Raw genomic sequence first — 116,358 nt, forward strand, 5'->3', positions numbered from 1 at the left:
CACAGCACTGTTACCAGCTCCCGCTGCTAGCAAGTTATAGCGCAAAATTATATTTAAGCTGAAGGGAGTGGGAAGAAGTCTTAATTCATGAGGCCCCTGCTCCAGCAAGAGCCGGATGTTTATGCCATTTTGTTGAGGCTTCCCCAGGTCTTCAGCTATAGCAGGCGATCAGGGGAACCCATCAAAATTCCCTGATGATCTAGGGCTGGATAAAGCTAATCAGCTATGATGAAGAGTAGAATTTCTTCTTGGATGGGAAGAGAGGATTTCCTTTTCTATTTAATTTTTCCTATCACCCTCCCCTGACCCATGGTCACAAAACCTAGTCCAAGTTAGCGCTCTCGGCATAAGCCTAGACAATGCATGCATGCAGGCTCTTGAACTTTGGAAGCATCACAGTTTTGTCCTCCCCGGTCCCGCTCACCTCCGCACACTGGGCAGCGCTCACGTGAATGCAAGCTCCTCTGGGAATCTGGGTGGACTTTCCTCTATCCCAGGGACATCTGAAGCAAATTGTAGCATCAAAACTGGTACGGGATTGATGCTGGAACCTTCTGGTCCGAAGGATCTAAGTACAACATGTGGCTCTGCCTTTTACCCAATGGACTCAATGAGGAGCTTCTTTAAAACAACAACTTGTATTTATATAGCCCCTTGAACATAAGGGATCCCTTGTGCCAAGCGATCTCATAGGAGCATTAAAAAGCAAAATTGGACAAGCCATGTAAGGCAACACTAGAGCAGATTCAAGCTGTCGACTGTGATTAAATGTATTCCTGAAGGTTTCATCACACTCCAGCCATTAGTCGGCCAACACATCCATCTTTATAACACACGGCCTTCCTACGCTAATTGGAAAGCAAAAAGACTCATTACCCAATTGGATGATTCTTGACTGTCAGCCAAACAGCCTTCCCCCGCACTGCCCTCCCACCCCCCTCCCCCCACCATTTTCAATACTTTTATATCTAGCAAAGAGAAATATTCAAAGAAAAAGACGGAAGAAACAATCTTTTTTAATGTCCCATTGATTTTTCTCCAGGGTTCCACACAGCAGTGTCCAGGAGATTGTTCCTCAATTCGTGGAGACTTCAGGCCAATCCTGGAGGGTTGGCAACCATAGGGCAGATAGCCAAAAGCTTGGTCAAAGAGGTAGATTTTAAGGAGTGTCTTAAAGGAGTAAAGAGAAGCAGAGAGGTATAGGAAGAGAATTCTAGAGTTTAGGGCCCAGGCAGCTGAAAGCACAGGCGTCAACGATGGAGTGATTCAAATCAAGAACGTTCAGAAGGCCAGAATTAGAGGGGTGCAGATTAACTCAGAGGACTGTGTGACTGGAGGACATTACAAAGATAGGGAGGGGGGGAGGCCATGGAGGAATCTCTTTTTAAAGTTCCACTATTGTTGCATTTGGAGAGCGTTGAGATGTTGCAAGGTTATCACCTCAAGCTGATTAGCTCCCCCTCTCTCTAATAGGAAAACAAAAAAATACACAGCTCAGGAAACAAAGTGGCCGTCAGCTCACTCCATTTATTCAGCTCCTGGGAATACCTCACCCAGCTGTTCCTCTGTAGTCCCTGTAGCCAGCTTGCCTTTTCAAAGACTTTGTTCCAATCCGACACCAAACATCACGTATTGTTGAAATCATTCTCGTCTGATGTTAAAAGTTGTTTAAATGCAAATATTTTTAAACTTGTTTTAAAACTGAAACACAAACCTTTCCCTTCTCTTCATGGACAAAATACGCTGGCTTCAACAATTTCAGATCATAATCTCTGCCCCTTTCAAACAGCAACAGTTGATGATTCTGCTGTTTCTATTTCCACCTCCTCTAGGCCCACCTTTTGTTGTTTCACTTGTCCTATTACCATTATCCCTTTTGCCATTTCATCTCTCCAGCTTTCCCCTATAATGGACCTTCCCTTTACTTCTTTCCTCCTCACCTTCCCCTATCTGTATACTTGCTTGAAACCTGTCACAAGTCTAACTTATCCCAGATCGGGTGAAAGGTCATCAACCTGAAACATTGACTATTTCTCACTCCACAAAAGCTGCCTGAGCAGGCTCAGTATTTCCAGCACTTTCTGTTTTAGTTTTAGATTTCCAGCATCAGCAGTATTTTCATTTTATATGTAATACATTTTACCTCCATAGCATTACCCATCCCCCACCCTTACCTCTCCACCTGCCTTTGTTATCTTGGGACTTGGCTATTCCACTGCCTCATGTTAGTCTCCTAAGCTCTCCCCTCTGTAAACTTGAGGTCATCCAAAGCTCTGCTGTCCATGTCCTAACTCACATCGTCCCATTCAACCATTATGCCTGTGGTCGCTGTCCTACATTGGCTCCAAGTTAACCAGTGCCTAGATTTCAAAATTCCCATCCTTGTTGATACATCTCTTCATATCCTCACCCCTTCCTTATCTCTGTAACCTCCTCCGGCCTAACAACTCTCCGAGATCTCTGCGCTCCTCCAATTCTGGCCTCTTTAGCATTCCTGATTTTAATCGCTCTGCCATTGATGGCAGTGCCCTGAGTCCTGGAATTCCCCCCCCTAAACATCTCCAGCTCTCCTCCTTTTAAGATGCTTCTTAAAACTTACCTCTATATAGCTCGGTGTCAAATTTTATTTTCTAATGCTCCTTTGAGGCACCTTGAGAGATTTTGTTACATTAAAGGCACTACATAAATTGTTGGGATAAGGTCAGCCAATCCCTATCCCATTCATTCAGTTCCTGGACAGGCAAATTTCCTCAATCTGTACAGTCCGTTTCTAAAACTTCAAGACATTTGGAAAACTGACCCGTCAAGAGATTTCAGGACACAACTGGGATTGATTGGTGCTCTGCTTTATAGAACATGGCCTTATACTGCTCTGTGACTCAGTTCACTGTCACCAGTAAACTCGGCACAAGTTAGTAGATTTGCTCCATTGAGGTTGGCAGAGGAAGTGAAATGGTGAGGGAGTATTGCTCATTTAGGTTTTGTAGTAAAATTATGCCAGAGGTCTTCATGATCCCACCTCTGAGCCAGAAGCTCCAGATTCAAGTCCCACTTTGGGACTTGATGGCCACAGTAGGTGTGTTCATAATGTGGCCAAACAGGTTGATCATCAGCCTGTAAATCCTTTCAATACACCTGATGACAGGTAATAAGAGCAGGAGTTCTGTATACAACCATACATTTTTTAAAAATTCATTTACAGGATGTGGGCATCGTTGGCTAGGCCAGCATTTATTGCCTATCCCTAATTGCCTTTGAGAAGGTGTGAACATGCGAATTAGGAAGAGTAGGCCATTTGGCCCCTCAAGCCTGCTTCACCACTCAATAAAATCATGGCTGATCTGATTTTAACCTTATACCCACCTAACCCTGATAACCTTTCACCCCCTTGCTCAGCAAGAATCTATCTACCTCTGCCTTAAAGATATTCAAGACTCTGCCACAACCATCTTTCGAGGAAGCAAATTCCAATGTCTCAACCCTCTGAGTGAAAAATTTTTTCCTCATCTGTCCTAAATGGACAACCCCTTATTTTGACAGTAACCCTGAGTTCTAGATTCGCTCAAAAATAAATATCCTTTACACATTCACCCTGCCAAGTCCCCTCAGGATTTTGTGTTTCAATCAAGTCACCTCTTACGCTTCTGAACTCCAGTGGATACAAGCCTAGCCTATCCAGTCTTTCCTCATTAACCTGCCCATTCCAGGTACTAATCTAGTAAACCTTTTAACTGCTTCTAACACATTTACATCTTTCCTTAAATAAGGAGACCAATTCTGTGCACAATACTCCAGATGTGGTCTCACCAGTGTCCTGTATAACTGAAGCATAACCTCCCTACTCTTGTATTCAGTTCCCCTTGCAATAAATGATAACATTCTAGTAGTTTTCCTAATTACTTGCTGCACCTGCATACTGAGCTTTTGTGATTCATGCACTAAGACACCCAGATCCCTCTACATCTGAGTTCTTCAATCTCTCACCCTTTAGATGCCTTTTTTTATTCTTCCTGCCAAAAAGGACAACCTCACATTTTCCTACATCACTCCATTTGCCAGATCTTTGCCCACTCACCTAACCTATTTAGATCCTTTTGTAGCCTCCTTACATCCTCTTCAAAACTTACTTTCCTATTTACCTTTGTGTCATCAGCAAATTTAGCAACCATACCATCGGTCCCTTCATCCAAATCATTTATATAAATTGTAGGGTTGAGGCCCCAGCACTGATCCCTGTGGCACAGCACAGAACAAATAGCAAAACGCTGCAGTACTTTGCCAAGCATAATCATTGAATAATCCAATGGAAGTCCATGGTCACCAACGCCCTCTTAGGACATATGCTACTTTATTTTAAACTCGTTCATAGGATGTGGGCATCACTGGCAAGACCAGCATTTGTTGCCCATCCCTAATTGTCCTTGATAAGGTGGTGGTTAGCTGCCTTCTTGAACCGCTGCAGTCCACATGGTGTAGGTACACCTACAGCACTGTTAGGGAGTTCCAGGATTTTGACCCAACAACAGTGAAGCTTCCTCCCACCCTTCATCTAGTCCAATCACCTTATCCTTTTATTGCCTTCTTCTTGATGTTTATGGTGTCAGTTCACTGGCCTGATTCCTGGGATGGCAGGATTGTTGCATGGGGAGAGATTGGGTCGACTGGCCCGTATTCTCTGGAATTTACGAGAATGAGAGGGGATCTCATTGAAACATATAAAATTCTGACAGGGGTGGACAGACTGCCTGCAGGGATGTTTCCTCTGGCTGGAGGGTCTAGAACAAGGGGTCACAATCTCAGGATACGGGTTAGGCCATTTAGGACTGAGATGAGGAGAAACTTCTTCACTCAGAGGGTGGTGAGCCTGTGGAATTCTCTGCCACAGAAGTCTGTGGAGGCCAAGTCACTGAATATATTTAAGAAGGAAACTTAGATTCCTGGACCCTAAAGGTGTCAAGGGGATGGGGAGAACGGAGTACAGCGTTGAGATAGAGGATCAGCTATGATCATATTGAATGGCGGAGCAGGCTCAAAGGGCCGAATGACCTGCCCCTAAGTTTCCACGTTCTTTTCCCCTGAATTCCTTATACCGCTGCTCTCCATGGTGCTGGGAACACAAAAGTGAGCTGCACCTGCAAACAAGGATTTAACCTGCAGCCTCCAAGATGTTTTCCCTAATTCCCAGCCACTAAACTGCAGGGAAGTAGATGGGTTGAGGACATTAGGGCGATTTACTATTTCCTCAAGGCTTCATTTTGCTATTATTAGCTTAGTTTTGACTTCTGCAGGCGGCCATACTGATTGCATCTGCATTTCATACCATCTCTGCAAGGTTGCCCAGCAGCCAACATGCTTGTATTAATGCAGTAATATGTTGCATTAAAATCTTGCACAAGAACCAAAAGATAAACCACTGAAAGGCTTCTACTGATTTTAGAAGTTCAGCAGTTTGTGATTTAATTACAAAAGCGTACATCTTTTATACAAAACAGCTTAAGGGATTGGTGTACACTAACTGTATATCCTTTGAGGTTTCACCAGTAATATTTTATTTATACATTCAACCTTCCCCAGTGGAAGAGAACAAGCACAAAAATACCCTTATTTAATCTAACACATTGCAGAAAGAAATAATCTTTCACAGGTTGCAGAAAACAAATAAAAAACATTCCTCATCCATCTGGGGCATCCGGTGATTTAGGAAAAGTTGAAACGCATTTTCTGAGTGCGTGCGCACACATTCCAATCCAAGTTGAAAAAGAAATCTTATGTACCACATTTAAATCAACCATAAAGAAAAGGGAGGTCGAGGCTTTCAAATTCATTAATAATGAAACCCTGTAATCACAGGCAATCTGGTAAGACTGTGCTGTTAAATTGTTGTTCCCATGTCTCCAGTGTCTAGACTATAGTCGCAGGTTAGGAGGGCAACAGTCCAATTTGTTTCTTGTGGATGTGCCTAGATTTGATGAACTGAGCATCATGTTTGATGCCTTGGGTTAAAAGGGCAATTGAACTGACAAATGGAGAATCTACACTATCACACATTAACATTTGACTTTGAAGTGAATTAAGCAGAAAAGAGTCCCGCTTAATACGGAATAATGTGTGTTAATTCACCAATTCCACACTCCCACCACTACTTAAAGGGATTGAAGGTCAAAGAATTGATACTACCCTATCAACTTTGACCTCCATTCACTTGCAGAACTTGCCTTTACAATTTGCTTGCTGCAACAATGTAAATGGATTATTTAGAACTGGACAGTGCGGTTACTGCTGTCCGAAAGCTGCTACTTTAACATTCCAGAATTTAACGGCGCTCAGTACACTAGTTGATCTCCCATAGCATACAGGCAGTCAACAAAACGCAGCTCTGGGGTGCAGCAGGGTTTAAGGGTAGGAAGTGAAGATGTAATTCCTTCCCCACTGTAAAAAGTTGCATGTTCTGTCCTCATTTTTGTATTTCCATTGTAAACACCTGTCAACCTTTTCCAATATAAATTCCTAGGACCGCATTTATAATGCAAAGTATCCATGAAAACTTTGCACACTGCAGTTAGGTCCTCCTGTCACATGTGGCATCGCACGGCCTCCACTGGCAGGGGATGCTAACTACAGGGTCACAAGCTTCCATCATAAATAAGGACATAGGAATTTAGAACAGAAAAAATTCACAGGAAGAGCAGGCATTAAGACTTATTTTAGGTTACTTATTGGAGTTATGAAATTCAGAAGAGTTTTTTTTTAAGATGAATGTTGAATATTACCTATGACAAACTTGTTTAAACAATAAAGTATATGTCAATATGGAAGAGAAGCACTGATTAGGATCAAGAGATGAACGTGTCTTTGGCATTTCTGGTCACCTGATTGCTGCAGCTCAACTCTCCTTACAAAAGCAATCTTTGTAAATATATTCCCCTGGTCTCTATCACCGCTTCATCCATAACCTCCAAATCAAAAGAAGGAACTAGACAGCAGGACACCAAGGAACAATGGGAGGTTTCTACCATGATTGACCCTACCAATCCTTTTCACAAGCCAGCACCAAATGCAGGTCAGGAGTTGGGGAAACAAATGGAGCTTCTCCTTGGTGGCCAGCTTGAGCGTAATGCTGGCAAATGCCCCAGTTTGCCAGCCTCTCCTTGGTGCCATTCAGTGACCTGGAAAAGAGGCAGCAGCAAAGAATCAAAAACGGGGGAAACAGAGGAGCAGGGTCAAGGGGCTGAATGGCCTACTCTTGCTCCTAATTTGTACATATGTTCATATAATCAGCATTTGCTGAGCTGTCCCATCTATCCCTGGAAACACTATTTCTATTCTTGACGTTAAGGATTCCAATTCAGGAGAATCGCCCATCCGGTTTAAGATCTCAAATACAGGTAGAGATACAATTTGGCAATAACTCTAACCATAACATAGCTAAGAAATTAGCAAAAATAAAGTGATTAAACATTATTCTCTATTTGCTGACTGACTTTCTACTTTTCAACCTCGCTGAATATATAAAAAAACTAAAAGAAGCAGTCAATTAACCAAACCTTAGAAATCTGTGAAAGAACCATAAAAAGCAACACAGTAGAACATTGACTACCCAGCTTCTGAGGGGTGCCATGGGTGATCAAGGGGAGCTGCTGGTGTGTTTCAGAATATAATCCCTCACTGACAGCTTGCCTTCCCACACCCTCCTCCAACACCACAAACATACAGCAGTCCCCAAGCAAAGTAACTTCGGTTTTTAGTTCTGCTGTAGGCCCCAGGAAGTTGGTCATAAAACTGGAACAAAATTCTGAACGGGTGGTGTGTGCATGCACTCTGCTCTAGCGATTTCCCTGCTACCCTGATCAATGCAGACCCTGCCCATTCAAGCAGTAGAGAAATCAGTAATTCGGGGAATCCTGCTTTTCCCGATGGTCTCTATTATGCCCCAAGGAAGGTGTAAAAGGAAATTGGCCTGTTACAATGGGTAGTCAAGGTTCAACTTTAGTAACTGGAAGAATATCTGCCTGTTCAGACTGGTCAACTTTTAAAAAAAAAAGATCAGGTTACAAACTTTGATTTACTCTACAAAAATCTTCTGAAAATTAGATTCTGCCATAAAGATCAGATTTATAGTACTTAGTCTACAGGAGATTTACATTTGTACATTTCCATATCAATATTTCTTGTCCTTTCTTTAGCAGCTAAGTAGACATGGCATCCCTACTAGCGTCCCACAATCATTAAAACTTTCAACTGTGATCCCAGAACACACAATACTCTTAGTCAACACATATTGTACTGTAAATGACACAAATGTAGGTGTTCGGCCCTTCAATAGAAGAGATGTTCAGTTGTCTCCTAATCTTTGGCCCTGACCCCAGAAATAGCCTCTCCCCCATCGATTCCCCTGGTCCTCAGCTGGTGGTCTCCTGCTAGCCGGTCGGACTCCAAAACCGGATATGCCACCCCTCCTCGGAGGGAACCATCGAGACCTGCAGCGGGGCAAGAGGAGATGAAACGGTAAGAACAGTTTCCCTCAAATATAACCCCCTCACAAAATGGCGACCAAACCGGTTAAAGATTCAATGAAACAAAATCAAGAGCCAAGTGTCAGTACCAGCTGGCGTTTACTTACAGAAACTGCGGTGTAGAAAGAAATGTTCTCCCGCCATATTCTTGAGGGTATTTAAACATCAGGACGTAGTACATATGGCCAACAAAGATACCAACAAGCTCATCCATTACCCTGCCATGGAGTTAAAAAGAATTATCAAAAATCCACACAAAAGTATTCAGCAGCTTTTCAAAAAAATATTGTGTGTTAGAGAGGTTCAAGAAAACTATGGAACTTGACAGAGGAATGCATCGATAAATTTAAAACCCATCACCTGAACAAAGGATTAAACTTAAGTGCGGCACTGCTAAAAAAAAACAAACTACACTTTGGACAGTGACCAGAAGCCTCTTCTTTGAAGGCAGTCTCTGTTACAATGCTCTAGGGCACTATACTAGGGCTCCTTACCATTGTCTGGAATAGGCTTTAGCTCACAGTGCTGAGTGGCTTGTAAATATCTAGGCTGGCAGCATCCTGCTTGTTTGTGCTTTTTCAGTGCAACTCCCCCAACACCAGTGAAACCAGCATTAAAGATGACAGAGTTTTTAAGTGCCGGTAGTGTTCAGTGCAATCCAAGTTTCTGCGATCTTTTGCACTAGTTTTTAAAATACCAACAAGGCCCCCCGCCTCCACAAACCTGGCCTTGCTTCGGGCTGAATTAATCACCACTGGGAATTGCACATTGCAAGCCTCCTCGGAAGATCCAAAACTGAAACAGGATCTTGTGGGCGCATGGACACATTTTGAGTGGTTTTTAAAATTTACTAAGGTACTGATGACTGCACCCCAACCTAAGCAGGAAATAGTTTTGCATATTTTTCTTAAAGAAGTCATTTTCTATAATTTAAAAATCAGCTTACTCATGAGCGGTGGATTGACAATGCAATTTAAAATGATTGTTTTTTTGTTTCTTGTGAAAAATCCATTTTTAGCTCTATTAATCAAACCGCACCAAGTTACCACAGAATATTTTGAAAGCGATTTTTAAAAAATTACGTTGTAAGACGCTGCCCAAACCTGCTGGTGCATGGCAGATTTTACATTCGGTGATATGCAAATGAGTTTGAGCAAAAACTCAATGTGAAAAAAAAAAATGCTTTGCAAAACAGGCACAACTTGTGCCTGAGTCGCTGATGACATTTGAAGCAAAAACGTCATCCCTAATATTTTAAGAGGAAAGGTTACTTATGTGTGACAGAGTGCTGCTGAAGCACAGTATTGGGAAGTAATAAAGATAGGGAACACATGCTCACAGCCCAAACCGCACAGTTTTCCCAGATGTCAGTCTCAAAGAATGTTGCAAGGGGTTCGGAGTAGAAATTTACACTGAGAAGACCGACTAAATTGAAGGGGAAAAAGGCGTCCTCAGTCTATTTCTGGCACCCGAGTTTCAGAACGGCAGTGCTGGGGAGGTTTGTGAACCCTACACAAGGCTGTGGCCCTCTCAAGCCTCCTGGAAGTGGGAGGTGCCCATCCAGCAGCCTGAAAGTTTCGATCGTGTGGAAACCTTTGAAGTGAGCTGTACTTCCAGCAGGTCACCATGCAGATGGTACAAACCCTGGGACAGCCCATTTTGTGAAATGACATGTCCTCTGTGCGACCCCCAGGTACAGGCAGAAGGCCTATAAACATGGGGTGCAGACAAAGGGGCCCAGAGACGTTCCGCCAAAGTTTTTATCCCCTCGTGAACTCCTTTTCCTATCAACTCTAACCATACATTTGAAGCTCCTGAAAGGAAAACTGATCTTCACCATTTTGTATGATAGTTTTTAATCTGTTATTTAAATTGTTAGAGGAATGATGGAAAATGACACTCCCCCCAACCCCAGCATATTGAAACCAGCTAAATATAAAAATACTAAACAAAAAACACTTACCAGCAACTCAAACTTCATTGCTTTTTAAAATGCCTAAGGCATGCTAACCCTCAGGACCCTCTGTGTACCCATTTTATCTGGGCAAGGGGCTACCTGGAGCACCAAGGTTGGGCCTGGGACCTGATTTCTTTATGCGGTTCAGTGTCAAACTTTGTTTGATAAAGCTCCTATAAATTTCTTTGGGACATTTTACCAAGTTAAAGGCGCTATGTAAATACAAGTTTTGGTATGCCAACACCCTACACCAGCCACAAAATGGCCTCTCAACCCGGTCTGCATATTCACATGTCAATATGCCAATCTATCTTTTTTCCTCTCCAATTTGCTTTCCTTGACACTCACCTTCACTGGAATATGATTTACATGGCACAGTTACCTTCTAACTACCACTCCACCCCTGCAAGTAGCCACCGGTCGTGTATGGGTGCGTGTGCTCACGGGGTATCCAAAAAGCATCACAGCGGAGACCAGGCTTGTTTTCACCTGGAGCCCACATCCAGCAAGGCTCATTGAGTAGTCAGGAGCAGTAACTCTGGGAGATACGCCTTCTCCAACCTGGCAGCGTTGACATCAGGTTTGGGGCCTCCTTTCACTGACCCGATTGTCAGACAATAGGTCAACCCTGGTCTACAAGGCTCAGAGACCGACTTCTACACTGCGCGTTCAAACAAATTGAATTTCTGATCATGTGTGCCCGAGGGATAAAAAAAAGAGAAACTTAATCTCTTGTTCACTTACGAATTTCTTAGAATAAAGTTGAATATTAGCAGGGCCCAAGGTAGATAACAAGCCTGTGAAAGAAGAAAATGTAAAACAAGAAAGGGTGAAGTTTGTTGTGCTGTACCGCTACTTTTAAAAATAGGTTTTTTATTGAAAAGTGATTATCGAGAGGTTCAGGAAGGCACTTATATGTTTATCCATTGTTATGTGCTTCACTGTGTAGTGGTATAGGGGCTTCTGCTCCTCACTCCCACCTCAATATCTCACATCAAGGTTCTAGCTTGTACAAACTCACCAGGAAGGTGGAGAATGAAGATTAGACACTTCTGAAGATGGGAAATATCAAGGAATAGCCAATAGTCGACACTCTCAGTGTCAGCCTAGGTTTCGTGGTAGCACTCTTGCTTGGGTTAAGGAGTCATGAGTTCAAGCCCCAATCCAGAGACTTGGACACATAGCCCAGGCTGTCCCTCCCAGTGCAGCACTGAGGGAGCCCTGCACTGTCAGAGCGGGCATCGTCTTTCGGGTAAGATGCTAAAACCAAGGTCCAGTTTGTTAACGTTTACCACTCAACCAATTCAATCATTGAAGCATATTATTCAGCCATTTCTCTCATTGCTGTTTGTGGGATCTTGCTATGCGCCTTTCCCTACATTACAACAGACTAAAGTATTCAATAGCTGGCATGGCCCAAGAACATAAAATAAGCTATATGAAAGGTTAATTGTAGCAGCCTGCTGTTGCCTTGGTCGACAATAGCCAACTAGACACAGACCACCGATCAAAGCCGGGATCATCTTGAGTTTTTTTTAATTCATTCACTGATCATGGGCATCACTGGCAAGGCCAATATTTATTGCTCATCTCTCACAACCCTTGACAAGGTGATGGTGGGCCACCTTCTTGAACCGCTGCAGTCTGTATGGTGTAAGTACACGCACAGTTCAGCAGCAGGTTCCAGGATTTTGACCCAGCAACATAGTTCCAAGTCAGGATGGTGTGTGACTTGGAGGGGAACTTGCAGTTGCCATATGTTCCCATGTGCTTGAAGTCCTCTTTCTTCTAGGCAGTTGAGGTCAGGGGTTGGAAAGTGCTGTCAAAGGAGCATTAACAAATCAGATGGTGTGCTTTTTAAAAATTAACTTAAGGGATGTGGGCACCCCTGGCTGAACCAGTATTTATTGCCCATCTCTCAATTGTCCTTGAGAAGGTGGTGGTGAGCTGCCTTCTTGAACAGCTGCAGTCCCTGTGGTGTAGGTACACCCACAGTGCTGTTAGGGAGGGAGTTCCAGGATTTTGACCCAGCGACAGTGAAGGAACATCCAAGTCAGGATGGCGAGTGGCTTGGAGGGGAACTTCCAGGTGGTGGTGTTCCCATGTGTCTGTTGCCCTTGTCCTTCTAGAAGGTAGCGGTCATGGGTTTGGAAGGTACTGTCTAAGGAGACTTGGTGAGTTTATGCAGTACATCTTGTAGATAGTATGCTGCTGCCACTATGCATCAGTGTTGGAGGGAGTGACTGTGGAGACTGACTAAATAAGCGACAGCGCCACTGGGAACTGCAGTTTGCTCCAACACTAAAACGAACAACAATGCTTCAATTCCCTTACCTTAAATGTCATCCCAAACCAAAACGTTACAATCTGGTCTTTGTTGAGTTGTGCCCACACATACACCACCGTCAAAACAAGGGGGACAAAAAGGATCTGTCAACAAGAAAAGTTTAATGCATTATAAATCCATTAGTCACCTGTATTGGCAAAAGAGGAAACAACCCTGTGTGCCTAGCCACCATCTTTCTTTGTTCATGCCTGTGCATTCCCTCAAACCCCCAGGGTCTACACTGCTGCAGTTTGAGTCATGTAAGTGTAACCTCACTGCGGCTGGTTCTCCATGGTATGTTCCCAGCACCGCACCACCAAGCTAAGTGTCAGCCTTCAGGAAAACAGTCTGTGTTACATCGTTTAGAGTGTGCTGCGACAGGCATTGGAGTTCAAAGAATGTGAATAAATCACTCCAATTTCTCACTTGCGGTTTGATATCCCACATGGAACACATTCCTGCCCAGAAGCTAGGCTATATGGAGCCTGTTCTTCTTTCAGACGAATCTGCACGCATGTCACTGCATTTCACCAGGCTGCGTACAACAGAAACATACCTGCTTAAGAACAAGTGTTTGGTCAGCAATAGCCAGAGTTAGGTAAGAATGCACCAGAAAAAAGAGAAATCGCATTCTGGAAGCTATCACCCGCAGTCCTAACAAATGGATCCAAAGCCAAACGGTGAAGTGTGAAGCTAAACACAAATCCTTGTCTTAATGGCCCATTTATTTACAGAATGAATCATTATATATGTCTGCTCCTGTGTACTAACTCTCCATGTTCCAGCTGACCCTCTTCATGTTCTTTCAATAAACAAATAAACAAGCCCCGAAAGGGGAAGTGTACTCTTAAGTGAAATCAAATCAAATGAATTAATTAACAACCTCTTAAAGGGGTACTGCGACTGAAACAAAAGCTACAATGAAACTTAAATTAAAATAACATTCCCGAGGCCGATGATGCACTCCAGCCCCTAGCCCCCAGCCCCTGTGGTGTGCACCAGTTGCAGAAGACCTTGAACGCACCAGTGGACACAATGTGTGCTCCCGCTCCAGGGACACCCCAGCATGGATGTAACCACAGAAGAGGCGGGGTGGGGGGGGAAGACAGGCAATCAGGAGGAACGATCCCCTCAACTGCCCAGTGCATGGACCTGCTTATGTCCACCTTGGCCCGACAGTCCCTCTTTATATGTGCTCAATTAACACAATATTAACAATGTACCCTGCCACCCACCCAAGGATTAAACATCTTTCATTTACGAAGAAGCCACTAATTTTCCCTCATTGAAGAATTCTCAAATTGCAGTGGTATATTTTTCCCTTTTGTCTCTCTATAACCACCACTCCTTGATATTGATGCGCAAAGTGTAAGGCAGGAATTATGGTTTTACTATTATAACTCTGGAGTAGGCCACATTCTAGCTGATTTGCATGCAGAATCTTTATGTTCCCAGATATTGAAATCCCAGGCGTTTCGTCAAGTTAATGAGCACTCTTTGGCTGGGGGTGGGGAAGGGGAATGAAGTACCAAATTCTTTACATATCAGTCTAATAAAGAAACTAAAAAGTTATGGTACCAGGGTGTAAACCAAACACCAAGACTCTGATTTTTAATTGCAAGGACCTTTTTAACCATTTACTTGAGTCATCAAGTGAGAGATATTAACTACAAGAAGGTGTTTCACAGGATACGGAGCAGGGGGAACAACTTGCATTTATATTATGCTTTTTAACAGAAGCTGCAGGCACAATGGCCAAAGGCTCGGCCTTCGATGGTAAAACTGAGGGAGGAAAACAGTGGGGCCAAAGGCAAAAATAATCACCAAATATCCGACATCAAATGCTAAACATAATTAAACGTATCTTTCACACCAACGTAAACCAATTGCTGTTTAGTTTGTTGATCTCAGATTTAATTTGATCAGCAACACAAGGGTTGACCTGTGTGAAAGCTGAGGCAGATTGTCAGGCGAATTTTTTTTTTTAAAGTGAGATTTATCATCAATCTCCCTCTACTCACCCAAAATGAAACACTAACTGTGGCTGTGGGCAAACTAAACCTGCAATTTTTCCATCATCTTAAAATCAAACACCAACTAGATTTTCATGAAGTGTAACCACCTCTGCCAAAATACTTACAAGCATTCCCATGGTTAATCCAACTATCTGTTATAGTGTTGATCAGGAAAACACAAACGGCATGGTCATTCCTATTAATATATTAGCAGGTGTTTCTTTGGGTGTACATGTCAGAAGGTTGGGAGTTCAAGTCCCACTCCAGAGACTTGAGCACAAGAGAAAAAAAAACCAGGCTGACACTCCAGTGCAGTACAGAGGGAGTGCTACATCTCTGGAATGGTGTCTTCTGGATGACATGTTAGACCAAGGCTGCTCCCACCCTCATAAAAGATCCCGAGGCACTATTTCAAGGGCAGGGGCATTCTCCCTGGTATCCTGGTCAATGGTTATTCCTCCATCAAGATCACTAAAAACAGATTATCTGGTCATTATCACATAGCTGTTTGTGGGAGCTTGCTGTGTGCAACTTGGTTGCAGTGTTTCCTAAAACAGTGACTTCAAAAAGTACTTCTTTGGCTGCTTAACGATTTTGGGATGCCTTATAGTCGTGAAAACACTATAGAAATGCATTTTCTTTAATATCTCTTCACAAAAAGGATACCACTGTGCAAATCCAGTTGAAAAACAACATGAAAATGTAATCTGCTGTTCTTCCATCAAAGAACCCTATATAAAAAAAACAAGAATTATTTCAGACCATTCCTTCAGGTATTTCAAGAATAGCAGTAAAATACATTGATATTTCAGATCGTAGGGTGTTGGAAACCATCCAACACTTCTGGCAGCTATTGAGGAAGAAACGCCACCACTACCATTGCTAATGAGATTGTCGGGTGAGCTGCTCCCCAGGTGTTAAAGTCTGATTCTCCGCAATCCCAGCCACCCCCGCCACCCCACTGGTAGCTCTCCCAATGGAACAACAAGTGCGACTTCTGCCAACCCAGCCCCACCCTCAGCAGACAAACAAACAGTTCTGCTGACACTCACTGCACAGGCACCAGAAGGCAGCCTGCACCTTTTGGAGAGATGGGGTGGGGGGGGGAAAAAAACAGGCCAGAGGGGAAAAAAAATCATTTATCTGCTTAAACAAAGGAGAGGAAGGGGCTACGAGACATTCCTCCAACATTTTCATATAGTAATAATTATTACAACTGGAAAGCATTTACAAATTTCTCTGCCTAGCATACTTTTAAGCAAATAAACCTAAATTTATGAATAAAAAAATGCATCTTCCAATATCCCCAGTTATGTAAAAAATACCAAGTAAGTGTGATATTTCTCTGAATCTATCTATTTGTACCAACGGAGAGCTAGGGGGGAGTTGGCGGCCGGGATCGAAGTGGGGTGGGCGAGAGAGGGAGAGAGAAAGGGGAGAGGAGAGAAGGGAGATTTTTAAAATAAATTTTGCGGACTTGGTAAAAGTAGAATGATCCAGTGAACTCCATTTCCTGCCATTATAACCTTGCCAGAACCATGATTGAATTTGTGGCTTTCACTCCATACCAGTGCATTCCTTGCACTTAATCGGAGCAACCTCCTCTTGTCAATGAGGAATCTAAAGCCATCTGTGCATGCCCATAAACACATGAAGCACAGCATTTTGGCACAGCCACAAGAGTTATTTGATTTTTCCCTCCGCCGGGATTGTTGCAGCATGCATTAAGGTTATGGGAAATCTCAAGACAAACTCATTCTGAGAGTTCAGCTCCACAAAGCCAGTGTGTTGATTTTGTGAAGGCGCCATCACTGTTACAACTCCAGACAGCTCCTCCACGCTGTAATATTACTTAACACAATGTTTAAACAAAAAGTGATGCTACACCAGTGGGAGTGGAAATCCATCACAAACCATCGTCAGCAAAAAACAGGAGGCAGAGATTCAGTCTCTCGAGCCTGTTCCACCATTAAATGGCTGATCTGCATTTTAATTCAATTTACCCATCTTTTATATCCTTGTTTAAAAAAGCCCACTAATCCCAAAATTAAAATTAAAGGAAAATTAGTAGGAGGAAGGGCTGTGGCCATGTACTTTTCCACTTCTTGGTTCATTAGGTTACCGCACAATATAAATCCAGATTACCTCACAAACTCAAAAGCATCGATATGGATATTAGATCCAGTCTCGGCCCCAGGTCAGGCTTGCACCCACCAGCTTGCAGTTTAGAGCTCCCTTGGCAATTCCAACAGTAAGACACAAATCCCATTCCATTCCCACCAAACATTTCCATGTTCTGTCATTTTTCTAAAATTTTGGCAATAGTTTCAAACAAAAAAGATTTGTGGCTTTGTCGAGGTGGTCAGTGATTTTCAATCTTCTAATCTCAATTCATGTCCCGGTTTATTGAGCGTGCAAAAGTACTGCAAATGAGGCTTATGAGAGATTTGAAAGGCTGCATCAGGGTATATAAGCTGTGACAAATATAACAGGTGATCAAACAGGGTAATAATGCCTTGTCATGTGGATTGCATTGCTGTCTCCCATGCTTGTGTAACAAATAAGGCTTCAGAAAGTGAAGTTTAATGGTAGTGATGACCCTTTACAATAATGAAAGCTTGTGAGCAAAATACTTAACTGCCCAAAGATGATTTTTTTTTTTTAAAAACATGCTTTCTAAAATAACAGCAATTTCAGCAAAGGAATACACATTTAGTCTAGACAAACTCCTGGAATAGTATTTACATTTAATTTTTTTTATAATTCAAAATATTTATTCAGAAAAATTCCGTAAGACAAAGTGTGCTCATTAGATCCAGTGCAAACACAGGAGTAGAAATCTACCTCTTTCCAAGCTCGAGGAATATGAATACAGGAAGTACAGCTGAATCAAGTAATGGAATCCCATTGGGTAAAACAGGCTTGCAGTTATTGGCCTCCATATCTGTGTATATAAAAGAGAAACAGGGTTGGCCATTCATTAGCTTCACACACACCATCAATGCGGTATGAAACAAACAATATATGCAAGCTATCTGCGACAAAAACGATAATATTTCTAGCTTACGCTACCCACCATCACAATCTGCCACGCTGCTAGTGTCCTATTTTCAAAAAGTGCAAAGGAGCAAAACTATAATTTGTTATGCACAGGACGCTCATAAATACCGTTAAACTAACAGCAGCGAGAAATCCATACTGATGCAAACAAAGCCATGAGCCATTGAATTGCTGCTCCAGAACTCTCCTACTGACGATGACTTGCCGCACACGGCTTTATTTGTAATCTTTATTTTGCTCTTCTAGGAGCTCCTAGTTCTGCCTCCTTAAAAAAAACGGCTTGCCTTTATACAGTGCCTAACACAACCAATTCATCATTTTTGAAGTATAGTCACTGTTGTAATGTGGCAGCCGATTTGCACATGCAAACTCCTACAAAGGGCAATGTAATAAGGGATAAATATTGGTCAGGGAACTGGGGAGAACATCTCTTCCACGATAGTGACACAGGATCTTTTACATCCAGCTGAGGGGGCCAGACAGGACCTCAGTTTGATGTCTCGCCTGAAAGACATCACCTCCCATAGTGCAGCATTCCCTCAGTAATGGATTTAAAGATCCAATAGCACAATTCAGTTGAACGGTGTAATTTTTCCCTTGTGTCCTGGCCAATATTTATCCCTCAATCAACACCACTAAAACAGGTTAACTGGCCTTTAACAAACTGCTGTTTGTGGGATCTTGCTGTGCTCAAATTGGCTGCTGTGTTTCCTACATTACAACAGTGACTACACTTCCAGCAGTACTTCATTGGCTGCAACATGCATTGGGACGCCCTGAGGTCAAGAAAAGCGCTATAGAAATGCAAGTTTTTCTTTAGAAAAGGAAAGGACTGAATAGCTGTAAGCATAAAAGCCACTTAATTAAAATCTGCAGAAAGAGTCATTAAAATTTCATTAAATAGAATTCAAAAGCTTCTTTCGTGAACTACTTAAACTCGTATCACCAAGGAGGAATTGCGCAAGATGCTGAGAGGCGAGGGAAAGAGTTTAATTAAAGGAGCATACAACAAGAGCCCTCATTCCAGCCAATTCTGGGCAAATATCTTACACTGCTGCTAAAGTACAGATGTATCCCCCTTGAAGACTGAAAAACAAACAAATTTCTGCCCAATATACATAGGGTGCATACTCATACCAAGATCAGTTACCAGCACACTGCCACAGGGGGACTTGCTAATACTGATTGCTAGCGTTTCAGAAATTGCTCACAAAGGATTGTGCTCCAAGAAAGGCAGCCGTTACTGAAATAATGCAACCCTATTGGGTGACCTATGCTGTAATTAAGGGAAATGGCCAATGATGTCACCATGAGATCCCTTCACTTCAACTGTCGTATATCCTGAACTAGGTAATGAAAGCAACTTGCAGGTACAGTCAGGACAATTCTAGTGAACTATATTATAATCTGGGTTCTGTTACTTGATGTGGCAGTGTAATTATTCCACCTGCTCATTTTTTTTGCAATAAATTCCTTAAAGTATCAAATTGAGGCTGTGTGGCTCCTGTTCTAATCAGACCTGGTGCTGCAAACAATGCGCATTACTGGGAGTTTCAAAGCTGGCGTTCTGACCTGTCAGTTCCACAACAAAAAGAAAATACCCATAATACAGGCCTGGCACTAAGATTGTAGTGCAGTGCGATTGGTTGAAGTGTCTTTTGATAAAACACAGCAAGATTAAAGGTTAGCAATAAAAGGCTAGAACTTGAGATTAAATTGTGCAAATTGCTGTTTTCTCCTCATTCTTCAAGCCACTTCATAAAGAATCCCTTTGGTTTGATACCTCCTATTTTTATACAGAGTTTTATACAGAAACTCTGATCGTCTCTTAAACCTTCAACTTCACCAACTTAGGAAATGCCAAAACACCGATGGAAAAAAAGTCCAAGGTAAAATATAAGATTTCCATTAATGTTAGCACTCCTTTACTTAACCCCTCGCCTTCAATAACCTGAGAATGTACAGTGGTAGGCAACTATTTCAAAGAATGCCATCATGCAGACGACACTTATTCCACAAGGCAAGAGCCCAGGGGTCTGAGCTGCATTACTCGAGTGGCACACAGCCATGACTATTTTAAATCGGATCAGTGGCAGCCAGAACCCCAATGTCATAGGCCACAAATCAGTGCCTCAAGTGCTCCCTTTTAGGAGGGCCCTGTTAAAAATAATCTTAACCCGAGATCCAAATCAAAACAGAGGAAAGTTAATGGGAACTGAATTGGCAGTTTGTAATTGTGATCAAATACGAAATTAATGTCCGTCAGTGTTTATGGGGGAAGACGGCGGTGCAGTGGTAACGTCATTGGACTAGTAATCCAGAGGTCCAAGCTGATATTCCAGCAACACTGATTCAAACCCCACTATGTGAAATTTAAATCAGGTAATAAATCTGAACTATAAAGATAGTTATGTCACCATTACTGAGACTATCATCGATTGTCTGGTTCACTAATGCCCCATAGGGAAGGAAATCTGCTATCCTTACCTGGTCTGGCCTACATGTGACTCCAGACTCTCAGCAATGTGATTGACTCTTAACTGCCCTTTGAAATGGACGAGCAAGAAACCTAGTTCTAGGGATTTAGGGATTAGAAATGGGCAACAAATGCTCACCCACATCCTCTGAAAGAATGAAGTCTTCTTTGCCTTTGGATGAAGTGTTCAGAGTGGATAGACCCAACTTACAACAAGCGAACAACTCTCAGTTTAAGGGGCAGTGGCAATTTGACTTTAAACTTGCTGAGAGGGAAACCCACTCCAGATTGTTATCCAGTAACATTGCCCCCTCTCCTACTGATATGCGGAGTGGACAGAATCAAACTCAACAAGGTGCTCATCAAGTTTACAGGCTACCAGCAGAGTCCGGGGTGAGAAACATGAAGACTGGCCACTGAGGCAAGCTATGCGGGGGCTCCTGGCAGCCGTGGATCCCAGTCAGAGTCAACGACTTCTAAAAATGGAGGGAATTTAGGTTTTAGTTTATTTAAAAATTGAGCGCACTAAGCATGCCAACAAGCTGAATCTATCATATCCACACTGCTTAGAAACTGATACCGCAGTGTTGCTTTGCAGGGTCGGCTGCGGTTATTCTACTGCTACAGCACCACCAGTGTGTGCAACATTTTGGCTCTGTCAGTACAGGCTCAGTGATTTCCAGCTCTAAATAAAAGGTTTGTAGAATGTGCTGACTGCCCTAAACTGACATTCTGTCAGGAAATGACGAGCGCAGCTGTGTAGATTTTTTTCTATACACATTTGTTTCAATTCCTTAGAAGGTAATTTGGAATTGTGATGAAAATGGAGAGGGTCTTCAAAACTCAATGTGGAAAAACCTGTGTAATAAAAAGAGATAATTACATATGCAGCCCCCCCCAAGGTTGGATGTCACGTCACTATCGATCGAATCATCAGATCTAGAGTTTGCAAAAAGGCAGTACAAAGTTTTTAAAAATTCTTTAATGGGACGTGGGTGTTGCTGGGCAAGGCCAGCATTTGTTTCCCATCCCTAATTGCCCTTGAACCGAGTGTCTTGTTGAGCTATTTCAGACAGCACTTAAGAGCCAACCACATTGTGATGGGGCTGGAGTCACATATAGGCCAGGCTGGTAGGACAGCAGATTTCCTTCCCTAAAAGGACACTAGTGAACCAGATGGGTTTTTACATTTGATAGTTTCATAGTCACCATTACTGAGACCAGCTTTCAATTCCAGGTTTTATTAAGTGAATTTAAATTCCACCAGCTGCGTGGTGGGATTTGAACCTGTGTCCCCACAGCATTAGTCTGGGCCTCTGGATTACTAGTCCAGTAACATTACCATCCGCCCAAGTGATAAAAGAGAGCTAAATGAATAATAGCAAGTCACAAATCAGTCCCAAAGTGTCACCATCAACCTAGTGACCAACATGCAAATCCAACAGCTAGTAAATCATTTACGTATATTCATAAAAATGTAAATGTTTATATATCAATATGTGGATAAAAATGATGCAACATTCTACAACAATGTAGTTATGTACAACATTTCAAATACTAAAAAAATTTAAATTGTTTTTTGACTGATCAGGAAAAAAAATGACATTCTTCCTTCTACTGCATGCAAACTGCACCTTATAAACTGAAAGTCATCTTTGCCTGCCCTGAGCCCTGTCAACTTAAAATGTCAATTTGTCAAGGAGGAGCAGAATAAAAACAAAAGTGACAGACAACTTTTATTTGTATAGCACCTTTACCCGGAGTTAAATGTCCCAAATGGTTCACAGGAGTATTGTCTGACAAAATCTGACACCGAAGCACACAGGGAGATATTAAGGCAGGTGACCAAAAGCTGTGTCAAAGTCACTGGTTTTCAGGATTGACTGAATCATTTATATGTTGCAATGTAAATTGGAAAGGAGGGAGGGAGGAAGGAAACATTTACAAAGTGGGGATGGTCAAACCTGCTGTGTCAGAGGGTTTGGATCTGACCTTGGAGCCTAAGGGCATTCCCAAACTAGGGACTTTCCAGAGAGTCCGCAAAATAACAGGGGCGGGAGAAGGGCGCAGGCTGGGCTGGTAGTCTCACTTCAAAGCATGGAGGAATGTGGAGTGACCACAGCATCCCCAGGGGGATGCACAGTCATCAAGGTGGGCACCCAGGTGAGCTCAGCCTCACTCGAGAGGGGTATTTTTTTAAATATATGTAAATAAGTCATCATAGGCAGCCCCTCAGGATCGAGGGTGACTTGCTTCCACTCCAGATCTGAGACGGCTGATAAGTCTAATGCGCTATTTGCACACTCTTACCACTTGCGGGGTAGGTGGAGCTTGAAGGGACAGGTAGATACATAGGTTGTTGGGAGGATAAGTAAGTTAACATGTCAAACACCAGGACAGACGGTGCAGTGAGAAAGTGGCAAATCCATCTCCCTGATGGTTAGAAGTAAATACCTGCGAAAAGCATCATTATACACTTTACATGCAGCACTTTCATATGGATGTAGTTTTATCATTAACCTGGGGCTAGCCACCCAGTGGAAAAAGGTGGGGAGACCAGATTGGAGGACCTGGGGCCTAAGGCAGAGGCAGCTAGAGTTTGACGCTGGCTGAGGCAAGTTGCGGCCCTACCTGGAAATTGTTGAAGAAGGGCTCGGCCCACAGCACCAGGGTCCTGGCGCTCACCATGTTGAGCCTTTCCAGGACAGGGAAGATCACGCTGCCCGTGAACCAGTACCTGGTCACCAGGGGGATGTTGCGGTACCACTCGCCCAGGCCGCTGTCCGCCATCCTAAACCCGGGGAAGGGTCCGGGGGAGGGGAAAACCAGTCCAATCAAAACCTCCCCCTCTCTCTCTCTCTCGCTCTCTTTTCACACGGAGCAACAACAGCAGCAGCAGCAACAACACCTCCGCCCTACCCGTCCGCCCGCCCACCGACTGACCTGCCGGCCCAAGGGGCCGCTGGGAAAACTGGCCGCTGCTTCCGGTGACGTGGCTGCACCTGGCGCCTCCACCTCACACTGCTTCCGGGTCGCGGGACAATCAGCTGATTCCCGCAATGTTACACTGAGTCTGCACTGCAGCAGGGCCATTTAACCCATCTGGCTCATGCTAGCCCACATTATACTCCACAGCAGCCTCCTCCCTTTCGTAAAGTTTCTACAAAATGTAATATATATAGCTAGTTATATCACACACACACATATATATATATATATATATATATCAAATAAATTATATTGACTGGCCCTCGCTATTGAGGATGATTGTCTCCCATGAATCTCAAGATTACTGAGGAGGCAGTTTCGGGATCTGCAGAATTTGCTAACGAGGACATTGGGTCATGCGTTATCCGTTCAGGTCATGGCATGGACTTTTCGCTGCTCTCGCTTTTCCTCTTCGTTTGGTGGGTCTCAAAACGCTGGGATCGTTCCTACAGCCTCTGCCACCATCTGGTTGGATCCAGGGCGATGATCTCCCAAGAGTGGATGTCAATGTTGTACTTCTTCATGTTGGCTTTCGGCACATCGTTCAAGCGCTTCTTCTGTCCTCCTCTGCTGTGTCTGCCCTGACTGAGCCAGGAGAAGACCATAAGACGTAGGAGCATAAGTAGGCCAATTTGCCCCATCAAGTCTGCTCCGCCATTCAATGAGATCATGGCTGATCTGATAATCCTCGACTCCATTTTCCTGCCTTCTTCCCATAACCTTGATTCCCTTACTGATTAAAAATCTATCTCCACCTTGAATATACTTAACGACCCAGCTTCTACAGCCCTCTGCGGTAAAGAATTCCACAGATTGGCTACCTCCTGAGAGAAGAAATTCCTCCTCATCCCTGTTTTAAATGGGTGACCCCTTACTCTGAGATTATGCCCTCTGGTCCTAAACTCTCCCACAAGCATCTACCCTGTCAAGCCCCCTAAGAATCATATATGTTTCAATAAGGCCGCCTCTCATTCTTCTTAACTCCAATGAGTACAGGCCCAACTTGATGTCTGACATCCAAACCATCTGACCAAGATAGTTCATATACATATACACTGTATACAGGGTGTTTATAAATCCCATGTGTAACTTTATACCTTAATTACTTTGGATGATTAGATGAAAGAAGCAAACTGTATATAGGAACATAGGAGTTAGGAGCAGGAGTAGGCTATTCGGCCCCTCGAGCCGGCTCCACCATTCGATAAGATCATGGTGATCTGGTTGCAGTCTTAATTCAACTTTCCTGTCTGCCTCCTGTCATGAATCCCTTGTCTATCAAGAATCTATCTAACACAGCCTTGAATATATTCAATGACACAGCCTCTGTTTGTTTCCTGGGGAAGAGAATTCCACAAACTAACAATGTTTTGATAGAAAAAATTCTCATCTCCACCTTGAAAAGGAGACCTCTTATTTTTAAATGGTGTCTCCTAGTGTCTCTAGTCTCCCCCAAAAGAGAAAACAATTTCACAGTATTCACACTATCAAGTCCCCTCAGGGTGTAATATGTTTCAATAAGATCACCTCTCATTCTTTTAAACTCCAATTAGCAAAGGCCCAATCTGTTCAACCTTTCTTCATAAGATATGAAAGTATCATTCAGAAAGTTTGTTTTTAAAACGAAGGACTTGCATTTCTATAGAACCTTTCACAACCTCAGGATGCCTCGAAGCCCTTCACAGCCAATGAGGTTGTTTGGAAGTGTAATCACTGTTGTAATATAGGAAACTCAAAACTGACACCAGATTCTTGAAGCAAATGCTGTACTCAGGACTCGGTTATGGCAGGAAACTCCCAAGGGGACAGCAGAAGCATTTTAGGGATGTCCTCAAAGCACCCTTGAAGAGATCAAATATTCCCACTGACTCATGGGAGACCGACCAAATTGGAGATGTTTAATTCGGGAAGGCACCAAACACATTGAGAGATTTCATTGGAAACATGCAGAGGTTAAATCGCGGCATTGGTGAAAGCACACAAAGTCTGCATATCGCACATTGAATTTATCAGCCATCTCAGAACCCATCAAATCAGAGTGGAAGTAAGTCATCCTCGATCCCAAGGAAGAATAGGAAATGCAGCAACTAATTTGCACAGCGCAAGTTCCTACAAGCAGCATTGCTGGTATTCTTCTCGAAGCCAGGTGCACAGGTATTCAGGCAAAACACCTGAAAAATCAACTTAAATTGACTAGACACTGTGTCTAGATGTCCAAGAAGTGTCTCCCCTAGCTGCCAGGTCCTGTTTTCTCAACTCTCAAATGGCCAAAGTACGTTCTGGGGAGGACAAAGTAAACACTTCAAAAGTACACTGAAGCTCTTTGAAGTGTGGAAACATTGACATTAATGACTGGAAGAAGCTTGCTACTAATAGTTCAGAATGGCGACAACTTGTCCATCAGGCTGCATCACACTTTGAGTCACATGTTGAGACAGAGCGGCAGGGAAGGCAAAAAAGGAAGCAAATCCAGCACTCTGAATCCCTCTAGCATGTGGGACATCCTGCCCCAAAAGATCTGCATGGGAGTCAAGAATTGGCCTATTCAGTCACATGGTTGAAGACCCATGACAGAAACTCACCCTTGAATCGAGTGACAGCCAACGAATGACCAGATAATCTGTTTGTTGTGATGTTGGCTGAGGGATACATATTGACACAGGACACCAACATCACCAAAACAGATTATCTGGTAGTTATCTCATTACAATTTGTGGTATTTGTTGTGTTTCTTGCATTACAACAGTGATGACTTTTCAGAAAGTATATAATTGGCTTTGGCAAATCGAGAAAAGTGTTGTATGAGTGCAAATCTTTTTTGTTTTAATATAGAATATTAATGATCTTAATAATGTCATAATTAAACTTTAATAATTTTAATATATATTTCTATGTAATAGCTTCACTCAAACTAACTAAAAAGCCACAAAAACTACAATTCCCAGGAGGCATTGCAGCCGGTGCACATGCGCAAGCGCAACGAGGAGTGATGTCACATCCTTCCCTGCCCGGATGTTTGGGGAGGAGAGAATGTCCGTTAATTTGGGAAATTTTGTTTCTTTCGTCTCTCGACGTCGTTAATTGGATTCGGATTGAAGTTGTCAATTGGAGTTTTAAACCTGTAGATTTTTGTCGCGGCGGTGTTTGGGGGTCTGTTGATTTAACCAGCTGAGGTGGTCAGGGGGAAGAGTTTGAATTTCCCGCCGGCCGGGCCTCATGCAGAGCAGCGACATCGGAGCCCGGGAGCGGGGCAAGATCTGGCATCGAAAGCCCAGCCCCTCGGCAGCCGACGGGTAAAACTGCCATCCTCGTCTGACACCTACAGAGAGCGCGTCTATTCGACTGTGGGAGGCATCACTGCTCAAGTCTGGGTTCCCGCCTATTCGACTGTGGGAGGCATCACTGTGTAGTCTGGGATCCACCTATTCGACTGTGGGAAGCATCGCTGCTCACTGGGATCCCCTACTCTACACACCGCCCCCGCCCCGTGTCTCTGGGATCCTCCCAGAGGATTGTTCCCTGAATCTTTTTTCATTGCAGTGCATTGACCAATCAGAATCAACTTGCCAATCAAACCAAAACCCTTTTCTTATACAGTATAAATTGTTGCTCATTTTGAAATTTGGCATTCTTGCATCTGTCCCGATGAGCGCAAGACCAAAAGCTTTGACTGTATGTCTTTTTTTAAACAATACTCAAGTTCAGTACTACCAAGTAACTATTGTTTACTTGTTATCAATATATTGGAGATGGTGGTGAGGGTTATTTGACTGGGCTTGGTGGCAGGAGATCTCAGCCTGGGTTTTACTGTTGAAGGAATGGCTCTTGCTTCTGACCTCAGAAAAAGCTGCCTGCAAAGTTTTATTGTGCTCTGGAGCGCTGACATCCTCTTGTCCAAAATCACTTTCTACAGTGGATCTTTGGTGTCTGTCAACAGGACAAGGCAGGCTGATCAGACAATTCAGTTTTATTGAAGAAAATTTCAGACATAGCAAGGCAGGAAGTAAAAAAAGCAGGAAATATAAATTATGTTTCAAGATATATATATTAAAACACAATCTTTAATTTTTTTTAATCTACAATTTTTGAGGGGTTGAGACTCCACACTTATAAAATTAGTTTCTCGGAGCCAGAGAGATTATTCAGCTGTAATTATAACTTAAATATGCTACTAAAAACTCATATGCACCTGATTGAACAAAGTTTAACTATTCCATTGGACCTTACATTGACAATCATGGGCAATTAGTTGAAGTTAGCGATTTCCAATTGATTCCATATGCGAGGGTTGCAACACCATAACCTGTGAAGGAGCAGGGAGTCACTGACAGCAGCTTCCAGATTTCTGCATTTAACTGTGCATGTGTGAATGAGAGAAGTTGGTGCCAGTTTTTCACGGTAATAAGAGTGACGCTAACACTTGCTGTTACTGCGACTGCACATTCTGGACCTGTGTCATGAATCCTCCAAGAATGTGTGCAACTTGAGTTGTCAACCCTAGCTCAGATTGCGTGATCTGTCATTCAGCGTAAATGCATATAAACTACCACGTTATATCAGTGGATGGAGATCAGAAAGGAGAACCTTAGCTGATTCTTCTCTTTAAATCCTCCCTCCTTCCAAAGACCTTGTAAACCAAGAAATTTGACACTTATTTTGCTTCTCATAGAGCTAAGATCAGCTAATTTAGCACAGGGATCAAACCAGAGGCTCCACTGGTGTTTCTGGTTCTGTATCCAGCCACGTTATGTATCATCCTATGGCGGATCCAGCTGGTTTTAATCATTGTTATTTAACATCATTGTAGATTTAGTGGACTGCACACTTTTTTTTAAAAAAACCACCACCTTTATTAAGTTTTTGCAAGTATGATGTAAATCAGATGAATTGATGCATCACCCTCACCCTTTACATATTGATGTTTGTGTAATTTAAAGTAATACATAATTCTTCCAGAAAGTTTTCCAAACACTTTCCCTCGAAGGGGTAAGCATTTGAAATGGAGATTAGACAAAGCTGTAGTCATTTTTAAATTATTCTTTCAATCCTACTGATAATATGCAATGTCCCTCAAGTTAGTGATATTTTGATATCCAGCTTTTTGTTAGTCATTAACCTCAAATCATGAAAGTCACTTGCTAGAATTACTTACTAGAAGTAAACTTATGTTTATATACTGTCTTAAGAAGATGCAAAATCCAAATGTCCAGGCATTGAAATTATCCACTCTTAAATCTTTCTAACACTTGACATTTTAAAACATTGATTTAGATATGACTTTGCCAGCAAATGGCATGAGTCATAATTATGGCTGAATAGCCTCTCTGGCCCTGGGAAACTAATTTTACAAGTGTAGAGGCTCATTCTTCTAGAAAAATTGCAGATTTTTAAAAAACCTTTGTGTTCTGATGCACATTATATTTAAATATAATTTATATGTCCTGCTTTTTTACTTCCTGCCTTCTTGTCTCATGCCTCATGCATGTTTTGGGCTTTTAATATTTTAAAATGCTTATTTGAGTGTTGCTGTGTGATTTACTATGGTTAACATTAGCACTTCCCAACAGCAGGATGTTGTATACCATTGCTTATCTGTTTGAATGGTTTAGGTGTGTGGACCAGCAATCACTGAGCTTGTTATGAATGTGAAATTAACCATGTAGTTCATTTTTGAAGATTTGGAATGTATGTTTTCAAGGATAGTTTTGCGAGCATTCATTGCATTCTCATAGAATGTAACACTTATATCGCAGAAGGAGACTATTTAACCCGTCACATGGCACTTGTTCATCAGCTGCAGCGCATGCCCTTTCTCTGTATCTGATGAGCACACTTTTCAGATACCTATTCAAATATCTCAAATGATACTTTATTCTTTGCCTTGATGGCTACCTGTCTTGAAGTATTCCATGTTTTAATACTCTGAATTTTTTTTATAACTCCCCTTCACTTCTCTAGTGATGATCCTATGTTTATGTACTGTTCTTCCTCATTCACCAAGCAGTGAATAACATATTTTTCCCTCCAAAAATGAATTGATGACCAAGAAGGGTTACATTTAGAGTTAGCACCTGTGTGACGATACTCCTAATTTTAAGGTGTTGTTGAGGGTTTCATTGGCAGCAAGTCAGGTACTGGTGTTCAGTCTGTTTCTGACAGAGATGTGTGATCTTAAAATTAATGATGGGAGCAGAGCTCTTTTGCTGAAATTTCATTCAGGAAGCAAATACAGAAATGTCTGATTTGTCCCAATTGGTTGTACAGTTAGCTGAAATCAATTCTGGTGCTTAGAACTGTAAGCATTTCAAACAATATTGTGACTTTGATAGTTTTACTAACTTTTCTAAATCCATGTTTCTGTTTTTGAACAGTGTCATAGTAAACGTTACTCATAGTGTTGTGGGCTATCACTCAAAGACCATTCGATTTCTTCATGTTGCATTTGATGCTACAGGGGAAGCTTTTCTCGCTGGTGATCACCAGGGCAACATCTACCTCTTTGACTTGAGCAGAAATAGGTACGTCACTTTGGTTACGTTGCTAACATTGGGCAATATTCACTGATGATAATGTTGTAAATCGGCCTCTTTTTTATGTCTCAAACTTTAATCGCACCTTCAGTTGCTTAAGTTTTGGAATTCCCTCCTTTTAAGATGCTCATTAAAATATACCTCTTTGACCAACCTTTTGGTCACCTGTCCCAATAGCTCCCTATGTGACTTTGTCAAGTTTTGTTCCTGTGAAGTGCCTTCGAATGTCATACTAAGTTAAAGATGCTTTATAAATGCAAGCTGTTGTAATCCCAGTAACCTTTAGGTGTGTTTTGGATCCATAGGCATTAGGGGAAATACTCTATCTAGTTTAAATTTAGAATGTAATAGTAGATTGGCTGGCAGTCTGTCATGAAGCATTGACTCAATCTGCGACTTTTCTTTTAAATCCACTGCCCAGCAGCCCGCTTTCTCTTCTTTCCTCTACCCTGTCCTTCCTTTAATGTGGGGACATTGAAGTTACCTGTAGTACCTACAGTGTTCAGGTACATACTAAGGATCAAACTTGGGATTTTCTTGGTTTGCATGGTGTTGCACCATGAGATGCCATCAACCACTGAGCCATTGGAGCAGTCCTCACCTTGGAGTTGGAGTAAAACAATTAGAACTACCCATAATGTTAGATAACTGAGAATAAAGAGGTTTTGAAGGGGGAAAAGAAAGGAAAGAAACTATCACATATAAGTTTTATAAAGTTCTGCATAATAGTGCCCACTCGTCAAATATAGTCATCCAGTGATGCAGGTTAGAAGGCATGGCATAGCTGGACCATGGCTTGCAGATGTAATTTGGTTTTTTTAAAATGATTTTAAAATGGTAGTTTTACATGTAGCTGCCGTTGTGTAGAGTTTTGCTGTGCAATTAATTACCGGGTAAAGGGAGGTTTTGGGCAGTGATTGCACAGAATGGAGAGATGCCCGGCTGTGTTCATTCCATGCATTCACTAAGCACAGACTGCCTGAGTCACAAGCGTTTGCACTGTACAGAGGGGGACTGACTGTCACATCATTTTTGTTTCTAATCAATTCCACTCCTAAACTTTCCAATAACCATTTCATTGGTATTTAATGACATAAATATATTGTACCAATGAATGCTATTCAGTGACCATGTTGAGTGATTATTCACAATACTATTTCTTGTTTGTTATTCTTTCTGTAGCTTTAAACTAGTGCAGCGAACAGGGCAGGCATGTACAGCATTGGCTTTCAACCTCCGAAGGAAGACAGAATATTTGGTCGCTCTGGCAGATTACTCTGTGAAATGTTTTGATACAGGTACAGAGAAGATTGTAACAACAAATGACGTAGAATCATGTAACTGCTTTACCTATGGAGAGGTTCTGGTCTGCCAAGGGCTAAAGATGTATCTGTTGAGATTGAGCCAAATAAAAAAGCCAGTGAAGATTAATTACAGCTTTTTTCTACAAATAAGCATATGGAATAGTTCAAATTTTTAAAAGCCAATTTTTGTATTTCAGTATCTCAGCAAGTTTATCTAATGAGTTCTTGAGGTATTCAGACCTATTTGATTCCTGGTTTGTGCTGAGTTAGCTAAATCGTAGCTGGGGGTTTTACAATTGGCCACAACGTTCCAGCCTTGGTGCATGGACGGTAGGCGGACACGTGGCAGAATCAGAATCCTACTTCACATCATTTTCGAGGGACCTTTTGCTGGAAGCAGATGCACCCGGATGTCTAGTGAAGGGCTCAGCTTCGATTCTTCCTTTGTTTATGTAGTCTTCAGCATTCACTATTGAGGCTTGCATATAAATTATGATCACTTGAGTGGGATGTCAGAAGATAATTAGCAGTCATGAAACTGTTTCCCAGCAAGTTAAGTGCTCTTGTGATGCAACAACTATATAACGCCTTTAACATCTCAAGGTGCTTCACAGGAGCATTATAAAACAAAGTATGACACAAATCCATATAATACGAACATACGAAATAGGAGCAGAAGTAGGCCATGCTCTGCCGTTCAATAAGGTCATGGCTGACCTGTTTGAGTTTCGAGTTCCACGTTCCCATTTACGTCCAATAACCTTTGATTTCCTTGCCTAACAAGAATCTATTTACCTCTGCCTTAAAAATATTCAGTGACCCCACTTCCACCGCAGAATCACACAGTGCAGAAGAGGCCCTTCGGCCCATCGAGTCTGCACCGGCACATGAGAAACACCTGACCTACCTACCTAACCCCATTTACCAGCACTTGGCCCATAGCCTTGAATGTTATGACATGCCAAGTGCTCATCCAGGTACTTTTTAAAGGATGTGAGGCAACCCGCCTCCACCACCCTACCAGGCAGGGCATTCCAGACCGCCACCACCATCTGCGTAAAAAAGTTTTTCCTCACATCCCCCCTAAATCTCCTGCCCCTCGTGACTGACCCTTCAATTAAGGGGAACAGCTGCTCCCTATCCACCCTGTCCATGCCCCTCATAATCTTGTACACTGCGATCAGGTCGCCCCTCAGTCTTCTCTGCTCCAATGAAAACAACCCAAGTCTATCCAACCTCTCTTCATAACTTAAATGTTTCATCCCAGGCAACATCCCGGTGAATCTCCTCTGCACCCCCTCCAGTGCAATCACATCCTTCCTATAATGTGGTGACCAGAACTGCACACAGTACTCCAGCTGTGGCCTCACCAAGGTTCAACTCCAACATGACCTCCCTATTTTTGTAATCTATGCCTCGATTGATAAAGGCAAGTGTCCCGTATGCCTTTTTCACCATCCCACTAACATGCCTCTCCATCTTCAGAGATCTGTGGACACACACGCCAAGGTCCCTTTGTTCCTCAGAACTTCCTAGTGTCATGCCGTTCATGGAATACTTGCTTGTCAAATTACTCCTTCCAAAGTGTATCTCACACTTTTCAGGGTTAAATTCCATCTGCCACTTATCTGCCCATTTGACCATCCCGTCTATAACTTCCTGTAGCCCAAGACACTCAACCTCACGATTAACCACCCGGCCAGTCTTTGTGTCATCCGCAAACTTACTAATCCTAGCCCCACATAGTCATCTATGTTGTTTATATAAATGCAAATATAAGGCAGAGAGTTCCAAAGTCGCACAACCTTCTGAGAGAAAAAAAATTCTCCTTATCTGTGTCCTATAAGGGCGACCCCTAATTTTAAAACAGTGCCCCCTAGTTCTGGACTCATCCACAAAAGGAAACATCCTTTCTACATCCACCTTGTTGAGACCATTCAGGATCTTATATACTTAAATCAAGTTATCTCTCACTCTTCTAAACTCCAGTGGAAACAAGCCCACCCTGTCCAACCTATCCTTATAAGATAACATGCTCATTCCATGTATCAATCTAGTAAACCTCTGAACCGCCTCCAAGCATTTACATCCTTCCTTAAATAAGAAGACCAAAACTACATACAGTATTTGAGATGTGGTCTCACCAATGCCCTCTATAAGTGAAGCATAACATCCTTACTTTATGTTCAATTCCTCTCATAATAAAGGATAGCATCCCATTAACCTTTTTGATTACGTGCGGTACCTGAACACAACTTTTTGTGACTCATGCACGAGAACACTTAGATCTCTCTGCACCTTATAATTCTGCATTCGTTCTCCATTTAAACAATACTCTGCATTTTTATTCTTCCTGCCTAAGTGAACAACTTCACATTTTCCCACATTATACTCCAGCTGCCAGACTTTTGCCCACTCACATATATCTACATCTGTCTGCAAACTCCTTCTCGTCTTCACAACATACTGTCTTACCAATCTTTGTGTCATCTGCAAATTTAGCTACTGTGCCTTCGCTCCCCTCATCTAAGTTATTGATATAAATTGTAAAAAGTTGAGGCCCCAGCACGGACCCCTGCGGGATGCCACTCGTCAGATCTTGCCAATCACACAAAGACCCATTTATGCACACCATCTGTTTTCTGCCAGGCAGCCAGCTTCTATCCATGCTAATATGTTACCCATGACACCACGAGCTTTTATTTTCTGCAATAACCTTTGATGTGGCACCTTATCAAATGCTTTCTGGAAATCCAAGTACAGTACGTATACAGGCTTCCCTTTATCCACAGCACATGTTAGTCCTTCGTTATGACATGACAGATGACGTGTGCCAGGCAGACCAAATCCACAAGTGAAACTTGGTCGTGCATTCACAGTGGTTTTGCAATTTGTATTTATTACGAGAAGATGTGTGCACTGAATTCAGAAGTAGTAAGTCCACCAAGACCTTTAGACATTTTAAAAATTAAATTAAAATATTTATTAACAAAATAAAAGATTTCACGTGCATCCGTAAGATTACAATTACTTGATACTATAATAACTCCTAAAATTCCTAAGTAACCTGACTCTCAGTTACACCCCTTTAAGGCAACGGTCCAAAATAGATTTTAGATTTAAAACAGAACCAGCAAGTTAACACAATACCCACTTCACAGTGGAATTCCAGCTGGCTTTTCCCCAACTGTAGTTTCATTACATAGCAGACTCAAGCACACATGGCTGGAGGCTTCATTAAGGGTATTTCACACACTCCTATTAGATCTTACATGGCTTTCTTCCCACATAACCTTTCATTCTCCTCTATATATGTTTCTCTCTTAATATGTAAATTCTACTGTTCCATATGTCTTTGAAACTGTATCTTCCTCATAATATAAAAACTTTCATGTCGCCAATATGGTCAATAACCATTTGGAAAAATAAACATGACTTAGCCCTGCTTATTTGGCTAGCTGTGAACAGACTTAAGATCGCTTTGAAATCCAAATCTCTTCATTTATGTAAAGATACAAATTCCCTTCACACCTTATATTCTAAGCGATCACCCATGCTTATTAGCATGCCAAGTACCTAGCTTCTTTTGATGATTTCAAGCTTGCACTCCAAATGTAATTAAATCACCCAGACAGACCCAATTATACTTACCCCCATAAACCTACTTCACAATAAACCAGAAAAATATTATGAAAATTATTATACTTTCATCACACTCCAAAGAACTCTAATAAATTGGTTAAACATGATTTCCCTTTCGTAAAACCATGCTGACTCTTCCCAATTACCTTGAGTTTTTCTAAGTGCCCAGCTATGACCTCTTTAATGATCGATTCTATCCCCTTCCCCACAACCTCGTCAAGCTAACTGGCCTATAGTTTCCTGTTTTCTGCCTCCCTCCCTTTGTGAATAGAGGGGTTATATTTACTATGTTCCAGTCTGATAGAACCTTTCCAGAATATAGGGAACTTTGGAAAATTAACACCAACACATCTACTGCCTCATTAGCCACCTCTTTTAAGACCCTAGGAAGGAAATATTAGGCGATATAACCAAAAGCTTGATCAAAGAGGTAGGTTTTAAGAAGCATCTTAAAGGAGGAAAATGAGGTGGAGAGGTGTAGGGGAGGGAATTCCAGAGCTTGGGGCCCAGGCAGCTGAAGGCACAGCCACCAATGGTGGAGCAATTTTAATTGGGAATGCACAAGAGGCCAGAATTGGAGGAGTGCAGAAATCTCAGAAGGTTGTGTTGTGGAGGAGATTATAGAGATAGGAGGGGTGAGCCCATGGACGGATTTAAAAACAGGGATGAGAATTTTAAAATCAAGATGTTGCTTGACTGGGAGCCAATAGAAGTCAGCGAGCACAGGGGCGATAGGGGAACGAGTGTGAGTTAAGCTACAGACAACCGATCATGTTTACAAAGGGTAGAATGTGGGAGACCAGCCAGAAGTGCATTGGAATAGTCAAGCCTAGGTAACAAGGAGGTAACAAAGGCATGGATGAGCGTTTCATCAGATGAGCTGAGACAGGGGCGAAATTGGAAGATGTTAGAGGTGGAAATAGGCTGTCTTAGTGATGGCATGAATATGAGATGGGAAGCTCATGTCAGGATTAAATGTGACATTAAAGTTGCAGACAAACTCGCTTAATTGCAGACTGTTGCCAGTGAGAGGGGTGGAGCTCATAGCTAGGGAATGGAGTTTGGAGTGGGTACCGAAAACAATGGCTTCGGTCTTTCCAGTATTTAATTGGAGGTAATTTCTGCTCATCCAGTACTGGTTGTCAGAGAATTAGTCTGTTAATTTGGCAAATGAGGAGTCGAGAGAGGTGATGGTGAGGTACAGCTGGGTGTTGTCAGCCTACATGAAGATGGTTGGAATGGGGGTGGGGGTATATACCCTTTTCAATAAAGTTATTCCATTTCTCAGTAGAATGCTATAATGGACTACCACAAACAGCAAAATGAAGAAATTGATTTTTTAATTATAATTTAAATAGATTGTAGCACAATCTTAGATAAATTCAGACTACACCTTGTTTTGCTGTGCACTGTAGCCTTTACTTACTCGAGCAAGTGCAATAGTATGAGTTCCACTTTTTTAATAACAGATAATTAGTCCTCTGAACTGCTGCCTCGATTGGTTACAATTTTGTTTTGTACCCCTGTATGTAACAGTTTGTTTTCAGTAACTAACTATTGGTATTAGTACCAAACTCGAAAGTAGCACGTTCACCTGAAGTGACTAGTGAAGGCTCTTGTGGCAGATGTGCAATGATGCAGGAGTTTCGAGTTTTGTACGAAACACATTTTATACTTTGAACACTTCTGCTTAATGGACAGACACAAAGGAGCTTGTGAGTTGGATGAGGGGACATGAGTCTGCAGTTTCATCCATTTCTGTTCATGGATCTGGAAGATATGCAATCACTACATCTTCTGATGCAGCACAACTGTGGGACTTGGACACATTCCAACGAAAGAGGAAACTAAATGTACACTTGTCAGTTGGCATTCAGAAGGTTAGTAAAGAATATTGAAGTAGAAGCTATAGCAGGATATTACAAATTACTTGAGTTTGAACTATTTAAGTGGGGAGATCGTGGCGTAGTGCTAATGTCAATGGACTAGTAATCTAGAGGTCCAGGTTAATGCCCTGGGTCGCAGATTCAAATCCCACCACAGCAGCTGGTGGAATTTAAATTCAGTTAATAAATCTGGAATTGAAAGCTAGTCACAGTAGAGACCATGAAACTATCATTGATTGTCATAGAAACCATCTGATTCACAAATGTCCTTTAGGGAGCGAAACCTGCCATCCTTATCTGGTCCTACATGTGACTCAGACCCACAGCAATGTGGTTGACTCTTAACTGCTCTCTGAAATGGCCTAACAAGTTGCTCAACTAAAGAGCAATTAGGGATGGGCAAAAAATGCTAGCTTTGCCAGTGACACCTGCATCCCTTGAAAGAATAAAGAAAAAAAATAAGCATATACTGGTCATAGAAAAAAGTTGCATGATATTTATAACTGTGTCGGACACACCCTAATTGTTGGTGCATGAAACCGCGAGGAAGTTTTTTAATCCTTTGCATGATCTTCAATAAAGCACTACCGTGCATCCTGTAGATAGTACGCACTGCAGCCACTGCACAATAGTGGCGGAGGGAATGGATGTTTATATTCCATTATCCATAAACTGCAAGTTGCCCAGATCCTGCCCTGCATTAAAGTCCCATTCACCCCATCACTCCATTCTCAATTATGTACATTATCTCCCTATTCCCCATCATAGTGAATTCAAAATCCTTATCCGAGATGCATTGCAGCAACTCGCCAAGGCTCCTTCGACAGCACCTTCCAAACACCCAACCTCTACCGCCTAGAAGGACAAAGGCAGTAGATGTGTGGGAACGCCACCACCTGGAAGTTCCCCTCCAAGCCACGCACATCCTAACTTGGAAGTATATCACCGTTCCTTCACTGTCGTTGGGTCAAAATCCTGTAACTCCCTTCCTAACAGCACTGTGAGTGTAGCTACACCATGTGGACTGCAGTGTTTCAAGAAGGCAGAAAACCACCACCACAAGAGCATTTAGGGATGGAGCAATAATGTGACGCCCACATCCCATGAATGAATAATTTTTTTAAAAAGACTTTAAATCATTTTATGCTCTCTCCCCTTCCTTTCATTACAACCATCTTAAATTCTCTCCCACATCCTTGGATACCTCTGACACTAGCCTTTGTTTAGTAAATTCATACCAGCAGCACCATTTCACCATACCATGCAACTCTGAGCACATTTACCAAGCGTAAGTCGAACGTAATTTCAAACTTGTCACATTAAAAAGCCCAGTAGAACTCAACCTTGGAAATCACCGTACACATTGCATATATTTCTAACCACAATCACAATTACAATTGTCAAAAAATATAAGGAGGACATGCAACTATTTCTTCCCAAAAAAACTATTATATAAAAGATACATTAACCCAGAAATTAACATAAAAGCTCCCCCTGGGAAAATAAGCCAGCTTTCCAAGCGTATATAATTTTCCTAAACAAAGTAACATTTGCTTGGGAGATAAAACAGTTCAAAAAATCAGTTTTGGGGACAAGCCTTAATATTTGGCCAAATGTATAACTGTCTCATACATTCCGCACATTGTATAGATGGGAAGCAACCTAGAATTCATCGCAATGACAACAAGCATAAACCTTTGTGTTCTTTCAACAAGAAAGGCCTGGACATCTTCTCCCAGCGGAAAACATCACCCAGCCACCACTGCAAAGTTCATTTCTGAAACAAGCATCAACAAATTCCCAAGGCGTTCGTGCAAGTGGTCGCCTGAAATCCCCTAAAATGCCACATTTTGCAGGATAATGTCAATCAGAGTCATTCTGCTGCAATATAAGGAAAGGAAATAATAAAGTTTAAGTCCCTGGCTTCTTTTTTTCTTCCTTCTCCAATGTTTTTTCACCTTTCTTGCTGCCCATGTTTTTATCTTCTTGTAGTGATCCATAATGCTCCTGCATTGGACTTTTAATTACAAGCCAGTCAATCATGTATCAAATAGTCGTTTGGTAATACAGAACTGGAACATTGCTGAAAAAAGAGACATGTCTAAGCTTTTCATCTTGTACTCATCAGGACACATCGCAAGAATACCAATACAAGGGGAAAACAACAATTTATATTGTATGTGAAGAGAGTGCTGATTGGTTGGCAAGTGGTGTTGCTATGGAGAATGCACCAGTGATGGTGACTTGACAGTTAACTGCCAAGCATTATTTGAAAATTTAAACCAGGCAGCTTGACCCTGATTGGTCAAGGCATTACCCTGAGGAATGAGTCAGTGAATGGCTGTTACTTTGTGCCTGTTCCAGCTAAACAAAATAAGTGACAGCCATTTTCTACCTTCAGAACAATTGGAAATAATTCTATCGAAAGTAATAAGGAGGGCTCAGAGATTTCAGGATACAAGTTAGGAGGACAGACAATATCAATTGAGTTGGCTTTCACTGGAGTAAAGAGGAATCAGGATCCGCATCTTTAATGCAGATATTAGTCGGCTATTTAAATCAGATTGTAATCACAGAGCTGGAGGATGAGAGTTCAATTAACATACCCTAGCTAAGATGAAATCTGAAGATTTTTTTAATCTGCTCAGAGCAAGAACATGAAAGATAGACTTACCGCAGCAAAAACATTACTGATTAACTAATTATCTAGTTAATAATGCAATTAAAAGTTACAAGGAAAATCATTAGACATTAATTATTTCTTAAGGTCACTAACTGGGTCAAAACATTCTATGAGGCAACTGTTTGTGACATTGCAAGCTCATATTATGGAATAGGTTGACTACAACAGGGCTGACATTATGATATATAATTGAGTATTGCTGAAAAAAGAGACATGACTAAACTTTTCCACTTGCACTCATCAGAACACCGCAAGAATACCAATATAAGGGTTAAACACCAATTTATACTGTATGTGCTGATTGGTTGTCAAGTGGCGTTACCATGGAGAATGCAGCTGACTGACAGTTAACTGCCAAGCATTGTATGAAAATTTAAACCAGGCAGCTTGACCCTGATTGGGCAAGGCGTTGCCCTGAGGAATGAGTCAGTGAATGGCTGTCACTTTGCATCTTTTTCAGCTAAACAAAATAAGTGGGTTTTTATGACAATCGCCATCATTAGACTTTTGATTCAAGATTTTTTATTGAATTCAAATTTCACCATCTGCTGTGGTGGGTTTCAAACCTAGGTCCCCAGGGTACCCTGGGTATCTGGAGTACTAGCCCAGTGACAACACCACTACTCCTCCACCTCCCCTGTGTTCTGTTCTATACTTTTGTTTCTGTTCTATATTTTGTGCATTCACCTATGTTAAACTCCATCAATTGTTCTTTAATCCATCCACTCACTCCAGATGTGTCTGAATTTTTAGCTTAATGCCATCAGTAGATTTTATGCTATTGTTAGCAGGATTGTGGTCTATAATGTTTTAGGATTAGTGTGGGACCTCACTACAAGACTTTAGAAATCCAGATAAGTGCTGTTTCAAACAGTAGGAAAATGTTTAACCTGCTCCTTTACTGAAAGAAATTCCACTTTATTCCCACTCTATAGAGGTTATGTTCTCACTGATAATCTCAGTTTACCATGAGCATATCAGGATTCAACTCCCAGTAATCCTTTCAGACCATATTAGTTAACACAAAAATGTTATTAGATTGTTCACAGGTGGTTATGGATTATTCTGAATTTTTGCCTTTATTTTGTAAGGTTTTTACAAGATACTTTACATTTCAGCTGAAATATGTTTTTACATGTATTTCAAAATTTGCAAGTAACTTTTAGACAAAAGTAAGAAAGCACAGTAGCGTAGGTTGATATTATCAGAACAATATTTCTCCCATTTGGGCTTTGCAGAACATTTAAGTGTGGTATTTTTTACCTGGAATTAAAGTCCGTTTGTAGTACTGAGAGCAGTTCTGGGCAACAAACCATAAGAATATTGGCCTTTGGAGAGAGTACAGTGTAGAATAAGGTTTTGATTGAAAATTTCAAGCTATTAAGGGGATCAGATAGGGTAGATAGAAACTATTTCCACTGGCTGGGGACCAGGACGAGAGGGCATCATCTTAAAATAAGAGTCTGACCTTTCAGGGCTGAAATTAAGAAACATTTCTACACACACTGTGGTTAGAAGCTTGAAACTCTCTCAAACTGCATTTGATGCTGGGCCAGTTGGTATTTTTAAACCTGAGACTAACTAACAAAAATCTGTCAAATGTATTAAAAGTTATGAGGAAAAGGTGGGTTTGTGGAGTAAGGTTCCAGATCAGCCATGATTTCATGAATGATAGAGCATGCTCAAGGGATTAGATAGCTGCTCCTGTTCCTATATTTAGCCATTGAAGGAGCATTCTGTTCCCTGTTTTCTGGAGTGCATGGTAATTTGTTCTTTCTTTTGTAATCTAGGTTTATTTCCTGCCATTGAGTAATACTATCATCAGTTGCTTTAGGGATGATTCTATCTTTGCCTGGGAAAGTGACACACTGCATTGCAAGTACCAATTACCAGTACCAGAAGACGAATCCCGGATCACTTATAGAGCTTTTGCTGTTACCAGGTAGAATATGTACTGGATTTTGATGTGACTTATTTTAAGAAGGCAAATTCACTCCAATTATTCTGTTTTTGGGAATTGCTTTTGTTCATAGACTCACCTGGCACAGAAGGTCGTCACTTGGCTCATCGTGTCTGTGCCACCTTATTGAAAGAGCTATCCAATTAATCCTATCTCCCTGCTATTTACACATAGCCCTGCAAACTCTCCCATTTCAAGTACATTCAAGTTACTATTGAATCATCTTCCACCAGCCTTTCAGGCAGTGCTTTTCGAAATAATAACAGCTTACTGCACACAAAATATTCTGCTCATATCCCCTCTGACCCTTTTGCCAATTAACTTCAATCTGTGTTCTCTGGTTACTGGCACTCCTGCCAGTGGAAGCAGTTTCTCCCTATTTACCCTAACAAAATCCACCATAGTTTTGAAATTCGTCTTTTGGATGAGTTTTGTTTAGGTTTGTTTTACAGTTTAGCCATTAGGTTTCAGTTTTGGAGCGCACTTTGATTCTGTGTTCTGACGATTATGATTTAAAGGCCAACTGTGTTCAACTGGATACTTTTTAAATAGATTTTTAAAATCGTGTTATAGTTTCGAGAAGTACTATACTTTATCAAGTACAACATTCATTCATCAAAGGGTTATAAAAGCTTAACTAGTTAAACTTTTTTGAAAACTTTTTAAAAACTTTTATATATGACTTATTGCTGGTGTATATACTAATCACGTTACTATGATAGCATGAAGATTACACATTACAGGTGCTTTATTAATGTTAAGTGTAAAGAGTTAATCACGTCTGCTCCATAGTTGCTTGATACCCTTAAGTATCCTGCTTAAGTGACCACCTTAAGTCAGATCCTTAATGATGAGATGTCTGTAGACTATTCAGCTGCAAGATGGGAGGGCAGTGTGTTGGAATCTATTTTCTGTTTTTATCCACTATCCTTACATATGTATTTCAACAAGAATAACTGGAACCCTGGCTAAGATCAGGAAACTCGGCATAAAGCAGGGCTCAAACCTGAGATATCACTTGTCTGCTTGTCTCAGCTACTCAACTCACTGAACTGCTGGAGAACCATAGCTAACATCCCTTGTACAACTTCCTCCTAACTCCCTTCCTCAACAACAACAACTTGTATTTATACACTGCCTTTAACATAGTAAAACATACCAAGACCCTTCACAGGAGTGTTACTAAACAAAATTTGAAACCAAGCCACATAAGGAGATATTAGTGCAGATCAAGGGCGTAGGTTTTAAGGTGTGGTATAAAGGAAGAAAGAGGGTGAGAGGTTTAGGGAAGGATTCCAGAGCTTAGGGCCTGGATAGCTTAAATCAAAGCTGCCATTGGTAAAGCGATGAAAATTGGGGACGTCCAAGAGGCCAGAATTGGAGGAGCGCAGAGGGATTTGAATACGAGGATGAGAATTGAGGCAAAGCTTAACGGGGAAGTTGTATAGATCAGTGAGCACAGGGAGTGATGGACGAATGGGACTTGTTGCGAGTGCTAAGTGGGTGATGTTTGAGCCCAATAAATATATACCTTACGAATCAGGATTCATGTCAAAATTTTAATACTTACAGGGATGGTCAGTCTCTTGTAGCAGGAGGAAAATCCAACTTTCTTCACCTCTGGTGCCTGAATGCCAGGCAGCTTCAGCGGATAATTCAGATGCCTCCAAAAGTGCGAACTGTTCGACATCTGGAATTTCTCCCCGACAGTTTTGATGGTGGATCAAGCCAGGTGAGCATCAGGAGCAGCTGATGTTTATATAATTGGCCAAAATGGAGTACTGGTTGGAGGATGTCATGTCAGTGCTGTACAGTACCAAGAGTACTGAGTCCAATTTTAACCACTGAGACACAAGGGTAACATCCAAGACCAGAAGCTGGTGCAGAGGAGAGCTAAGGGTAGGGGCTGATCCCTACTGCCTGAAGACTGAGTGATAAAGACTAGAAAAGGGATAATACAGGGCTTGGATTTACTGCCAGTGATTATGAATGGGCAGAAAACCCAGCTCAATTAAAATAGTTAGCAAAGCAATAAAGGCAAATCTGGAACACTACTTTAGTTTAAACTGTGACAGCAGGACAAGGGGGCACAGGTTCAAACTAGTGCAAAGCAAATTTGGGACTGGTTCATGCAAAGCTGATTATTAGTGAAACAGACTCCTGGATAGGAGAATGAAGGTAAAAACCCTGTTTTTATTTTTGATGTGATTTGAAGGGCTGGGTCTGGGAGAGGGAGGTGTTGCTGGGGGCTGGGGAGCACTATTGGTTCTCTCTGGATTTTGAAGTAATTTGAACCAATGCAGCATTGTAAGTTTAATTCACCACATAATGTGGCTCTTTTATCATTTGTGTGTTGCATGTTGCATTGATAATAGCCTTGCTGTTTGAGTTTACCTTTTGCTGTTGTTGCAAGTAATATATTTAACTAATGTTGCAGGTCATTGGAGTCTTGAGTCAGGATGGCATAATGAGGTTTATCAACGTCCAGACCTGCAAGCTGCTTTTTGACATTGGAAGCCTTGATAATGGAATTAACACCGTGGCAATCAGTCCAAATGGACATTATATTGCAGCAGTCTTAGAGGATGGCAGCCTTAGTATTTACAGTGTCAAGGCTTTGTCACAGGAATTAAACAAGGTATTCAGCAGTTTATTGGGTGGAATATTAACAAAACAGATGCAAAAACATAGGGCAGAATATTGCTGTTGGTGTGCGGGGGCGGGCCCGACACGCCGACGCGTAAAATAACGCGAGATGGCGTCAGGCATGCGTCCTGACATCATCACGCATCATTTCGATATTGTGTTCGGTGGGCATGCGCTGGAGGCGGCTGTGCACCCACCAAACTGTCAAAGGCCTATTAAGGCCATTAAAAAAGTAATTGAGGTTGTTAACAGGTTGTGATCCCAAGCAGCCTTCGCATTTTTCAGGAAACATCATCCATGGGCAAGATGAAGTTTCCTGAAGGTTTAATAAAATAAGTACATTTTGCAAAATGTACAAACATGTCCCAGCTCATGTGACACTGTCACATGAGGGGACATGTTTAAATAATTTTTTAGTTCACTTATTGAAAAGTTTCATTATCAACTTAATCTCCCTGAGGCAGCTCCATTCCACATGCATAAAAGAGCGCAGGTCGCAACTCTCCCTCCTCCCCCCTGCCCGTACATGACGCTGCTACCGGCCACGTGTTACGCTAGGCAGGTCTTAATTGGCCTGCCCGCGTAAAATGGCGACACGCAGCCGATCGCAAGCGGCGATCCGCTCTGCTCCCGCCCAGCCTGCTCGACGTAGGTAAGATTCAGGCCATAATTGCATTGTGAATTTCAGTCATGATTTAAGGATTTTCATACCAACATAAAAATACAGCATGATTAACAGTTTAATTTGCTGTTACTAATATTTAATAAAATGTTGAACTGGTTTGTGATTTTTTAAAATCTGACTTTCATAAATGCTGTTGAAGTATTGTATGGAGAATTTTTGTACATGTGATTTCAGTTTTTGTAGTCTAGTACTCTGAAGTGTTTTGGGATGTCCTAAGAATGAGAATGGTGCTTTATAAATGGAAAGTTTTTTTTAACCAAAATTGCTATCCTGCAAAGTTGGATTTATCAAAGTGAAAGTAGATTATTGTCTCAGATTGAGTATATGTTTGTCTGTGTTTCTTTGCAGTGCAATGCTCAATCTCTATATTTTTTTTAAGTGTTTTGGTTGGGGTACTGCATGACCAATTTGTAGTATTTACTGTACCTCCTGTTCTGCACGTACAGTACATTTAAGGAATAGGCAATTCTTCATTTGACGTTACAATCCTGATGTAATGACTAGTCTTTCATCAAGTGTGACCGTGCATTTGTCTTACTGTTGTTTCAGTTCGCAGCACCATCGCACTTAGAATATAGTGAATAAGATGGGGCCAGCACTTGCTTCTTTGAATTCATAACCATGGTGATAATTTTGGTTGAGTGTTTCTCCTAATCTGTGTCGCTAGCAGACTTCAGGGCAAAACCACTGCAAGCGAGGGAAGTTCTACTGTCTCACATCAGTTGCCTTTGTTTCCTTCAGCCTCCTCCTCCACTGGTTAAAGTTGTTGCAGACAGCAAGATGACCAAGGACTCTAAAAACCAGAATGGTGTGTCTGGCCTGAAAATGAGAGTGACGTCTGGAAGAGTAGCAAGACCTTTGGGAGGAAAGTCAGCTGGGAAGAAAATCCAGACCAGAGTCCTAAAGCCATCTGGCAGCATTATGGAGGACAAGGAGGTCAGTAGGCAGGGTCAGGGGAGTTTTAAATGAAATTGATTCAAAAGAAAAATTGAATTTTTTTTAAGCATTGGTCCAAAATCAAACAGCAGGAAGAAAACTATATTTCATATAAATTGTTTAAAAGACTAGTTGACTACTGAAGCCTAAGAAATGCTCTTCTGAATGTGGAGAAACTAATTTGACTTCCCCTCACATTTTGTCCCAAATGACACTGATTCTTTTACAAATATGATTTCATTGGTGCTGAACACTCTCTAGTACATTACCCAGAATGGCCATTCTTCGTGTGAGAGTTTATGCAGTGAAAGCCATAATCGGTCTCTTTCTCAATGATCAGTTATGTGCATCTCACAACTGGAATCACTGGATGGCAATCGTTCGCCTCTGTTCACATGCCTTTCCCAATTCCAGTGCACTGATGCGCATCATTGCTCACCTTTACAATCCAGCTGAGATTAGCCATCTTGGCGTAAACTGGGAGTGCCAACTGTGACTCTTGTGGTTAGCACCCTTGCCTTTGAATCAGTAGTTCACAGGTTCAAGTCTCACTCCAGGGACTTGGGCATGTAATCCAGGCCAATGCTTTGCACAGTACCAAGAAACTGCTGCGCTGTTCGAAGTGCTGTCATTCAGACTAGAAGTTAAATCAAGGCTCCGTTGGAAGTAAAATATGCCACGGCACCATTTTAAAGAAGAGCAAGGGTGTTCTCCTCAGCGTTGTGTCCAATATTTATCCCTCAAGCAATATCATTGCCACATTACTGTTTGTGGGATCCTGCTGTGTGTGAATTGGCAACCGTGTTTCCTACATTACAACAGTGAGTATACTTCAGATTACTTCATTGAGAAGAGAACACCTGAGGTCATGAAAGATGCCATGGAAATAGAATTTCTTTCTGTCTGCTGCCCAACTGAGAACAACTAATTTGCCACATACCAGGGATTTAATCTAGAACTTCCCTGGTCCATGCAATTCATCGTCATGCAGTGTATTTATCTGCTGAAACATCGGGGAAGTTTGGCTGAAAGCAAACTTCTTACTGACAGTAATATTACTACAGAGAACTATCCAATAGAAATTAAGACTGCCCCTTTTCCACCTCAGTTTTTTTAACCTTGGAAGAGATTTAAGTTTACGTTGTGAAATGTTAAAATATTATCAATTAATGACATGACATTTTACCATGTTTAAAGAAAGAGAAATAATTTGTAATTTCTTGTTCTTTTCATATTTTAGAAGGTGCTTCCAGCAGGCCTGAATAAAAAGCGGCTACAGGCCCTGCTGAAAGAGTTTGGAGAATATCCAGAGAAGTACAGGTACATTGCTGGAATGTTAGGAAATATCAACAACTTAATATCTGCAACTACATTTTTAAAAATTGTATGTCTAATAATTGGATCAATGTAAATGATACTGAGGGAATTCCAAGCAGTCTGATGTGATGCTTATTGTTGGTTTCTTCTCTTTTTCATCAGCATCCCCCTCCAAATACCAACGTGTTCAGTTTGTCCTGAGCTTGATGAAAAATTGAATTGCTTTAAAATGAAAGTTAGCCCACAAACGCTCATTGTCGGTTATTTGTTCAGGGGGACATTGCAGCCATGCCTAAATTGATCCTTGCACGATACCTGCACATGCACACTTTCCATTAGGATTCGTGGAAGTGGTTATCAAGAGTGTGAATGCTGTTGATTTTCTCCCTTCCTCGTCCAGGAGTCTTGGGGCCAATTGTAGTCCCTTCAGCACTGCTGCCATGGCTGAACTTGGCCTCCATCACAGTGCATTGTGTGGCACAGTTTTAAAAACTTCCCTTATCCCAGTTGAGAGATGAGTTTTGAGTGCAATCATGAAGGGAACTAAAATGAAAGTAATTTATATCTTTGCAAAGCTTAACGTTTACAGTTTGCCTCAGATAAAGTTGCGAAAAATATAAGATAGTCACAAATAAGTCTAATTGGGAATCAGGAGAAACATCTTTACCCAGAGAATGGTGAGAATGTGGAACTCCCTACCACATGGAGTAGTCAAGGCGAATAATATAGATATGTCAAAGGACAATCTAGAAAAACACATGAGAGGGAAAGGAATAGGGGGATATGCTGTTAGGGTGAGGTGAAGATGGATGGAAGGATGCTCATGTGGGGCATAACCACCAGCATAGACCAATTGGATCGAATGGCCAGTTTCTACGCTGTAAAGTGAAAATTCTATTTAACTTTGTATGAAACAATAAGTCTTCCTTTTCTATTTTTGGTTTTGGAATACAGGATGTTTATTTGGCGTTCTTTACTACAATTACCTGAGAACCATGCAGCTTTCAGTAGCCTCACCGACAAGGGTACACATGCTGCATACCTGGGAATTCATGAAAGATATCCCATCAAAAGTCGAAAGCTCCTAAGGGTTCTTCAAAGGTGTGTTTCAAAACTTAAACTGTTACAAATATGCTCAAGTAAGGTTTCAACTTCAATAAGTACTGGACTTGCTAACTCTTAGCATTTCCAAGCAGCATCCTTTTTCTTATCCCAGCCTTGGCTCTGTAACTGTTATTTGGTTTAAGTTGGTTGCTTAGAATCCTGATTCCAAAAGTTGCAGCCTTGACAATTTCAAGGAGGATTTGTCAAGAAGCTATCTAGTAAGACAAAAATACCAACTTTAACACCAATTGCTCATAGGTCCAGATCTGAGAGAGTCCTAAGGCTCAGTAACTTAGCATATTTAACGCATGTTAGTCCTGCCTTGATATTTTATCGTCCTTTCGATTTTCCTAATCCATTAAAAAAGCGATCATTGCTGCAATTATCTAATTTATTACTTTATTCATTTCACCCCTGCTATCTCAACTGACAAATCAGTAATCCTCCATGTTGAACATCATTTGGAGGAATATCTGAGGGGAGCAAGGGCATTGAATGTACTCTATGTGGGGAAATTTGTTCATCGCCACGAGTAGCTTCATAGTACCACCACTGGCTGAGCTACCCAAGTCCTTAAGGACACATGTCAAACTGAGCCTGCACTAGATGGTGAAGGAATCAACATGAGAATATAAATTATTTGACGTTTCCTTCAAAAATCTAAACAATCACAGACACTTCTGTCCATTGTAGCATTCCTACCACCCAAGTACCATGGCTGCACTGTATAGGATACACCACAGCAACTCACTAGGGCTTTTTCTCCCAACCTCGCAATCTCCACTATCTAGAAGGATAGAAGGCAGCTTCAAATCTCACCCTGACAAGGTACATTTTGCCATTCTTTCATTGTCACTGGCTCAGCATTCTGGAAATCCCTATCTAACACTGTCTCGGAGCACCATCACCACAAACATTGCAGTGGTTCAAGGAGAAGGCTCAACACCTCCACCTTGAATCAAAAAGAATGGGCAATAAATTCATCCTTGCCAACATCACTGACATGCTAAAAACAACTTGCTTTTAAATTACACCCATTTTTTGCCTGTCGGCAATTATTCTGAGAGATTCTCCTCTAGTTGGAAGGGAGCAAGTATCTCCTTTTGACCTTTCCAAATAGTTGTGGTAATTATGTTATACTGTTATTAGAGGCACTTGCATGTGTTATTAAAACCTGGAATGGTATTCAATGGAGACATGGCTAGAGAGCCAGCAAGAGCCCCACACCGCCTCCTTTGGGGAAGACCAGCTGAATTAAGTGCCAATGAGGCATTTAACTAGGCAGCAGTGGGACCTCTCCGGAATCAAGAACCTCAGGGTGGAAATCCCAACCTCCTCCCAAAAGCTGCCGTCCAATCAGAGGCATTGCTCAGCAATGCCAGCAGGAAAGTGGCTGCTGCTGGTGATGCACCTAACCAAGACCTAGGATCACTGAGGGTCAGCAGCAAGGGCAGGGTGTGGCTATCAGACCCCTTATAAAATTGGGTCCCTCAATCAGGCACTGAGTTCTTTGAACGAGGGCTCCCCCACTGGAAGCCCGCAAGCAACCCCAACAGGATTTGCTTCTCGGGTGTCCTACATGGCTAGCCCCCACCTGCTGAATACCAGCAGCAGCAGGATGAGGGCTTTAAGTGAGAACTAATTTTCTCATAGTTGTTTGGTGGTACAGAACTTGAGTATTGCTGAAAAAAGAGACATGCGATCGAAGCTTTTCGTCTTGCACTCATCAGGACAATTATGCAAGAATATGAAAGGAACAATAATTTATACTGCATGAGAAGAGAGTGCTGATTGGTTGGCAGGTGGACTCTGATTGGTAGAGGATTTGCCATAGAGAATGCAGCAGAGAACAGTTAACTGCCAAGCTTTTGTTTCGAATTCAAACCCGGCAGGTCGACTCTGACTGGTTAAGGCATGTATCCCCTGTGGCAACGCCTTGACCAATCAGAGTCGACCTGCCTGATTTGAAATTGAAACAAAAGCTTCACAGTTAACTGTTCTCTGCTGCATTCTCCATGGCAACGCCTCTACCAATCAGCCCAATTGCCAACTAATCAGCACACTCTTATGCAGTTCAAATTGTTGTTCCCTTTACTGTTGGTTGATCTTGCATAGCTTTTCGTCTTGTACTCATCAGGACAGCTTCAATAGTATTGCTGAAATTGTCCACTTAAGGGCCCCAATTGGCAGCAGGTTGGGAAGACTGTCCAAGAGCCTTCCCGCCCTGGACTTAATTAAGACAGAGGCCATGAAGGCGGTGGGGTTTCCACCTGCCATTTTCCAGCTCAATTAAATGCTCAGCGCAAGTCATTAAATTCTGCCTCTTATAACCACAGTAAATAAGGGTTCAACATTGAACGGCTTCAGTGTGTGTGCGTGTCTTAAGGTACAAACATAAATGTAATTCAGCCCCGATGAAGCAAAATACTTGGACAAATGAAGTAAGAGCCTCAGAGCACTTCACTATATTTTGTATGAAATAAGAGGAGCAAGTCCCCTTTGTATGCTGAATCAATTCTGAATACTCAGATTGAACTCCATGGATATTTTATAAGCCATATATTTGATTAGAAGTAATTTATTAACTGATATAAGTGGATTATAAAATGTACATTACTCTTCCTCTTCTGCAGGACGTAAATTGTATTGGGATACCATTCCACAGACAGCTCTCTACTAGCTTGTGGACAGTAAAATTCCTTATCAAATGAGAATTGGTACAGGGTATCTGAGTTAGACCCACACTTTAGCTGGATATTTGTTCCCAGGACAGTCCCCCCACTGGTTGGAGAACCAACGGAAACCCTGTCCTGCTTCCCTGGGGAGACCCGCCACAATTAAGCGCCCATTAGGCACTTAACTGGCTAGCGCCAGGCCTTCCCCAGGTTTTAGGTCCCCGGGGGTGGAAATCCAACCCTCGAGAGCTGCCAGCCAGTCGGAGGCCAACAGCTCTGCATTGCCAGCAGCGTCACCAGGAATGGTGGCTGCTGCCGATAATGCTCCCAGGGACAGCACGAGGATCAACACTGGATTCCAGGACACAAGTGAGTGGGGCAGAGTGGAGGTCGCAGGGAGAGGGTTGCCGGAGATGCAGGAGAGGTTGAGGATAGCAGAGCAAGAGAGAGACAAAGGAGAAAATGCACCAGCAGTTTAAGAAGCAGAACAGGTATAAGATTTGAGAGCAACACCAAGATGTTGGCTGTTATCAAAGAACATGAAAGTTAGCCATGATCGCCGACATTGTAAAAGAGGAATTGACATCCTGGTGGGTGGGATTCCCTTCTCGCCTTCAGCTTAATTGGGGACATTTTTTCCTGTCCGTTGATACTCAAAAGGGGCTAGTTAAACTTGTTCTGGAGGTGCTTTTGATTTTGGCCTTAACTGTCAAATGCAATAGTCATAGAGGTCTATAGCACAGAAAAAGGCCCTTCAGACCATCAAGCCTGCAACTTTTTCCTTTCTTTATAAAGCAAAATTCTTGAAACGCTTACCTGAATTGCTGTGATCATTTATGAAATTGAGTCAAAAATGAATGTGGGATTGATTAAGCTCCAGAGAACAGAGAGCTAATGAAAAGGGAATAAAATTAAATCTTATTTACTAATGTATTGTGTCTGTTTTACTGCAGAAAAGAGAGACTTGTGTGTTCGTTTGAAATTTTGCATTCTTGTGTTTGTCCTGATGAATGCAAGATGAAAAGCTTCAGCAACATGTCTCTGTTTTCTGCAATATTCAAGTTCTGTACTAGCAAGTGACTGTGTGTCTGTTTTATTCTTCAGGGTTTTGTCAGCCATGGCTCACTGGTCAGCCATCTTTGCTGAGGTCTCTTACCTTCCACTACTCGCATTTCCATTTGTCAAACTCTTTCAAAACAACCAGTTGATTGGGTTTGAAGTTGTTGCTACCATAATAAGTAAGTAAGAGTTGGACGGTGTCTTGATTTGTGGGAAAATGTTCCATTATTGAGGATAAATGTACTGTAGGTATAATCTTTCAATTTTACCTATTTTCTAGTAAGCTGGTGTCAACACTGGTTTGAGTACTTTCCAAATCCTCCAATCAATATCCTCAGCGTGGTTGAGAATATTCTGGCTCACCATGACAAAGAATTGCTGCAGCACTTGGTGAAATACAACATAACCTCACAGGTAGCAAGCTAATCTGCATTCCCTTGATTTACCAAATTCTCTTTAGATCTTGTCTTTGTGCTTTCTCTGTTGAACATGCTGTAATGGAAATTGATGGGGGAGCAGGTCATTCCTAATTCAAGCGTAGCATATCTGACCACAGAGTGAAGCTTCTTTACCAAGTCGCCCTAATCCCCAACCCCGGAAGCACCAATATGACAACAGAGTGATATTCCTAAAGCAGCTATACCCCTGGCCTCAAGAATGGGGCAGCTATTTAATGTTAAATGCAGAACAGTGTTTTTCTTTACACTGAGGTTGTTTCAAATTAATTTCGCTGTGTCCTTAAAGACGTCAGAAGGAAACTTTCATCCTATAACTCTAGATTAGCTTCAAGCACAGGTTACAAAGACACCAGGATTGTGTCTTAATTCACTACAAGACCCAGTACTAAATACAGTGATCAAGTTTTCAGTTCATTGAGCGTTCCTTTCACTTTTAAACTCACAAGTCACTGTGCATGATGTAATCTGTACTGTGCTGATCATCAACGGGGTCTAAAAATTCTGAAATCTGCCTAGGTCCCAGTAGAGCAAAATCTAGGCATTTAATTCTGCCATGTATTTAATCCCAAATTTTATTAACTATTTTTGGTTATTTTAAGTAATGCTAATGGTTTTTCAGTTTTGGTTTTTGTTGTTGTTTAATATTCACCAATCTTGTTTCTGTCCAGTTATATGCCTGGCCTCTTATGGAAACACTCTTCTCAGAGGTGCTAACGAGAGAGGAGTGGCTTAAACTATTTGATAATGTTTTCTCCAACCATCCGTCCTTCCTGCTGGTGGCAGTAGCGGCCTATTTAATTTGTTCACGAACTCCTTTGCTCCAGTGCAATATTAAAGAAGACCTTGAGGTGAGAAAAAAAGTTCAAATTGTGATTAATGTTAATTATGGAGGACAGCATTTTTCATAGTAATAAGCATGTTTATTTTTAATAGTTCATTGTTTAATTTTAAAAAAACTGTACGTCTTTGTTTAAAAACTGTGACCCTTCAATAGAGACAGTCAGCCTTCTTTCTCTCTCTTTCTTTGTCTCTCTCTCTCTCTCTCATTCTCTCCTGTTCTCTTTTTCACATTTAGACCCAACTGTTAATACCTTCCCTGGTTCACTGGTAACAATCACCCCTGTAACTCCGCCCCAGGTCTCTTATTTTTTTTCTTTATTCTTTCATGAGATATGAGTGTCTGTTGCCCACACATTGTTGTTGTCAACCACATTGCCGTGGGTCTAAAGTCACACGATGACAGATTTTCTTCCCTAAAGGACATTAGTGAATGGGATGGGTTTTTACAACAATCAATGATAGCTTCATGGTTACCATCACTGAGACTAACTGAATTTAAATTCCACCAGCTGCCATGATGGGATTTGAACCCATGTCCCCAGAGCTTTAGCCTGGGCCTCTGGATTGCTAGTCTAGTGAGATTACCATTATGTCACCAATATTGTCATTCTTATTACCATAGTAGACTCTCACTGCCCAATGTTTATCTATATGATGGTTTAGCTAGGAGTGTGAGGATAGTATTGCTTTGTGGCCTTTTGCACATATATACCCTCAAACCCTCTGAAAGCAGAGCGAGCAAACACTTGATGAGATGGTGCCTGATATAAATGCTTTAGCTAGTTTACTTCACAGCAAATAAATATACAACAGTGTATTTACTTATTTCAATTGGTATAACTTATCTTTGAATAATAGCACAAAATAATGCAGTTCGTACATTTCATTACAACATTGGGTCATATTGCCTGACTTAAAAAAGCTTCTTAACTACCTGTTTCAATTTAACCTTCACACAGGCCTTGCTGGACACTCCTGCCCCAGTGCTTTCAGTTTAAAAAGAAAACTGCATGTGTCCCTGGGAATGATTTTATCCAACCCACTCAACAGAAATGAATATCATGGGGAGAATTTTTCCCTCGTCGGGCGGGGGTGGGTGGGAGTGGTCAGGAAGCTGGCCTGCGATTGGGGCCGGACCTCGATTTCACACCGGCAGGCCAATGTGAAGCGCGGATGGCAGCGCTCTGCGCTCCCTGTGTGGGGCAGGTGGGCGAGAGCGCAAGTTTGCGCATGCGCGTGGGTGCATGCTGGAAAAGTTCCCTGAGGCACAGAGCTGCCTCAGGAGATGATAAGTTTAAAACATTAAAAATAAAGACTTTAAAAATGTTATAAAACATGTCCCCTCGTGTGACTCAGTCACATGAGCTGGGACATGTTACTAATGATACGTTAAAATTTTTATTTCACTTTTTATTTGCTGTTGGAAACCTCATCCCACCCAAAGGTCGCTTGCCTATTTCATCTGCCCGGTGATCGTAATGTTGGACGGGCAGAGAAAAATTTCTTTCTATTATAACTTTAATGGCCTTAACAGGCCTTTTGATTGTCGGTGGGCACGCTGCCAACTCCGGCGCACGCCTGCCAACCGAAATATCGTACGAGTGCGCAATGACATCAGGACACTCACCCAACACCATCGCGTGTCATTTTATACTCAGTCGGGTCGGGCACGTGCCCACCCAATGAGCGTTATATTCTGGCCCATGTGTTCAGGCAGAATGCCCATTTTGCACCTTGCCTGATTTTACACTGCTTTGAAGTCAGTGCAGCGTAAAATAGCGTCAGGTGTGAAGTATGTGTCTAACCTGATCCTGAACTCTCCCTGTTCCCAACTGTCAGGTTAAGTTAAAATGCTCCCCTCTGCCTCAGCGTTCACAGCTAGAAAGGGATCAGAGATTTCTCAGTGCACTGGGTGTGAATTTTTTATTGATCGCTGAAACAGGCTGATAAATTGCTTATTATTTACAGTCTGTGGGAAAACACCATCTCGGAATTTCACTGCCATCTTAAATACCTTGCATCCCTTTTATTCAAAAGTGTATGAATGCACTATGTTTTAAAATCCCAATTAAATTTTTCCAAATCCTTTCTGTAGGGGGGTAGATGATCCCAAAAAAAAGTCCCGAAATGTGATAATCCCTTATCAAGCAGCTTTGTCCTAGGCCATTGCCGGTGTAATTCTCACCCAAATACCAAATAGAGATGGTTAGATTTTTCTGTCACACTCTGGGAAGATACCTGTCCTGCAGCATACAGCATAGAAAGGTGGGGAAATGATCTGCATTCTTCAATAGCCCAGGAGTCCTGGCTACCCAGTGCTGGACTGTTATTCTTATTTTATGTTTCTCTCTAGTTGATGTGAGATTGGAGCTTGCATCATCAGTTTGTGTTAGTATCAACATGTGACTGAGAATTCCTGCAGTAAAAACTGAATGGCTACAGACTTGAAAAGAAAGGAAAAAAAAAACTTGAATTTATAGAGCACCTTACACCACCACAGGATGTCCCAAAGTGCTATATAGTCAATGATGTGCTTTTTTTTTTTAAGTGTAACCACTGTTGTAATAATATAAGAAACACAGCAGCCAATTAATGCACAGCATGCTCCACAAACAACAATGTAATAATGACCAAATAATCTGTCTTTTGTGATGTTGCTTGAATGATAAATATCGGTCAGGATACTGAGACAACTCCCCAGCTCTCCTTCAAAACAGTGCTGTAGGATCTTTTATATCTACCTGAGAGGACAAACCGTTCCTCGGTTTAATATCTCATCGGAAAGACAGCACCTCTGACAGTGCAGCATTCCCTCAATACTGTACTGGGAGTGTCAGCCTAGATTGTTGTGCTCAGGTCCTGGACTGGGACTTGAATCCACAGCCTTCTGACTCAGAGCTGAGTGTGCTACCCAATGAGCCACAGCTGACCCAAGACAAGTAGATTTTGGATCCATTGAATACTGCCTTCTAGTTTTTACTACACCCATGGTGGTAGTGCTGTCAGTTTGGTACCTGAATAAATTTCGTAATTGAAAACAATCAGTCCCATTTGCAATGATATGCGTGAGAGTGTTAAGAGTAGGTTGAGTGGTTCTGCAGCATCTCATCCCATTATTATAAGAACATTAAAAAATAGGGTCAGTAGTGAAAAATATTTCTCCATCTCAGTCCTAAATACCCCTTATGCTGAGATTATGTCCCCTAGTTCTAGAGTCTCCAGCCAGTGGAAGCATCACTTCAGCATCTAACTTCTCAAGCCTTCTTAGAATATTGTATGTTTCAGTGAGATCGCCTCTTATCAGTGTTCCATACAAGCTGCACAACAACTCAATCCTGCACAGACCATGTACAAGTTGCTGCGCAAAAAAATGTTAAACTTAAATTGCCAGGTGTGCTTCCCCTAAAAAATTAGAGGGTACATTGCCCCTCATTCTTCTAAATTCCAGAGTATATAGTCCCATTCCACTCTATCTCTCCTCAGAGGACAAGCCACTCATCCCAGAAATCAATCTGGTTCATAATTAAACCACACAGAATTCATATGTCATATTAGCATTGCCAATTCAGAAATAATAGCAGTTGAAAATAAGTCCTGTATAGGGACAGAACAGCTGGGATCTACTTGATCCCAAGAGTGCAGACCCAGCAGGTGTTGAGAGAGAGGAAAATGGAACGAGAAATTGTCCTGGGAGGTGGAACTATTTCAGCGCTGATACTGAATGCATACACTTCACCAAAAGCAGAAAGGAAGATGATCTGTATTCTCAATGTTAATGACCCTGAAGCCCTGTCATTGTGATTTTACAAAGTAATGCTCTTTCAGCCAAAAGTTCTTGTATCGTAATCCTATGTAAAATTGTTGTGTATGGCGTGTTTGGAAGCGTGAGGTGAAGGGAGGAACTAATGTGAATTTTATACGGTATCTGGAAAATTCAAACAATCTTTTATCTGACGTAGCATTTCTTCCATCACCGTAACAACCTGGACCTAAGTGCCGTGATCAAAGAAGCATACCATCTTATGGATACCACACCTGAGGATATCCACCCCAAACGCATGTTGGATGACTTTGTACCATTAACCAAAGGGCAGTATCCAATATTTAACAAATATCCAAAGTTTGTTGTTGACTACCAGACTAAAGAACGTGAGAGGATCTGGCATGAGGAGTTGGATTATTTAAAAGAAAGGTAAACACAAAAGTGATAATTAAGAGGAGTTTTGTTTTTTCGCCATTTCTTTTATACAGTGTAACTACAGATGCGGAAGTAGATGCTAGATTTGTATGTTTTCACTACAAATTTAGCATTGGTGTGAAAACAATTTCACCTTCAGACAGACAATAAACCTGTGTAATGTTTAAGTGTTACTGTCTCAACTGATTCAGGGATGGCTTGAGCCTTCCTCCTCCCGAGAACTTGCTACTCCAACTCAGTTTGGGCCTTGTCTCTGCATTTGAGCTGCATTGTGCTCTAACTGCAACATCGATGCAAAGTGAAACTACCTTGCATTGATGTTACAGTTGTAGTGTGGATGCACCCTCAGTAGTTCATCCAAGTTAAAATCATTCAGTTTTTATATATGATGGGCATGCGAGAATACTCCATTGTTGAGTTCTTATATGTTTGCTCATTTGGAAAGATTTTTCAAATTACGAGTTACTTCATTAAATTAACCAGGAAGTAGTTTCACAGTGTATAAAACTGTCACTTCTAAAACTAAAGCTGATGCTTAGCTGGTGAACCTTTCAGATACATTGCCTGATTCATCACTGAAGTCTTTTAGCTTTTGTTTGAAAGTTCTTCCAATTTCCAACGGTGTCCCAAATGATATATTTGCTCCAGCTGTATATGCTCATGATGGGACCTCAACATCTGTCGTGAATCTGGCATTGACTTTAGAATACGGTCTGTTTCTCATTGCTGATTCGTTTGATCATGTTTTGGAGGCTAGGAACTGGAAAGTGTAAATCTATGGGCCAGAAATATACCCCCGTTGGGGGGGGGGGGGGGGCTGCCATTTTACGTGGGCGGGCCAATTAAGGCCCACCCAGCGTGACGCTCGCCTGGAAGCGCTGACAGGGGGTGGGGGGGGTTCCCTGCGCTCTTTTGCGCATGTGTGCGAAAGAGCGCAGAGATCTCCCCGAGGCACAGAAGTGCCTCAGGAAGACGTGTTTCAGTACTTAAGTTTTAAAGAAATGTTTTTAACACTTTTAAAACATGTCCCCTTATGTGACACTATCACATGAGCTGGGACATGTCAAAGAATAAATGTATACATTTTTATTAGATTTTAAAACACTTCATGAAACCTCATCCCGCCCGTGGATGAGGTTTCATGAAAAACGCGATGGCCGCCTGGCCTCTTTGCCTGCCCCCCAACCTTAAGGTTGGACGGGCAGCTCATTAACTTGAATTAATTAGGTTTTAAATGGCCTTAATAGGCCTTTGACAGTTCGGCGGGCGAACTGAAAATCTAAATGACACGCAGTGACGTTGGGACACCCGGCCAACGTCACCACGCGTCATTTTACGTGTCGACGAGCAGGCCCCACCCCCACTCACCGATGGGAAGATTCTTCCCATGGAGTATGCAAGGCAAAGACTTTTAGTTAGTTAACGAGAACGCCCACGTAGAAACAGCAAGAGACCATTCAACCCCAACCTGCTCTATCACTGTTAGATCATGGCTGATCAGAATCTCAACTCTGTTTACCAGCCTTGGTTCCATAGCCCTTCATACCCTTGCCTAACAAAAATCTATCGCTCAGTTTTGTAATTTTCAGATAACCTCTCCCAGCCTCAACAGCTTTTTGTGGGGTGAGTGTTCCAGATTTTCAAAACCCTTTATGTGATAAAGTGCTTCCCAACATCACCCCTGAATGGCCTCTCTAATTTTGAGGTTATGTCCCTTGTTCTGTACACTCCTATCCTCTGATTGTAATGGCCTAAATTCAGGCTCTCGGGTACATCAGGGCTCCATATACCAGAGTTAGGACCAAGTTAAGAAGACAGGTAGCCCAGACCAGGCTTGTATTTCCTTGATTATAGGTGATTAAGCAGCAATTCTAATTGGTGCATAAGATGAAGAAAAGACTGCACAGGGTGGAGAAAAAATCTGATTCCTTTGGTGGGAGAGTCCAGAACAATAAGGGGGCTTAAAATGAGAGCTAGGCCGTTCAGGGGTGATGTCAGGAAGCACTTTTTCACACAAAGAGTAATGGAAATCTGCACAACTGTCCCCCAAGAAGCTGTCGAGACTGGGGATGAATTGAAAATTTCAGAATTGAGATTGATGGATTTTTGTTGGGTAAGGGAATTAAGGTTTCAAAACCGAAGTGGGTAAATTGAATTAAAATATATATCAGCTTTGATCTAACTGAATCATGGAACATTCTCAAGGGGCTTAGTGACGTCCTCCTATTCCTGTGCATATTGACAAGATCTCATTTTTGGGACAATCACTTGGTAATCAGTAGCTCTGCTAAAGGTCGGGCAAAAACACTGGCCTAGCTGACTCATTTATTTTTGCTCTCATGGTCTGTTCAGGCAGTTGGCACATGGACTGCAAGCTGAAAGTGTTAAGAGGCAGGCTGAGAATGCAGCCTGGTACCGGCAACAACAGTTACTGCAGGAAGCTGAGGAGCAGAGAAGAAAGATCCTGCTTGAAGAGGAACAGAAACTTGTAGAACAGAGAGTAAGGTAATCTGCACCTGTGTTCTCAGTTTGGAATAGCTTATGCTGTTGTAAATACAGCCATTATATGGAATAGTAATTGTAGGAAAACCTATCCCCAGTGTGTTTTATATTTGGTCTGTCACATGTCTACCTATCAGAAGCTCTCACTATACAATTATATATATTATATTGCACATTGCTGTTATTCAGGTGCTATCACAAGGGCTGCTGCATCCCAAACTGCAATGGCCAGCTTTAGATGTACTGCAATCAAGCTCCCATATGCTGATCAGATTTTTTCTCTAGATAACTTCTCTTAATTACTTCTTATGTCCACATGAATTTGGCATGGCAAGAAAAAGCATCAGAAACAGTTGAGCTGTTTTATGTTTTGTATTCTTACTTGCATTGGACACACTTTGCTTTACATCCTTCTCTTTCCACTCTGAAGCAATAACTTATGTTGGGAATGGCTTTACTAGTGAAGCAGCCTGTTGACTAAATGGGCATTCTTCCTTTGAGAGCCTAGAATGAGAATGTGAGATTATTTGATTGTGGGGTATTGCACCTGATCAGATACATGAGCCCATCAAAATTAGGCTGACAATTCAAGCAGCACTGAGGGATTGCTTTCATATGCTACAGTTGCATCAATTCAGTGACAAAATTCTGTTCCCTCAGGAGTTGATGCTCTTTTTCACAATGTTAAGTTAATGATTCATCAAAGCTGTGTGATCATTTGCTTTCTTGTGCTCTGTTAAATTAACTTTAAGAAAATAAGTAAAAAGAAAGAATTTCAGTCTTTCACAACCTCATAAGGTCCCAATGTGCTTTACAGCCAGTTAAGTACCTTTGGATTGTGATGTAGGAATTGTGTTGGCCAATTTGTACACAGCAAGGTCTCTCAGACATTAAAGAGGTAATGACCAAATAATGATAAAGAGCTAGATGTTGATTAGGACTTCAGCAATAACTCCCCAGTTCCTCTTCAAGTAGTGGCATAGAAGCTTTTACATGCACCTGAGAAAGGAGAAAGCTTTAACCTCTCAGCTGAAGGACAGCACCTCCAGCAGTGTAGCACTCTCTCATTACTGCACTGGGAGCGTCAGCCTGGAATTTGTGCTCAAGTCCCTAGATTGGGGCTTGAACCCACAACCTTCTGACTCAGAGGGGAGGAGTGCAACTCACTGAGCCATGGCTGTCACTTGAGTCAGCCATAAGTCTATTGACGTTACTAATACCACATTGTTCCACATTTGTTCCTTGATAAAAGTAAATGGACAAATTAGTATTGAATGGCAAATAATCCAAATGTACATTTTGAACGTAATTCTAAACATTAATTTGCTGCAAAGTACAGGAGCTTAGCCGGTGTTTTCCTTTATTTAATATTCTTTCCCTTGAAGGCTTGCTGCTATGAAGCGTGAATTGAAGGTAAAAGAACTTCAGGTCTTGGATGCAGCACACAGGCGCTTCCTGAAACATCAGCAGGAGCAACAAAAATCTGAATTAAGGAGGCTTGATGATGAGATTGATAGGAAGGTCTGCGTGATTGAAGTTTACTTTTTGTTCTTATCAGTTAACGTTAATTTGTGTGAGAAACTTGACCCAGCATATTTTATTGGTTTGCCTTTAAAGCTTTAGTTTCCAACATTATGCTATTCACTCCATTTTCCGACTTTTAACTTTCCACATATTCCCTGGGTAGGTTGCCGTCTCCGTCTTGCTGCCAGGTCTTACCCACACTATAGCTATGAAAAGGTATATGAGCAACCCAAGCACTCCTGCTGTTATCTTTTTTTGAGCTGAATGCAAGTGTAAAGATTAGTTGACTTGGCTGTTCAAAGTCTGCACACAATGGATCAACTCACTTCGGTTTTACTACCAGAATGCAGCTACAAAACTAGTTAGAATTTTTTACGAACTGTTACAAATATTAAAATTTTCATCCTTGTTTTCAAATCCCTCCCTGGCCTCGCCCTCCCTATCTCTGTAACCTCTTGCACCCCACAACCCTCCAAGATATCCTCTAAATGTGGCTTCTTGATCATCTCTGATTTTTATTGCTCTGCCATTAGTGACTGTGCCTTCAGCTGCCAAGACTCTAAACTCTGGAATTCCCTCCCTAAACCTCGCTGCCTCTCTGCCTCTTTCCTCCTTTACAGCACTCCCAAAAACCTACCTTTTTGACCAAGCTTTTGGTCACCTCCTTATGTGGATCAGTTGCCACATTTTATTTTATACTGTCTTTGAGACACCTTGAGACGTTTTATTACATTAAAGCACTGTACAAATACAAGCTGTTGTGGTCCCACTTAGTCTTTCCCCTTGTAAACATTATGTTAAACAGTGATATTCTGCATAGAGAAATAGTTTGTTGCAATGTTACCTGTATAATACTTTCCTAATTTACCTCGAATTGTGCACTTTGTATCATTTTCTGCCCATACCATTCATCAATCTACCTAAGAGGGCTATTTATTAACCTGCTTCCAGTTGGTTGGTAACAGCAATCTGGGCTGACGTTTCCCTCTCCTCCCTGTGGAGGATGATTGTGGAGAGTATCAGCTCTCTTGATAACATGGCTGAAGTCAGAAACACTTGACTCCAGGCTTGATCCTCCAACCCTCACCTCCACCTCCACCTCTGCTCTCCACCAAAATCATTGTTGTTTCATGTGTGTTGGTGCTCATGTGTTTTATTGAAGTACAAAATGTGGTCTCTCTTTTTGGTTTAAGGTTGCTCTCCGAAGCAAGGAAACAGCTGCCTTAATTCAGGACATTGAAGTCAGAAATATGGAACTGGACATGCAAAAAAAAATATTTGAGCAAGTATGCAATATTCATATCTACCATGTTCACTATAATGTATGTCTGAAATATGAGCATAGCAAAGAAGCTAAATGTTAGTCCATCATTATTGAATTTTTTTAAGGTTAGCTAGTAAAAAGCTTAATGGCCTTCTCTGGTTGCCTCCAACCGAATAAATGTATTTTTAAAATGTTTGCTCAATTCAGACCTTGCATAAGAGCACTTAATTGCAGGCTTGTCAGCTGATGTGTCTGTATGTACTGTAGACTTTGTTTATTCTTGAAGCATGTCTCACTTTACAAAGAAAATGCCAAGAAATGTATGCATTCTTACAATCTAAAACACTTCAATGATATTTTGAATTTTTGAGAGATTGACTATGTTCTACGTACCATATGGTGTGTATGCATTCTATGGTTCAGCTATCTCTGGTTTCAATAACCGAACTAAAACATAAAATTGCGCAGATTATTAAAATAACTCCATGCTACTGTAACAAAAATACAATTGCAGCAACTTGCCAAGGATCAGGATACTGTGATGCGGGATGTGAAAGGACACTTGGATACCAATTGGATCAAGGCAGATGTTGAAGAACAGAAGTTTAAGAGGATGCTGGAGATGGACCAAGATCCAAATGTTGAGGATTATAAGGTACATTGTATGCAGTTCCCTGTAATAATGGTTGTTTGCTATTGCTGTTCAGGCTCCCTCCCAATTTTATTATTTCAGCCTTACAGCAAATGCTGTAATTGGATGCACATCTCTCATGATCGAAAGCTGCACCTTTGTGCGTCCCCTGTATCTTTCAATAGGATGCTGTGCACTGGAGGCTGCCCACCATATACACCTGCCCTGAGCAATAGGTAGAAAAATACCATGTGGGAATCGCAGTTTACCTAAGATAATGACATTTATATATGCAGTATTATGCATAAGAATACACAACGATCAGCTTAAGTTACATGCTACAAAGTGTCTCCAGAACGAGCAATTGTATGGGTTGTAGGAGCCAGTAAAACCCTGTCACTGACTAGGTATAACCCGTTCTATCAAATGGCATAAAGGTGGTTACAGCCATGGCGTTGCAACCCCTCAGACTGTTAATCAGCCTCCAAATCCTTCCACTATGTCACCAATATGAAAAAATGAAAAGAACAACAAAATATGGTTAGAATTTTCTGTAAGTCAGAAATTTTGGTTTTTTTTTATATATAAAACTGGGCCCTTTGTGTTAATAAGCATTTTTGGTGAGAGGGCAAGTTGTGCATGGGGACAAAACTATAATGGAAATTCAGTCTATCAGTGTTTGAATTCCTTGCGCTATAGTACAGCTGACATATCACTAACATACACACACGAATTTACGAGAAGCAACCAGTTTTGTCATGTTATTTTCAACACTGTTGTGACAGACACTGATCTGACTCTGAATTGCTACTGGAACAATCGCAGTTGATATGAATTTAATGTTTTGCCTGGAAAGTATTTCTTTACAAAGTATACTCCTGGCAAATGTTTTGAAAATCTTTTGTACCCTGTGCAGGTACTTAAAGCCTACTGAGAATGTATACTCTTTCTCATTATTGTAAATTTGTTACATTGCTGACCAGAACAATGAAGAGGAGTTAGCCAAAGCTGATCAGCTGTCTGCTGCAGTGGGATGGCAAGCACAGATGCTGCACAAGCAAAGGGTTTACAATTTGGATCAGAAGAAATGCCAAACAGAGTTGGCACACCTTGCCAGTGAGAGCAGAGAAAGGGAGACCAAGCTGTTGCAGATGACAGAGGAAGTTAAAGGTAAACAGGTGAGTAATGTCAAGTGTGAAGGTGGAACATATTTGTAAAATGGGCTTTCTATTCACCAATGCTTTAAGTATAAATGTGCATGTCTCCACCTCACCCCTTCAATTTAACTTGAGAATGAGAAAGGTGTTCCATTTGACGGCAGCACAAGCATGCTTAATTATCTGATGCCTTATAACATTTCAGAATGTTAGATTATATTGAAGTTAGGCAAGTGAATAAGAGTTTATACTGTCTGAATAAGTCCACGCTGGATATTTATATTGTAGATTGAACTATCGCATTTATCCAGTCATCATTTTAATACAGGTAGTTATCTTTTTGTCAGGTTTCCAACTACATTTGTGACACAGATGTGTAAAGATTATAAAACTACAATGAGCCAAATGATAAGCATGCTTGAATTTCTATAATCATGCAGATTCTGACACTAGTAACTGGTCCCCAGCTCAAAAGATCAAACAACCTTGGGCTAATGTGTACTGGAAAAGTACATACGTCAATTATATTAGGAACATAGGAGCACGAGTAGGCCTTCAGCCCTGCTCCGCCATTCACTACAATCATGGCTGATCATCTACTTCAATGCCTTTTTCCCCACACTATCCCATATCCCTTTATGTCATTGGTATTTCAAAATCTGTCAATCTCTACTGTAAACATACTCAATGACTGAGCCTCCACAGCCCTCTAGGGCAGAGGATTCCAAAGATTCACAACCCTCTGAGGAAAAAAAAATCTCATCTCAGTCCTAAGTGGCTTCTCCCTTATTTTGAAATTGTGTCCCCTGGTTCTAGACTCCACAACAAGGGGAGACATCTTACCTGCATCTACCCTGTCTATCCCTTTAAGTATTTTGTAGGTTTCAATGAGATCACCCCTCAATCTTCAAAGCTTTTGGGAGAATACAGGCCCAGTTTCCTCAATCTCTCTTCATAGGACAGTCCCATCATCCCAGGAACAAGTTTGGTGAACCTTTGTTGCATTCTGTCTATAGCAGCAATATCCTTCCTAAGGTAAGGAGACCAAAACTGCACACACTGCTCCAGGTGCAGTCTAACCAAGGTTCTATACAAATGAAGCAAGACTTCGCTACCCATGTACTCAATTCCTCTTGCGATGTAGGCTAACATACCATTAGCTTTCCAAACTGCTTGCTGCACCTGCATGTTAGCCTTCAGTGATTTATTGACGAGGACACCAAGGTCCCTTTGTACATCTACACTTTCTTACCATTTAAGAAATACTTTGCATATCTGTTCCTCCTATCACAATGGATAACCTCACATTTTTCCACAATATATTACACCTGCCATGGTCTTACCCATTCACTAAGTTTGTCCAAATCCTCTTGAAGCCGCTTTGCACCTCCCTCACAAAACACAGCTTTGTGTCATCCGCGAACTTGGAAACATTACACTTGGTGCCCACGTTCAAATCATTGATACAGATTGTGAACAGGTGGGGGCAGGGGGAAGTACTTATCCTTGCAGTATCCTACTAATCACAGCCTGCCAACGTGAGAATGACCAGTTTATTCCTACTCTCTGTTTTCTGCCTGTTAGCCAATCCTTAGTCCATGCCAGTATATTGCCTCTTATCCCGCATGCTTTAATTTTGCTAACCAACCTCCTGTGGGGTCAGCCGTCCCTCTTTTCCCCCCCCATAGCCCTGCAGTTGTCGCCCCATTTGAACGTTAGTATTCGCTCTCCATCCACATCTGGGGGGGCTCTGAATCCAGATCATGATAAATTCAAGATCTTAATGTCTTTCCTAAAAAAAAAACTGTGGTGTCCAGAACTGGCTGCATTACTCCAGCTGAGGCCTAACCATTGACTTATAACTTCTCTATTTGTATATGTACTTTTAACTTGCTTACCATTTCAAAATCAATAGTGGAGAGATGTGTGAATCACAGACCAAGTGCCCAGGTTAGGTTTGTGAATGCAGCCTACAAGTATTTGTTCAGTCATGTTATCCCAGAGGTGTAATTAGCAATCACTAACAAATGGGGTCCACTGTTAGTGTTTTTAAAGTGGTTCTGAAGTATTCCTTCAGGAAATTATTAGCAGCTCAATGCCGCTCTTGTGTTCAAAGAGCAAAGCCCAGTTTAATCCTGACGTTGGTTATTATCAACTAAACAAGTACATCAGTAATTTAGCATGTTGACTTTTAAGTGATTATTATAGGAATGGTGAATTCTATACGCTAAGCACTTTGGAACATCCTGAGTACATGAAAGGTGCTATATAAATGCAAATTCTGCCTTTTTACTTGCCAGTTTAACTTTTGCTTTACATTTTAAAGCTGGTATTGCTGATAATATAGAAATATATATTCTACAAAAAAAAGGACACAAAATGAATCAACTTAACTGAACAGTTCTGCAATTTAAACAGGTTTGACTCCCATAACAAGTTAAGGAGTTAGTTGCTTTGAATTGTGGAGCAATTGCGGGGAATTCTCTGCCCCAGATGGCTGTGGCGGCTCAGTCATTATGTTCAAGACTGAGATCGACAGATTTCTACATACTGAAAACATCAAGGGACACAGGGATAGTGCAGGAAAATGGTGTTGAAGTAGAAGATCAGCCATGATCTCTTGCTCTATTTCTTATTTTCTTATGTCTTTCATTGCCGGGTTGGTGGGGGGGGGCGTGGAATAGGGAGGGGATTTCAGTTGAATTTTGGTGTAACTACAAAGCCGGTTTAATTTTGTTTCCTCGTGCAGTGGGATGAGGTTGTTGGAAGGCATGTTCAGCCAAAAGCATCACAACAAGAGAGGGCTGCTGCTGAGGCTCAGAGACCCCCGTTGCTGTTGGATGAAATGAATCGAGCAGCGGAATACGATGGAGATCTGCACAAAAACTTATTTGGTAAACATCCAAATCATTCTTCAGTGTTATTGGAGGTATATAAGTCAGCAAAATGCTGGAAATGGATGGCTGGTTTGTTGGCACATGAAAGAAGGAAGGTTAACTCTCCAGGTGTGAGCCTTCAGCCCAGCTGCTGTAAAACCCTTTTCTTAAAGGACCGAGAAGTTAAGGCATGTGATTGCAGGGGCAGGAACAATGAGCAAATGAACAAGAAATTCAAATCAACTGTTTTCACATCAGTGTTGGCAAACGCTTCACAAAGCTCAAAAGAAGTGTAAGCTATTGTTCACTGTGCAAAGTCATCTCAAACCAATTCAATATTTCGGTATTTAATATTTAGATCTTTGAGGAACACAGCAAATTGGGTGGGCAGTCAGTGCTTCTGAAATGCAAAGGTAATCAGCCAAATGTGGATCCTGTGCACTGTGAGAAGCCAACCAAAAATAGGGAAGGTTTGATTTTTGTAGTACATTTAAGCTAAAGAAGTTCAACTGGAAAATGATTCCTTTCGACAAGCAGCTGTCAAAGCACTCTCTTCCCAAAATGATACGTGGGGCCTGAATTTTTCAGTCGGATTGTGGGGCCTGGCCCTGCACGTAAAATGACACACAACGACGTCAAGCATGCATTCCGATGTCATCGCGCTATCTCGCAATGTTTCGCTCAGCGGGCGCGCGCCGGAGTCGGCAGTGCGCCCGTCGATAACTAATAGGCCCATTAAGGCCATTAACCAATTAATTAATATAATTGTTTACGCTGGCCATCCAACCCTAAGGTTGGCGGGCAGGCAAAAAAGCCAAGCGGCCTTCATGTTTTTTAGGAAACCTCATCTACGAGCGGAATGAGGTTTCCTAAAGCTTTTACCACTTAAATAAAAAAAATTTTCCTGAAATATAAAAACATGTCACATCTCATGTGACACAGTCACGAGGGGACATGTTTCATTAAATTTTCAAACCATTTATTTATTTATTTCAAAAGCGCTTCAATCTCCCTGAAGCAGCTCCGTGCCTCGGAGATTGAAGCGCTCTTCCGCGCGCATGCGCTGGCCCCGCCTCTCCCTCCTCCCTCCCCCATCCGCACAGGTAACGCTGAGTGCTAAGACTTGCGCCTTTACACTGGGCGGGCCTTAATTGGCCCGCCCACATAAAATGGCAGCGCAGAGCTGATTGTGGGTGGCGGCCGACTCCGCAACCGCTCCCGCCGAGCCCGCCTGCCGACTGAAAAATTTAGGCCCTGGTGTTTTTTTCCCTCGATATACCAGGTTGTAAGTTTCTGAGTTTAGCTAGACTCTTCAGTGACTGAGAAAAACCCTGTCAATGGAGGGGAAGTCTTGTCATTCTGAGTTGGAATCATGCTACACCGAAGGAGGCCATTCAGCCCATCATGCCTGTTGTTTTGCACTGCTGAGAAGCCGATTAGTGGTGCCAGCAGAGCTCAGTAAAGGCCTGTCAATGCCTAGAATAAGACTTGTCCCAGTGGGGCAGAAGCAAGGGATGGAAGAATGGGATGAAACTAAATAATTTACCAAAATGAATGAAGAACAAAGGGAGCTTTCTGGTGTTTTTCAGCATGTGACACTTACTATGACACAGCTGATGGTAAAGGCTGAGTTGTTAAAATCCCAGAGGGAATCTTGAAACAACTGTCATAACCCATTTTTGAAATTTGTAATTTCGAGATGCAGACTTTGAATTCAGTTGGAATAAGACCACCGAGTCTCGTGGTTTTTATATAAAACTAAATTAAACATTTATTAATTTAACAACTAATTAAACACATACACATGTCCACAAATTACTACCATAATAACTTTTAAGCAAATCCCCAAATTAATCACTCCCAGGTAAATCTTCACCAAGGCAACAATAACCCATAGACTTTAAACAGATACCAAGGAAAGCACATTTGACCGTATGAATTCAAAATGAGGTTCCCTTGAAATTTAGTTCCTTTGCAGACAGTTGTAGGCCTACAGGCTGGTTAGATGTTAAATGCCTCTAAATCACACACACAAATTCCCCTCGGTTTATACCTAGCTTTCCCTTTGAATGTAAATTTTCCACTGTATCCTAGGCCTTTAATTTTACCTTTCCTAACAATAATATCCTTTCATTCCACCAATTTTATTAGTAATATAAAACATTGCTTGACGTCTCCCAACTAGGTGCAAGATTTTACCCATTCTTTTGAATGGTTTATTCAACAAAAGCAAATTGCACTTTACCTTCTACTCCTTACATTAATTAATATCTCAAACTACTATACATCAAAGCACCAAGACTAGTTGGCTTTAATCCAATTAAAACACACACAGACACACACCTAGACACAGACCCTTACTAGAATTCTATTTAAAAAAATAATTTCCAATAACATTATACACATTAATATATCTTCATGACACAATGTTGATCACTGAGCAACATTCTTGCTCCTCGTTTGAGGACAATACAGTATTGCTATAACGCTTTTAAATTGAACTCAGTTGCAATGGTATGTGAGTTTGCCTTTTTTTCCTTCCCTAGAGGGGCTTTGTCACACAAGTACTAAATATCCAATGAAACAAAGAAGGGATCCATTACAAGGCAGTGGAGAGCAAAATCCTGGCAGTCTCTGTTTGAACAATGTGTCTTTGGACTCCTCTGTGCAGTGTAAGTGTGTGTTAGAAAATTGTTGTTCTTCTTCAGTTTGCAGTCCAAAGGCAGGTCCAACCCACAGCGCCACGATCTCTACCGTGAGTAGGGCAAGGACACAGGTCCTGAATCCACCCCAGCCAGAACAAGGATTGAACCCTGTGCTGTTGGAACCAAACTGATCCACACCGGCTGTCCAGCCAACTGAGCCAACCAGCTCCCCCAAGGAATCCAAGTTGCTATGGCAACAGACACTTTTGAACATGTTGAAGTGTGGAGCTTGGATAGTGATGGTAGAGGCTCCATTGTTCTTTCCATCACATGGCTGACCAGGAATCTCTCCTGCGCTTACTGCATGCCATTGGCGAGAGCCAGAAGGATTTACAAGTCGATACTCAACCTTTTTGGCCGTATTTTGAACGTACTTTCCTTGACCAGTTAGAAAGTTAGTTGCCACCTAATCAGAGCTATAATTTTTTTTTTCAAATCAGCGAATCATAGAATAACTGCACAAGGAAAGAGGCCATTCAGCCCATTGAGTCTGCACCAGCTCTTTCAAAGAGCCACTCCAGTTAATGCCACTCCCAGCTCTTTCCCCATATCCTTGCAATTGTTTTCTCCTTCAAGTATTTATCTAATTCCCTTTTGAAAGGTACTATTGAATCTGTTTCTACCGTCCATTCCAAATCCTAACTCCTCGTTGTGCAAAATGTTTTTCCTCATGTCACCAGTGGTTCTTTTGCCATTCACCACCTTAAAGCTGTGCCCTGAGCCATCTGAAACAGTGTCTCTTTATTTACTCTTCTAAACCCTTCACTGATTTAAACACCTCTATCAAATCTTCTCCCTACTTTTTCTGTTCTAAGGAGAACAACCCCAGATTCTCCAGCCTGTTCACATAACTCCTTCCCGGATCAGTTCTGGTAAACTCTTGTTCTCTCTCGAGAGCCTTCACATCCTTCCTAAAGTTTGGTGTCCAGAATTTGGCACAATGCGGCAACTGGAGCCAAACTATACTTTATACAAGTTTAGAATAACTTCCTAGCTTTTTGTAGTCTGTATCCTTGTTAATAAAGTCCAGGATCTCAAATATTTTGTTAACCTACCTGCCATCTTCAAGGATTTGTGCTCAACACCACCTGCGCCTCCCCCCCCAATCTCTCTTCTTGCACCCGCTTTCAAATTCTACTGTTTAGCTTATATTGTCTTTCCTAATTCTTCTTACCAAAATGTGTTACCTCATGATTTCTCTGTTGAATTTCATCTGCCACATATCCAGCCATTCCACCACCCTGTCTATGTCTTCTTCAATTCTATTATTATCTCCTTCACTGCCTACATGTCCAAGTTGTGTCAAGTGCAAATTTCAAAATTGCGCCCCCATATTCCCAAGTCCAAGTCATTAATGTACATCAACAGCAGCAATGGCCCTAGTACTGAAACCTGAAGAACTCCACTCTATATCTCCCTCCAGTCCGAAAATATAGTCATTCACCACAACTGAAAATACTGTGGATGCTAGGAACCTGAAATAAGAACAAAAAGTGTTGGAAGAACTCAGCCGGTCAGGCAGCATCGATGACTTGAGTTCTGATGAAAGGTCATTGACCTGAAAGATTAACTCTGTTTCTCTCCATGGATGCTGCCTGACTGGCTGAGTTTTTCCAGCATTTCTTTGCTCTTATTTCTGTTTTCCATCCCTTAGCTAATTTTGTATCTCTGCTGCCACTGCCCTTTTTATTTCATGGTCTTCAATGTTGCTAGCAAGCCTAATCTATGGCCTTGGATTTCCTTTAATTGTCCATGCTTTTCCAAGTCACTGCTAGTTTTCGCCTGATTATAGTTTTTTCGAAACGCTTCCCCGCCATTGACAAGCTGGCCTGTCTTTGCCGGGTTTATTAGTTAGTCCCCTGTTTTTTTTTGAACGAGAACATAACATAATTTTGTGCAATTGAGTTTTAATCTACTTCTTTTACCATATATTCCATACTCAAGTTGTATCTAGCCTCAAATTCCACTGCATGCATGCTTTCTAACAACAAGTATATGTTGAAGCATTATTTCACCTGCAGTGATCCTGTCACTTCAGAATTCTTGCACAATGCTGATTCCTACTGATCCTTTAACTTGAAGTGAACATCATTGTACAGTACGAATCTTATTGAATAAACATTCATGCCTAAAGTCAGAGCACAAAAGAGTAGACTTGTGCAGTATGATCTTTTTGGACAGAAAGCTTGACGTGTTCTGACTTGTGAGCATGCTGAAGTAGCACACGGTTTATTGAGCTCTTCCAAAACTCTGTTGCCTGTGTCCTAACTCTCACCAAGTTCCATTCACATGTCACCCCTGTGCTTGCTGACCTACACGGGCCCCTGGTCAAGCAACACCTCAATTTTAAAATCTCCATTCTTGGGGTGGAATTTAATGTCCTCCCCCATGGTGAATTTGGTGGTTGGGGGGCCACTTAATGGGTGGGAGTGTGGCAAATTGGGACACGCTGCCTTCCCCCTTCCTCAGCGATTAAGTCCATGGTGGGAAGGCTCGTGGACAGCCTCCCCGCCCCACCGCCAATTACGCCCACTCGAAGGCCTCATCCCGCTGTCGCTGACCAGGGAAAGTGTCCATAAGAACAACTGGCTTATTGTGGACATCCAAACCCTTAACAGCAACTGGAGATGGACAATAAAAGTGGCCTAAATGTTTTGCTCGCACCCTGAGAATCCAATTTTAGACAGGACAAGGTATGGACTCTCCAGTAACCCTCATTTGCTGATTTTGTATACTTTGTGTTGTTGTCATGTAATAAACTGAAATGGCACCTGACTGGAAAACAGGCTCCTTTACCAGTGCACCAGCACAACTAACCAGAGGCAGGTACCACTCTATTTTAATATAATTCACCAGTTCTTTTGCACATTGACTGTAGGTAGAGTCCACAAGCAATAAAAGATTATCTGCCTCCCCCTTGCAGATGCATTCTTTTCTCAAATGAGCTTTTTTATACATACGTTTTGTTTGCTTTTCAGCCCTGGGCTGGCTGCATTTAACAGCATTTTTCTAATACCCATGCCAGTTCACATCCTAGCATAAAGACTTACATTTATACAGCAACTGCCTCAAGGCAACTCAAAGTGTCTTACAGCCAACAAAGTACCTTGTGATGCTCGCACTGCTTGTCTAATAGATGCAATTGACCTTTATTTTTTCAATTCGGAGATAATGACCCAAAGGCTAGTAGCTCAATTGAATGGGACAAGAGAACATGGCATGACTTGCAGCCCCCAAGAGATTTGGAGTTTCCATTGCCTGTTTCTTCCCCACCCCTCCAACCTCCAGAAAAAAAATCATTAAATACAGCAGAATGATCATGTTTTCAGTGCTGTACATTTTTTGAAGATTCTTCTGCAGAGAAAACCATGAAACTGTGGGACGTTGACCCTTCTCTAATATTTTGTTTTATTACTGTAGTGTCTTTAGACAGAGGAAGAGCTGACCTGGAAAGCAAAGAGCGTGAATTAATGACTGGAATACAAGAACTGAGACAAAAACTAGCAACGCGGGCTCGTCAGAGATATTCCACCAGCTCCCTGGCAGACGGGATGATATATACTCATTATTAAATGACTCTTCAGTTAAAATGCAATCTATATATTAGTATTTATTAGTACTTAACTTTTGGTGCAATACTCTATGTTGATTACTCTTCTGTTTTGATCAGATTGATATGAAATCAAGTTTAATTTTGTAGTTATGTACAGTGTGACTAAGATGTGCATATCATGATTCTATGTTATTAAAAGTTGCTGCTATTGTACAGAGTCGGCAATAAAACCACAGGGAATTTTTAAGGTAGTTAAAAATTTGCTAATTTTAAAAGATGCTGTGTTCTCATGCTTGTGTAATTGAAGCTTTTCTCTTTAATCCCTTTCTCCCGCTCTGGAGGATTGTAGCGACATGCGTATGGTTGCTGCAGTTCAAGGCTCAGCTAGGTTGACTTATCCCTTGGTAAATGAGATTTAGGGCAGTAGAGAACTGATTAGGCTCAGAACCCAGGACATTACTTGTCAGCTGAGGGATGGTCTCAAAGTTGGAATCCCCAGGTCTAAAGAGATGTTAAGTAAGGCAAACGACATGCAGTTTGTCCTTTCTATAAGAAAGCTGTGACTGTTAATTCCCAAGGCATCCCAAGCCACTCCTCCACAATGTGTCAACATCTGTAATTGACTTTTAAACAGAAACTCCCACTAATTGTCAAAATTTGACTTGTGTCCTTCTAGTCTGTTGGATAACCAACACTTAGAGGCACCTTCCATTGCATTATTTCCTGTCCTGTACTATGACCACAAGGCTACCCTGCCACACAGCAGGTGCTGTTAACAACCTTAAAAGACTTTCCTCCAGTGTAACACCCTTCCCTTTGTCACATGCTGTTTAACTGACATCCTACCCTTATTTATGTACTCTCTGGGAAAGTTGGCACACAGTATCCGATAAAGGCACCCACCTCTTCAAGGGTTTGTTCGGGAAGATATAGGGAAAATGTTTCTGCTTGTGAGGGAGTCCAAAACCATGGGCTACAGTCACAATAAATCCAACAGGGAATTCAGGAGGAACTTCTTCACCCAGTGGGTGGTGCGAACGTGGAACTCGTTACCACAGAGTTGTTGAGTGAACAGTGTTGTTGCATTTAAGGGGAAATTAGGTAAACACATGAGGGAGAAAGGAATAGAGGGGCATCCTTATAAAGTAGATTGGGAGGAGGCTTGTGTGGAGCTTAAACACCAGCATAGACCAGTTGGGTCAAATGGCTGTTTCTGCTGGTAATACATCATTTGAAACCTGTGCATTAACTGTGGCTCAGTGGTTAGAACTCTCAGCTCTGAGTCAGAAGGTTGTGAGTTCAAGTCCTACCCAAGGACTTGAGCACAAAGGCTCCAGTGCAGAACTTAAGGAGTGCAGTCAGAGATGCCTCCTTTTGGATGAGATGTTAAACCAAGATCCTGGCTGCCCTTGCAGGTCAAAGATCCCATGGCACTATTTTAAAGAAGAACAGGAGAATTCTCCTGGTGTTCTGGCCAATTTTTGTCCCTTGATCAATATCACAGAAACAGATTACCTGGTCATTATCACATTGAAGTTTGTGGGAGCTTGCAGTGAGCAAATTGGCTCCCATGTTTTCAAACTTAATTGGCTGTAAAGCACTTTGGAACATTCTGTGGTCATAAAATGCACTAAATGAATGAACAAGATGTAATGTTTTAAAAAGACATGCAATCAGGAATAACTGGGTTTTTAACGCTTAATGTAAAATTTGCTGAGAAGCAGAACTAACTTGAAAATGAATTTTATATTTATTGAATGCTGTTAGATGATTAATTTTTTAAGTTAAAAGTTTTTTCAGAATAATTTAGCTTTGATCAGCTTTATCTGCCAATCTTTAATTTGCTATGTGCTAAAATAATTCATTTTATTTTACTGCTTTTTGTTTCCTGTGTGCCTGTTCAAATCCTTTAGCTGCTTGGATGGTCTGCTGACATCACTAGCTCCACTTTGGGAAGCCCCACTCAAGAACGCTGCGATCAGTTACAGTATCACCGCACAGCGGGAGGGTTAAAGTTCTCACCAGAGAGATCGCTGGAACTCTCAGCAAGACTTAACTTTGAGGACAGCGGTGAGCGCCCCTTGCTTTGCTGCTGACCACAAACTCCAGACTGTTAACTAAACTGATTGATAATCTGAGGTCGTGTATTTTGTAACCATGGATTAGTGGAGGTGGCGGTACTGAGGGTGTCACTAACCAAACAACACCAGCAAGCAAACTTCAAAATGTTTTTTTAATAACCTCCCTTCTACCACCCCCCCCCCAATATAAATACCAACAGTAGACGAACAGGGACAACTTGGTGTCCATAATTCACAAATCCTTGAAGATGACAGGGCAAGTTGATAAGTTGGTTATCAGATGAGTTTATAAAAAGAAATACAGCACATAAAAGCAAAGAGATCATGCTAGAACATTATAATTATAATCGCTGGTTAGGCCTGAACTGGAATGTTGTGAACAGCTCTGGGCACCACATTTCAGCAAAGATATAACGGCCTTGGAAAGGGTACAGATAAGGTTTACCATGGTTGAGGAGAGGTTGGAAAAGTTGGGACTGTTCTCCTTGGAAAGAGAAGATTAACAGGTGACCTAATGGAGGTTTTCAAGATGATAGGTTTTGATTGGGTAAATAAAGGCTGTACCCTCTGGTGATTGGGTCAATAACCAGAGGTCGTAGATGGTAAAATCATTGGCAAAAGACCTGGAGGGGAGATAAATAATGTTTTCAGTCAGAGTAATTGGGAATCTGGAATGTTCTATCTGAAAAGGCACTGATTCCATAAATAATTTTGAAAGGGAGTTGGACCGTACTTCAGGACGAGGAACTTGTAGTGTTATGGATAAAAGACAGGAATGTGGAACTAGACATGACTGTTCTTTCAAAGAGCCAGCACAGGCACAATGGGCTGAATGGCCTCTTTGCTGTCAATTTCCATATGTTGAAAATCCATAAGGCTTGAGAAGACTGCCCTTGATTCACAATTTAATTGGTTACCCGCTGCTGGCAGGCATATAGCCGTTATCCCCACCACTGAAGCTGCTTCCCTGAAAATAGGCCAGAGGTAGGAACATGGCAGCCGACCAGCTGGTCACATGAAATTGTCAGCATGCTTACCTCCAAACCTTCCCGCCCCCCTCGGGTTATGTGACAAAATCCTGGCCCTGGTGTCCAAATCCTACTGACTTTGGATATTGGATTCCAGCGTTTGTTTTGCAAAGTTGCACAAGAGGAAGCACATTGATGCCAATGGTGTGAAGGAGCTGAATTAGGATCAGTGGGTATTCTTTAAACTGGCCTATTTCAGTGAATTAATCACTTATATAATCACAGCTTTAATTCAGCCCTCATGCACTTTCAGCCTCAGTAACTCTTCCAATCCAGTTGTTTCAATGATGGAATCTGCATTCACCATTCCAAAACAGATATTTAACAAAGATGATGGTAGCAGTTAATTGTGTGTTTCATGATTTCTCATTAGCTGAATGCTTGTGGTGTGGAGCTATTAAAAAGTCCAGGATTGTCCCAGGTTTGAGCTCGGCTGTGCTGACTTGGCCATTTAATCTCACTGGAGTGACAAGTAAAGCTGCTCCAGTCAGGTTCTTGGCTAGATGGGACTAAAATGGTGTGTGTGGGAACACGATAAGGTCTGGCTATGATGGCCTCCAAGTTTAGAAAGCAGCCAACCATCAGTACCTAGACTCGTTCATTAAGAGTAGCTCAGGCAAGATAGAGTACCCAGGATATGTACCACAGAGGCAGCCAGAGCCTTCAGAAAAGGAGGGAGAAAAGCTGAACACAGGGGTGTTGGGGAAAGTGGAGCTTGGAGCAAGTTAGAATTTGAGCAGCAGAGACATGAATGAGTTCAAGTTTAAGGAGGATTTAAGATGGGAGATTGCCAAGGAGAGAGTTGGAATTTTTGAGTCTGGAGGTTGCAAAAGAAAGGATGAGGGTTTCACAGCAAGCGAACTGAGACAGGGGTAAAACAGAAAGTGAATATAAGTCAATTTAAATATTGTAGCATTTCCAAAATATATGGAAGTTTTATGTGGCGGAGTGTGAATTACGTGACAATAGGTGTTGGTAAGGAGAATGTTGAGCTGATCGCAGACTCAGAGCCTTAACCCACACAGGTGGGTGTTCCCTCAGGCTGTTACTGAAACACCTTTGCAGAGTTTATACTACCTCAAATTAAATACCCCCCTTATATACTTTATGACCTTGAACAAACTTTGAATGTTGCATAAATGATTTTAAGCCTGTCAGTACAGACACATGTCAGTTACACAAGTAATTGATTGGTATAGGAGTGGCTGCAGTGAATTAAAGCTTCTCAGGCAGGTGTCGAATTGAGCATACAGCAAGAATGGAATGTTGTATGTAAACAGGCATCTTCCCATCAAAATAATATAAATGCAATTCTGATTCAATGGAGTGGGCATTCAGAACTGTTGGGACAAATATATTTTAATCCACCAGTTCCTTTGTTCCCATTTTAAAGGTTAATCTCATTCATTGGTCTGGTGCGTTTCCTCAGAGCATCACGAGTTGTGGGGATACAATGGAGCAATGATGAAACGTGGAGGTGAGAAAGCTGCAACGAGTAAATCTCTTACAATGGCTTCTCTTCTCGCTCAGTGCATCATTCCAAGACACGATATCAGGTTTCACATGTACGCTGATAGCAGTCAGTTCTATCTTGTCACCACCTCCCTCGCCCCTCCACCCCCCCCCCCCCCCATCTTTAAATTGTCAGATTGCTTGTCCGACATCAAGCCCTGGATGTGTTGCAATTTCCTCCAGTTAAACATCGGGAGGACCAAAGCTATTGGATGAGCCCTCGTCACAAATTTCATTCCCTGATTACCAATTCCATCCCCCTCCCTTAGACTGTTCACAACTTTGTGGTCCTATTTAACCCCGAGTTAAGTTTCCAACACGGAATCCTCTCTTTCACAAAGACAATCTGTTTCTACCTCCATAACACCCCCTGACTCCAGCCCAGCCTCAGTTCACCTGCTGAAGCTCTTATGCAGCAAGGTCTCACATACAGCAATGTGATGATGACCAGCTAATAGGATAAGAGTTTCCACAAATCCTGCCCAAATAGGGGCGGTTTTGAGAAGTGACTTTTTTTTTCTCGAGTTTCTGCTGAAACTCAGTTGCACATCACTGAATATAAAACAAAAACAAAATTACCTGGAAAAACTCAGCAGGTCTGGCAGCATCGGTGGAGAAGAAAAGAGTTGACGTTTCAAGTCCTCATGACCCTTCAGCAGAACTGAGTAAAGTTAGGAGAGGGGTGAAATATTTCAGACCTGCTGAGTTTTTCCAAGTAATTTTGTTTTTGTTTTGGATTTCCAGCATCCGCGGTAGTTTTTTGTTTTTATCACTGAATATAAAACCTGCCATGGGCCAGTGTGATCAGTTTTTTTAGTATGCCATTTTGAAAAATAATTCATTTGAAGAAATATTTCTGGATTTATTTGTTGAAGTTTGCCTATGACTGCTGAAAATGGGGTGATGAGAAAAAAACCTTTTAATAGTTCAATTTTAAATAACTCAAAATGACTTTAGCAAATGTGTCCTAATATGTTTGTTCAGTTATATTAGTGTGCAGTGGTTCCTTAGGAAAGAAAAAAAAAGTTCAAAAATGCGCCTGTTAGTGTGCTTTTGGAGTCTCCTTAGAGGTCTTGCAAATGAGTGTAGTTAATGCCATTCTGAGAGGGGGTGGGGGTGGGGGTGCGGTGGGGTCCATTTTGGATGGGGCTTGCTTCTATAGCGCAGTGTTTTTTTAAACCAGTGCAGAAAGGTTGCAGAAATTCGATTTGCTCTGAATGTAACCTGCACTTAAAATTCCAGGCTATTTTCCACTGGTTTCATCAGTTTCAGGTAAAATGCGTCGAAATGAACAGCGCCAACTGGATAGAAAATCCAGGTCAATTTCTCTTCCAGTAATGTCGATTGAGGAATAACAGGTGACAAGGACACTGGGGTGAACTCCCCTGCTCTTCCTCAAAATAAGAGTGAGTGGGCTGAACACTAGCGAGCAAAATCAGGCAAACAGAGAGAGAGAGAGAAACGTAAACGTACAATGCAACAAATAGAATAGATACATTCAGAGCGAGAGATAATCACAGATGTACACTGTATACAAAGGTACAGAAAAGGACATGAGAGATGCAGAAGTATGTGGAGAAGAAGTGAATCACAGATACACTTGGAGACACTGGGCGGAATCGTCCCAGATTTGCACCAAGTGCGGTAGCAGGCGGGAAAAACGACGCTTTACCCGCTGACCGCAATGGTGGCTTTTCACGCCGTATCATCCCAAACCCGCCACATTAATTATGCATTCCTGGGATACACACTGTTTCGATGGTGGGTGGGCTCCATTTTGCCTGCCACACCATCACCTTGCTGCTTCATCACACCAGGCACCGCGTTTAAAGTGCAGCCGCGCTCAGTGCTTCCAGCCCAGGACTGCTGCAAAGAAGACATGGCCTCGAAAGGCAAGAAGACTGTAGCCCTCGAGCGCCTTTTGGACACGGTGGAGGCCCTCCGTGATGTCCTCTACCCCCACTCTGGCCGCAGGATGGGCAGCAACATTACCACTCTGGATTGGTAGACAATGGCAGCAGTGGTCAGTGCCAATGCTGCACAGAAGAGGTTGGCCAACCAGTGCAGATAGAGGATGAATGATCTCATCCATGCAGCCAGGGTAAGCCAACCATTTCATCATTCTAAACTCACACACTCAAGCTCATCGCACATTGACTGGCATCTCACTCACTGCCAACTCAAGGGAGATCACCATTTCCTCTCTCACACACACCCGCACATGTCCATCTGGCCTCATCTCCTCTGGAGGCTGCCTCCTCAGCCCTCACCATCTTGAGGCCACACAGAGATCAACATGTGCTCCATACACACACCCTGGGACACCCTCCTTCCCCAGTACAGCCCTCACCCTGCAGCCTCTTCCCTTGCCTGAGGCCACTTCTCCCCCCTTCCCCAAGCAAGACCTAACCCTGCAGCCGTTGAAAAGCCGCCCACATGTAGCTGGTCTGGTAGGTAGAGACCTGCCCGTGAGTCCCCCCTAAAAGTGATGTGGTGCTGTCTGTGAAGCCTGGCGCTGATGACCACGAGTGCTGCCCGAAGCAAGGCGGGCAAACAAACCTCGAAGTCCCGAGTGAAGTGCTGCTCGCCAGGTGCACGCCTTATATACGCTGTTGTGAAACACGTCGGCGTGTTATCCCGCCAACGTGGGCGGATGATTCCGGCGAGCAGGCCTAATAATGATACGCAGATGTATTATGATAAGGTTCCCGATGCCCGATGGTGCGAAATGCGGCCCGCGATCGGCAGGCTGAGCAGACGATCGCACGGTTTCACGCTGTCATGAAACCATCGCGCCATATTGTCCGCTCATGCCACCAAACATGCCCGATGCCAGCGGGCACAGAAAGTCACAAATACAAGCAGAGACACAAAGCAAGAATCACTAGATAGTGATAATAGACTTCCATTCTTCTTTCACAACCTCAGGACATCCAAAGTGCTGTACAACCAATGAAATGCTATTTAAGTGTAGCCACCATTGTTATGTAGGAAACACAGCAGCCACTTTACACACAGCAAGCTCCCGCAAAGAGCAATGTGATGATCAGATAATCTGTTTTCAGTGATGTTGATTGAGGGATTAATATTGGTCAGGACGCTGGGGAGAACTCCTCTTCTCTTCAAAATAGTGCTATGGGATCCCTTATGTCCACCCGACAGGGCTGTCGGGGCCTCAGTTTAATACCTCATCAAAAAGATAGCACCTCTGACAGTGCAGTACTCCCTCAGTACTGCACAGGGAGTATCGAGCGTGCACAAGGTTGCCCAGAGGAAAACACCAACATTTAAAATGAGTCATAAGTGTTGAAAACATGCCAAAGGCAAAAAAGTAGAATAAATTACTCATTCTTACGAATTTATCTATTATGACAGATGCCCAATGGTATTTTGAGCGTGCGATTATCCTGATTCTGCACTTGCCTAAAGCTAGGGCAGTATAATTCTCCTGTTTGCACACAATTGTGTGTCTTAACTCAGCAATAATCCTCCTGCATTAATGCAGCGGTTAATACAGCTATCAGTGAGCTGTGGAGGTTACTGGGGAGCCAGTCACAAGCATTAACGATGAATGCACAAAGTTACCGGAAAACTGACTGGTACCGGCCGAAAAAGGTTGGCAAGATCAAGAGGCGACTGGAAGCAATTAAAAACCCCTGGATCTCTCCACCTGAGTTCAGCCTGAGCCACAATGAAAGCGTCAGGTTGGCCACAGATGCCCTGTTGGACATGGGCACTGAGGCTTATGAAAACATGTTGACTCAAGAGGGGGAGGTGAGCTTCCTATCTCCTTCTGAAATACAATACATTATTAGTAACCCTAAGGAACCCCTCCAGCCTGAGGAGCAGCCTTTAGAAGGGAGACAAGCCAACCCTGGGGCATCGGATGCCCCTTCAGACCATACTAGCACTTACTTTCCACTGATCTCAGACAGCAATGGGCCAGCGCTGGAGCAAGGATGGCCGATGGCAGACAAAAGGTATTACCTGAAGGGCCCCTCGACCATCAAAGTTTACTTTCAGACCGAAAAATCGCAGAGCATCAAAAATATTTTACGTTTTTACATCAACCAAGCTATCGAGGTAATTTCCTTTGCTACAGAGCAGTTCAGTAATGTTTGTTTGTTGTGAGCCAATAATGGACCAGAACTTGTTGACAACGTTAAAGGTGAGTTAAATTGTCACGCTGTTATTGTGTCTAAAATAAAATCCAGCAACTGGTGACGAGGAAGAGTTATTCTGTAAGTTGTGAATAGTTACACGGAGCTGCTGATTTGTGCTGCTTCATCTTTAGCCTTGTGAATAAAGAGCCATCCCTACAATCTCCTCGGGAGTGTCATGAAGTTGTGGTATCTGTGCATTAATTACACATTAAACCCGCCGCAGAAAGTTAGGGCTGGCACTTAACAGCGCAGGGGCCCTCTCAATGATGAGATTAATGTTCCTGCAATGCCACTCAACCTTTCTCGCCCAGAAAAGGAACAATTAAAATTGTGGAATCTCTTTTCTTACGGCCAGTAAATTGTTCCAAGAAGTTTATAAATTTAATTTTTTTTAAATCTTACTTTTTCTTTCTGTCTTTATTTCTCTCTCCCTCAGTCCAATCTCTCTTTCCTTTCCGATGAAGAGTCATACGGACTCGAAACGTTAACTCTGTCTTCCTTTCCACAGATGCTGTCAGACCTGCTGAGCTTTTCCAGCAATTTTTGTTTTGCCTCTCTTTCCTTCTGTTCATTTCTCTTTCTGGACCTGATTTGACTCCAATTAACCTGATTTCTTTCTCTATTATTCCACTGTTTTCTTTCTCCGTTCTTAAATCTCATCATTTAAGGAGAGACTGTTAGTCCCATCATTCACTGAGGTCCCAGGTGCCTCTTGCTCCTCACCACACCATTACCAGCTCAGACTCCTGGCCAGTTACAAGATAACAACTTTTGAGCTAATGGGTGCAGGAACCAGTAGGATGAGGATACTGTGAGGAGATGCCCAACCCCAGCAAAATCTGGACCAAAATTGTCAAATTAGGATTTACAGCTTGAATTAGTCGCATCCAGAATTATCTGAATAGTGTTAATCCATAATGGTCAAATTCAAATCAATATATTGAATACTCCATTCACATCATGCCCCTCCACCATCTACTATTCTTTTACTGGAGGGTCAAACATAGATTAATACATGAAGTGACTACAAACCTATCACCGATCAGAAGGTTCAAGTTATTCCATGATTCACAGGAATTAAACTAGTAGATTAGAATCTAGCAAACACTCAGAATAGATTGTAGCTCTGTAATTGCTCCATGGTATTCGTACCAAGCATATTTACATCTATCTATTGATCTAGTTGTGTTATTTAGTTACATGGGCAGAATGGAGAAGCTGGGGTTGTTCTCCTTAGAGAAGAGAGGGTGGAAAGATTTGATTGAGGTGTTCAAAATCACGAGGGGACTAGATAGAGAGAAAGTGTTCCCATTGGTGGAAGGATCGAGAACAGGAGGGCACAGATTTAAGGTAATTGGCAAAAGAACCAACAACAACATGAGGATAAGTTATTTTTAATACATTGAGTGCGGAGGATCTGGAATGCACTACCTATGGCAGAGGCAGATTCAATCATGGCTTTCAAATTGGAATTGGATAAGCTCCTGAAGAGAAAACATTTATAGGGCTAAGGGGAAAAGACAGTGAAGCAGGACTAGCTGAGTTACTCTTGCAGAGAGCCAGTACTTCCACACTAGCCAATCTATGTTTCTATTTATATTTATCAAGTTTGGAGTAAGTTATTATTAGACAATGGTTATCAATGCTGATGTTAACTGACAGTGCAGTCCTTATTATGATTTCCTCATCTCTCCCCCTGGTTCTTTTGCCAATTACCTTATATCTGCGTCCACTGGTTACTGACCCTTCTGCCACTGGAAACAGTTTCTCCCTTTCTACTCTACCAAAACCCTTCATAGTTTTGAATGCCTCTATTAAATGTCCCCTTGGCCTTCTCTGCTCTAAGGAGAACAATACCTGCTTCTCCAGTCTCCCCACATAGATGTGAAAGTTAAACTTTGGAACGAGAAGCCAGTGATTCTAACCTTCTCTCCCCCAGCTGATAGCTATTGTGATGGACATCTTCACCGATGTTGACATCTTCTGTGATGTCCTTGATGCAGCCAACAAGCGCAATGTCATTGTTTACCTGCTTCTGGACCAACACTCTTCACAATACTTCATTGAAATGTGTGAAAATCTCCAGATAAAAAGCAACCACCTAATGGTAAGTGTTTTGTTAGTGTTATATTAAAGAATTAAATAATCCAGTTTTAATACGGCACGGTACATGTGTATATATATCTACGCTCAGACTCACATAATGGACACTTGGTCAAGGCACAGGAGAGTGACCAGTTCTTACAACGCTGAGCCCAGTCAAGAAGACAGAAACGGGTAAGAAAAGCAACTGCTCCGAATATCAGAGTTGAGAAGATTCAGGGGAAACTTAACAAAGATATTAAAAATTATTAGGATTAATGGAGAGAAACTGTTTCCGCAGGCGGAAGGGTCAGTAATGAGCGGGACACAGATTAAAGGTGAAAGCAGAGCCAGAGGGAGGGGGATGAAGAGAAATTCAACCAAAAGTTGACACCTCCGACCTTTCCCAGTTCTGGTGAAAGGTCATCAGCCTGAAAGGTTAATTCTGTTTCTCTCCCCACACACGCCGCCAGACCTGCTGAGTGTTTCCAGCATTTTCTGTTTTTATGTCAGAATGCATAAGTCATTGAAGGTGGCAGGACAGGTGGAGAGAGCAGTTAATAAAGCACACAGTATCCTGGGCTTTATTAATAGGGCATAGAGTACAAGAGCAAGGAGGTTATGCTGAACTTGTATAAGACACTCATTAGACCTCAGTTGGAGTATTGTGTACAGTTCTGGGCGCCACACTAAAGGAAGGATGTGAACACATTGGAAAGAGTGCAGAAGAGGTTTACAAAAATGGTTCCAGGGATGAGAAACTTCAGCTATGAGGATAGATTGAGGGACTGTTCTCCCTGAGGGAGAGAAGAAGGCTAAGAGGAGATTTGATAGAGATGTTCAAAATCATGAGGGAGCTGGATATAGTAGATAGTGAGAAACTGTCCCCGCTCACAAAAGGATCGAGAACAAGAGGGCACAGGTATAAAGTGATTTGCAAAAGAAGCAAAAAATTTTTTCACACAGCGAGTGGTTCGGGTCTGGACTGCACTGCCTGGAAGTGTGGTGGAGGCAGGTTCAATCGAGGCATTCAAGAGGGCATTAGATGATTATTTGAATAGAAACAATGTGCAGGGGTATGGGGAAAAAGCAGGAGAATGGCACTGAGTCATAATGCTCAGTTGGAGAGCCGGTGCAGACACGATGGGCCGAATGGCCTCCTCCTGCATTGTAACAATTCTGTGATTCCAGTATCCTCAGTATTTTGCTTTGGTAATAATAATTAGCTTGCTCTGTTGTGGAAATACAGACTAATTTCAACAGCCAAAACTTGCATTTGTATAGCACCTTTAATGTAATAAACCATCCCCAGATGCTTGACCCAGGAGGATTATCAGACAAAATTTGGCACCAAGCCACATAAGATATTAGGGCATGTGACCAAAAGCTTGGCCAAAGGATATGTTTTAAGGAGCATCTTAAAGAAACAAAGAGAGATAAAGTGACAGAGAGGGAATTCTAGAACTTAGGGCCCAAGGCAACTGAAGGCATGACCTCTGTTGGCGGAATAAATAAAATCCAGGGGTATTTTTTTTATTCATCCATGGGATTTGGGCTTCGCTGGCTGGGCCAGCATTTATTGCCCATCCCCTAATGAGGAGGTGGTGGTGAGCTGCCTTCTTGAACCGCTGCAGTCCATGTGGTGTGGGTACGCCCACAGTGCTGTTAGGGAGGCAGTTCCAGGATTTTGACCCAGCGACAGTGAAGGATGCTCAGGAGGCCAGAATTGGAGGAGCGCAGATATCTCGAAGGGTTGTAGGACAGGGTGAGGTTACAGAATGGAATTAACCGCTTATGTTGAAAACCCGACAAGTAATTGACGTGCGTGATGTGGCAACCACAATTACCACGTTCACACCCTTAGTGCAGCACAAAGTTGACCACGTGTCACTTCTTGTGTCATTCAAATATAAATGTTGTTTTTGCATTCTCCAGATAAAGCCCTCTGTCCTCTCTCTTATATGGTTGCAGAACATAGAAATCCGGCACGTGTCTGGTGACCTCTACTGTTCAAAATTAGGAAAGAAATTTTCAGGCCAGGTTCAGGAGAAGTTTATCATCATTGACTGCCTGTACGTGTTAGCGGGATCTTACAGGTGAGTGGAAAGTTATTTGGCCAACACGCGTCATTGTGCTTCTAGACTGTACGAGTAGCAAAAGATGCTTGGGGTTAGTGTTGCCAACTCTCCAGGATTGTCCAGTTATTCCAGTCTGTAACCTCCTTCAACTCTCCAAGATCTCAGATCCCAAGAGGAACCCTCTTGGACTCTGCTGTGAGAAAATCCAGGAGAAAAAATTATTAGAGCATTAAATAAAACTGTATTTATTTTTAATAAGCACTTTTATTTTAAGCACTTTTGTCTATTTAATTATAAAAATATTGGGAGTTGGGCAGAAGAGGTTGTTGGACTTGAGAGTCAACAGTCAGGTGCGGAAGAGTCTGTTCACTGCCTGATTAGCCAATGAGAAGGTGGGTGTCGTGTGGATGGACGTGTCAGGTGACCAATGGCAGGAATGTGGGGGCGGGGCAGTTGGAGGCAAGTGGGTCATGTGAGGAGACTTCTGGGAATGTGTCCAACCAGAGTTGGCAGCCCAACATTGGGGTGTGTGACAGTGGAGCCAATCCATTGTAGAAATGGTTGTTGTCCTTCAAAATAAAATTTTTGTCTTCCTGACTCAGGCCATCAGTTCCATGTCTCATCTGAAAAATGGCACCTACAACAGTGCGGCACTCCCTCAGTACAGCACTGGGAATGTCAGCCTGGATTTTGCGCTCAACTTCCAGAGTGGGACTTGAACCCACAACCTTCTGGTAACAGAGTGACCAACCAGGCCACAGCTGACACTTCATGCAGCAGAAATAACGTAAAGGTTCTGAAGAAGTCATATTGGACCGGAAACATTAACTCTGTTTCTCTCTCCACAGATGCTGCCAGACCTGCTGAGTAGCATTTTATTATTTAATTTGAGTCAAGCTTTGACCTCTTTTCTCTCTTGGCTTCTGTTTTTACAGTTTTACTTGGTTATCAGGGCAGGTGCACAGGAACTTCATTACCCTCTTTTCAGGACACATTGTCGAAAGTTTTGATGACGAGTTCCGCAGGCTCTTTTCTCAATCCAAGCCGCTAAATGAATTTGGCTCAACGCAAGTGACGGTTCGATCCCTTCCAAGAAGCTCGTCGAAAACCAGCGGCGGAGCGGTAATCATGTGGCCAGAAAGCCGCAACACCCATTCAGACACCTTCAGCAGCCTGTCCAGTTACAGCGGGCCCCAACTCAACACCCTTCACCTCTCAAGTGGTGAGGATCTTCACAACCAGAGACACAACAACAGGGTCGTCCCTCAGCAGAGGGTGTTGTACAACCCGCTTCTCCAGCAGAGGAATTATCCCTTCCTAATTACTGGCATTGAGAGATTATATCCCAGTCCAGTTGACCACCACGCTAATGAAATACCGAAGACGAATTTCAAAGACATCAAAATTATAAGAGCTCAGAGGGAGGCATCACAGAATGTATCACGACCATTACCATTCAGGCAACATTACTTGCTGACAGACACTAAACACTTGTTCAACCCGGAGCAAAGCCACATAGGGAAATATTCAATGGAACCCCCATTCAGGATGAACACTATGAGTGATCCTAAGCTCTTCAACAATAGATATGAAAAGCACTTGAAACAGTGAAAATCATCATTAGGATGCAATTGAAGAAAACCTGGTTTGGACGAAGTGCTAGGAAAATATTGTGATTGTCTGAAAGTTGGTATTCTTGCACTTGTCCTGATGAGCGCAAGGGGAAAAGCTTTGGCAGCACATCTCCCTTTTCAGTAACAGGAAAATATTTACATGCTATGTACTGAGGCCGACATCATTTTGTTGAATCCCAAAGCTCTGGACAAACACTATATTTAAAGTCACAGTCATGCATGACTCTCATGTGGCACATCAAATCTTGATCAGAAGCCAAACCAACCACCCTCTTCCCTGTGAATCCTTCTCTTTGACCCTGTGTACATTTGGTTTTATCTCTCTCTTTGTACATATCCATTGATTTCTCTCTCTCTCTCTATCTGTGAAGAGAATTTGTTTATTTTTAATGCTCGTGATGCACAGCTTTGGTTGCCATGGGCAGTCATTAGATTTTTAGGCGTGTACTCAATTTCCCAATGTATATGTCTTGTGAAACTCTGCTCCTGAGGAGTGGTAGAGGTGGAAATTGACCCGAGCAGTGCCAGTCTAGGCTCAGTGGCTCAGCACTCTTCGCTCTGTCAGAAAGTCAAGAGTCCAAGCCCCATTCTAGGGACTTAAGCATACATTCCCGGGAGCATTGCACTGTCATAGGGGCTGTGTTTCAGATAAAACATTAAACCTTGTCTATTGACCCAGGTGAATATTTAAGATCCCTTGGCACGATATGTAGAAGAGCAAGAGAATTCTCCACTGTGCCCTGGTCAATATTTATCACAAAAACATACTAAGTAGTCATCATCACATTGCTTGTTGTGCTGTTTCCTACATTACGACAGTGATCACACTTCAAAAGTACTTCATTGGCTGTAAAGTGCTCTGTGATGTTAAATAAATGAAAGTTCAATCTTTCTCTTTATCCTTCACTGTTCATTTGTGTATTGTGATTTTGTATTTTTTTCTCTCCATTTTTTTCCAGCTTAAGTGTTTCTCTCTTGATCTGTCCCTAGTCTGTGATCTGTGATTTCCTCTCTTTGGCCGTGCTTATAACTGCGATTCTCTCTTCCTATCCCTGTGTCTAACTGCAATTTGCTTTCTGTGTCCCTCCTTCTGCTTCCCTACTTCTATTTGTGAGTCTCTGTCCCTGAGTGTATCAGTGATTCAATTCTCTGTGTATTTTTGCATCTGTGACTATCTCTCTCTGTATCGAAGACTTATAACACATTGTGTATCCATGATTCTCTCTCTCTGCTTGTTGGATTCTCTGTCTCTCAGTGTTCAGCCCACTCACTCTTTGTACTCAATGAACAACATGTGGCTGGTGGTTAACATACTGGACAATATCTGGGCTGGCAGAGGTCAGCTAATTTAGAACAGGTATGAAATCTGGAACAGCCTTGCTTCTTATGGCTTGATGTGGTTCACATTCCTAGTGATTTGGGTGGGAAAGAAAGAGGATCCAAAATGAAAATAATGGGAGATATTTTAACCATGCTAGTCTAAAATGTTGTCTGGTCAGTAATGAATTATGGGTATGAAGCTCAGAGCATTGGGAAAGAGGAAGAGAAGAAAATCAATTGCTTCGAAATGGGGGGATTAAGAAGGATCCTAACGGTGAGCTGGGTGAAGAAAAGAGCCAATGAAGAAGCACTGAACGGGGCCAGAAGAACAAGAGAACCCTTAAATAATATCAAAAGAAGACAAACGGAGTTCTTCAGAACCGTCATAGAAGGGTTTGGATGCCTAATTACCACCGGAGGATTAATGAAGGAAGCGGCTAGACAACATTAAAGACTGGTTTAACCAGAACTCCAATAATGAGGGCACCCACTGATGCTACGATCGGAAGGTTTGGAAGACCATGGTTGCCTACGCCACTCAGCATGGCACTGAGACGACAACGAATAAACCAAACTCAAAAATCCAGTCGTTCTGGGTGGCAATTAGGAACCTTTGAGTGATTACAGTAACCAACTTCCCATCCTCTTCTTCTGGCCTCTATTGTGTTTGTAATGAATTTGTGAACGTGTTTTATGTTATGATAGGAGGCAATTGAAAGGTCAGTTCTGTTATAGCTGTACAGAATATTCCAGAACATTTATTACATTCATTACTCGATTGCGATGAAGCAACAATGGTGTGACTCTTCTGCGAAATACATGAATGTAGCCACACACTCAATTTCAGAATAAAGTCTCTCAGTAGCTTCATTTCAAGTATTCATCTGACAAAAACATAGTATACTTTATTGTATAAATTATTTATAATTACATTATTTTTAAAAATGTTGGTCCTTGCAATTTTGAGTTTTTATCTTTGAAGTTAGGTGTTCAGGCAGGAGAACTTGTCATCGGGCAACTTCCATTAATTCTGAGAGCAGCCACTAGGGGACACACTAGAGCAGATCAGACTGAGACATCTCCCTCCTCAGACAGAAACCCATTTAACACTTTCCCTGTGGTCTGAAAAGAAAGAACTTGCATTCTTATAGTAACCTCAGGATGCCCCAAAACGCTTTACATCCAATGAAGTAGTTCTGAAGTGTAGTCACTGTTGTAAATGTAGGACACCAGGAGAACTCCCTTGTGTCTTTTCTTAAAGAACCATGGCAACTTTAAACATCCACCCGTCAGTGGGCAGGACCTTGGTTTAATACCTCGTCCGAAGTGCAGGAAATCTGATAGTGCAGCACTCCCCCGATTATCTGCTCAAGTCTCTAGAGTAGCGCTCGAAATGGTGGCACTCTCGCCTTGATTCGAGACCCCACTCCAGAGACTTGAGCACATAATCCAGGCAGGCGCTCCTGTGCTGAGGGAATGCTGCACCGTCAGCGGTGCCGTCTTTTGGATGAGATGCGGGAGTGGGATTGGGCTGTATGGCTACTTGTCAGCAGTCACGGACATGATGGGCCAAATGGCCTCCTTCCGTGCTTTAATTTCTGTGATAAGCTGAAGCACCGTCTGCCCTATTCAGTTGGACAGAAAAGATCCCAAGGCACTATTTTCAAGAACAGGAGCTCGGGGTGGGGAGGGGGTTGTATTTGTCCCTGTGGCCTTACTTAATATTGATCCCTCCAGCAATATAATTGAAACAGACTACTTTGTCATTATCTCATTCCTGTTTGAGGGAGCTTGCAGAGTGCAAATTGGTTGCCGTATTTCCCTACAACAGTGACCACACTTCAAAATTACTTAGTTGGCCAGAAAATGCTTTGAGGTCATGAAAGGTGCTATAGAAATGTAAATCTTTATTTTTTTTAAAAACCATATGCATACTTTTACTACACCTTACCTCCCATTGACAAACACTACTGGTAATACCAGTAAACCGCCGAGTTACACAATGGGTTTATGAAGAAAAAGATACTTTTTTTCTAAAACTACAGTACAGTCTGGTCTCATATTGGGTTAATTGAACGGTTCTGTAGTTTATGCATGAGGTAGTGATAACTGTATCGTCAAGCCCATGCATCTGAGGAATAATATACTTTGCCTTGGAGGCAGTACAGCAAAGGTTCACTAGATTGGTCCCTGGGATGAGGGTTGTCCTATGATGAGAGGCTGATTAAATTGGGCCTATATTCTCTGGAGTTTAGAAGAATGAGAGGCGATCTCATTGAAACCTACAAGAGTCTGAAGGGTTGACAGGATAGACGCTGAGGTTGCTTCCCCTGACTGGGGAGTCTAGGGCACAGGGGCACAGTCTCAGGATAAGGTATCAATCGTTTAGGACTGAGATGAGGAGAAATTTCTTCACTCAAGAGGGTTGTGAGAATCTTTGGAATTCTCTACCCCAGAGGCTTGTGGACGCTCCATTGTTGAATATATTTAAGGTTAGGATAGACAGATTAAGGAAATTAAAGGATATGGAGAGCAGGCAGGAAAGTGGAGTTCAAGCCCATGATCAACCTGAATGGCGGAACAGGCTCGACAGGCCGTGTGGTCTACTCCTGCTGCTGTTTCTTATGTTCTTATGTGATGCTGTTTCAAAGCTATTAAAATTAGTGTCAGAAATCACTATACTGATGTAAAATAAGGGACTAATCACTAGATTTAGCATTGGGAAATGTGAAATCCTACTTCAGCAGCATTTTTTGAACATCAAATATATGTACCCTCATAAGAGGAGAAACCTAATATGACTGTACAATAAAGTGATTTTGAAGGCAGCTTACGTTGATACTTTTATTTTATTCTTTCATGGGATGTGGGCATCACTGGCTAGGTCAGCATTTACTGCCCATCCCTAATTGCCCTCGAGAGGGTGGTGGTGAGCTGCCTTCTTGAACCACTGCAGTCCATGTGGTGTAGGTACACCCACAGTGCTGTTAGGAAGGGAGTTCCAGGATTTTGACCCAGCGACAGTGAAGGAACGGCGATATATTTCCAAGTCAGGATGGTGAGTGATTTGGAGGGGAACTTGCAGATGGTGGTGTTCCCATCTATCTGGTGTCCTTCCCCTTCTAGATGGTAGTGGTCGTGGGTTTGGAAGGTGCTGTCGAACTTCTTCTACACATCAATACGTTTTAATATTCCACATTAAATATCCAGTCCCTCCACAGTAGCAGCAGTGTACCATCTACAAGATGCACTGCAGCAACTCACCAATGCTCCTTCAACTGCCCCTTCCAAACCCTCTTGAAGGACAAGGGCAGCAGACACATGGGAACACCACCACCTGGAAGTTCGTCTCCAAGCCACTCACCATCCTGACTTGGAAATATATCGCCGTTTCTTCACTGTCGCTGGGTCAAAATCCTGGAACTCCCTCCCTAACAGCACTGTGGGTGTACCTACACCACAGGGACTGCAGCGGTTCAAGAAGGCAGTTCATTGTAATTCAACGAGAAAAAAAAATTATTGGTGAATTGAATAACCACAGTGCCATTTTTTGTGGATTGCTAAACACTGATTTTCTTTACATGGGATAGCTCTGCAGTTTTTTTTTGCATTTCCTTCATCCATTCCCTATATTGATAATGTAAGAGCAACGGAACACTTGGTTTTGTTCTTGATAAACACTGCATTCGATTATCAGGCTGCTAAAGGGGCAGCAGGGATTGACAACAAATGCCAGCAACTTCCACATCTAGCGAATGAAATTTCCCTGGGTTTGTCTGTTCCATACGCTAATAAAAACACTATAAGCTGTGGATATGTGAGCGGCAAATCTGGAATCCAATGACTTTTTTAAAAGAATTTGGTAGCAACCACACACTCCACTTGAAAGAAGATGAATTCCTCAAGCATCTGGGTTGCAGTCCTGTATTTAGCAGAGATCCATTCTTGCTTTTGGCATATTGATGAAGTCATTATTTTCATAGCGAGGCAGAAAACATCAGGTTGCCAGATTTTGGGGTCAACATTTCTGTCCTTCAAGCAACACGGAATCAAATCTCCGAAACAGAAGCCCAATCCCGAGACCCCCCAGTCACTCCAGAGTGGAGAGCGAATGAGCTAAAATATAAACATCGCCTTCATTTGAAAATATATATTTAACATAATCCTTTCCTCATAGCGCCTGTAAATCATATCCACATGCAGTGGCAAAAGGATATTTCTGAAACTGATGTCTTTGTTACCTCCAGGCCCAACTATTTCAATACACTCCTGACCACCCCTTCCTAAGCTCTATCAAAATGCTGCTGCCCCTCACTGTAACTCACACTAAGTCCTGTTCAGCCAACGTCCCCTGTGCTCACCGAACCTACGCTGGCGCCTAGGATGGCAGGACAATCAAACTTACAATTCTTTTCCCGGAGTATAAATCCTTCCAGTAGGAAAGGTGTCCAAATGTTTGATCAAGGATTTTAAGGGGAAGATAGTAGAGAAACAGAGGTTTAAGGGAGGGAATTCCAGAGTTTACGGCCCAGGCAACTGAAGGTGAGGCCACCATTGGGGGGGTGGGGCAATGAAAGGATGCAAAACAGACCAGAATTGGAGAAACACAGATGTCTTGTAGGGTTGGGGTCGGTCACAGAGATTGGGAGGAGGTGAGGCCATAGAGGCACGATCTTAAATTACGTCAGAGATTCTACCTCAGGATTTTAGCTGATTAAACAATCCATTCTCCAATAACCAATCTGCATGGAAATCATTTCTAACTCTCCACTTCTCAACCTTACTACAAATTCTCCAATTCACAGGAACAATTTTTACTTTCCCTCTCAAAACCTCTTATGATTTTGAAAGCCCTATTTAAAAGGTCCCTATTTAAATTGGAGCCAGACCATTCAGGGGCGATGTCAGGAAGCATTTCTTCACACAAAGGGTAGTGGAAATCTGGAACTCTTCCCCCCCAAAAAGCTGCTGAGGCTGCGGGGTTCAAGTGAAAATTTCAAAGGCGAGAGAGCCACCCACTGATCCACGACTAGTCTGTGTGTGTATTTACCTCAGGATGGCATAGATACAAATCAACTCATCAGAAAGGCATATTAGAAAATGATAAAACAGCTTTAATTTAGAGAAACGAGCAGCAGGATTGACTTGCTTTTCAATCCCTCCCTCAACTTTCCTGCAATAAGAATATGAATGAAACCAAAATTAAAAAAAGATTAAAAACAGCGGGGAGAAAAATGACCTCCCAGAACATCTTAAATATAAATGCTACTACCCCAGACATGAACATTGTTGTTCACACGTCTGGCTACAAAACCTGTACCGGAGACTCGACACTAATAAAAACCACATCATGGTCTGACAGTGCAGTGAAGAAACTAGTCAGTGATATCACTGACTGGATTCCAGTGTGGAAAGTCCATGAGATTGGTAAAGCATACGAGATCCACAGAGGTAAAGCACGAATCAGTTATTTTCTTCCGGACCAGTCAGCAAGTTCCAGAACTCTCGCGTCTGAAGTCCGCAGGAGTCAGGTGCCCCACCAAGTTTGTGAAAATGTTAAGATCGGCGTTCGCTCGATCCCAGCAAAAGTCAGCATTTTCCGCGTGGTGTTTTATTTCTTTGGCCGGGTGGGCTCTGCTCTTAGGGCCCGAGTTCCTTCGTCGTCTGCTATAAACACAGGGTCACTTTCACAGTCCTCGGCAGAGGCCAAACCAGGCTCACGTTTTCCAAAGGTTTTCTCCTTCCCGCCTGGCTTTGCTTCCGACGCGGGGCCATGGAAGGATCCGCGTGCGAGCTTCTTAAACCACCTCCTCTCAAAATCAGAGCCGGACTCGATGGCCACACAGGTCAGTGAGGAAGAATTGGGAAGAGTTACAGGCCTTTCAGTCTCGGCACCATTTTTAAACCTGTCTGGCAGCAGGTCCTCCCCCATCGTCTAAGGGAGAGAGGAAAGACAGACTTAATACTTAGTTTAAAAAAATTAAAATACCGTATTTATAAATTTATTAGAATCACACACTACAGAAGGAGGTCATTTGGCCCATCGTGCACATGCTGGCTCTTTGAAAGAACTATCCAATTAGTGCCAATCTCTTTCTCTTTCCCCATAGCCTGCAAATTTTCCCTTTTCAAGTTTATATCCAATTCCTTTACGAAGGTTCCTGTGGAATCTGCTCCCACTACTCTTTCTGGCAGCACATTCCAGATCACAACAACTATCGCACAAGAAAATGCCCCATTTCTCTCTTGGGCGTTTTGCTAATTACCTTAAACCATATACAGGAACACCTCAGTTTTAAAATTCTCCTCCTTGTTGTCAAAATCCTTTCATGATCCTAAATCTGTAATCTCCTTCAGCCCCCATAACCCCCTGAAATCTCTGCACTTCTCCAACTCTGGCCTTTTACCGTTCCCTGATTTCCAAAGCTCCACCGTTGGCGGCTGCGCCTTCAGCTGCCTGGGCCCCAAGCTCTGGAATTCCCTCCCTAAACCCCACTGCCTAGCTAACCCTCTCTACTCCTTTAAGACGCTCCTCAAAGCCTACCTCTTGGACCAAGCTTTTGGGTACCTGGCCTAATATCTGCTCAAGTGGCTCGGTGTCAAAATATTCTTTTGATAACACTCCCATGAAGCACCTTGGGAAGTTTTACTATATTAAAGGTGCCAAATAAATGCAAGTTGTTGTTGAAAATGGGAACTATTTGTTGCAATGATAGGCTAATCTACTTGTTCTGTTGAAGGAGTTAAATAATATTACACATTTCAGCATCAAGCACAGTGTGTGCTCAGGCCCCATTGCGCTGTTCCATGCTATCAAGAGTGTTCAGTCAAAAACCAAAACTGGTTTTTCATATCTCCCCAAAAGATTGGATCACTTGGTTTGGATAAGATAGGCAAGGATAAGCTGCTCCCATTAACTGTTGCACTAGGGAACACAGATTTAAGGTTTTGGGCGAGAGATGCAGGGGGAATGTGAGGAGGAACATTTTTCCGCAGTGAATGAAACAGAGGGCAGTGGGAGCGGAGACGATCCATGATTTCAAAAGGAAAGTGGATGAGCACTTGAGGGAACTAAGCTGGGAGAGCTTTTGCTTAATTATTTTACAGGATGTGGGTGTTGCTGGCTAGGCCAGCATTTGCTGCCCATCTCTAATTGCCCTTCAGTAGGTGGTGGTGAGCTGCCTTCATGAATCGCTGCAGTCCATGTGGTGTAGGTACACCCACAGTGCTGTTAGGGAGGGAGTTCCAGGATTTTGACCCAGCGACAGTGAATGAACGGCGATATATTTCTAAGTTAGGATGGTGAGTGACTTGGAGGGGAACTTCCAGGTGGTGATGTTCCCATGTGTCTGCTGCCCTTGTCCTTCTAGATGGTAGAAGTCGCAGATTTGGAAGGTGCTGTCAATGGAGCCTTGGTGAGTTGCTGCAGTGCATCTTGTAGATGGTACACACACTGCTGCTACTGTGCGCCGGCAGTGGGGGGAGTGAATGTTGAAGGTGGTGGATGGGATGCCAATCAAATGAGCTGCTTTGTCCTGGATGGTGTTGAGCTTCTTGAGTGTTGTTGGAGCTACAGGAATAGAGTGGGGAAAATAGACTGACCGAATTGCTCTAGAGAGAGTCAGTATGGACTCGATTAGCCAAACGGCCCCCTTCTGTGTCATCATGGCTCTGACACGTTCAACAGCAGTGTCGAATGTAAATTAAAGCAGCAATCACTCTAGTTAACCACAAAATTGAAACAGGTGAGATGCAGAAGAGAAAAATCTCATTGTACATTCCTTCCACCAAGCACAGATTCCACCTCAACCTCTAACATTTCCTGTTTGACTGTGAACAGTGTGTTCTGTAACATTTCTCACATCCACATTTCCCAAAGCTTTAATCCAAATTGGAGCTAATAGAAAATTCATTGTGAATGGGAGGAAAGTTATCACATTCACAGAGAAGCAAATGGGGGTCAGAATGTTTACAGAGCTTAAAAGGTTACATTCTGAGGTCGCATTAACTCAGTTTGCACTACCTTGAATTTGAAAGGCTTGAGGCATGATCTAATTCAGCTCTTGTCAACGGTAAAGGGATTTGGTTGGTGAGATACAGGAATACTATTTCCTGAGGCGGGTGGAGGGAGAGGGAGTCCAGAACAAGGGACATAACCTTCAAATGTGAGCTCATTGTTCAGAAGTGAAATCAGGAAGGGTTCGCTCCTCACCAAAGGCAGTGGGAATCTGGAACTCACTCCTCCAAAAGGCTAGGGGCAGGGCTGTCAATTGAAATGTTCAAGGCCGAGATAGACAGATTTTTGTTGGCTGAGGGTGTTGAGGGAACAAATGCAGCTAAGATGGAGTTTTAAAAAAAGAGATCAGCCATGATCTAACAGAATGGTGAAACGTGCTTTAGGGGTTGAATGGACACCTCCTGTTCCTAAGATGCCCTTGTTCGTCCTGCAGTCAACCTGACAATTGCACACAGGACTCAAATCAACAAAAGGTCCCCCTTGGCTGCTTTGAGGATGAAGGGCCTGTGGCTGCTGCTGAGGGTGTGAGCACTGACATACATGACTGGGTAGTGAAGATTCACATTCTGCACGTTGAGTGAATTCCATCGCTTGCAGCTTTATATAAAGTTGTAGGAGCTGTGGGCAGATACCAGTAGGACCACAGGTTCCATGTGTTATCCCCAGGCCTCAAGGGAATCCAACCCTGTGACTGGAATTTGCAACACAGCCACACACATGGCTGCTGATTGGCCATGGGGCATCCATCCACCCATCTTCATTGGCTAGAGCAAAGTCAGCTGGTGCATGTACCTATGGGCAGTGGATATAGATGATACCCCACTATGGCAGCCTGAAAGGATCCTGATATATATAGCAAATGAGGGCAGTAGTGACACTAGAACATAAGAAATAGGAGGAGTAGAAGGCCATACAGCCACTAGAGCTTGCTCCGCCATTCAATTCGATCATGGCTGATCTTCTACATTAACTCCACCTTTCTGCCCACTCTCCATATTTCCTTACTATCCAAAGACCTTTCAACCTCTGACTTGAATACACTCAACGACTGAGCAGCCCTGGATAGAGAATTCCAAAGGTTCACAACCCTCCTGATGAAGAAACTTCCCCCCAACGCCCACATCCTAAATGGCCGACCCCTCATCCTGAGAGCGTAAGCGCTTATTCTAGACTCTCCAGCCGAGGGAAATGGCCTCTCAGCATCTATCCTGGGGTGTGCTAATCGCAATGACTGCGCATCAGTCTCTTCCTTTGTTTGCTCCGGTGATTATAAATACAGTGCGATTCCTGGAGAATTGCCACCTGAAGCACAGATGGAAAGAAATCAGTGCAAACAGCTTAGAAATGTTCCTGGGGCAAATGTAAAAATAAGCTGTCCCAAAGCTTCTTTCAAAATAAGACTGCTCAGGTCCCAGGCAAGTTTACACTCCTTCATGTACCTTCAAATAAGCTGGACAACACTTTGCAATGAGCTATAGTTTGCAGGGTGCATTTCAAAGGCAAAACTCTGAAAGTGCACATGCTGCCCTCAAGCAGCTAGTTTCTAATGTTACAGCAAGAAGCTCGCTGGTTTTTGGTGAGACGGTCTGATCTCGGAGAGGGTAGTGAGTCAACAGTGTTGCTCAACTGTCTATACCTCTGGCCCCCCTAACCGCGATGTTGTGTCACCAGTACTGCCCTGAAGCAGCAGAAGGCCTTCCCAAGGATGTTTCAAATTAAAGGACATTGTGCATTTTAAAAAAAAGGTAAAAAATGAAACTCCTTTGAAAAGGTTAAATGAAATACTCCCAGCGCAGGCAGAACAGGTGGATCCCGTGGCTGATGTCAGGGCTGCACCAAGTGGACCGACTGCAGTGTACAATAAACCATTTTATTTAAAGAGTCAAAACAAATTCCTGCGCATTCTGTCTTGTGCAGTACAAACTTGCAGCCTCACTAAAATGAACCATGCTGTTTGCTAACACACTGGGCTCATTTCCAAATGCTCTGGTGCGTAATAGACCAAATTACATACATATGTTCTGGAGCCAAGGGAGTTTGATATGGTCTAAAAGGACATATTATTCTGTACATTTTATTCTGCCTGAGCTTTAAACAACCCAACACCAAAGAAACCACACCAAATGCGTACAACATATCGGAGTACTTTATCCTATCGAGTCATTCAAAATAGTCTCCAACAGAAATAGCATCAAAATCTAATTTAAAAAGATAGATTGTGACATTTTCTGCAAATCAAAAACAGGTTTGCATTCATAAACTAGCTCTTCACGTCTCTCAAAACGCTTTATGTACTTTCAACTGCAAAATCTCAGTAAAATTTGCCAGTCATGTTGCACACTGCAAAATTCCCCAAACAGTAAATAAGATAAATGGCCAGTTAATCTGAGATCAGTAGAGAGAGGAAAATAACTCTCTGCTCTACTATGAAATAGCACCACAGGGTCTTTAATGTACATCTAAACATGCAGGCGGGTCCCAAACCGAAGGACAGCACCTTTGACAGTGCAGCATTCCCTCAGTATGACATGGGCATTTCAGTCTCCAGTTACCTGCTTTATCCCTGAGTAGAACGAACACACGAACACACACACACAAACTACTGGAACAAAATAGACTTGGGAACAAAAAAAAACACCCTTCATTACCATTAAAAACATAGAACACTTCGGACTCACAGCCCATGTCCGTCATTTCTTACAGGAGTATTTTACTGTACAGGACAAAGGTATCAATAATGCAAAGTACTCTCTCAAAATAGATGTTACTAGGTAACAAATAGACAGTTAAAAGAAAATTAGAAATGTTTATCTAATTAGGAACCTTGTAGCTTTATAGAATCTTACAGCACAGGTGGCCATTCGGGCTATCGTGCCTGTGCTGACCCTTTGAAAGAGCTATTCAATTAGTCCCACTGCCCCTGTTCCTTCCCTGTAACTTTGCATTTTTTTCTTTTTTAAATATTTGCCCAATTCCCTTTTGAATGTACTGTTGAATCTGCTTCCACATCTGGTCAGGCAGTGCACTATAGATCTCATTGAGAGAAAAAATTCTCATCTTCCCCCCTGGTTTTTTTAATCAATTAGCTTAAATCTGTGTCCCCTGGTTACTGACCCTCCAGCCACTGGAAATAGTTTCTCCCTATCTCTTGTATCAGAGCCTCAAACAATTTTGAACACCTCTATTAAATCTCCCCTTAGCCTGTCTGCTCTAAGGAGCATGACCCCAGCTTCTCCAGTCTCTCCACAATCTCATCACTTTGGTTTGCAAGTTTGCCGCTCTGTCACATTTCAATGACCAATTCTGTCACATTTTGTCAAACAAGTGCAACTGGCCCCAAGCCAATCATATGAACATCCGCTGGCATATTTATCCCCTGGTACCTTCCTAATCAATCTCCTCTGTACCTTCTCCAAGGCCTTGACATCCTTCCTAAAGTGTGATGCCCAGGATTGGACACAATACTCCAGCTGAGGCCTCACCAAGGTTTTATAAAGGTTTACCATGGCTGCCTTGCTTTTGTACTCTACGCAAAAGGTTAACCAAACTGTTCAGTCGTTCTTAATCATATTTGCAATATCTGCTTGTATTCTGGAGTAATACCCATCTTCATCCAAACCCATCTCGTGAGAAACTTAACGCCCACATCCCACGAACGAATAATTTTTAAAAAGTTTGAAGTCAATGCTAGTAACTAATCTGTCCTGTGATTTTGCAGGCACTGAAAACAAAACTAGGTGTTTTAATTGTTCATAAATCAATAAAATAATTATTTGGCCAACATTACTGCATTTTTCTGGAATTAGTACTAAACCAACTAAAACTACTGGAACGAAATAGACTTGAGAACAAAAAAAACGCCCTTCATATCAAGTTAAGTTTCTCACGAGATGGGTTTAGAGGAGGATGGGTATTGCTCCAGAATATCAAGCCTACCATCTTCATATTACAGCATCTAACAGTTTCTTTAATCAGTGCAGTACTCTGGTCTGAGTGCTTTTTATAAATACAATCTGTCCTGGCATCTAAGTAAAACTACCCTGTGCAAAACTGCTCTGCACAACCTTGGAGTTGTGCGTTTGAACGTCAATCTCAAAGCACTGATTTAGAATACATATTTTTGCAAAAGTGGAATGTATGTACTACTGAAACGCAGTGACTTGTTTTTAAGAAAGCAAAGCTCTACAGCAACAACTTGCATTTATACAGCGCCTTTAACATAGTAAAACAGCCCCGGGACCTTTCCCAGGAACAATGATCAGATAACGAGCCACTTGAAGAGATATTAGGACATGACCAAAGGCTTGGTGGAAGAGGGAGGTTCTTAAAGAACATCTGGAAGGAGGAGAGAGAGGCCAAGAGGTTTAGGGAGGAAATTCCAGAGCTTAATTCAGGCATCAGGGGTTTATGAATAGCAAACTCTAGTCATATGACATGTCAGAATGCCATACAGAAAAATTTACACAGCTTGCTCACACAGTATATAGAAATATAAATTCAAACAACTAATAGGTCCAGCTACCTTACTTATTGCATTCAGTGCCTCTTCTCTCAGCTCCAGTTTGCTGAGCTGCTGCCTGATCTCCTCCTGGACAGTCAGGTTCCTCTCCAGGACAAAGGAGGCTTGCTGTGGCTTCACCATCTGCAACAGAAGTCTAAGCACAGATGGGGTTTCACTGGTTAATCTTTCACATTGCACAGAAAACTGCAGCATGTCATAAATAATACATAAAACGCACAGTCCAAACTCATTGGCACCACTCAGAACGCACCTCAGAATGGCCAGAGTTGGGTCTTATCTTCAGACCCTGTCATAAACTCTAATCCCTCGCCACTGTCTCTAACCCTCTCGCTGGCAACTGTCTTGAGACTGAACCAGACTGTTCACAGCCTTGCTGTATTTTTGAGTGAACTAAGCTTCCGATCACATATCTATGCAATCACTATGACCACCTATTTCCACCTCCGTAACATCGCTTGATTCCACAGTTCATCTGCTGTTGAAACCCTCCTCCCTGCCTTTATTACCTCTAGACTTGACTATTCCAACATAATACCGGTCAGCCTCCCACTTTCAACCCTCCACAAACTTGAGGTCATCCAAAAGTCTGTTACTTGTGTCCCAATTCTGTTCCAAATCTTGTTCACCCATCACCCCTGTGCTCACTGACTTGCATTTACTCCCAGTCAGGTAATGTCTTGATTTTAAAATTGTCATCCTCGTTTTCAAATGCTTCCATGGTCTCAACCCTCCTCCAGCCCCACAACCCTCTAAGATAACAGTGCTCATCTAAAAACAAAAGTACAAACGGAAAGACTATGATCAAAGTTTAGAATAATGAGGGCTGATCTTTTTGAAGCATATAAATATTCCTGAGGGAACTTGATAGGGTAGATACCAGGAGGATGCGTCCTCTTAAGGTGGAGACTAGAACTAGGGGATGACAGATTAAAAATAAGAGGTCTCCCATTTAAGACAGAGATGAGGAGAAATTGTTTCTCTCAGGAGGGTCGTTAGTCTGTGGAATTCTCTTCCCCAGAGACCAGTGAAGGCTGGGTCATTGAATATATTCAAAGCTGAGTTAGACAGATTTTTGATCAGCAAGGGTGTCAAGGCTAATGGGGACAGACAGAAAAGTGGAGGTAAGGCCACAATCAGGTCAGCCATAATTTTAATCGAATGGCAGAACAGGCTGGAGGGGCCGAATGGCTGACACCTACTCCTGAGTCCTATATTCCTAGATTAGAAACAGAAACTTCACAATAAGTCACCTTTGACGTAACCTGATTTAGTCTAGAATGTCTTTACATAGAGTCAAAACACTGGAGATTTTTACCCCCAACCTGTCACATGTGAGCTTACAGTATCCAATACACACAACACTGTTACAACCCCCAGGTCACAATATTATATTTCTAGATATTGGTAGTAGCTGCACTCTCTGGATTGTAGGGAACATAGGCTCTACTTCTGGGAGAGACTAAGAGTATTTTTTCTCACCACCTATCCTGGTGTTCTCAGTGCGAGGAAGCATCAGGGAGAGGGAGGTAGCTTCTGCTAGGGGGTTCCTCTCAACTCCACGGTTGGATATGAGGCATGGGGAAAGGCATGCAGGAGTGGCTAATAAACTTGTGAAAGGCAGAGAGTTACCAATGATAGAAGATGTCCCTGCATAATAGAAAAATAATTTCTGAAAATAAGTGAGAAAAAATGCAAGAGAGAAACAAAAAAGGGGCAAGAGACGGAGAAAGGGTGGAAAGCAAAGAAGGCTCCAGTACGCACACAGACTAAGAGACCTGCAGAAGAATAATGGTGTGTTAATGACATACACTATTAATTTGAAAATTAGCTAGCAGATTCAAGGTGTGAAGAGATAGATCACGAGTTGCAAATATCCAGAACTTGCTGGTTGATTTAAGCCATTCCAATTATTGTTTCATACAAACTGCCCTCTCACCCTTTAGCCTCCCCATTACTTTTAAAAACTTGCTGGATTTGTACGTTAATTGTCCATTTAATTCGGCACAGAAAGTTAAGGCTGGACCTTAACAGCATAAGTATCTTTTCTAATAACATGATCATTGTTAATGCAAAGCAATCAAGCTGGCCCAGAAAGGGAACAATCTAAACTGTCAGTAAAAAGTCAATTTTTTCTCACTCTGTGCCTGCATTGACTTGCTTCACCTGATTTCCTTTGCTATTGTTGCTGTGTTCACTGTTTGCAGGTGCCCTCACATTCCCAGCAAAATACAGGGCAAATTACATCCCAGCTGAAGGCTCAGTCTAGCAGCGTACTCTGCAATATCCGGCCTGGTGACACAGGCACCATAACCCATTCACGTGTTACAGGCATACCTTGCTCTTACAAAGGAGGAACATGCAAACAGCCACTGTTCCCTCAGCTGTTGCCCACTTTTGGAATCGACTTCCATGTTACTGTCAACAGCTGAACAGAAAGAGGCAACATCGCCTGTTCCGGACTGTTCCTTTAAGTTGCTTGTAAGCGTTGGATCAGAATTCTCTTCCTCGGATGCATTCCAGGGGAAAATTGTCCGCCTTTCATAACCCACTTGCACAGAAGGACCTTTGCTCAATTTTTGAGGCTTTGAAAGGTCAGCTTTGGTTTTCGATGTTCCCGTCTCGACAGCTGTCTTTTCTGACATTCTGCGACAGTGCGCATCCTTGTAGACTGGGACCGTTGACACTGTCGTAGATAATATGGCTTGAGCTAGACCTAGGTAAGACTCAGCTAGCTTCCTCCAGTACCATGGGTTGAAAGGGTGCAAGGAAACTAATTGTTGTAAACAGCAGAGCTCACGGGGCAGATTTCCTGCACTCCGATGGATCAGAATATCGAGGTTAAGAACTGCAGTGAGATGATCGGTGTTGGTTACCTCAGCTCTCTAGTGGCAGAATAAAAATAACAGAGTGGAAAATAAGGAAAAGTCTCAGCTCTTAACGTACATGAGAATAAACAAGAAGCTAACCACAAATGACAGACACTTAGTTTTACAGTGTAATTAGTGTTCACCATGTCTGCAACACAATATCATAGAATCACACAGCACAGGAGTTGGCCATTCAGCCTATCGTGCCTGTGCTGGCTCTTTGAAAGAGACATCCAAATAGTCCCACTCCCTCTGCTCTTTCCCCATAGCCAGGCAAATTTCTCATTTTCAAGGAAATTATCACAGGCTTTGCTGAACTGCATTTCTGAATATTATTCTAAAGTTTTCAATTTTATTTAAATTTATACTTCTGCTGCCTTTTAGTGCTTTCGTGTCATGTTATACTTTCTAGTTGAGACAGGATCTACAAGCGTCAGCTGGTACTCGGTTGGAAGCATTCCCGCGCCTCTGAGTCGGAAGGCCGTGGGTTCCAGTCCCACTTCAGGACTTGAACGCAAAAATGTAGGCTGACACTCCAATGCGGTGCTGAGAGTACTGTTGTAATGTAGGAAACGTGGCAGGCAATCTGTGCGCAGCAACGTCCCTCAAACAACCATGTGATAATGACCAGATAATCTGTTCTTTGTGACATTGGTTGAGGGATAAATATTGGCCAGGACACTGAAGAACTCCACTGCTCTTCTTCGAAACAGTGGCCAGGGGATATCGGACGTCCGCTTGAGAGGGCAGAAGAAGCTTCAGCTTAATGTCCCATTTGAAAGATGACGCCAACAATAATGCAGCACTCCCTCAGTACTGCACTGGGGCTGTCGGCTGGAGTGGGACTTGAACCCCTGGCCTTCTGACTCAGAGGCGAGGGTGCTATCCACTGAGCTGCAGCTGACATTTCAGCACTCTGTGATACAAGCACAGTATTTTTTGACAACCATATAGCTTCATAGCACAATGCAATTTAATTTTATGCTGCCACTGTTAAGACTAACCAGCTTTTGTGCTATATCCAAGGCATCTTCAGGTCTGCCAAGAAAGCACAGGCAGCGAGCTCGGGCCTCCTGTAGATCTCTTCTGAGAGCTATATTTGACTCTGGAACAAGGTCCAGGCTGCTGGAATATTCGCACAATGCTTTCTGGGAAAGAAAAAGGAGGGCAGACTCCACATTATGTAATACTTTGTGATCAAATGGCCATTTACAATGATATACCATTTGCAATATTACTAACACCTGGCACCGCCAAAATGCACCTTAAAAGCAAACAAGTTTCCTGCAAACAAAGTATGCATTTTTTCCCCAGAATTTAAAACTTTGTAGACAATGCATCACAGACTTTCTGACAATGGTAATGAGAAGACCGTGTACTTTTTGCGTCTCTTAAATCCACTGCTTAAAAAAAACAAAGCACCACAGGCTTCTGAGAAAATGTAAGAAGCATTAAAATATTACAGGCAGGAGATGGTCTTCCCTCGGTCAGGGCAAACCCTCCAGATTTTTAGATACCTGATAATCTTGACACTTGAATGCCAAATCACCCCGAAACTTCAGTGCAGTCAGCTTCTCCACATCGTCAACCGTGCAGATTTCACCCCAAAACCACTGCAAGTCATCAGAATTAATAAACTTTGAAATCAAAGTAGGACATCTTTTTTCTTTTAAACAATCTACACAGAGTTACTGCTTCAAGCTTGTTTCATCATATGGAAATTACTGGCAATTTTTCACATCAGCCAACCCATTTTTTTTTAAAAAGACAACTAAAAATGTAGTCAAATGAATGAGTAAACATGGATGAGTAACAGTCAACAGCAAGGACATTATGGAAAACTGTTATAAGTCACTGGTTAGCCCTCAGCTGGAGTACTGTGTCCAATTCTGGATGCTGCACTTTGGAAAGGATGTCAAGGTATTGCAGAGGGTGCCGAGGAGATTTATTAGTGTGGTTAACGGAGATAAGGGGCATCAATTATATGGAGATATAATTGGAGAAGCTGGGATTGTTCTCCTTGGTGATAGAGGTGTTCCAAATTATTAAGGGTTGTAATAAAGAAGTAACTATGGAAAATAGTTACTTCCACTGGCAGCAGGGTCAGCAACAAGGCGGCACAGATGGTAACTGGCCAATTAACCTTTCTCTTTATGCAGCAAGTTACAATCTGGAATGTACTACCTCACTATTAATCTATGCTGAAATTCGTTTGCTAATTATTTGCCCATTCTGCAAGTTTATTAATGTGCTCTTACAATTCGTCGCAGTCTTCCTCAATATTGACTCCCTCCCCACCCACCCCCCGCAAATTTATAAATTCTGCTTTTCATTCCAAAGTCTAAATCGTTGATATAAATTATGAGCGACAGTAGTGCCAACACTGCTCCTTGTGAAATACCACTCCCACCTTCTGCCACTCTGCATGATTACCCTTTATCTCTGCTGTCTGCTTTCTGTCTTGACACCACATAGCTACTCATTCTGTCACTTGGCCCCTGACTCTGCATACTCTGACATTATTCATTCTTTTATGTGGTCATTTTATTATATACTATTCGCATGTACAGGTCCTGTTTAACAGTACGCAATTTTAGACTTGGATTGACAAACACTATTTCCTTTTACTCACTGGGGCTTTGTGAGAGAGGAGGGTAGTTTGAATAACGAATGCCCATCTGATCTCATGCCTTCAGAATACCAAACCCACCATCACTTCCACATTAAAAACAGAAAATGCTGGAAAAACTCAGCAAGGATCAGTGTTGGCTCATAACTGTCGCTCATAATTTATATCAACAATTAGACTTTGGAATGAAAAGCAGAATTTATAAATTTGCGGGGGGGTGGGTGGGGAGGGAGTCAATATTGAGGGCGACGGCAACGAATTGCAAGAGCACATTCATAAACTTGCAGAATGGGCAAATAATTAGCAAACAAATTTCAACATAGATTAACGTGAGGTAGTACATTTCGGCAAGAAAAATAATGAGGTTACATAATACTTGGACAATTAAGAATCTAAATGGGAACAAAGGGATCGCGGAGTACAAATTAGCAAATTAATAAAACTTGTCCCACAGGTTAACAAGATGATTAAAAAAAGGAAACTAAACGCAGGGGGTTATTTTTTTTTAAAGAGGGAACTGAAAAGTAAAGAATTTATGCTAAACATGTTTCAAACCTTCATCAGACCACACCTGGAGTACTGCGTACAATTCAGCTTGCTGGATTATATAAAAAAAGATATAGAGGCACTGGAGAGGGGGCAAAGAGGACTTACAAAGATGAAATCAGAAATGTGGGGTTGTACCTATCAGGGAATGGTGAACATGCCTTTTGTTTTGAAAAGGGAAGGCTGAGGGGCAACCGAAGGGAGGTCTTTAAAATTATGAAAGATTTTGGTAGAGTAGACACACAGTGTTTCCTCTTGTGGGGAGGAGCAACACTAGAGGCCATCAGTGTCAGGTAGTCATCAAGAAATCCAACAGGGAATTCAGAAGGAACTTGTTTAGCTAGGGGAGCGGTGAGAATATGGAACCAGCTACCACGGAGTGGTTGGAGCAAACAGTATGGATGTATTTAATGGAAACCTAGATAATAATAATGATGAAGATGTTTTAATTAAGAAACACATGCACAGCCCAAAGGCTGAATTGCATCAAAACTTCAAATATCAATTAAATAATCAAGTTAAAAACACAGACAATTCCATGAGGATGACTATCTCAGGCTGTTGCTTGTAACAAAAGTAGACAAACAAATTCAGCAGGTGCCAGAGAAGTGGTGTTCAGGTCATTAAAGGAAAGAATATTGATTTAAAATAACATGAAAGTTACAAACCAATTGCACCACCCCGACATTACAGGCACTGAAATACATGATAAACATGTGAGGAAGAAGGGGATACTGCAGTGGATTACGCAGATAGATTTAGATGAGGAAAGACAACTCCAGTGGAGCATAAACACCAGCGTGGACTGGTTGGGCCGAATGGCCTGTTTCTGTGCTGTACATTGCACAAAGCCACATCTGACACTGGCTGAGGCTGTGGATTTGCCCCAGGATGGTTCCGAAGGATTGAAGGCACTTTGGGGAATGCTGTAACTTTGATCATAACACATTATGGGCCAAAGGGCCTCTTTCTGTTCTGTATAACTCTGTGACATGAAACTGGACGGGTCATCCTGCATCAACCTAGGCACCGGAAACAACAACAGCAATCTCAGCCCTGTCGACCCTGCAAAGTCCTCCTTACTAACATCTGGGGGCTAGTGCCAAAATTGGGAGCGCTGTCTCACAGACTAGTCAAGCAACAGCTGGACATAGGCATCCTCACGGAATTGTACCTAACAGACAATGTCCCAGGCACCACCGGCAGGACAGGCCCAGCAGAGGTGGCGGTACAGTGGTATACAGTCGGGAGGCAGTTGCCCTGGGAGTCCTCAACATTGACTCCAGACCCCATGAAGTCACATGGCATCAGGTCAAACATGAGCAAGGAAACCTCCTGCTGATTACCATGTACCGCCCTACCTCAGCTGATGAATCAGTGCTCCTCCATATTGAACACCACTTGGAGGAAGCACTGAGGGTGGCAAGGGCGCAGAACGTCTTCTGGGCGGGGGACTTCAATGTCCATCACTGAGAGTGGCTCGGTAGCACCATTACTAACTGAGCTGGCTGAGTCCTAAAGGACATAGCTGCTAGACTGGGTCTGCAGCTGGTGATGAGGGAACCAATACGAAGGAAAAACATACTTGACCTCATCCTCACCAACCTGCCTCCCACAGATGCATCTGTCCATGACAGTATCGGTAGGAGTGACCACTGCACAGTCATTGTGGAGATGAAGTCCCGCCTTCACATTGAGGATACCCTCTATCGTGTTGTGTGCCACTACCACCGTGCTAAATGGGATAAATTTCAAACAGATCTAGCAACTAAAGGCTGGGCATCCATGAGGCGCTGTGGGCCATCAGCAGCAGCAGAATTGTACTCAAACACAATCTGTAACCTCATGGCCTGGTATATCCCCCACTCTACCATTACCATCAAGCCAGGGGATCAACCCTGGTTCAATGAAGAGGGCAGGAGGGCATGCCAGGAGCAGCACCAGGCATACCTAAAGTCTGGTGAAGCTATAACACAGGATTACTCGCGTGCCAAACAGCATAAGCAGCAAGTGATAGGCAGGGCTAAGCGATCCCACAACCAGTGGATCACATCCAAGCTCTGCAGTCCTGCCACATCCAGTTGTGAATGGTTATGGACATTTAAACAACTCATTGGAGGAGGAGGCTCCATAAATATCCCCATCCTCAATGATGGAGGAGTCCAGCACATCAGTGCAAAAGATAAGGCTGAAGCATTTGCTACAATCTTCAGCCAGGAGTGTTGAGTGGATGATCCATTTCGGCCTCCTCCAGAGGTCCCCAATATCACAGATGCCAGTCTTCAGCCAATTCGATTCACTCCACGTGATATCAAGAAATGGCTGAAGGCACTGGATAGTGCAAAGGCTGTGGGCCCTGACAATATTGCGGAAATAGTACTGAAGACTTGTGATCCAGAACTTGCCACGCCCCTAGCCAAGCTGTTTCAGTGCAGCTACAACACTGGCATCTACCCGGCTATGTGTAAAATTGCCCAGGTATGTCCTGTACACAAAAAGCAGGACAAATCCAACCCAGCCAATTACTGCCCCATCAGTCTATTCTCAAACATCAGCAAAGTAATGGAAGGAGTCAACAACAGTGCTATCAAGTGGCACTTGATTAGCAATATTAGCTCACTGACACCCAGTTTGGGTTCCACAAGGCCATTCAGCTCCTGACCTCATTACAGACTTGGTTCAAACATGGACTAAAGAGCTGAATTCCCAAGGTGAGGTGAGAGTGACTGTTGTCCTTGACATCAAGGCCGCATTTGGCAAGAGTGTGGTATCAAGGAGCCCTAGCAAAACTGGAATCAATGTAAACCAGGGGGAAAACTCTCCACTGGTTGTAGTCCTACCTAGCACAAAGGAAGATGGTTGTGGTTGTTGGAGGTCAGTCATCTCAGCTCCAGGACATCGCTGCAGGGATTCCTCAGGGTAGTGTCCTCAGCCCAACTATCTTCAGCTGCTTCATCAATGACCTTTCTTCCATCATAAGGTCAGAAGTGGGGATGTTCCCTGATGATTGCACAATGTTCAGCACCATTCGTAACTCCTCAGATACTGAAACAGTCCACGTCCAAATGCAGCAAGACCTGAACAATATCCAGGCTTGGGCTGACAAGTGGCAAGTAACATTCGCGCCACACAAGTGCCAGGCAATGACCATCTCCAACAAGAGAGAATCTAACCATTGCCTCCTGCCATTCAATGGCACTATCATCGCTGAATCCCCCACTATCAACATAGTTATCCTGGGGGTTACCACTGACCTGAGACTGAACTGGCCATATAAATACTGTGGCTACAAGAGCAGGTCAGATGCTAGGAACCCTGTGATGAGTATCTCACCTCCTGACTCCCCAAAGTCTGTCCACCATCTACAAGGCACAAGTCAGGAGCGTGATGGAATACTCTCCACTTGCCTGGATGAGTGCAGCTCCTACAACACTCAAGAAGCTTGACAGCGTCCAGGACAAAGCAGCCCCGCTTGATTGGCACCACATCCACAAACATTTACTCCCTCCACCACCGATGCACAGTAGCAGCAGCAGTGTGTGTACCATCTACAAGATGCACTGCAGGAATTCACCAAGGCCCCTTCGACAGCACCTTCCAAACACACGGCCACTACCATCTAGAAGAACAAGGGCAGCAGACACATGGGAACACCACCACCTGCAAATTCCCCTCCAAGCCACTCACCATCCTGACTTGGAAATATATCGGCCATTCCTTCGCTGTCACTGGGTCAAAATCCTGGAACTCCCTCCCTAACAGCACTATGGATGTACCTACACCACATGGACTGCAGCGGTTCAAGAAGGCAGCTCACCCACCACCTTCTCAAGGGCAACTAGGGATGGGCAATAAATGCTGGTCCAGCCAGTGATGCCCACATCCCATGAATGAATTTTAAAAAAACTATTTCCCTTCAGTAGGCTCTCCTGTCAGATCTGGTCCATGACTGACATCCAACAGCCTCCCCCTTCCCCTTCCCCCTGGGTTAAAGCCCAGGCTCCAAGACTAACCTTGTTTCCAGCCGGACCACAATCTGGGTAACCCCCACACTCTATAAACCTCACCCCGGCCGCTAACACCCCCCGCCCCCCGGTAAATGAAGGAGTTCTCACCCCCGGCTCGCAGACTTTCGCTCTGTAGGATCCCAGCTTTATCCCCGGCGCCGTCTTCCTTTCCCGGAAGGAATCAAAGACCGAATCGTCAAACTCACAGCCCAAAGCCTCCATCCTCCTGACCAGCCAGTCCCCCAGCAACCCGCTCCCCCGGAGCTCAGCGGCGCAGCACAACAGTTCCGCCTCCTCCCTCCCTCTGTCCAAAAGCCAAAAAACAACACCTCCCCCCAGTCTCCTGATCCATCAAATCCTGATTGGGGTTATAGGCTGTGCCAGAGCCTGGAAACTCCAGCAATTTGAAAGATTGTGTCAGCTTTTGGCTTTACTCACTCCCACTCCTAGAGAACTTATTGAGCGCATCATGAGACAGGAGAAGGATTAGGCCATTCAGCCCCTTCAGCCTGCCCCGCCATTCAATCACAAAAATAAAAATAGCTGGAAAGACTCAGCAGGTCTGACAGCACCTGCGGAGAGGAGCACAGTTAACGTTTCGAGTCCGTATGACTCTTCAACGGAAGATTCAATATGATCATGGCTGATCTGGTTGTGGTTTCAACTCCACTTTCCTGTCTGCACCCCACCCCGGCCATAGCCCTTGACTCAACCCTTGAATCAAAAATCTGTCTAACTCAGCCTTGAATAAAATCGGTGACCCAGCCCCCACTGGTCTCTGGGGAAGAGAATTCCACAAACTAACGACCCTCTGAGAGAAAAAAATCCTTCCCATCTGTCTTGAAAGGGAGACCTGTTATTCTTAAACTGTGTCGCCTAGTTCTAGTCTCCCCCACAAAAGGAAACATCCTCCCAGTATCCACCCAATCAAGTCCACTCAAGATCTTAAATGTTTCAATATGATTACCTCTCATTCTTCTAAACTCCAATGGGTATAGGCCCAACCTTTCTTCATAATATAAGCCCCCAGGAATGAGTCGAGCGAACCTTCTCTGAACTTCTTCTAACGCAATTGTATCCTTTTCCAAATAAGGAGACCAAAACTACACAGTACTCTAGATGTGGTCTCACCAATCGAGTCTGACACACCCAGTATCAGTGCTAAGAGCGTGCTGCACTGTCAGAGGTGCTGTCTTTCGAAGGGGATGTTAAATCCCAGGCCCCCTCTTCCAGGTGGACTTAAAACATATCATCATACTATTTCAAAGAAGTGCAAGGGAAAAGAGACATGCTATCAAAGCTTTTCGTCTTGCACTCATCAGGACAGCTATGCAAGAGAACAACAACAATTTATACTGCACGAGAAGAGAGTGCTGACTGGTTGGCAAGTGGACTCTGACTGGTAGAGACATTGCTATGGAGAATGCAGCAGCAAGCAGTTAGCTGCCAAGCTTTTGTTTCAAATTCAAACCAGGCGGGTCAATACTGAATGGTCAAGGCATTGCCATGGGGAATGAACCAGGGAATGGCGTTCTTCCAAGCTTTTGTTTAGTTGGAAAAGGTGCAATGCATGGACATATTCCTTCTGCCTGCAAAGGACAGGGCCTTGTGTGAGACTGAACATGTGTGGCTTCTAGCAAATGGCAAAAGTGAGTCACACGGTGAGCCTGACTGATAGTTTTTCAGTGTAAGAATTGCGAGCTGTCCTGATGAGTGCAAGACAAAAAGCTTCAGCAGCATGTCTCTTTTTTCAGCAATACTCAAGTTCTGTACTACCTAACGACTAAGTGCAAGGGAGTTCTCCACAATGTCCTGGTGAACACTTATCCCTCAACCAACATCACTATGACAAATTATCTGGTCATCAAAGCAAAGCCATTTGTGAGAGCTTGCCATGCACAAATTGGCTGCTGAGATCCCTAGACTGTAACAGTGACTATACTTCAAAAGGACGTCATTGGTTGGAAAGTGCTTTGGGACATCCTGGGGTCCAGAAAGGTGCTATATAAATGCAAATCTTTGTTAATCTGGACACTGCAGCAAGCATTCCAGGAGAAAAATCACAGGGCATTAAAAACTGTGTGCCCTCCCCACCCCCCAGCTAATTTCTTTGTGCACTTACGTTTATTTAAACAGAATTAGACACTCAGTTCTCAACCTATATAAATGACTTGGATGAAGGAAGATAGAGTTGTATGTTGAAATTTGCAAGTGATACTGTTTGGAGGCATCGGGTTCAATGTGGGCAAGTGCAAAGCTCCATCGTTTTGTTAATGCTGAGAGACTGGGAGCTATGCAGGAGCAAAGCATTTAGGTGTTCGTTTACATAAATTCCTGAAAGGTACAAAAATAATCACGAAGGCTGTTAGAATGTTGATCTTATTTCGAAAGGGTTGGGATGCCAAAGGGCAGCAGAAATCAGGAACTTGTTCTGCTGTGGATGCTAGGGGAGACCTGAAGTTTAAGACTGAGAATGACAGATTTTGGTCAGGTAAGGTTAACAAGAATGATTGAACAAAGGCAGGTGAGTGGAGTTGAGGTACATATTAGTCATTTGGCAGAATTTAATAATTTAATGTTCTCCGACCACCCCCCCCCACCACCCCCCCACCTCCCCACTGAGATGGGTTTGGTGGTGGGGTGAGCATTTAATCAGACAGAGGGTGGTGGGTGGGGACCTTCCCACCTCTGCCCTGACTAAGTCCAGGGCGGGAAGGTTCATGGACAGCCTTTAATGGCAATTAATGATCACTCAAGAGCCTCAACCCATCACCGCTGGTATTCACCCAGTGGCAAGCGGGAGACCCGCATGAGGGAAACCCGTAAAGCAAACCCTTCCTTTGTTTGAGTGACCCAGCATTGGGAAGGGGATGGTGGGTGGGGCTAAGAGACGCCCCTTGCCCCTCGACCCCCATCACTCAGCTATTGCTTAGGTCCCTCGCTGATCCAGGGCCCCGGATGGGTGCATTGCCGGCAGCAACCATCAGTCCTGCTGCTGCTGGCCTCTGATTGGCTGTCAGCTCTCAGGGGGGCAGTATTTCAATCCCCGGGTTCTTTGATCCCAGCCAAGGCCCGCCACTGCCTCATTAAGTGCCTGAGCCTCGGCGGGCCTTCCTGAAAGGAGGCGATGTGGGGGTCTCACCGGCTCTCCAGCCGGCAGAGGAGATCCCTCATTGACTCAATTAAGTACCGGCAATAGCTCATAGAACAGGTTCAAGGGACAGAATTTTCTGCCTGTTGGGCGGATGAGCCCAACCCAATCTCCAGCGGGCGCAGAGCCGATCCCCACCAGCGAGGTGGGCCGCACCGCCATTTTACATGGGCGGGCCAATTAAGGCCCACCCAGTGTGACGTCCGGCGGGAAGTGCTATGCGCTCCCTGTGCGGGCGGGGGGGGGGGGGGGGGGTGGGTGGGGGGAGATTCCCCAAAAGCGAGAGTGGGCTCTTTCACGCATGCGCACGAAAGAGCGCACATCTCCCTGAGGCTAAGTGCAGCCTCAGGGAGATCACTTACACTTTGAAAAATGTTAAAAATAGGAAAAAAAAAATTCCCTAACATGTACCCCTCATGTCACATGCGATGGGACATGTTCATAATTTGCAGATTAACTTTATTAAAATGTTTAAATCCCTACATGAAACCTCATCCCGCTGCTGGATGAGGTTTCATATTTTCTCTATTCCCCACCAGGGCTCTTGGCCTGCCCACCAACGTTAAGGTTGGACGGGCAGGTCATTAATTGTTTAAATGATCCTGTCAATGGCCTCAATTGGCCAGACAGGTCGGCGGGCGGACAGCTGATTTCGCTGTCCCCGCACCTTCCTGAAAATTTAAATGGGGCAGGATGACATCGGGGGTTCCGCCCAACATAATCCCGTGTCGGTGAGCGGGCCCCACCCCCAGCTCGCCGACTGCAAAATTCTGCCCAAGGAGTGAAATGGCCTGCAACTGTTCATTCTAATGTTTCTGTTACTGATAATATATTATTCTAGATTTTCTTGGATTTAAATTTCCCAGCTGTTGTGGTGGATTTTGAACTCATACCTCCAGAATGGTCTAGAGTTCTGGATTACCATGCCAGTCCGAGGGCATTGGTGACCACGGACTTCCATTGGATAAGTCTATGACTATGCTTGGCAAAGTACTGCAGTGGTTTGCCATTGCCTTCTGCAGTATGGCTGACCAGGAAACTCTCCCACTCTTACTGCCTGCCATCAGGTGTATTGGAAGGATTCACAAGCTGATAATCAACCTGTCTGGCCTGATTACGCACGCACCTTCCTTGTCATCAAGTCCTGAAGTGGGACTGGAACCTGGAGCTTCCGACCCAGAGATAGGAATACTATCCACTGCGCCACAAGACCTCAACCACTATACCACCATTCCTAACGGAGGGTCACTG

At 42.7% G+C, this 116,358-nt stretch overlaps 4 protein-coding genes across 7 annotated transcripts; 2 read left to right on the forward strand and 2 right to left on the reverse strand.

Moving 5' to 3' along the window:
* Nucleotides 1-5,428: 5,428 nt before the first annotated feature.
* derl1 (derlin 1) lies at nt 5,429-23,339 on the reverse strand. Its single transcript, XM_078539881.1, has 8 exons — nt 22,979-23,339; nt 17,656-17,755; nt 15,478-15,542; nt 14,937-14,963; nt 12,805-12,900; nt 11,215-11,267; nt 8,621-8,731; nt 5,429-8,477 (listed from the first exon to the last, which is right to left on the reverse strand). Exons 1-8 carry the CDS (start codon nt 23,135-23,137, stop codon nt 8,333-8,335), a joined length of 756 nt encoding a protein of 251 aa, XP_078396007.1. The 5' UTR covers nt 23,138-23,339; the 3' UTR covers nt 5,429-8,332.
* A 3,006-nt stretch (nt 23,340-26,345) lies between these two features.
* tbc1d31 (TBC1 domain family, member 31) lies at nt 26,346-73,745 on the forward strand. Its single transcript, XM_078539861.1, has 22 exons — nt 26,346-26,628; nt 29,707-29,853; nt 31,048-31,163; nt 36,513-36,691; nt 41,171-41,322; nt 42,913-43,072; nt 43,778-43,978; nt 45,413-45,607; nt 46,848-46,927; nt 47,879-48,025; nt 51,808-51,941; nt 52,043-52,176; nt 52,889-53,068; nt 57,020-57,252; nt 59,611-59,763; nt 61,146-61,281; nt 62,478-62,570; nt 63,063-63,203; nt 64,163-64,357; nt 67,086-67,230; nt 69,759-69,884; nt 73,338-73,745. Exons 1-22 carry the CDS (start codon nt 26,552-26,554, stop codon nt 73,487-73,489), a joined length of 3,276 nt encoding a protein of 1,091 aa, XP_078395987.1. The 5' UTR covers nt 26,346-26,551; the 3' UTR covers nt 73,490-73,745.
* Nucleotides 73,746-81,444: 7,699 nt separating this feature from the next.
* Nucleotides 81,445-89,984, forward strand: LOC144679464 (protein FAM83A-like). 3 transcript variants are annotated; one of them, XM_078539863.1, is made up of 4 exons: nt 81,445-82,174; nt 84,194-84,361; nt 86,308-86,432; nt 87,350-89,984. In XM_078539863.1, the coding sequence occupies exons 1-4, from the start codon at nt 81,659-81,661 to the stop codon at nt 88,023-88,025; spliced, it is 1,485 nt and encodes a 494-aa protein (XP_078395989.1). In that variant the 5' UTR covers nt 81,445-81,658; the 3' UTR covers nt 88,026-89,984. The 3 variants fall into 3 exon arrangements, with proteins under 3 accessions (XP_078395989.1, XP_078395991.1, XP_078395990.1); XM_078539864.1 differs by having other exon boundaries at nt 82,091-82,259; XM_078539865.1 differs by lacking the exon at nt 87,350-89,984 and having other exon boundaries at nt 86,308-86,436.
* Nucleotides 89,985-94,458: 4,474 nt separating this feature from the next.
* On the reverse strand, nt 94,459-112,217 carry c4h8orf76 (chromosome 4 C8orf76 homolog). Of its 2 annotated transcripts, XM_078539866.1 has the most exons (6): nt 112,065-112,217; nt 106,292-106,387; nt 105,779-105,922; nt 104,242-104,789; nt 101,908-102,040; nt 94,459-95,303 (listed from the first exon to the last, which is right to left on the reverse strand). In XM_078539866.1, exons 1-6 carry the CDS (start codon nt 112,176-112,178, stop codon nt 94,980-94,982), a joined length of 1,359 nt encoding a protein of 452 aa, XP_078395992.1. In that variant the 5' UTR covers nt 112,179-112,217; the 3' UTR covers nt 94,459-94,979. The 2 variants fall into 2 exon arrangements, with proteins under 2 accessions (XP_078395992.1, XP_078395993.1); XM_078539867.1 differs by lacking the exon at nt 106,292-106,387 and having other exon boundaries at nt 112,065-112,194.
* Nucleotides 112,218-116,358: the final 4,141 nt, after the last annotated feature.

The sequence above is a fragment of the Cetorhinus maximus genome, chromosome 4, assembly GCF_964194155.1.
Source record: "Cetorhinus maximus chromosome 4, sCetMax3.hap1.1, whole genome shotgun sequence".
NCBI classification, from domain to species: domain Eukaryota; kingdom Metazoa; phylum Chordata; class Chondrichthyes; order Lamniformes; family Cetorhinidae; genus Cetorhinus; species Cetorhinus maximus.

Excerpts from the sequence above, each read along its gene's own strand:
- tbc1d31 (XM_078539861.1), top strand. The coding sequence starts at position 26,552 with ATGCAGAGCAGCGACATCGGAGCCCGGGAGCGGGGCAAGATCTGGCAT. Across the intron at positions 41,323-42,912 it reads AGAGCTTTTGCTGTTACCAG|GGATGGTCAGTCTCTTGTAG; the intron begins GTAGAATATGTA and ends TAATACTTACAG. Across the intron at positions 52,177-52,888 it reads AATACAACATAACCTCACAG|TTATATGCCTGGCCTCTTAT; the intron begins GTAGCAAGCTAA and ends GTTTCTGTCCAG.
- derl1 (XM_078539881.1), bottom strand. The coding sequence starts at position 23,137 with ATGGCGGACAGCGGCCTGGGCGAGTGGTACCGCAACATCCCCCTGGTG. Across the intron at positions 8,732-11,214 it reads AACTTTATTCTAAGAAATTC|GGTAATGGATGAGCTTGTTG; the intron begins GTAAGTGAACAA and ends ACTCCATGGCAG. Across the intron at positions 8,478-8,620 it reads CTTTCTACACCGCAGTTTCT|GTCTCGATGGTTCCCTCCGA; the intron begins GTAAGTAAACGC and ends GCCCCGCTGCAG.
- LOC144679464 (XM_078539863.1), top strand. The coding sequence starts at position 81,659 with ATGAATGCACAAAGTTACCGGAAAACTGACTGGTACCGGCCGAAAAAG. Across the intron at positions 82,175-84,193 it reads ACATCAACCAAGCTATCGAG|CTGATAGCTATTGTGATGGA; the intron begins GTAATTTCCTTT and ends TCTCTCCCCCAG. Across the intron at positions 86,433-87,349 it reads GTGTTAGCGGGATCTTACAG|TTTTACTTGGTTATCAGGGC; the intron begins GTGAGTGGAAAG and ends CTGTTTTTACAG.
- c4h8orf76 (XM_078539866.1), bottom strand. The coding sequence starts at position 112,178 with ATGGAGGCTTTGGGCTGTGAGTTTGACGATTCGGTCTTTGATTCCTTC. Across the intron at positions 106,388-112,064 it reads CGAAAGTCTGCGAGCCGGGG|TGGTTTTGGGGTGAAATCTG; the intron begins GTGAGAACTCCT and ends GATGACTTGCAG. Across the intron at positions 102,041-104,241 it reads TCCTCCTTTGTAAGAGCAAG|ACTTCTGTTGCAGATGGTGA; the intron begins GTATGCCTGTAA and ends ATCTGTGCTTAG.